Source organism: Pecten maximus, chromosome 1, assembly GCF_902652985.1.
Source record: "Pecten maximus chromosome 1, xPecMax1.1, whole genome shotgun sequence".
Classification (NCBI taxonomy): domain Eukaryota; kingdom Metazoa; phylum Mollusca; class Bivalvia; order Pectinida; family Pectinidae; genus Pecten; species Pecten maximus.
In genome coordinates, this window is record NC_047015.1 from 32,408,546 (window position 1) to 32,539,188 (window position 130,643).

General features: G+C 35.2%; 5 protein-coding genes across 12 annotated transcripts in view; 1 reads left to right on the top strand and 4 right to left on the bottom strand.

Annotated features, from left to right (window-relative positions):
- Positions 1 to 3,699: 3,699 nt before the first annotated feature.
- On the bottom strand, positions 3,700 to 67,304 carry LOC117330640 (chondroitin sulfate N-acetylgalactosaminyltransferase 1-like). 7 transcript variants are annotated; one of them, XM_033889082.1, is made up of 4 exons: positions 67,204 to 67,304; positions 50,625 to 50,709; positions 49,837 to 50,219; positions 3,700 to 8,023 (listed from the first exon to the last, which is right to left on the bottom strand). In XM_033889082.1, the coding sequence occupies exon 4, from the start codon at positions 7,948 to 7,950 to the stop codon at positions 6,340 to 6,342; it is 1,611 nt and encodes a 536-aa protein (XP_033744973.1). In that variant the 5' UTR covers positions 7,951 to 8,023; positions 49,837 to 50,219; positions 50,625 to 50,709; positions 67,204 to 67,304; the 3' UTR covers positions 3,700 to 6,339. The 7 variants fall into 7 exon arrangements, with proteins under 7 accessions (XP_033744973.1, XP_033744966.1, XP_033745011.1 ...); XM_033889075.1 differs by lacking the exon at positions 67,204 to 67,304 and adding an exon at positions 59,339 to 59,436; XM_033889120.1 differs by lacking the exons at positions 49,837 to 50,219; positions 50,625 to 50,709; positions 67,204 to 67,304 and adding an exon at positions 43,122 to 43,215.
- Positions 67,305 to 75,842: 8,538 nt separating this feature from the next.
- LOC117339378 (nuclear factor NF-kappa-B p105 subunit-like) lies at positions 75,843 to 100,073 on the top strand. Its single transcript, XM_033900974.1, has 21 exons — positions 75,843 to 75,974; positions 77,779 to 77,933; positions 78,709 to 78,848; positions 78,985 to 79,133; positions 79,409 to 79,542; positions 80,309 to 80,467; positions 84,855 to 84,959; positions 85,465 to 85,559; positions 85,948 to 86,086; positions 87,754 to 87,882; positions 89,209 to 89,262; positions 89,889 to 90,781; positions 91,805 to 91,860; positions 92,980 to 93,097; positions 93,700 to 93,922; positions 94,336 to 94,505; positions 95,040 to 95,291; positions 96,244 to 96,409; positions 97,816 to 97,991; positions 98,599 to 98,698; positions 99,065 to 100,073. The coding sequence occupies exons 2-21, from the start codon at positions 77,798 to 77,800 to the stop codon at positions 99,145 to 99,147; spliced, it is 3,477 nt and encodes a 1,158-aa protein (XP_033756865.1). The 5' UTR covers positions 75,843 to 75,974; positions 77,779 to 77,797; the 3' UTR covers positions 99,148 to 100,073.
- Positions 100,074 to 100,608: 535 nt separating this feature from the next.
- On the bottom strand, positions 100,609 to 112,729 carry LOC117330686 (4,5-DOPA dioxygenase extradiol-like). The gene is made up of 3 exons (XM_033889132.1): positions 112,422 to 112,729; positions 105,318 to 105,777; positions 100,609 to 104,972 (listed from the first exon to the last, which is right to left on the bottom strand). Exons 2-3 carry the CDS (start codon positions 105,757 to 105,759, stop codon positions 104,731 to 104,733), a joined length of 684 nt encoding a protein of 227 aa, XP_033745023.1. The 5' UTR covers positions 105,760 to 105,777; positions 112,422 to 112,729; the 3' UTR covers positions 100,609 to 104,730.
- A 9,395-nt stretch (positions 112,730 to 122,124) lies between these two features.
- On the bottom strand, positions 122,125 to 128,559 carry LOC117330695 (4,5-DOPA dioxygenase extradiol-like). Of its 2 annotated transcripts, XM_033889152.1 has the most exons (4): positions 127,077 to 128,559; positions 126,790 to 126,846; positions 124,207 to 124,646; positions 122,125 to 123,036 (listed from the first exon to the last, which is right to left on the bottom strand). In XM_033889152.1, exons 2-4 carry the CDS (start codon positions 126,816 to 126,818, stop codon positions 122,636 to 122,638), a joined length of 870 nt encoding a protein of 289 aa, XP_033745043.1. In that variant the 5' UTR covers positions 126,819 to 126,846; positions 127,077 to 128,559; the 3' UTR covers positions 122,125 to 122,635. The 2 variants fall into 2 exon arrangements, with proteins under 2 accessions (XP_033745043.1, XP_033745035.1); XM_033889144.1 differs by lacking the exon at positions 127,077 to 128,559 and having other exon boundaries at positions 126,790 to 127,044.
- A 229-nt stretch (positions 128,560 to 128,788) lies between these two features.
- LOC117330707 (neuronal acetylcholine receptor subunit alpha-6-like) overlaps positions 128,789 to 130,643 on the bottom strand; it is a 2,381-nt gene continuing 526 nt past the window's right edge. The window contains exon 1 of the mRNA XM_033889163.1: positions 128,789 to 130,643. This exon is cut by the window's right edge and continues 526 nt beyond it. Within this exon, the coding sequence (XP_033745054.1) occupies positions 129,763 to 130,643 (881 nt within the window). The 3' untranslated portion in view covers positions 128,789 to 129,762.

The window sequence follows — 130,643 nt, forward strand, 5'->3', positions numbered from 1 at the left end:
CTTGAGTACGATTCACCCGGATTGTCCCACCATCCAGTGATTGTGACGTCATATTTTGATGGGAATATCGTACTCAAACCGCGTAATTTTACGTCATTTCCACTATCTCGAAACTCCCGTATTAACAACTAAGTCAGAATATCGAGAGTATGCTTAAACAATATCAAAATTATTCGTTGAAACAAAATATGCGGACGAACGGACAATACATTACTATAGGACGATGAATTGGTAGCTCAAGTAATTCCAATACCTACTCAGAAAAGAGCGCTTACATGGAGAAAGGCGATCAAAGAGCCCGTGCATTTTATGTCAAGTTCAACAGTCAATTTTCATGAGTCAATTTTCACAGACCATCCGTTGAGAGTTGACTTTAGATGCTGTCATATTTCAACGACACGACCCATTTTCAATGGCATTCCGGGCCCAAATTCAACATTGAAAATAGACCTAGGAGGGTCAATTTTCAATCGGGGTCCAGTTTCAACGTTACACCGGACAAAATTTGTAAAAAAAAAAGTGTTGACTATAGTTTTACATTTCCTCTTTCTGATGTATATATAATACTAGAGGCACATCACTAGGATATCACTACAACATTCATTATCTCAATTACATAAGGGTTTCAATATGGTTTACGTAACCCTATCAGCTCTCTTCATCACTGATGCGTGCTACTTACAGACCAAGTGAGTCTAAACCTCGACTAGATTGAAGTTGGGACCTGGCCTCGGAAGTGTCTACTTAATCTCATCCCATATCTGTATCTACAGTGCTACAGTGTTTACAGTATTACCGAGATAAAATCTTCTCGGCCTATTGGAAAGAGGCATTGATAGAAAAATCATTGTACGTAAACGTAGTAAATACACAAGACACATTACATCAAGTACATCTAGAGATAATTAATTTTCTTTTATGATAAAGTCCCATTCCTTAGTCCATAGACTAGATATCATCTCTCGTTGTATGTGCCATCTCCCAACTTCTACCTTGAATCAGCGTAGAAGGTTCAGAGAGACGTCAAAAGGAAAAATCACCATGGTTTTTCTTAGGACAAGTTGGATTCTTCGCCAAATGATTATATTTGGTGGGAAGTGATGACTGATATGATGTAGAAACCGATGCTTGTGCAGCTTTGTGGTATTACTAGCTATCTACCAGAGGATTTACTTAATATCTTTCTGAGTGCTTCACTCAAGTTCAGGGCCAAGTTTGAGGGGAGAAGTTCACATTGGTACACCAATGTTATAAACTGTTCTGGTAACCTGATTTAACCTACATCAAGGTAAAACCTTTTGTGTACGTAGGTGTATGTAACCAACAACTGTTCATGCCATTCCAGCTGATGATCATGCCTTTGTCAATTATCTGTCATGTTGATTTTAACTACGGTCGAGGCTTCCCTTTTTGGGATATGTTGAGCTGTAGACATTCTGTGGTGCTGCCTCGCTAATTCGTTCACTAAGTATTTACCAATGCAGCTAGGATCCATGCATTATTTCGTCCATGAAAGCTTTGCACATCAGCGCCCTCCAGTTTTGTGTGTCATCCCTGTCTGTCACAAACAGCATAGAAGGAATGGAAATCTTCCTATCATATCCATGTTAAGTCTAGGCATCTGCCGTTCTTGGTATCACCTAGCTTAGTTAATCTATTTATTTTGTGCTCATTGCGAAATTGTAATCTTAAAATATGAAACCATTTCATAGTCCTGACAACGACCCATGTAGTTTCTGTGATTTCATGGTCCTCACGATTCTGATAGTTTCTGTGATTTTATGGTCCTCACGATCCTGATAGTTTCTGTGATTTCATGGTCCTCACGATCCTGATAGTTTCTGTGATTTCATGGTCCTCACGATCCTGATAGTTTCCGTGAACCTGTTGTCCTCACGATCATGATAGTTCCTGTGATTTCATGGTCCTCACGATCCTGATAGTTTCTGTGATTTTATGGTCCTCACGATTCTGATAGTTTCTGTGATTTCATGGTCCTCACGATCCTGATAGTTTCTGTGATTTTATGGTCCTCTCGATCCTGATAGTTTCTGTGATTCTGTGGTCCTCGCGGTCCTGATAGTTTCCGTGAACCTGTTGTCCTCACGATCCTGATAGTTTTTGTGATTCTGTGGTCCTCACGATCCCGATAGTTTCTGTGATTCTGTGGTCCTCACGATCCTGATAGTTTCTGTGATTCTGTGGTCCCCACGATCCCGATAGTTTCTGTGATTTTATGGTCCTCACGATCCTGATAGTTTCTGTGATTCTGTGGTACTCACGATTCTGATAGTTTCTGTGATTTCATGGTCCTCACGATCCTGATAGTTTCTGTGATTTCATGGTCCTCACGATCCTGATAGTTTCTGTGATTTTATGGTCCTCACGATCCTGATAGTTTCTGTGATTCTGTGGTACTCACGATCCTGATAGTTTCTGTGATTCTGTGGTCCTCACGATCCTGATAGTTTCTGTGATTCTGTGGTACTCACGATCCTGACAGTTTCTGTGATTTTATGGTCCTCACGATCCTGATAGTTTCTGTGATTTGGTGGTCCTCACGATCCTGATAGTTTCTGTGATTGTATGTAGCCTAACAAAGACATATTATCGGTACGGTATGCATTGAAAAATTAAAATGTTTGTCTTGTTCTTGATAAAGTAAGATGTTGGAAATGTAACATTGAAATAGTTCGTTACAAGAAAACATGTTACTAATATAGATTTCCCATATCAAACGGTAGACGACTCCTTATTAACCAACTATGACCTTCAAACATCTGTCGCAATAGTGGACAAGGTGTCCAACCTAACATTCAACTGAAGTGATGAAACTCAAACTGAATTCGATTTATTTTGTATTTATTTGGATTTCTATCGTCTTTATATGTGAACTAACGCACTTCATTCAAATATTTCAATTTAATCTGTTTGTCATTCCTATGAAATTGAGGGCGTAACATATTATTTAGCCCCCTCCTTGTTATAGACCCTTTACATCCTAAGGATTACATAACCCCTGGTAGCACTATCACTCCCATATCAGAACTCCCCTCTTTACTCCTTCACTTCATTCCCCCTCCCTTCTATTACGGAGGAACTCCACTCCTCCCCTACCCATTCATTTACTATTGAAGTTGACATATTCCCCTTCTAGATAAGGTCTCCTTATTGCAACCAGAAGTTTTTGGGTGAAAAATACTTAATTAGCGCTTATTCAAAGTCTAAGGAGATTTATTTTCCAGATAAAAGCTGACCTTTCTAACCAAGTACATCCCAGGACTGAGCAGCATGTTTACACCAGCTAACCTTGTCAAAAGTATAATCCAGCTAACAGACAAATCAGTTCTAATTATGGTATAAATTAAATCTGTTCTTGCACTCACTGCCCTTGGCCTTAATGAGATCCGTCTAGAAGTTTACTTTTTATCATAACAGGTCATTACATAAGGCTTCAGAAATGTATACATGTAAATAATTGAATTTGCATCTATTATTTTTATATTGTCTTCTTACATCATTACTAATAATAAATCATTAATATGGATGATCCACAAACCTTTCCCATTGTTTACGTTTATAGCACTATAATAACATACCTTTATGAAAAGCTTCCTTCGTATCCATCACATTTTGGTTTCATTTGTTGATTTTGAGGTAATCAGTATTAGTTATTCCACAGATAAGATGAAACAAGGATTCGTTCTACTTTTATTTTTTTCTAAAATAACAAATCAAAATTGCTCTCGTCAAAAATCATCAAAAATGCTTACATTGTAAAAAAAAACATTGTTTTATCCACTTACATTAATTACAATCACGCAGTTTCAATTACAATTCTCCAAAACAGGTGTCATCCATTTACTCATCTCTCTCTCTATTTCTCTCTATCTCTCTAAGGCATGTGTACAATCTCATACTAATGCTTTCCTTGGCATGCATTTATGTCGACAACTATCAACTAGCATATACATGAAGGTGTGGACTAGTACTCATGAACTTCTAAAGGCCATGTGAACCGAAGACTGGATGAAAGTATTTGGTTAAGAGCTAGAACACCTGAGCTAAAACACATGGACACGCATCTGAACTAGTATATATGAACCATATACATGCATTTATACATAGAAACCAATGAAGGAGAATCAGTACTAACAAACTGATTCTGTAACCTTGTACACAAATGGCTTGAACTAATACATTGCATGATCTAGAACAAGGTACATGTCTCTGTAGTACCAATTATGACATGTCTATAGCAGCCTTCATCAGCAGGGCTGGAAGGGGAAAGATGGTGACCTATCTACATACAGCCAAGAGGAAGCAAACTCTTAAAATGTATTTATATCACAGGTTTCACTTCAAATTTTATTTAATTCCATGCATTGTTGGATTTGGTTCCAAGATCATGAGACAAACTTCAGTTTAAAATTGTCTAAGTTCAGTTTAAAATTGTCTAAGTTTTGACTTAGCCAATAACAGATAATGTAACACGAGGCCCTGCATGATCGGCTAAGCAAAACCTTAATTTTCAATTTTTTTCATGATCCTGCAGGCCAAGTCAAGAATTTAGGTAGGCTGAGATCTAACAATAAAAGGGAATTCAGATTAGCCAGGTTTCATCATATAGAGGTGGTCGTTATAGGCCGGATCTAAAAGTTAAGTATCACAGGTCAATAGTAATGGATTCAGAATACAAAGTGTTCACATGCCATCATACACAAGACCTAGCTGTGTCTACCTTGTACCAGGCTTTTTGTCAGATAAACATGTTAAGTTGTCATGATAAAATTATAAAAAAAAGTATGGTCATAATTGACAGGTTCCAACATGCCATAACAATTTCATACACAGGTAGTCACTATATTGAGGTCAAATGCAACAGTTCCAATATCAAATAATCAAATGTCACTGAAACAGTAAACATAGAATGATTAATATGAAAAACTAATGAACAGACCAAGCACTGTTGTAAAGTCTGTGTTGATTGGTCAAGTATATGTGAAGTCAATGCTGATTTGTCAATTGTTTAGAGGGTCATTGCTAATTGATAATAGAACTGTATTGTTGAGTTGACAGTACAGAAATGACATGGAATGTTTAAATTTCCATAAATATCATTTGATCTGGGACTTATAAACATGGCAATTAAGGACAAATAGACATTAAATATGAAAGTTTTAAACATAATTCTAATTGGTCAAAATACAACCAATCAATCACTGTTATATACATAGCACTTAAGATTTATCACATAAATACAGGTCAAATAGAGGAAGATTTTGATTCTAATGCTACTTTGTTTTCGTAAATTACTAATGCACTGAGAGCTATTGTAAAAAAGGTAATGGTCAAATTGTTTATTGTACAGAAGAACCTTGTAAATCAAGCTTAAATCAACTAGACCTTGTTCCTGTGTGTAAAATTTGTTTTGTTACTCTTTGAGACCATTATGTGGTGTACTGAAATGACTCTTTTTGGACATGTAATATGAGCTTTGGTGTCCTAATCAGAAATATAATAAAACAATCCGTTTTCAATTGCTGAATTTTTTTCTAAATCCATTTTCTTATATACAACATTATTATTAAATTAAACATTGAAATTTATTTCATAAAAATAACTGGATCTAAAATGGGAAATAATTTTGATATTCTCAATTCATTTCTTAAGAAAACTTTTTTCATAATGGAACTACTAACAGACTAACAAGGTTCCTCAGTAAAACAAAAATGATGATGTATTAAACAACTCGACCAACTAAACTTTGTCCTCAAGTAGTGTAGATCAACTTAAAGGACCACTAACTATTATGATAATGAAAATTGTGAGGCTCGAAGGAATTCTGACCCCATTTACAGTAAATAATATCAATTAGGCAATCCACAATGCAAATTGCATTGTACCATTTAAAATCCAGCTGCCTCTTAATATATGCAAATGAACAGAATTTAAATACAAACAATGATTTCCCATGTAAAAACTTAAAAAGAAGTTGCAAAATTTGAATACACAGAATTTTTATGAATAAAACATATTTTGATGACAAAATTCTTGCAAATTATTTTCCAAATGCAAAATTATTATGAAAAATAGATGTCATTAATTAAGCTATTAAAATGGTAACAGATTTGATACAATGTCACATTACCCACCATATCAACCATTCTCATTTAAATCTTTAATCTAACTAACCAAATGAAGAAGTTTTGTAGCTGAATTCAAAGCATCAGTCATTATCCATTATTCCAGAGCGAGACAAACCTCAACAGATAAAAACACTGTTGGTTATAAGATGAGCATGAAAATTATAGAATTTCATATTTTAGAGAAAAAAAATCACTTTTGTTTAGACAGATATGAGGAGACCCGTTCCCCCATTCTTCGTTTATAACCACGGTGAATATCCACCTCATCCTTAAAGGCCAAAAGACCAAGCTGAGCATGAGATGCCTCATTCAGGGCCTTGGACCTGATACAGCCCTGATACTGGTCAGAACTAAGGTTTGGATCACACACTTTCTCATGCCATAAGTGAAATATCCCAGGATCTGTAGCTCGTACCACAATGTACTCACTACGTACATATTTCTTGTATAAGGCCACATCCTCTCCTCCCCATCCAGTAATATGTTCATCAAAACCTTTGATCTTCATGAAATCTGAACGGAATTGACAAGTCATTCCATAACCGAAGTCCCGCCAAAAGCCAGTTTGTTTTGATATCATGAGTTGGTCCTTTTCAGGGGGGATAATTTGATCGTGAAGTGAATACACAACATGTGGGTTATATAAACTGAACACAATAGGGTAATAGACCCGTTTTCTCCGCTCTGTGTTGAGCCGACATCGTTCGAGGAAGTCAACTGTGAATACTATATCAACGTCACACATAAACAACACAACATCTCCACCTTTCCAATCTAAAGCACCAATTTGCAGTCCACGTCCACGAGAAAATTTCTCATCCAAATTCACAATTTTTATGTTTTTAAAATCAAATTGGGCCATGGTAGATGCTACAATTTTTTGGACTTGTTCTAAGCCTTCCCGGCCAAAGTAGACAATGGTCAGGAAGACTTTCTCATCCTTCATGATGCATGTCTCTGTAAAATGTCGCATAAAGAGTTCAAAGGAGTCAACCCTTCCCTTTAGAGGCAAAATCATGTTGATCCAGCTCTGTCGTGTGCTGATAGAGTCAGATTTGACCGGAATCAAAGGTCCAAAAGGTCGCATCACTATGACCTTGGAGTACTGACCACTTCCAGATGTGTCAATATTTCTGTAAAACAACTCGTAGTGGGTACCAGTGGTTGGTTCTGTCCGAAACACACCCTCAATGAAATCACTAGCTGTATATTTCCTCAGAGCAGTTGGACTCTTTTCCTTATTTAATGCAGACACACCAAATGATATAACCTCCAAGAGATCCTTCTTCTTAAACCCAATAGGTTTCTCCACCACACGCTTCCCCAGCCCCGGATCCACCATAAATATACGATTTATAGTAAACCTATTAAAAGAGAACACTTCATATTCTGATTTCATTTCCACCCCATGAAGTATCTCTGCAGTTTGTAAATTCTGCTTCATAAAATTGGCAAAACTTGTACCATTTGCAGTTGAAAACGATATATTTCTAACTGTTTCATTTTCTCCCTCCAGAATATGCACCCGTTTTGTTAAATTTTGATTCTGCCATCTCTCTTCTACAAGGGAAGCTTTTAAAGATTGTATTCTAGCCTCAAGTTCTTCAACTTTGGCCTGGTGGCGTTTCTCGTTTTCCTCGATAACAGCACTGAAGAGTTCGCGTGTTTTGAGGGTCTGTTGCTGGGACCTGTCTCTGGGATCCACCTGAGAGTCTATGTACAGCCCACACTTGGCGATAAACACCATCGTCATGGCTGACAACGTAAACAGCAACAGGAGAACACGCGGCATCATCTTCATCTTGGCTAATCGGCATCAGCTCTGCGTTTAATATATGGTCATCCTGCTCTTCCATCATACTACCTGGCCAAACCTGCAAGTACACAAAGGACAATGATAAGTCAGTTACAAAGGGAGATAAGTAAAGTACATAAAGGAAGATAAGATTAACCATAAAGCAAATTGATAGATATCAGTCAAGTCTACAATATGTGTAGAAATGGCATAAATAATTTTTTTAAATCAAATAATCTCTTAATACATTACATTCTATATTATTTCTTTAAAACCAGTATTGACATTTACAATACACTTGACATTGTTTAAATTAAATCAAATTTTATATACACAATGTTTTCATAAACCTACAGAAACATTATCCTTTAAAATAAACAAAGTCATCACTCTGATTTAAGCAGCAAATGAAGACATTGATCTGTGATAAAATCTGTAGAGTATGTCTAATAAAACATATCTATAAGCCTCTGGGGCATACCGCATTGAGAAGACTTTGCCTTAAAACGAAGAAAAATAAACAAGTTATAGGATTCCAAGGCAGATATTTTACTACTGTATCACTTCATAATTTTCAGATATTTTCCTGTTATTAAAACACTAATTATGAATTTGTTAATATATCCAACCTGATTGTTTTCACACACAAACATAATCTGTCAACATAATCTGTCAACATCATCCCAAATCTTTAACAGGAATAATTCGAATTTTTCTCTGTAAAACTTATCAAGTCCCTTTTATACTAATTTTGTGATCACCAATCCTACAGAGTAGTTGGTATTTAAATATCCGGCTCGAGGTCAGTGTAGGTGTGATGGGATCATGTCGCCCTAGAAGAGTTGTTTACATCAAATGAAGATGGATCAGGTTTGTTGCACACACCTGAGATAGGGCTATCTATCTGTACACTAATCACACATTGTACCTCCGGTACTTTTTGTATAAAATTCTGTTTGAAATGTCATAGGATTGCCACATCTAAGAGTACATGCAAACAATTACACAATGTACGTAATGCATAGTTCAAATTCTACTTTGCTATTTTAAGTCCTCAGTGCCACATATTCTGTATATTAGTTGACTTACATTTCATTTCTCTATTACATTGATTTCATTTCTCTATCTCTTGAATTCTGTAATAGAGCCCTAGAAGATCCTTGTAGAGAAATCAAAATTTCTAAAATAACGACAAAAATCTGATTTCTGTAAGGATGACAAGATTTCAATATACCATAATTATCAAGCAATTAACACAATTGTCTTGTTATAAATTAAACCTGTTCATATCTTAAAGTCCTATCAAAATCTATGATTATTCAAGGACTGCAGCCTCCTCTGTGTGGATGTCCTGGGAGGCTGTGGTATGTTCTTGTTTGTGTCCTTGTGAAAGCATGGCAATGCCAAATTATTGGCACACTAGGATTATCACCATACCGTAATCCTCATATAAGCCCCCTCCTCCAGTGTAAATGTTCAGTATTGATGTTTGACGAGGGCTAGCTTAGTTCACTCTTTAGATTATTATTCATTAAATGATGAAGGGGGCTTTTTGCAAGCAGGGGCTTATTTGAGGATAAATATGATAACTGGAATTCTGGCTGTGTCCCACAGAGTAAAAATGTTCCTATTTAGAGCTAGTATTTTGGGGTTTTTTATTCATGAAATCAGCACCATTATGCCTACATTTGCTTTTTGCAACAAATTAAATCAATTTAGTACTTTCTGATACATTTTTAGTTAGACCACAAGTTCCTCATCTCAACCTACCTCATGTAAAACAAATACTGTACCAATAATAACAATTTGTGTCATTTCAAAATGATAATAAAAACACTAATTTACCTGATTATTTCAATCCTAATCCCATATCCTTACTAGGACCAATGTAATATACAACCACAAGATAAGTACTTACTTCATAGTGACCCGACACTGGTGTAATATTCCTAATTGTTGACACATATGAATAAGGAAGATAAACAAATGGCTTACATCCTATATAACACGGGGAAAACGAAGTGGTCGGATGTTCAGTATGATTACAGAACTGAAGAGAGATTAAGTTTGTAAAGCTTAAGTATCTGGGAACTTAAATGTATGCCTCACTGTCAATTGTTACAGTACTTCTGCACTAGGGTACTATATAACAGAAACTGGTGTGTTGAGCCGCTTAATAGTTATATCTATACTCCAAAAATAAACCTGTTTTTAATGGAATGTCTTGATGTCAGATAAATAAAGTAATTTAATTTACATTGATACATATCAATGAATACTAATTTCTTAAGGTTATCTCTATTGGGTTGATGACTGGTGACAATTTATAGGGTGGATATCCACGCTCTCTGTCCATTACGTATGATGATCTGTCATGAAAAAAATAGGGACTTGGCATGAATTCCTAACTGCAGGTTGAAAATTTGTGTCAGGTCCCTGTGGTGACAAACTGGTACAGGTGACCAATTCATGTTGCTATAATGCATGTATTTGGTGAGGGGATTCAATCTGGGGTTGTAAATCTCTTTGGATGTAAAAACTTAATTATGAAACTCAAGGAAGTGTGGACATCGTCAATTTCCATATACATGTATTGCTATGATCAAATTGCTTAAACTTGGTAAAGCATCTGTCAGAGTTTGCAAGTTTCCACTTTGAATCTTGGCTATTTTTTAACACAATTGGTAGAGACATCACTAAGCAAAGATCCCAGAGGGATCTGCATCTAATAAATCTCTGGCTTAGGTCAGTTCCCTCCGATCTTATGCATGGCAGACCAGTACTATTATATTACATTACTAGAGGGATCTTGGCACCATCATTGAATGATCTTTATTGGTTCTATGTCAGACTGATCCTCTTTACTTTTGCCTTCTTTCTTATTTTCCTCTTAATAATCTGATAACAAGAACAAATGGAACCTGATGATGGTGGGCTTATAAGAAATCCAAGAGTGATCTTGGTACAACTAGAGATCAAGTGGAATCTATACCTATGAAATATGAAAAATTTAATATAAAAAATTCTGAGAAATAGTGATAACAGGAATTGTTTATTGACAGTCGAAGGCAGGAATGGACACCAACGTACCAAGACCAGAGGTTATTTGAATAGGACTAAAAACTAAGGAATTTTCCCATATTATATCTGACTTGTAACATAATAGTACTGGTCTCCCATACACAAGATCAGAGGGAACTGACCTAAGACAGAGAGGTATTAGATGCACATGGTGTATTGGATAATGTGACCCACATCTACATCTGATGCACATTGATGTACAATGCACATTAAGGTTTCTTGTGTGGTCCCCCTGTAACCTAAAACTCACTAGTAATTCTCTCATTGACTTTATTGCTTTTAAATTGCAGTGCCTTTTGGACAGTGCACCATCCAGTGTAAACGAATCTGTCAGAAATTTTGTAAAAAAAAAAAAAAAAATGTGTGTAATATTGTGTTAAAGGGTCTCCTGCTGTGAGATCACACTTCATACACACTTCATCCTTTTACATATTATGCTCCAACATTTTGCTTCAAGAGGAACTTCATTCATAAATATTATAATCTGTGGTAATATTAATATGTATCCCACAGCATAATAGTGACTCTTGTTGTCCTGTACAGAGATAACAAGACTCCTATGTCTGATTGATAACTGAAACATTGACTGGTGTATCTCGTCTGTGGGGGTTCTTCCTTCCTTCACAGTACTGTCTGCCAAAACCATTACATCACATTTCATCCTTAGATAACTACCTGGACCCCTCACATTCCACATTTATGTGAGAACAACCATTTGGTTATCTTTTACAAAACCAAAGTTAAAAACTGTTTGTATTAATCTGCATTTTGATGTAAATGGTGCAAAGTTCAACTTGTTTGACATTTTCAACAGCAGAACTAACCATTGAAAAATGTTCTGAGTTATTTCGTTACATCATTACTCATGTAAGCAAATCATGGATTTATAAATGGACCTCATGAATGATGACCTTTGGCCTCCTGACCCGATGTCCTCACCTTTTTTTTTATAAATGGACACCTGAATGGTGACACAATGGGCCTCCTGACCCGATGTCCTCACTTTAAGTTGTAATACACACAGGGATATTATACTTCCGGTTATTCATAACAAAACTATGTTTTATGTTACAGTTAATATATAAACAAAGAATTTTCCCACAATATTTGTTTAAAGAAGTATTTATGTGCAGCAAACAAAACTGCATCCATAATCAATACACTAGATGTTATTGTTAAAATTATGGAACAATGATTGACTTACTTTAAAGCATTTTAAGATACTTTACTTCAGATTACCAAACTATGGAAAGACACATGTAATGCCACCAGCCGCAAAGCTGCCTGCTGAATTATAATACTAGATTATTTCCACATAGTTTGAAATTCTAGAATCAGTCGCATTTTGATATTTTAGAGACAGGGCCAGTCTAACTGGAAGTAAACTGTATATTGTAATGGATTCTGTTTCAGCTCTACAAAAAACATGCTGAAGTTTGACAATGTACAGTATACATGGCTATTAAAGCTTTAATGTAAACACCACATTAATTGATCGAGATAAATTACCGAGAAATCTGATTAATTAACCAGCACACCAGATAAATGGTGGCTGTATTGGTGCTATCAGCCTTGAAAACAATCAATATGTCACTGTTGCCCCCATACAGGCCAGCTGTATCTAGGAGGTCACTCTGGGTCAACACAGTCCTTAATGTTCCAACTTTTCTATCAGGAATTCATTTTTGATAGCTTCATCAGCTTACAGAAAATACAACTTTGTAAATGTAACTTTAAGTTTGCATTTTTTTTTATTTTGCTATAACAAATATATGTATATTGTTATAACATCAGATTTACAGATATATTTGTATTTAGTTTTAGTTTGCAAAAAAACACTCTCTGACATTTCCATATTTTATATTAGTACAGTATGATTTTTAAGATTTTGTTCCTCTGTTTGCTCGAGAAAAAAAAAGAAATTAATCAGCCTGCTCTAGCCACTGCTTGATTATAAGGCATCTCAATTTATGTAACAGGTCCACCCCTACTCTACCAATGGATGATGATTTTGGTTGTACTGTAAAAATTTGATTTTTTGGTGTTTTTTTTTTGAGGATAGAATAAAATTATAATATTGCTTCAAATCACTCTTGCAGTATATTTTCATTTGAAAACAATGTTCTTCCGGATATATCTACATCTTATTTCCCAACTAGACCATAGTTTTTTGATAACTTATTTTTGTCTTTTAATTTCATTATCAATCTCTGAAAAATGAATCAGGTTTGCATTTTGTCTCATTTCTTTAAATCATCATACATGTACACATTTTGATTCTGATATCAACCTGTTTGCATACACCTAAAATGACTAACTTATAATTAAGTCGATCCAGCCTTAAAAATTTGAGGGCCCTAGAGCAGACAATTTACCAGGGCACTACCATAAATACATGATAAATTCCACATGGCTCCATAAACTACAGATAACATATTTAGTATAGTTCTGAGCCGACATGATGGCTGACAATAACCATTCTACACTGAACATTTCATAACAACTAATTGCTCAAATAATCGCTCACATCTGTAGATTCTATTGTTTTGTACATCTGAAAAAACTCTGCTATATACATATATATATATACAATTACATGTTAGAAATTTTTTTTAGCTGTTTTCTGTGGAAGGAAAATAAACAGTGACTAAATTCTCATGTGTTCAAACCAAGTGTCACCTGAAATGCTAGTATGATCTACAATATCGGTCTCAAATTAAGTGCTATACAAAACTTGCTGTGAAAAAATTTCAACCAATTAAAATATGCCCAGCATGTCAACACATGTGTGACTCAAATAAAGTGAAAGGCAGGATTGCAAGACAATAATATAACATTTGTTTGAATTTTTAAAGATCTGCTATAGACATTTGACTAATTTCTAGGCATTAAGGCTTATATTTCTCGTTAAATATGGTAAGTTACATCAGGTGATGTTTGGGCTACACCATGTAAGGTACATAGGGCCTTCAAGGTCCTATGATGACAACCATAATGACTTGAACCCCTTGTAAAATTGTTCTTATCACGTTTTACACTAAAAAAAAAATCAAACACATGCCAAATAAATTAATGATTTTGGCAAATCAGGTATGTAAGCTTTTTTTCATTTATACTTTAAAGTGGATGATGAAAATAAAGACCTTAAATATGTAAGTATCACACTTCAGTCTACAGACTGAGCATGCTGATCAACCGAGAAGTGCTTAGATTCTATATCTCATATTTTAGTGTATAGCACCATGTTTAAATGCAGTACAATCTTGTTATCCATTGACCATTTTTTTTTTTACATTATATGAGGATTTGGTGATAACTGAAGTCAGTTTACTATGCTGACAGTATACAATAAGGCAATGAAGTTTATAGTTAGGATCATTCTGGTCCTAAACTACTACAGGTAACTAATGTATAGGTTATATACAAGTAGTTAGGGTCATTGTGGTCCAAACTACTACAGGTAACTATAACATATAGGTTATATACAGGTAGTTAGGGTCATTGTGGTCTAAACTACTACAGGTAACTATAACATATAGGTTATATACAAGTAGTTAGGGTCATTGTGGTCTAAACTACTACAGGTAACTAACATATAGGTTATATACAGGTAGTTAGGGTCATTGTGGTCTAAACTACTACAGGTAACTATAACATATAGGTTATATACAGGTAGTTAGGGTCATTGTGGTCCAAACTACTACAGGTAACTATAACATATAGGTTATATACAAGTAGTTAGGGTCATTGTGGTCTAAACTACTACAGGTAACTAACATATAGGTTATATACAAGTAGTTAGGGTTATTGTGGTCTTAACTACTACAGGTAACTATAACATATAGGTTATATACAGGTAGTTAGGGTCATTGTGGTCCAAACTACTACAGGTAACTATAACATATAGGTTATATACAGGTAGTTAGGGTCATTGTGGTCCAAACTACTACAGGTAACTATAACATATAGGTTATATACAGGTAGTTAGGGTCATTGTGGTCTTAACTACTACAGGTAACTATAACATATAGGTTATATACAGGTAGTTAGGGTCATTGTGGTCTTAACTACTACAGGTGACTATAACATATAGGTTATATACAAGTAGTTAGGGTCATTGTGGTCTAAACTACTACAGGTAACTAACATATAGGTTATATACAGGTAGTTAGGGTCATTGTGGTCTTAACTACTACAGGTAACTATAACATATAGGTTATATACAAGTAGTTAGGGTCATTGTGGTCTTAACTACTACAGGTAACTAATGTATAGGTTATATACAAGTAGTTAGGGTCATTGTGGTCTAAACTACTACAGGTAACTATAACATATAGGTTATATACAGGTAGTTAGGGTCATTGTGGTCTAAACTACTACAGGTAACTATAACATATAGGTTATATACAGGTAGTTAGGGTCATTGTGGTCCAAACTACTACAGGTAACTATAACATATAGGTTATATACAAGTAGTTAGGGTCATTGTGGTCCAAACTACTACAGGTAACTATAACATATAGGTTATATACAGGTAGTTAGGGTCATTGTGGTCTTAACTACTACAGGTAACTAACATATAGGTTATATACAGGTAGTTAGGGTCATTGTGGTCTTAACTACTACAGGTAACTATAACATATAGGTTATATACAAGTAGTTAGGGTCATTGTGGTCAAAACTACTACAGGTAACTAACATATAGGTTATATACAGGTAGTTAGGGTCATTGTGGTCTTAACTACTACAGGTAACTATAACATATAGGTTATATACAAGTAGTTAGGGTCATTGTGGTCTTAACTACTACAGGTAACTATAACATATAGGTTATATACAAGTAGTTAGGGTCATTGTGGTCTAAACTACTACAGGTAACTATAACATATAGGTTATATACAAGTAGTTAGGGTCATTGTGGTCAAAACTACTACAGGTAACTAACATATAGGTTATATACAGGTAGTTAGGGTCATTGTGGTCTTAACTACTACAGGTAACTATAACATATAGGTTATATACAAGTAGTTAGGGTCATTGTGGTCTTAACTACTACAGGTAACTATAACATATAGGTTATATACAAGTAGTTAGGGTCATTGTGGTCTAAACTACTACAGGTAACTATAACATATAGGTTATATACAGGTAGTTAGGGTCATTGTGGTCTAAACTACTACAGGTAACTAATGTATAGGTTATATACAGGTAGTTAGGGTCATTGTGGTCTTAACTACTACAGGTAACTATAACATATAGGTTATATACAAGTAGTTAGGGTCATTGTGGTCTTAACTACTACAGGTAACTAATGTATAGGTTATATACAAGTAGTTAGGGTCATTGTGGTCTAAACTACTACAGGTAACTATAACATATAGGTTATATACAGGTAGTTAGGGTCATTGTGGTCTAAACTACTACAGGTAACTATAACATATAGGTTATATACAGGTAGTTAGGGTCATTGTGGTCCAAACTACTACAGGTAACTATAACATATAGGTTATATACAAGTAGTTAGGGTCATTGTGGTCCAAACTACTACAGGTAACTATAACATATAGGTTATATACAGGTAGTTAGGGTCATTGTGGTCTTAACTACTACAGGTAACTAACATATAGGTTATATACAGGTAGTTAGGGTCATTGTGGTCTTAACTACTACAGGTAACTATAACATATAGGTTATATACAAGTAGTTAGGGTCATTGTGGTCAAAACTACAACAGGTAACTAACATATAGGTTATATACAGGTAGTTAGGGTCATTGTGGTCTTAACTACTACAGGTAACTATAACATATAGGTTATATACAAGTAGTTAGGGTCATTGTGGTCTTAACTACTACAGGTAACTATAACATATAGGTTATATACAAGTAGTTAGGGTCATTGTGGTCTAAACTACTACAGGTAACTATAACATATAGGTTATATACAAGTAGTTAGGGTCATTGTGGTCAAAACTACTACAGGTAACTAACATATAGGTTATATACAGGTAGTTAGGGTCATTGTGGTCTTAACTACTACAGGTAACTATAACATATAGGTTATATACAAGTAGTTAGGGTCATTGTGGTCTTAACTACTACAGGTAACTATAACATATAGGTTATATACAAGTAGTTAGGGTCATTGTGGTCTAAACTACTACAGGTAACTATAACATATAGGTTATATACAGGTAGTTAGGGTCATTGTGGTCTAAACTACTACAGGTAACTAATGTATAGGTTATATACAGGTAGTTAGGGTCATTGTGGTCTTAACTACTACAGGTAACTATAACATATAGGTTATATACAAGTAGTTAGGGTCATTGTGGTCTTAACTACTACAGGTAACTAATGTATAGGTTATATACAAGTAGTTAGGGTCATTGTGGTCTAAACTACTACAGGTAACTAATGTATAGGTTATATACAAGTAGTTAGGGTCATTGTGGTCCAAACTACTACAGGTAACTATAACATATAGGTTATATACAAGTAGTTAGGGTCATTGTGGTCCAAACTACTACAGGTAACTATAACATATAGGTTATATACAGGTAGTTAGGGTCATTGTGGTCTAAACTACCACAGGTAACTAACATATAGGTTATATACAGGTAGTTAGGGTCATTGTGGTCTTAACTACTACAGGTAACTATAACATATAGGTTATATACAAGTAGTTAGGGTCATTGTGGTCAAAACTACTACAGGTAACTAACATATAGGTTATATACAGGTAGTTAGGGTCATTGTGGTCTTAACTACTACAGGTAACTATAACATATAGGTTATATACAAGTAGTTAGGGTCATTGTGGTCCAAACTACTACAGGTAACTATAACATATAGGTTATATACAGGTAGTTAGGGTCATTGTGGTCTAAACTACTACAGGTAACTATAACATATAGGTTATATACAAGTAGTTAGGGTCATTGTGGTCCAAACTACTACAGGTAACTATAACATATAGGTTATATACAAGTAGTTAGGGTCATTGTGGTCCAAACTACTACAGGTAACTATAACATATAGGTTATATACAAGTAGTTAGGGTCATTGTGGTCTAAACTACTACAGGTAACTATAACATATAGGTTATATACAAGTAGTTAGGGTCATTGTGGTCTTAACTACTACAGGTAACTAACATATAGGTTATATACAGGTAGTTAGGGTCATTGTGGTCTTAACTACTACAGGTAACTATAACATATAGGTTATATACAAGTAGTTAGGGTCATTGTGGTCTTAACTACTACAGGTAACTATAACATATAGGTTATATACAGGTAGTTAGGGTCATTGTGGTCCAAACTACTACAAGTAACTAATGTATAGGTTATATACAAGTAGTTAGGGTCATTGTGGTCTTAACTACTACAGGTAACTATAACATATAGGTTATATACAAGTAGTTAGGGTCATTGTGGTCCAAACTACTACAGGTAACTATAACATATAGTTATATACAAGTAGTTAGGGTCATTGTGGTCTAAACTACTACAGGTGACTAACATATAGGTTATATACAAGTAGTTAGGGTCATTGTGGTCTTAACTACTACAGGTAACTATAACATATAGGTTATATACAAGTAGTTAGGGTCATTGTGGTCTAAACTACTACAGGTGAGTAACATATAGGTTATATACAAGTAGTTAGGGTCATTGTGGTCCAAACTACTACAGGTAACTAACATATAGGTTATATACAAGTAGTTAGGGTCAGTCTGGTCCAAACTACTACAGGTAACTAACATATAGGTTATATACAAGTAGTTAGGGTCATTGTGGTCCAAACTACTACAGGTAACTAACATATAGGTTATATACAAGTAGTTAGGGTCAGTCTGGTCCAAACTACTACAGGTAACTATAACATATAGGTTATATACAAGTAGTTAGGGTCAGTCTGGTCCAAACTACTACAGGTAACTATAACATATAGGTTATATACAAGTAGTTAGGGTCAGTCTGGTCCAAACTACTACAGGTAACTAACATATAGGTTATATACAAGTAGTTAGGGTCAGTCTGGTCCAAACTACTACAGGTAACTAACATATAGGTTATATACAAGTAGTTAGGGTCATTGTGGTCCAAACTACTACAGGTAACTAACATATAGGTTATATACAAGTAGTTAGGGTCAGTCTGGTCCAAACTACTACAGGTAACTATAACATATAGGTTATATACAAGTAGTTAGGGTCATTGTGGTCCAAACTACTACAGGTAACTATAACATATAGGTTATATACAAGTAGTTAGGGTTATTGTGGTCCAAACTACTACAGGTAACTAACATATAGGTTATATACAGGTAGTTAGGGTCATTGTGGTCCAAACTACTACAGGTAACTATAACATATAGGTTATATACAGGTAGTTAGGGTCATTGTGGTCTAAACTACTACAGGTAACTATAAAATATAGGTTATATACAAGTAGTTAAGGGTCATTGTGGTCTAAACTACTACAGGTAACTATAACATATAGGTTATATACAGGTAGTTAGGGTCATTATGGTCCAAACTACTACAGGTAACTATAACATATAGGTTATATACAAGTAGTTAGGGTCATTATGGTCCAAACTATACCACACCTTATAATAAGTACAACATATGTGACCCTCACCATGGGATGTACTGATGGGCTAATCAACCATAGACACTGCCAGGATATTTATTTTATAAACAGTGAACCAGTGAGCAAGCATACAGAGAACGTACAACAAGATCTGTATTGTCGTTATATACTAGAGGAGGATAATGTGAAAATTATATTTGGCAACGAAAAACATGTGTTGTATGTACACATCTACTTAACCAAGTTCCTAATGATGTCGAGGATATATGCTTCATGATATGGTCGAATATATGGACTAATTCTGCGTAGGATACAACTGTATCAATGCAGTGCTAAAAAAATAATGCTCCGGAGTAAAAGAGAACTTCAGAATATTCTATTACTATATAAACCCATATCTTCTCCAACTTTCTTGCACTCCAGCCCAATCAAATTTCCCTAGTGCAATTTAAAATGTTCTCATCTAAAAACATGTTACCCCCTAGGACCTTTCCTTAATCAAACTACACTAAAATCCTTAAAGCAATTTTTACCTAACTATGCCAACAAAAATTTACTCAAGAATATTAATGTATATACATACTACATTTAAATACGCCCCATCCTTACATGTTTTCCTGAAACAAATTGTTACCTGTAATTTTGATAGTAAAACAATAGGATGAAATTGGAGAGCACACACAGGGCAGCACTCTGTAAATTCAGGTGTAATATGGCTAAATTTCACCAGAATAATGGTAATAAGTGGTCTCAGCTTGACTTTAAATGTGATTAGAAAGGTGTGACAAGTGGAATCACATACTGCTGTGTCCAGGTTACCAGATATGTCATTTCAGTGTGATGACACTATAAAGTGCTGTCCCCAAGTGGCTGTGAATTATGACCTGGTGAAATGGAATATGATGAGTTATGACCTAAATGAAATAAAATGTGATATAAGTTATGACAAGAGTGAAATGGAACATGACACAATTTGTAAGACCTGGTAAAATGATACATGACAAACAGTATGATCCTATTCAATGGAACGGGACAAGTTTAAAGATCAGAGTGAAACTAAACATGACAAGTCAAGACCAGAGTGAAATGGAACATGACAAGTCATGACCAGAGTGAAATAGAACATGACAAGTCATGACCAGAGTGAAATGGAACATGACATGGTGCTGGACTCGGGCAAGACTGAACTTGACACAAGGGCAGTGGGGGGCTGGTGACCATATGGAACAATAGGTTATGCATGAAAACATTACTACAGTAAAATGGAACATGACACAGGGTATGAAAAGAGGGCCAGTGAAACTACACATAGAAAAGTCTTGTACAGTATAGCTTACCTGTGGGATGAGAGGGGTGTTTGATACAATAACAAGCCCTACAAGTGCTAATCCAGATTGCACTACAACTGCTGGCCTCACTTCACATTATTCTCTGGCACTGACTCCGCAGTCCTCCCATCCCTGGCTGTAGCAGCCAGCATTCTATCACTATGTCAGACAGCTGTGGATCAACACCCAAACAATACCCTCTCCACTTCCCGCCATTCCCACAGAATCTCAGTCAGCCACAGGAATATCTGGAATCCCTATACACTAAATCTCACCAATACTTCCTTTTCACTACAGACTAATTTTCCAGATGAAGACAGTAGGAATGTCCAGTGTTTCATAGTGTAATAAAGCTTCTACTACTACATCACTGTAGTACATGACTGTTGTAAACTATTTAATGGCACAACCAACTCTACTGCAATTCTCCTGCCACAGCATAACCATTTAGCATGCTTGCTGATTCCATCTGGTTACACACAGGATATAGATGTGCCCTAGGATGTAGTAGAGCCACTCTAGATCTTAGACTGTTGGTCTTAGACTGCAAGCCTAATGACATTTAGTACAGCCCTGTAATTAACATACCCCACTGCTGGTCATTATTATCAAGTTTTATAGCAATTAAGCCAGACCTTTGTTGTCCACCTTAGATCAGATATGGTCTCTCCAGTATAGGTTATATACAAGTTGGGTCTCAAAAAATTACTGACATACCAAATTTATAATTAGCAAGATCTCAGTATCTCATATATGAAATCCCCATATTAGGGATTTAATAAGCAGTGTTAGTGCCAACTCACCTGATATCAACTTGAAATTAGCCATGATCAACTTGATAAAACATTAAATCATTCTGCAATCAACATGATATTGGCATTATAAATTATTAGAAATAAAAACAAGAGATCCCAGGTTGATCTTGGTGTCCACAATTGAATAATCTTCATTTGTCCTATGAAAGACTGTTCTTTTCTCTACGTTCTACTTTTTTCCTTCCTTTTAAGCATTTGATAGCATGGGAAACCTACATATGAAGTCTGAAAACTGTCAAAATCCTAGATAGTCACCAAAGAGAACCTGTATATGAAGATTGAAAAACATTCCTCCAGTTAATACATGTATTTCTCACCAAATAGGATAAAAATCTTTAAATGTCAAAATCCAAGATGGCTACATATATATGTCAGCCAATTTTTTTTAAATTTTTTTCTCGATTAGACTTAAAATTGAATTGGTACAACTAGGGACCTAAGTGAACCTTAACAATAAGTTTGCGAAATATTCTTCAAGTACATCTCAAGAAATAAGCAATATTTGAATTAACTTCAGTTATGGAAATTCTAGATAGCCACCTGTTGGCTATTTTATTTTCTGGATCCTGACTAAGAATTGAATGGGCACAACTACGGACTGCTGGGAATCTACACACCAAGTTTCAGAAATAGTTTTCTGGAACTTGTCCAGAAATAGCAATAACAAACTTTGACATTTTGTTTTCCTGATCAGTCTCAAGACTGAACAGGCACAACTGTGGATGGAGGAAAACCTACACATAAAGTTTCAGAAATATACTTCCACTACTTCATCAAGAAACAGTGATACCAAACTTTCATTGCCAAAATCCATGATGGCTGTCTGTCAGCCATTTTGTTTTCTTTATCAATTATCAATCCCATAATCAAAAGGGCAAAACTAGGAACCAAGGGTAACTTACATATGTTGCGAAAGATCCATCATATATCTCTCAAGAAATAGCGATAAAAATCTTTCACTGCCAAAATCCAAGATGGCTGCATGTCAGCCATTTTGTTTTTTCTTTCAGTCTCAAAATCAAAAGGGTAAAATTTAGGAAATAGTGTTTAATATTTGAAAAAAAATCCATTGCCAAAATAGTGTTTAAATACAAGTATGAAAACTATACAAAAACAAGAGGCCCATTGGCCTTACAGCCCCCTGAGTTTTGATATATTTTAGCAGATTTGATTCCTGTTACCTTGAATCTGAGGAGGTCAATGTGGTTCAATGCAGCATACTAAAGGCCCAATATGAGATCTCTGGGCATCTTTCTTAATGAGAAGAAATCATTGAAAGATTTTAGTATATTTAACCCTGTGGCATTGAATGAAGGTCAAGGTCATTCATTTGAACAGTCTTGATAGCCCTTCACCTCAGCGTGCTATATGCCCAATATCAGTTCTCTGGGCCTCTTGCTTAATGAGAATTTTATTTTCAAAAGGTTTTATAATATCTGACCACTGTGACCTTGAATGAAGGTCAAGGTCATTTATTTGAACAATCTTGATAGCCCTTCACTTTAGCATGCCATATTGCCAATATCAGGTCTCTAGGCCTCTTGGTTATGTAGGAGAAGTTGAAAATGTAAATTGTAAATGGACGATGGATGATGGGCAAAAGGCAATTAGAATTAGAAAAATCATATCAGTATTGCCTTTTTAATTTAAGTGACAGCCATGATTTTGAAGGCTTATCAGACAAGATATTTGATCCCTGCAGGTTATTAATAGGGGACATGAGCTGATGCTTCTAATCAGTTGATCATAGAAAATATTTCTTACTTACTCAAAAGCCTAGACCCAAACACCTCTCCATGCAGTTTCTCCGTGTATATACCAGGTACCTAGCTTGGTTGCTGTGCATTAAATACCCCCTCTGTGTTCAGCCTGCTGGCCACAGTGTTGGGTGACCTGATATTTAGTGACACTATCTAGGCAAGTGCCAAAGTACTCTGTTTATTCCCTGTCATAATTGGCCACCATGACATAAATTGTATACTGACCACTCAGAGCTGTAGTCTGGACTCTTAATGACCTTTAAATCCACAGCCTGACCACTGAGTCGATTTCTGGTCCTTTACATCCTACATTTACAGAACAATTTTTACAACCCAAACCATATATATATTAAGTTTGAATAGTTCAAATACATTCACCTCGTAACTCCTGCTAAGAAATTCTAGCTGAAAACTCAATAAGAACATTTTCATGATATGTCCTGACAAGTAAAAACAGACAGAGTTTTCTGATGACATCAATAAAATAGTACAACATCACTTGTTTCTGTGCATTGAGAGAACACCATGATCTGGTACTTATGTACCCACAGCATGCATGACTCCAGTGATTCCAGGCTTATAGCACACTTCATGTAATATATTTTGATCAACATTCATTAATGCATTTTTATGATTTGGGGGTTCCCCATTATCAATTAATCATTAATTGATGAAACTGCAAACTAGTGACAAATAAAGATCTCCAAAGAATACAAATGTGAGACAGAACAATTTAAAAATTCTTTCAAAATCAAGTAAAAAAACGAAATGTATGCGAGATAGACTGATGCTGTACCAGTTGCATGCTTCCAGACACTTTGTGCCATGTGTAATATCTTCAATGCTGTACCCATACCTTGCCTTTGATTCTGTGATCATACTTCTTGCTTTGCTCTGTCTACACTAAACACTGCACCAATTCCACTTGTTTTGCCCTTAATTACCCTCATCATCCAATACTTTGCTCCATGAACTACCCTTGTTGCTGTACCTGTCCCCAAAAGTGAACCATGTTTGTAGATGTTGATCATCAATGTATATTTTCATGTGTCTGGAGAAAGTACACAACTTTCAGTAAAGCCAATCACAGCTCACTTTCTCCACCATCCCTGCCAACTGTCCAGGATGCCAATAACCCATGTCAACAGGGTGATAAGCTAACATCCATGTGTGTGCCCACTCATTGTTTTCACATCACCAAGGATCTGCCATGGAATCTGCTAGAACTCCTGATTTACACTGATGTTGATGCATGCATTATCACAGAATCTTGTCAGGAAAATGTATGTTTGTGTGATTTGTAATTGGAGATGGAATGGGTTTAACTTGTAAATGAGATAGCAGATAGACAAATAGGACTGTTAGAGATGCAGAGTGTCTGGTAGACTGGCCCCCTGTCTTTAGAATATCAACATTATAAATGAAATTGAGCTTCATGATTTTAGTTTCAAGGACATGTCTGATTCTAAGGGGAGATAATCTAACATTAGAATTTAGTGTTGCAATTTTTACCGGTAACAAAAAGATAAGGGCTGGTGGCCAGTCTAAGAGTCTGGACAAGAACTACAGCAATAACCACTACCAACATAAGATACATTAAGAAGGAGATTCCGGTAAGACTAATTGATAAAGATAAATACACCTTAATAGGAGGAATTCAGTCGAAGTGAAGTATTTTAATACATTATTTTACAAAGGCTTAATGCAATTTTGGCACATTTAGTAAAAAAAGAAAGAAAATTTATTGGCTGATAAATTATGTGCTATAGATCCATTTGTCTCTATCTCTGCCCAACATTCATATGGAAACCCTGAGATAACTTAACCTGAAGACATTCTGATAAAGACTTATCAATGATTGCTCTAAAATTCTACAATTTGAATCTGTAATATCAACAAGAGATCCCAGAGGGATCTTGGCGCCCACCATTGAATGATCTTCATAGGTTCCATGTCAGATTGATCTTTTCTCTACTTTTCCCTTCATTTTACTAATCTGTGCAAATTGAGACATCCCTCCAGTACTTTTTAAACAAGGGAATCCTAGCTATATAAGAAATTTGAGATTTAACGATAATGGCTGTTTGTTTGCCAGGTTGTTTTCAGGACAGACTGGTCCAAAAATGCAATACCAGGGACCAAGGGGAACCTACTTATGAAATTTGAGAAAGATCCATTCAGTACTTTGAGAAATAGAGATAACAAACTTCAATTGTCAAAATCCAAGATGGCGGTCTGTTGGCCATATTGTTTTCCAATTGATCTCAAAATGCAATAAGCATAACAAGGCACCAAGGGGAACCTCCATATGAAATTTGAGAAAGATCCCTTCAGTACTTTCTCAGAAATAGCGATAACAACCTTCAATTGTCAAAATCCAAGATGGCTGCCTGTCGGCCATGTTGTTTTCCGATTGGTCTCAAAATGCAATATGCCTAACTAGGCACCAAGGGGAGCCTACATATGAAATTTGAGAAAGATCCCTTCAGTACTTTCTCAGAAATAGCGATAACAAACTTCAATTGTCAAAATCCAAGATGGCTGCCTGTCGGCGATGTTGTTTTCCGATTGGTCTCAAAATGCAATATGCATAACTAGGCATCAAGGGGAACCCACATATGAAATTTGAGAAAGATCCCTTCAGTACTTTCTGAGGATTAGCGATAACAAGAATTGTTTACGGATGGACGGACGGACGGAGGGACGGACCACGGACCACGGACGCAGGGCGATTTGAATAGCCCACCATCTGATGATGGTGGGCTAATAAAATATCACTGATCGCATTAAACTATTTCATTAGGCCGAGAAGACACATTAAGGTGAATATCCTAAACTTACAAATCCTCCAAAAATATTGCACAACACATGTAAAAAGATTCAAACGAATCAGATAATAGCTTAAGCCCTCCAGCATGGAGTTAAATCTTTTCCTGAATTTTATGAAGAACCAACATCATTGAGTGATCTGGACACTGGGTAAAAACATGGAAGATACTCTGGTAGATGTGTAACATGACAATTCCAGCCCTTTACTATCATGAATTATAAGTTATGTAATATATCTGTTTATACCAGCAGCATGCGATAACATTACACTGACATTTAGTAAATGGATTGGTATTACATGATGTCAAGGGATTCAGCACTCTTTAATGGGAAGACAGGGTTTATGTTGTGCTGACACATATTATTATCAACATAAACAAAGCTGTATGATAAGTGTTAACTGATATACTTTGGATACAGTAACATGATTATCGAGCCAAAAAAAATTAATTGTAACTCCCCTAAACTTTTTCTGAACATTTCAAGAAGCACTGTTAAAGCCATAACTACCCTTCTTTATAACCTTTATAGAAAACATCTTTAAAAATCCTAATAATTACAAACATGTAATACTAGGGCACACTAGGAAATACATTGACAACTATATATATCAGATATCTCTAAGGTATGGTTACATTCAAATGTGGAGTCAAATTATCAATTATCACGTCTTCAGACTTCCTACTGTAAAGGCGGGTCATAAGAACAAAGATCTGATATATATTGTTCATTAAGTGATATTTTCTATCTGATGGTGTGATCTTTCCTTTTACCCAAACACACCTACCATCTATGTTGTTATCTAGTAACCAAGATCTCCCTATCCGTATCTATGTCCATCAAGATAGTAAGGGTGTTGTGTACTGTAAAATTCCAACAATTCTACCCCAATCCCATACAGATATTTCTCAGTCATCTCTCAGTCAATGATTGAGAATTGAGGTATAACGTTCACACTAATGTCAACATGTATACATTTAAACCTGTAATGATCACTACATGTGGTGTACAGTGACCCAGCTATGACCTGTTACATCTCCATGTGAACATTATGAGTCCTGCACAAGAACACAGTGATCACCCTATGACTTGCATGTGAACATTGTAATATTTGACCTCTACTTGCATGTGAACATTGTAATATTTGACCTATAATTGCATGTGAACATTATAATATTTGACCTCTACTTGCATGCATACAGTGACCCTGTCAGTAAATCAGTGACCTACTAATCTACATGTGTAAACTGTGACACAGTGACCTCTGAATGTGTTTATTGTAACCCCTGATGCACTGTGACCTTGTGTGCATTGTGACGTTTGTGACCTTTCTGACCCCCTTCTACATAAAGTTCTGGGCTATACTTGATAATATTGTGATAATGTCACCTTAATAGATTTTCTCTCTACATTATAACAATAACATTCACCATTTAGTCTCTTCAATCTTATAATTGTGTTACAAAAATATAAGAAGACTTATGTCCAACCCATCTAATAATTATTGGCAGTTGTGAGGGAGTCCTCAAATCATCCAGATCTCATTTTTTATATCATTATTTTTACAATTTTCTTATTTGAAAACGCCCATCTTTAGATTATTTTCAGAGACAACTAGTCAACCTGAATATACACATTTGTTTGAGAACTTATCTTCAATATGAAAAAGACTGTTTGACTTTTATTACAAAATATCTGACACTGATGGTTCAACAAAGCCTACAGTCAGGATTTTCTACAGGTGCTTGATATCCAGCTTGTCTATATAAGCCTGTAAATACAGTGTTAGGAGCGTACAGTTTCTACACAATTGAAAGTTTATGTGAAATCCTGAAAACCAGACAACATTATAGGTGGCAGGCTTTTGTGTAATACCTCCCATAAGAAAAATGTTCTAACTCGTAAATGTCAACAAAAGTTAAAGAGACACACACAAATCTGGTTCGTAAGGCTCCGAAAGAGGAAGCATTTGATTGGCTGATCACACATGGTAACCTTGACCTTTGCCCTTTGAAAACCTCAGAGCTACATTTCCCACAACTCTTCTGAAAAACATGCAGAAATTGCAGGTTTTTCATGCATTTCCTTTTGTTTATGTATCTCAAACGGATGTGTATATGCCAAGGTATATCTTGCAAGCGATCTGAACTGCTCAGGGGTATGGAAACCCTTCAACGAAGCCAATGTTTTGCCATGCTGCTGGTGCATTTCAAATTAGAAATATAATCATTGGAAAATTTCAAGTACATATCTAATCAAAGCAGGATCAGACAGAAATGTCTAGCTTTAAATACTCTGCCCTTGCATCAATCATGTAGAACCCCCTCTCTGTCTGAAATACAGGATGTAAATTAAAACTGTACAGACAATCAACCCATGTTTCCCAGTACACTATCTAATGAAAAGTATTCTTTCCTGTTGATGGTGATGAAAAAACTTAAAACTGAATATATCAAAATACAAAAATCAAAATGAATTTAAAATGATAGTTATCTTTTGTGTTAAAACTTTACAGCATTCATATATAATATGAGTTGTGTCTCTCTCATGTATATGGTATATTAAATTTGCAAGAACAGTTGGTATGTAAAAACATAACTGGAAAGTCAAGAACAACTCTTTCTCACACACATTTCTACATTGTGATGTCCCTAATGCCAGTAAAGAAACATTTGTCTACATCAATTGTGTACCTTTACACAATACAAGAGGTTCATGGGCCTTAACTTTCACCTGAGTTTAAAAATATTTTTGGCCCCAACCTTCAGCCCATGGGGTCAGTCAGGGCCAACATGTACATATCATGAAACTCACCCAAACCTTGTAACCAAGTTAGGATGAATTCCAATCGAACATAGACAACTGTATAGTAAATTTTACCCCTTCTCCCGAGGCAAATGCGAGACCCTAGGGTCATGAAATTCACAATTTTGGTAAAGCCAGACTCTTCTATCTATGAAAAGTATTATATTCTACCTTTTTTGGGTTGTGAGAAGAAGAAGATTTTTGAGGGTTCAGACAATTTGACCCATTTTGCCCCCACCCCTCAGTCCCTTGAGTGTTCGTAACCATATAGTTCACAACTTTGGTTGACCTTTCTGCAATATATTTCTGCAAAATTTCACTGAAATTGGTTCCGGTGTCATATAAGATAAGTATCCCCCATAGGATTTGTATCCGGATACTAAAACTGGCCATAGGATTTGTATCCCCCCCATAGGAAAAGTATCCCCCCTATTCATATGAAACCTTATCTGTATATGTGTGTTCAATACAATGAATTTATATACTAGAAAGTATTAATGAACTCTTTTTTTGATAATTAGAGGATTAAAGGAGTTTTTAAGGTATTGGGAGAATGGACTGCAGGGGTGTATGTTTATACACAGACTTATCTATTTAATCATGACATGTCAATTCAAGTGACAGCAAATATGATATATACAGTTTGCAGTGGTTCCCTGTTCACTTTTATATATGTATTCCTCTCTGCATACCTGGTGACTCTTACACTTAGGTGTATAAATGATTGTCATCAAAGACAATTAGGGAGGGGGTGGTGAGCAGTCATGCATGGGGTCAGGGTGTGATGTACACACAATCAGCAGGATGGCCATGGACTTGACAGGTGTGAATTTAATGTGGATGATGTGTGTTGTGACAAGCATTAATTAAAAAAGTCTTAAACTTATAAATATTAGGATTTGGTTTGGTTTAAAGAAAATACCTCATAAAGTTTTAGGCTTATTTTTTTTATTTAAACATTTATTACTATTATAATATTGTCCATATTTCTGTAGTATTAATTATTATTATATATAATCTATAAATATAAGTTATTACCTAGTATTGTGTGATATAAATGAATATTTAATAATAGCTTTGATTTATTAAAGGTTATATATATACATACCATTTTTTCCAATTTCCAGAAAGACATGGATTTTTACATCAATAATTAAAAAAAAAAAAAATTAAGTTTTTGCTGGTTCGTTTAAATATGGTTTTCTCCATTTACAACTTGACAAGATCAATTGGATACATACAATATTAACAAAACAAAAATAATCTATCTTTTAACATAACTTTCTTTAACATAAATATGCTGATTTCTATAGCCATAGGATTTGTATCCCCCCCTATACTTTTTCATTCCAGTTGATTTCTATAGCCGTAGGATTTGTATCCCCCCTACTTTATGTCATTTAATCTGATTTCTATAGCTGTAGGAATTGTATCCCCCCTACTTTATGTCATTTAAGCTGATTTCTATAGCCGTAGGAATTGTATCCCCCCTACTTTATGTCATTTAATCTGATTTCTATAGCCGTAGGAATTGTATCCCCCATACTTTGTGTCAGTTAAGCTTATTTCTATAGCCGTAGGATTTGTATCCCCCCTACTTTATGTCATTTAATCTGATTTCTATAGCCATAGGATTTGTGTCATCCCCTACTTTATGTTAGACAAGAGGCCCAATGGGCCTAAACGGTCACCTGATGACAATGATATTACCATCGAGCTGTCATCCCATGCTAAAAAATTTGAACAAAGTTAGAATGAATTCCAATAGAAAAGAATGAATTCCAATAGAAATCAAACAAATGAAAGTCAAAATTGTGATTTCCTGATACAAGAGGCCCAATGGGCCTGTATCACTGACCTGGCTCTACAGCAAGTTTGCAGTTGATTGAGGTCATTTCTACATGCAGATACTATGCTGATAACCAATTTATTAAAATATCAGAGTAAAGTAGGTTTATTCATTTCAATAAATTTCTAGTCATTCATTCTAGCATACTATTGGCCTAATATCGGGTCTTGGTGACTCTTGGCTATAGCAAGATTTACAAATATTTCACCCCTGTGACCTTGAATGTAGGTCAATGTCATGCGTTTGAACAAACTTTGGTAGCCCTTCACCCCAGCATGCTACAGACAGGCCCAACCTCAAGTACCTGAGCCTCTTGGTGTTTGAGAAGAAGTTTTTGAAGATAATAGCCTATTTGACCCATCTGAAAGTCAATGTAATTAAGTTGAATAAACTTGGTAGCTCTTCACCCCAGCATGCCACAGGCCCAATATCAAGTCCCTGGGCCTCTTGGTTATTGAGAAGAAGTTGTTTGAAGATTATAGCCTATTTGACCCATGTGACCTTGAATGGAACTGTTTATTAGAGGCTAACTAAGATAACCCAGTAATATAGTGACCAGTTGCCATAGCAGCCATAATTTTGAGGAAATGAAAGTGGCATGCACATCTACACATGGTCTTCTATATTTGTGTGAAGTTTCATTGGAATCGGCCCATCGGTTTAGGAGGAGTTGTCCGGACAACATGTGTCGACAGACAGACGGACGGACGGACAACCTGATTCCAGTATACCCCCCTAACTTCGTTGCGGGGGTGTAATGAAACATGGTCTAACAGTAACAGGTGGGGTGGGCATACTCATCTTTTATCAAAGTAACAAGATAGGTACAAACATGGTCTAACAGTAACGGTTGGGCATACTTATTTTCTATCAAAGTAACAAGATAGGTACAAACAAGGTCTAACACTAACGGGTGGGTAAACTCATGTTCTATCAAAGTAACAAGATAGCTAGTTTACCTGTTTTGATAGTATTAGTATAACAAAAGGCAATATAGATAACATTATAGATAAAGATAACAAAATGTTATTTTTTGCACAACAAAAGATGTGACCCTTAGGTGGTTTCAGTATAGAATTATACATAGAATATTAGCAATATGAGTACTGTAAATCACTTACATTTCGCGTGGGATTTATTTTCGCGTTAATTCGTGAGGAGAGTCAAACGCGAATTCAAATCCCTCGCGAATATTTATATAAGAATGACAAGAATAAGTGGCCTCCATTTTTAATCTACCAGTCTTTAGTTGGTGAACAGACATCGCCATTAAAGTATATATCTAGAGTGTATTTTTATATAAACACCAAAATTTCACACACAAAAAACCTGCTGAACACTAATATTGTAGTTGAACTCCGACTACAATACCTTCTAGACGACGATTTAGTTCATTTAAGCGCAGAAGGTCCCGTCCCGAAGATCCCGGATGGTCACCCGGAAGACGTCGTACTTTATTACCCGCGCTGTTGTTTATGTAAGCTTACATACATGTATGTCGTACTTCACATCACTTGATTCTACATGTTTGTTCACTGTTTCTGTAATTGGGACTGGCAAATTATCTTTGGTTACTATTTTTAGCTTATGGCATGGCGCGGCGTCCGTCGTCCGTCCGTCAACTTTTCCTTTAAATCGCTACTAGTCCTAAACTACTCGGTGGATTTTGACCAAATTTGGTCAGAAGCATCCTTGGGTGAAGGGGAACCAATTTTGTATAAACGTTGGGTCTGGCCCCCCAGGGGCCTTAGGGGTGGGGCCCAATAGGGGAAATATAGCAAATTCTTTAAAATCCTTCTTCTTCTGCAGGAATAAAGGGATTTGATCCATGTTTGGTCTGAAGCATCCTTGGGTGAAGGGGAACCAATTTTGTATAAACGGTTGGTCTGGCCCGCCAGGGGTCTGAGGTGCGGGGCCCAATAGGGGAAATAGAGATTAGTCTTTAAATTGCTACTATTCATAAAATTTTTAATGGATTTTAACCAGATTCTGTCAGGAACATCCTTGGGGGAAGGGGAACAGAGTTTGTATAAATTTTTACTATGAACCCCCAGGGAAAATAGGGGTTTATCCTTTAAATCGCTATTTATCATAAAGTTATGAATGGATTTGAACCAAATTTGGTCCGGAATATCCTTGGGGGAAGGGGGGAAGAGAGTTTATATAAATATTGACTCTGACCCCTAAGGGGCTTGAAGGGTGGGGCCAAATAGGGGAAATAGAGATCTGTCTTTATATCGCTACTAGTCATTAAGTTTTTAATGGATTTGAACCCAATTTGGTCAGAAACATCCTTGGTGAAAGGAGAACAGATTTGGCATAAATGGTTACTGTAACCCATCATCCCATAACTATGTATAGCATCGCTGGACATTAAGGGATATACACAATTCTTATGTAAAAATAGGCCCAAGGGTCTTTCCCCACCCTAAGGGAATTAGTCTCTTTAAACACAATTATGTTGTAAAAATAATCTGTAGGGTCTTTCAGTCCCTTAGAGAGTATGTGTATTAACAAATTGAACATGAACATTATTTTGACGTTTGGTCAAATCCAACCAGGTGAGGGATACAAGCCCCATGGGCCTCTTGTTTAAATTGGAGATCTGTGGCGTGGTCATGTCGGTTAAATAATGCAGAAAAACTATATATGAACGGGCATGACACTTGTATATAGCCTTAGAGGCGTATACAGGTACGGTACATACAATTCAGTATAGACAGACATCGATATCACATGACTTTTCTTGTACCGTCACATGACTCTCATAAACAAAATGGCTACCAACATGGAAATATCGCCAACCTGTTACGTCATTCGTAAATTTAAAGTCATTTTGAGGTCAGAATTCGCAAAATTATATATCCGCGAAATTATATATCCACAAAGTATATAAGTCGGATGATGTGAGTTCGTGAAATTTAGTACTCGCGAAATATACCTAAGTGATTTACAGTATACCGCCGCAATACTGTTAGACCATGCTCGTGCCTATCTTGTTACTTACATAATGTTGGGGGGATACAAATCCTATGGCTATAGAAATAAGCTTAACTGACATAAAGTAGGGGGGATACAAATCCTACGGCTATAGAAATCAACTTAAATGACATAAAGTAGGGGGGATACAAATCCTATGGCTATAGAAATCAACTTAAATGACATAAAGTAGGGGGGATACAATTCCTATGGCTATAGAAATCAGCTTAAATGACATAAAGTAGGGGGGATACAATTCCTACAGCTATAGAAATCAACTTAAATGACATAAAGTAGGGGGGATACAATTCCTATGGCTATAGAAATCAGCTTATAACTGACATAAAGGAGGGGGGATACAAATCCTATGGCTATAAAAATCAGCCTAAATGACATAAAGTAGGGGGGATACAATTCCTATGGCTATAAAAATCAGCCAAAATGACAAAGTAGGGGGGATACAAATCCTACAGCTATAGAAATCAGCCTAAATGACATAAAGTAGGGGGGGATACAATTCCTATGGCTATAGAAATCAACTTAAATGACAAAGTAGGGGGGACACAATTCCTATGGCTATAAAAATCAGCCAAAATGACAAAGTAGGGGGGATACAAATCCTACAGCTATAGAAATCAGTTTAACTGACATAAAGTAGGGGGGATACAATTCCTATGGCTATAGAAATCAGCTTAACAGACATAAAGTAGGGGGGATACAAATCCTATGGCTATAGAAATCAGCCTAAATGACATATAGTAGGGGGGGATACAATTCCTATGGCTATAGAAATAAGCTTAACTGACATAAAGTATGGGGGATACAATTCCTACAGCTATAGAAATAAGCTTAACTGACATAAAGTAGGGGGGATACAATTCCTACAGCTATAGAAATAAGCTTAACTGACATAAAGTAGGGGGGATACAAATCCTATGGCTATAGAAATCAACTTAAATGACATAAAGTAGGGGGGATACAATTCCTACAGCTATAGAAATCAGCTTAAATGACATAAAGTAGGGGGGATACAATTCCTATGGCTATAGAAATCAGCTTAAATGACAAAGTAGGGGGGATACAATTCCTACAGCTATAGAAATCAGCTTAAATGACATAAAGTTGGGGGAATACAATTCCTATGGCTATAGAAATCAGTTTAACTGACATAAAGTTGGGGTGATACAAATCCTTATAAAATATTGATTAGGTTGAATATTAACTGTATGTATTCAGACACACTTATTCATTCACATACATGTTTATAAAATCTTTGTTCTAACTGATGATTGTCTGATTGAAAACAATAAATTATTCCAGTTGAAGAAGACAGAAATCAGTTGTTAATGCAGTTTTTGATGATTTCTGTTCCTATCACCGACTTTTCAAGTATTTTTTTCTAGATAAATTCAACAGTCAGCACAATTTAACAAATAAAGTGTGCAATGTATGTTTAACTTTGATTCATTATTACATATGATGAAATTGTTGAGTATGATCCTAACGAACGAAGTAATACTTAAAGAAAAAGAAAAACTTGATAACACGTCTTTATCACTATTTCATTGCATCTATATGCAATTCTTCAGACCATGAACATTTTTAACAGTTTTGGAGAGAACATATATTTGTGTCATTTGAAAATGTCCTAAATACATAATAACAAGTCAATTCTTTAATTCACTAGAAATGAAACTCAAAATTTAAAGTAATGATCACTTTAGTGATTTAAAATCACACATCTTTATACAGCACATAGATCATGATTCATTTCCTCTTTTCAGTGGGACCCAGAAGAAAATCTGTGATTTGGTTGATGAATTCAAAGTTCATGTTGGTTGTTTCAGGTTCTTTTTAAGAATGACTTAATGATATATTCTTTTACCCCACTGCAACATCTTCATAGGTGAACAGGTGATAGGTAATAATGATTAAAACAACACTGTGTCAACTATGACAGATATTCCCTGGGGCCATCTAACAGGTTTACCTTTCCCCAGGTGACACAGGGCAGACTTTATATTAAGTTTTAATTATTACTGCTTCAGTGACTATATCAGGGTTGATCAACAATTCAAATGATTTTTAACAGTTTGAAATAATTTATCAATTTTATTGAATAGTTAAAGAGAAAAAAAAAATGAAATTATATGATAATACTTTATTTTCCAACCTTTTAAAGCAGTTAAACGGTCAAAAAAACATTTTCAAAATTCTTACATTATTACTTTATGATAAATTTTAGGGGGGGATACAATTCCTATGGGGGGGATACTTATCCTATGGCCATTTATTGTATCCGGATACTTATCCTATGGCCAAATATTGTACCCGGATACTAATCCTATGGCCTGTTTTAGTATCCGGGTACTTATCCTATGGGGGATACAAATCCCACATGACACCGGGGTTACAGACATTATGCATGACATGCAACGATGGATAAAAGGCAATTAGAATGGGTCATTTGAGACTTAGTCTCAGGTGACCTAAAAAATTATGTAAATAATTTCCAAATTTATCTATTATGACTAAACACAGTTTAAGAGACACATTTTAAGCTAAGAAAACTTTTCACAACAACCTAGTAAATCTAAGAGCATCTCATTTAACAATATCAGTCTTTAGGAATGCATTAGTCCTCAGATATTTAGCAAACCATATAAATGTTGTGTGTGAAATCCCTATCAGTTTCCATTATAGACATAGCATGTGGCTTACATTAGGACAAAAGTCTGCTGTTCCAGGGTAAAAAACATTAGCCATCTGACATGATACAGATTGAACTTGTGACCTCTACACATAACCAGGGTAACAGGAAGCTCGAACAGTGGTCAAGTGAGCCCCTTGATAGCTCTCCTTCCAGACATATATTAAATTTGACCAGTAATTGCCACTAAGAGAGACAAGTTTAACCCATTGACTGAATACCAGCAGTATATTTTTTGTTCACAATTCCCCAGCTGCATCACAATACTCATTTATCTCCCTTTATACTGTAACTCTAGAAAACAGACATATACAAAGAATAAAAAATTACTACATTCAAGGTTTTCAGACAGTGCCAGTCTTGAGTGGGCTAGCCTTTTTCTAGATATGTGTACCTCATTAAACATGACTGGTCAAATCGATCTATCAATGTTATAAATATGTTGTTTATGTTATCTATTGATGCTATAAATATGTGCTAGTTATCTCCGGATGAACAACTAGTGTCATTCCTGGAAGTAGCTGGTGCCTACCTCACTGAAAGAGTATGTTGACTTTGTTCAATCATCCTATAATAGGTGACAATCCAACCACACACCTTGGAACTTCACCTTATCAGGCTGCATTTATGTCTCATACTCAAACGAGGTATCACACATCTTGGGTATAACTTCCTCATGGTGGACAAGTAGTAATGCCATAAAGAGGACCAATGATGGAGAGAATACCTGGTGATATAAATGTCAATTAAAGAGATCTAACCATTGTAATCTTTCACTGTATACAGAGATACACTACAAGACAGTAACTCATCAATCACCTAAATCACTGATTTACTTAACTGTCATAATTGGGAACAGCCAAGTTTTACCCCATTAAACTCCAATTTGTCTCAATCTAATACACTTTCCACATCCAACAGGTCTCCATGCCATTGCCAACACACTAAACACCAACAATTACAGGCAGCTAAAACTACAAAGGAAACATGAGATAAGGGATCTTCACTTAGAGAGTGTCAATTAGAAGGAGCAGTAGACTTCTGATCAAAGTGCTCCACCTCACCACTGCAGCCAAGCCTCAGTGATGGAGAAACATGTGAAATTCTGCCAAATGTTTGCATGTTGGATGTAGTAATTTAAGAGTGCACATCTAACATGAATTTATCCTTTGGTTCACCAATGATTCCAGGCTACATTGGTACCTGTGTACCAACAAGTCTACTATCATTGATTAGTTGTCCATGAATTTCACAGGTAATATAAATGTAAGTATATATATATATATCCTTCATACAAAATGCCTTATATAACAGTTACCGGGTATACAATTAAATGTTTATTGGAATGTTTCGGGAGAAAAAGAGGTGATTGTTGGCACAGTGGTTATAATTAGTGTGCTCATCTTCAATTTCCTCTCACACTGAGCCCCTTTGACCTCTTAAGATATATCATCGAAGGTAGGAAGATAGATCGACTCACAGAAGATAACTCCCATACAAGGTAGATAACTCCCGTACAAGGTAGATAACACCCATACAAGGTAGATAACTCAAATACAAGGTAGATAACTCCCATACAAGGTAGGTAACTCAAATACAAGGTAGACAACACACATACAAGGTAGGTAACTCCTATACAGGTAGGTAACTCTCATACATGGTAGATAACTCCAGTACAAGGTAGATAACACCCATACAAGGAAGATAACTCAAAGCAAGATAGATAACACACATACAAGATAGATAACTCCAATACAAGGTAGGCAACTCCCATACAAGGTAGGTAACTCCTATACAAGGTAGGTAACTCTCATACATGGTAGGTAACTCCCATACAAGGTAGGTAACTCCCATACAAGGTAGGTAACTCCTATACAAGGTAGGAAACTCTCATACATGATAGGTAACTCCCATACAAGGTAGGTAACTCCTATACAAGGTAGATAACTCCCATACAAGGTAGATAACTCCCATACAAGGTCGGTAACTCCCATACAAGGTAGGTAACTCCTATACAAGGTAGGAAACTCTCATACATGATAGGTAACTCCCATACAAGGTCGGTAACTCCCATACAAGGTAGATAACACCCATACAAGGTAGGTAACTCCTATACAAGGTAGGTAACTCTCATACATGGTAGGTAACTCCCATACAAGGTAGTTTACTCCCATACAAGGTAGGTAACTCCCATACAAGGTAAATAACTCCCATACAAGGTAGATAACTCCCATACAAGGTAGATAACTCCCATACAAGGTAGCTAGATAACTCCCATACAAGGTAGACAACACACATATAAGGTAGATAACTCTCATACAAGGTAGATAACTCCCATACAAGGTAGATAACTCCCATACAAGGTAGATAACACCCATACAAGGTAGGTAACTCAAATACAAGGTAGGTAACTGCCATATAAGGTAGGTAACTCAAATACAAGGTAGACAACACACATATAAGGTAGATAACTCACATACAAGGTAGATAACTCCCATACAAGGTAGGTAACTCCCATACAAGGTAGATAACTCCCATACAAGGTAGACAACACATATATAAGGTAGATAACACATATATAAGGTAGATAACTAACATACAAGGTCGTTAACTCCCATACAAGGTAGGTAACTCCTATACAAGGTAGGTAACTCTCATACATGGTAGGTAACTCCCATACAAGGTAGATAACTCAAAACAAGTAAGGTTTACAGGACAAATACCTGGTGTTGATAGGTTAATAATGTGTGCAAATTAATGTCAAGGATAATGCAAGTTTACAGATACAAACATGTATTTCCTTCTAAACTTATATAACATATTCTTCTTTTGTTAATTGTGTATGATATCCATTAATTTGCAACCAATAACCTCTAAATCCTGGAACAATTTTTAATTTTTGTTTGATTGTTGTATAAGCGTTAAAACATTGCTATGGTTGACTTCCTGCCAATTGGCCCTTAAATGAGGTGTCATACCACTAATGGCTCCTAATATTGGAAACAGTTATGTTGGAATCAATCAATCTCATTATTACAATTTTATTCAATGTCGGGTAAGTTCACATCACATTTGTCACAGAAATATGCAGATTACATGTATCAAACATATATTTATCAGTAAGATGTTGACTGGATTAAATAAACTTGGACCCTCCAGGAGGAGGCCATTGTGATTCCACGGATTTATCACAGTAATTATCTAGGGGATTACAGCTAAGCTTTTCTGTTGCCCAGATATCGCAGCAAAACAGAAGTGGTCCAATCACCTATGTTATTCTCCCACTCCATAATGGCTTAAAATTCAACACAAGATATTTTGCCACAATCAAAACAAGAAATATAATCTCATGGATTGACCACATAACCCCATAATCTTGCTAGATGCATGTTTGTAATGCATAATTGGAAATGTCAATCTTATGGTAGATACAAAGTGTGTCCTACATTCAGGAATGTACCAGCCGTGTGAGTTCAAAAAACCCAGGTAGGGAGCGTTTCCACTGTCAGAAGGAGCTACACATGAACTCTGGTAGTTATTTGTTAATAAACATTGGTGTATGTATCTCCTGTCCAAGTTTCTGTTACTCTAAAACCTCAGATTTGTAGTTATTTTCTGATAACATGAATCTCTGTCACCCTGACATATCAGGCTTGTGGTAATTTCTGATGCCCTGAATTTCTGGCACTCTGACATCTCTGGCTATTTTCTGATGTCCTGAATCTCTTTTCACCCTCACATCTAAGATTTAAGGTACATGGTTATTTTCTGATGCCCTGAATCTCTGTCAACCCAACATCTTGACAAATTCTTCTTTGTGCCTATAAATAATTTGGAGTTATCTGCAAACATGCTTATTTTGACTTCACCATTTTCATTGTTTGAATATTTATACTCATTATGTTTTTTTCTTCTAATTTTATGTATGGAACAAGTAAAGGAATAACTTTTAACTTTTAACCACAAGTATAAATATACGGTAGGTGGGAAATCCAATGTCGAGTAAACAGTTTGGTATGGTTCTGTGTTACCTAGTAAATAGATACGATTGGGTCACAATGGTAAACAACATTTCCATTAAGGTCAAAAAAACATTTGACATTATATACCAATCTTTTAACCTTCAGAATAAATGAAGATTTCTCATACTTAATGGTAGAAAATGTTAATATATGGACAAAAATTTGTTTTTGTTATTATTTGACCGATTGCATTTCCATACTAAAGGGTAAAAGATTTGCCCTTTAGATCAAATCTTTTACCCTTCAGTATTACACGTGTTATTGTACACCTTGGCATGCCATTAGTACAGGCTAAAAGGAATGGTGTCATTGTAAAAAGCCCAATTTGCCACAAATCGTCCCAAATGGAATGAAGTTGTAGTGTACATATTCTTGCTGTTGAGCATTAATCATGGTACACTCTAAATCTACAGTGCAAACAAATACTCTCCAAATCCCTCCTCCAAACTCACACTCCCATTTAGATTAATCTTGAATCTGACACTATCCAAATCTCTCATACAAACAAAAACTTCACTTATATCCTGTCTCAAAAACATCTGACCGAGAAATAAGGTAAACAGTGTCGCAAATACTTCTGGGTATAAATGCTACTTTTTTATGCCATATGAATCTCCTTTCAAAAGAGTTCCAAATTCCAACACCAGAATACTTGAACTGCATTTGTAATGAACTTAAAACAATTTCAAACATATGATGTCCATTGATAATAATGTAATACATTGTAATTCCTAAATATAACAAAGGAGGGGAGATAACCCAAACAATGATCAAGTCTATAATGTGTATGGTAGTGTACAGACTTATGTTTTCACCGATTTAATGTGTTTGACTGAAATGCTTTATATTTGTACTTGGGATTGGGTTTTTATTTTGTATAACTTCCTACTAACAGCCAGGGTCATTTAAGGACATGCAAGGTTTTGGAGGTGGAGGAAATCTGGAGTACTGGGAGAAAAACCACCGGCCTACGGTCAGTACCAGACAACTGCCCCACATGGGTTTCAAACTCGCAACCCAGAGGTGGAGGGCTAGTGATAAAGTGTCAGGACACCTTAACCACTCGGCCACTGCGTACCTTAAACTTGATGAAAAGTTTTGAAACTTTTGAAACTGATATTCTCCATAAATGAAGTATTGCAGAAGATAACATTTGAATTTATTCTTAAGATCCAAATTAAATAAATTTGAAATCTGATTTCACTGTTAAGTTAACAAATCTTGTATTTGTTCAGCTGGATCCTTGTGAGTTAATGTTTCAGATAAAAATTGGCAGCCAAATAATATCTTGATGTCGTCATTATATATATAGTCTTATGATAACCATGTTTATTATTTCTGTTGAACGTGGAAGCAGAATGATGTTATTTAACCTAAATAAATACACCTATTAATTTTGTCTACCTAAATAAAAAAAAATTCTAATGGAAGGACCTAATTTCCTGAAACATAAACTCCTTCAAATAGCATCACTGTTCACTACTGACACAGCTGAGAGGTGCATCACCTTAATCTATTGACTTGTAAACCATGAAAATAAACAAACTGTTTAAAAAAGTCAAATGAAACCAAAACTGAAACTCTTAACAACTGCAGTCCAAGAAAAACAAACCAGGGTTCTTTTGAAACAGGAGGCAAAACAAATTATAGATGAAAGGAAAAGTAATCTTGTTATAAAGAGCAAGGACAATAGTATGGAAAATGGGTTAGACATATAAGAAAAAGACAAAAAAGAAAGGTATGCTATACATTAGGTGCAGGTGTGTTTTCGCCCGGAGACATGGAGCCTACCAAGACTAACCAGTATAATAACAGCTACCAGGGACCGGTGAGGCAGACAATCTTCACCAGAACAAGTTTATGCTGACAAGATGGACATAAACCAGTTATGTGATCTAATTTGAGAACAAAGAAATCCTTCTGTTCAGAAAACTACACAAATCATTCAAGGAGCGGCAGCATAAACATTGGTAATACGGTAACCTATCATCATCAAAGAATCTTCAGACACAAGTACAATGTGTTACTTTTCTTATTTCTCTTCTGCCTATCATAAGACAGCCTGGCTCTAGTCTTCAAAAATAAGATTTTAAACAATGCAATTAATTGTCAAATCTAGTACTTGGTTCCTTTACGAATGAAGATATTAACTTCTTATACAAGTTAAAAGACAAATATAATTACAGCATTGAGTCCTCTTTGATAAGTTTTCATTCCTGTAGTGGTTTTCAATTTCCATTAATCATTTTTTTATTACCGTAATTATTCATCAATGATTGTTTTGTTCATTTCTGATTTTTCACTAATCAGATTTTCATTAAAATTATATTTAGATTAATTAGATTGCATAAATTGATAAAGCTTGTACAGGACTGATGTATATTGGTATAAATTTACATACCCAGTGAACATATCAGCCACCGCATTCAAAGTACATCCTATCCGAAAGTACATCCTATCCCATAGTCAGCATCCGACACTACTGCTCTGAAAACTAACAATATCTCCACCCACTGACAGTTGATTGACAGCTATCAGTCATACAAACATATTTCACACCAGTAATACTTCTAATCTCTTCCTTGTGTGAACAAGTTTATCCTGTTCTAATAAACCTAGAATTAATTAATGTTCTATGTTTTACATCTAATGGGCTGAGTTCCAGACGATCCTGCCAACTTTTTCGGATAGCGTTCCAATTCAGATTACCAATGGAGTTAATTTGGATATCCTCCTGGTTATTTAAACTATACAGCAATACCAAATGTAGACTTCTCATTGACTGGTGTCACCAGGCTGCCAAGGATAGCACTGTGATAAGGACGCTTCATTACCCTGATAGGGTAGACCATTTAACAAGTGTCCTATGTCTGTCCAACACCTGTATGTACAGGTAAATCATAGCTGTCAATCAAGATGTATACACAGATAATGGTGCAGTTTCTAAAACACACCTGTCAGTCAAAAGACAGTATGTTAAGTTTCTACTGCAGTTAGATATCATATATGCACAAATAAAAGCAAAGTGAGCTCGACTCACATTGACATACCCCCAACCTCATGGTGAATAAACAGTGCACATTAATACAATTTTATGGATAAATTATTACTTTTTTCATTTTTCAAAAGAGGCAGAGTGTGTGACCTTTGACACTTGAGCTTGATTGTTGGCCATCAAAAAAAAAAAATTTAAAGACATGGATAGTAACTAAAACTGTTGAGTTCATGACATAAAGTAAGGCTACATCTCCAGGGCAATTATGAGGTGCCTTCCATCTAGCAAGACACTGGTAGACAAATTTATAGTGCAAACACATTGAAATGCCATATCTGGTCACAGCAACATGACATCTCACCCATTCACATTCTACTGATATGTATATAGAGAGGGAGAGAGAGAGATGTGAACTGTTGGTGCAGCAGACTTATTTTTGTCATGTCCCGGAGAAGAGGGCAGTAATAAAGCAAATTCTGCAGGAGATTTCACATTAGTCACCTCTTACACTGTGATAACAGCAGACACACCACCTTTTGATTCCCTGACCTGTACAGATGCCTTAAAGTCTCTGGTGTTATGTCAGGACAAAAGCTTGTTCTCAAGTCTGAGGTTCAAACAACTAATAATCCGTTATTAAAGGAACAATAAAATTGACACTTACATATATGCACTTCAAATATATTTTAAGAATATTTATTTCTCTGTTGTCTAATTGGCTTTGAATAACATTGAGATTATGTATTTATGAATATAAATAGTACTCTGCATACTTGCCAACTGTTTGTAATTTCAATTGGGGGATTGCACATTCAAAATTGTCAAGACTAAGAAAAGTATATAAAATCTTAGTTTCTAGTTGGACCAAATGTTTTTTTAAAAACATGATAAATAAAGATGTTACTGATAGTTAATGTTTAGATTTATGGTTCAAGATCGAGAGTCTTCCCTCTCAAATTGTGGCTGTGAAATATATTGCACAAATATGGCATATAGGGAGGCATTTCAGTTATTAAAAATCCCCATATAAGATACTATTAGACATCTGTAAGATAAACAGTAAGAGGAATGTTTTTGAGACATATAGTTAAAATGTTGAGTTTGGGGCTATTTCCAGAAATCTGCATATTTTACCTCAAACTCTGCGGTTGAACTATTTTTCCTAACGACAGGTTACGTGCTATGATCAGAGTTCTTCATTGTGTCTTATAAGAGCATTTTTGACGATTGGAATGCCTTTCTATATGCCATCATTGTTTTATTTAATTCACAGCTGCCATTTGCATTTCAAGGTAAAAAAAAGAATCAATTTTTATGTTTTTATAAAGTCAAATCTTGTCAACCAAATGCTCACACTACCTGCTATAAACACCTGTGACCATAACGATATGGTTATTTTGCACAATATGTCTGATCCACATAAGCTTTTCTTGTTCTCCTTAAACTTTCATTTTACACATGTTTTGCCAAAATTAACAGGTAGATTAAATTAAATGTTAAAATCAAGACCCATGGATAGCCATGAGCGCTGCCATGATACATATTAACAATTGGTCAAGTTAGTATCTGTTTAATTGCAACAGAATAGTGATTTCATTATTCTGGTAAAATCTCACTTGATTTACTATTTACATGAACCTTCAAATATTGAAATCCCTGGTATCTTTGATAAACAAGCTAGCATGTGCTTTGAAAAACTGCATGTACATGTAACAATATTGTGTTTGCTACAATGAAATATGGAGATGTAGTGTCCGCATGTGTTACAGTTCCACCTAGCATATCACAACAACTTTTAACTGACAGCTTTCGTAACTCTCAAGTATTTAATTATGATGTATGAGACATATTTAAAAAGTTTCTATTAAGCATAAAAACGCTTCTGTCATTCACTCTAGACCTCTCAGTATATATAAAGTTATATGCTATCAGAACCCTCCCCCCTGGTGGGATTGATCAACTTTATCTACTTAAGTCATTACGGATCACTTCTGCTGGGAAGACGCCATTTAAAGTTAAAAATGCAGGAGTTCTATACATTTTCACATACATGAATTAAACCTCAGGTTATTACATTATGACATGTGAACCTTGCCCAGTCAGCTAGAGTGTTACACTTCTGGTTGACAATTATGCCTCTTATATTGGACACTGCTGAGTTCAGTAATCACAGCCTGAACAATTCTGTGCTCAACAGTCAAATTTTTCACAACTCTGTCTGCCAGAACTATGTCAAATTTATCAAAAATAAAAACTGATGATATAAAAAATCAAGATCACTGAAATATAAGACAATTTCAATAACTCTATATGTGTCAGCAGAACAATAAAAAACATTAACACTTAATACTGCCCAAAAACTAAACATTTCTGTCAGACTAATTGTTTCAAGTGGAATAAAACATAGGAAGTTTTGTTGCAGATCTGATCCTGAACATTCTATTTCTGTGTCAGTAGGATCAGGTAACAAATGTTTCTTGTCAATTACCAAATTTATCCTGTAATAAGCCCAGGTGGCTCAAAGTCATGGGGTTGGCTAACCTCAGGAAAATAAAATAACATTTGATAACATGTAATCTATAGTATTGTATTCAGAGGCATGTTGTAGACCATTCTCAAATGACAATGTAAGACAAATGCCTTCATATCTATTAATACAATTAACAAGTGATCACTGGTCATTTCATTGTCAGATAAACAAAGGAATCCCCCACAAGTGTATTCCAATTCTGATATTGAATCAGTTGAATCACAGGTGCCTGACTCGTTTTATAAAATAATAAGATATAGAGTACATATATGCATTTATATGTACTCTATATGTTATTATTCTATATGTACTCTATATGTTATTATTTTATAGGGGCCGCGGTGGCCGAGTCGTTAAGGTGTACCGACACTTTATCACTAGCCCTCCACCACTGGGTTGCGAGTTCGAAACCTACGTGGGGCAGTTGCCAGGTACCGACCGTTGGCCGGTGGTTTTTCTCCGGGTACTCCGGCTTTCCTCCACCTCCAAAACCTGGCACGTCCTTAAATGACCCTGGCTGTTAATAGGACGTTAAACAAAAACAAACCAAATATTATTTTATAAAATGAGTCAGGCACCTGTGGTTGAATATCACACAAACCTCACAAAGCGACTGGAGAAACATCGTAACCACATTTAGATTTCTTTTTCTGAAACTGTCAGTTTTTGTATAACGTCAGTTAATTGACAAAATAATTATAATTGTGACAACTAGAAATTTATTTCAATTAAATCCCCCGTCTGAACCAGAACAGGAAATGCAATGAGAGCTTTAAATACTCTGCAGAGGGAGAACACATCCCCGTGCCAATGTGACTTTAAAATCGATCCAGTAATTAATACCGGAGTTATATATATATATTAACTACATCTCTTCCAGTCTGCCATCTTTAAGTGCTTTTATCAACATTTTATTCTCAATCAATGATAAAATTTACTTTCAAATTAAATTTGGTATTCAGTTTCCAACACAGTTAAACAGTTATGAAATATAGATGACCTGGTTTTAGGTCTCAGCACATATACCTTGATCTGATAAAGCACGTTTATAATAGTTCCATACATCAGAAAATGATGTATATAACGTTATACAACTTTGATGAAGAAACTTGTGAAGCACAGGTTTCGTGGCACCACATAGTGCCTTTCTGAAGGACATCAACATCAACATGATATATATAGCTGATAATTAGCTGTTGCCTGTAGTCAGTAGGAAGATTATGCATGTACTTGATCATGCATGTACTTCTACTGAATTTCAAAGACAAAGACATTTTCAATTCAAAGTTGAAATGGCAGGGGGAAAAAAATCCCAAACAAGCACTCCTAATAAGGAATATGAGCTTGATCAGCATACTTGAACTTGAGTTATCATCAAAAAACCAATTTACTGTTTATAGCCACCTTGAACTTTGCGCTTAGAGGCAGAAAAGAAATCCCATGCAAGCACTCATGAGGAACTAACTTGATATGTTTACTTAATTGAGTAAGAGTTTGGAAACTCTATTTATAGTAAGTGATCTATCCTTTGACCTTCTGAGCACTTTTGATAAGGAATATTTGTTTGTAAATTTTTATCTTAATAGGTCCATTTTTGAAACATGAGTTACTGTCCAGAAACCAATATTAATTATTCTACAGTGACATTGGCCTTGACCTTGACCTAAATTGACATTTTGACCCAAAAATAAATCCCAAAGTAGTATTTTCATGAGGATGCAGTGATGGAAGTTTAAGTTTGATTGCATGGTCTTCTTGAACATGTGTTATTGTCCAGAAATTGTGATGTGGTCAGACAGAATGATGGAATGATATGGAAAGACAGATTGACAGACGAATGACAGCACACTGTTTCTGAAGCAAAATTGAGGTATCTTTCATGATTATTATCAAATGAACTATAATTCTAGTTTTTAGATATTTTTTTCCTTATTTCATTCTATCCTTGAAATTTTCTCCCCTTCCCTATCTGTGACATCATTAAACCACAGGTTACCCCAGACAAATGTGGTTATTGCTCCAGTTTTTATCAGACTGCCACCAAATTGGCTGTTAATGTTCCATATTGTTCCCATTACTAGACTCCAAGTGTCCTAATTACAGCGCTGAGGGAACTACTTTTAATAAATGGTACCTTTGACACCAAATCCGAACATAAAAACATGTTTTCATCTTCAAACTTCTTTCATGGTTGCAGTGACAATATATAAATGGTCTACACAATGTATTTTAAGAAAATTAAACCCAAGAAGAAATGTTTTTTATCATACTGAAAAAGTCATGACTTTATGCATTATTACCAGATAACTGTGGCAAAACAGTAATAAAACCGTATATATCTCAATCTACTGGGACTTCAAACAAACTATGTATGGTCTATCGTGTAACATGGGCTTTCTTCAAAGGACAGACATTGAAAAGGGATAGCTTATACATTACAGATGGTAGGCTTCACCAGGCAGTTTTACTACTTAAACTGTAATCTTCAGGGGGAAAAAAAGTGTTGACCTAAACTTGGTTAGGACCCAATTATAAACCTGTTTTCTATCAATCCACAGCATGATCATAATTGTTATCCAATCTTAACACGATTGTTGATAACCCTTTGTACTCGTATAACAATATATGATCTTCCAAAGGCCTTGCTAAAATTTAGATTTACATTGTATGAATTTCATTAACAAACTGACCATATCAAACCTGTTTTATTTGACCCCTGCTTATTCTGAAACTATTATCCAAAATGCTCTATTTATTCCTTTTCTAAAGGAACATCTAGCAATACCTGTGCATTCCGACATCCTGTTTAATTTGACCAATATTTATGTGTTCCACATTCATCCTCATCTCCATTCCCCACTCAGTATTCTTTCTGATCAATATAATCATGCTTGCAATTTTTGGGGGTGATAGGATGGTACAGAGTGGAAAACACATTTGTCATTAAAGTTAAATAACTTGATTAGATGTGAAAATGTTCACTATACAGAGTCATATCCTTCTCCACCATGTATCAAGGTATCCTATACACTGCTTATAACTTAAGACCCCTCTATGTTCTGAAGGAAAATTATTACAAAATCTTTCTACACAAAACATTTAGTTAATTTTTTAAATATGACGGGCTTAACAATGGTTATATTTTATTTTATACATTTGATATTTCCCTTAGAAATACCATTACATAACCAATTTTCCAGATCAGTAAGACAATATTTTGTATATGCTGTATTTACAAGGTTCAACAGCTTCCTATCACTCAAACACTTTATCATTTCATCTGTGTATGGGTTTACACTAAACAGAAATCTTGGTCTAAGTGTGTAGAGTAAGAGATTAATAAGACCTTCAGTGAACATATGTGTAAAATCCTGTTCCAGTGGTAGTATACATGGTATAATAGTTAGTACACATGGACTTACCATGAATATGAACAATAATAAAAATGATATCAGTGAATGGTGCTGGACACACCTGCCTACAGTGTACAGGTTGTGTGGCAGTCAGGGGCCACAACATTAACCCTATCTGATAACCCTGTACACACACAACTGTACTATACTACAGATCATAGTAATCCAGCCTACTTACCAACGAGACAGGGGGAATCTTGTACAGAGCCTGTCAACATCCATGTAAATGACCAGTGTCCATGTTATGTACATTTGACCAACCCTCCATGGTGTTGTATTCCACAGTCTGACCAGTAACCTGTGACCTGTACAGGGATCGGCTGTAGCACAGGTCTTCTCTCTGCTTGCTACCCCTTTAATAATTAAGAACAGGTCAGTGTGTCACAGCCGACCTCTAGGGTGTATTAACACTAGGGTCACTAGTGGACAATGGTCACTCCAGGTCGGGTGTTGGACATGCTTACACCAGATAGGGATCACTGGACAAACACTCCTTCCTCTTATACCTTCACCCTCCAAAGGGCCTGTTGTAGTCAGTGCTCCCTCCTATACACGTGGGACCTACAGAATCAACAGTAAATCACAGACAGGGAGGAAACAACCACTAAACCACACTATAACCACTGGGCCTAAACCTCAACCCATGGTTGACTGACTTTTGATAACAAAAATTTGGCTAAGACTTCCATTATTGATATTTACACCAGGTGTTGGTGGTTCAGCAGTGTTCAGAATAGCAGGTTATAGAGCCACTTGTTCTTATAATTACTAGCTGCAGCTACTACACTTTTACACATACAGCCTCTTAGACTTTATTCTGCTAAACGCCTGTATCCTCTAAAGGTCTATATGGATATCAACAATATTTCCAATAACATGAAAAAAATAATTGTAAACAAAGAAATACCACGATAAAAATATCAAGATTTTCCGATACCCTCCATTAGTAACTACTTGATAGATTACCTGTCAGGTGAGAAAGAGTTTTGCCAATATGACAAAGCAGCCAGAAATCTATCCCATGTATTCTGTTTCCGTTCATTGTGACTGCCTGAAAAAAAGGAGAACAATTCAAATCTCGATAAATGTTTCAATTCTTCTTACAGACTGATTTATCTAAATAATATGTACAAATACATCATAACTTAATCAGAATAAAAAAAAAACTATCCTAAACTGATAAGTCTAATCACTACATGCGTATTACTGGTACACAAGCTGTCCCATTACTACATGTTCCTGGTACATAAGCTGTCCCATTACTACATGTACCCGGTACACCAGCTGTCCCATTATTACATGTACCTGGTACACAAGCTGTCCCATTACTACATGTACCTGGTACACAAGCTGTCCCATTGATACATGTACCTGGTACACAAGCTGTCCCATTACTACATGTACCTGGTACACAAGCTGTCCCATTACTACATGCACCTGGTACAGAAGCTGTCCCATTACTACATGTACCCGGTACACCAGCTGTCCCATTATTACATGTACCTGGTACACAAGCTGTCCCATTACTACATGTACCTGGTACACAAGTTGTCCCATTACTACATGTACTATACCTGGTACACAAGCTGTCCCATTACTACATGTACCTGGTACACAAGCTGTCCCATTACTACATGTACCTGGTACACAAGCTGTCCCATTACTACATGTACCTGGTACACAAGTTGTCCCATTACTACATGTACTATACCTGGTACACAAGCTGTCCCATTACTACATGTACCTGGTACACAAGCTGTCCCATTACTACATGTACCTGGTACACAAGCTGTCCCATTACTACATGTACTATACCTGGTACACAAGCTGTCCTATCAGTACATGTACTATACCTGGTACATAAGCTGTCCCATCAGTACATGTACTATACCTGGTACACAAGCTGTACCATTACTACATGTACCAGGTACACAAGCTGTCCCATTACTACATGTACCTGGTACACAAGCTGTCCCATTACTACATGTACTATACCTGGTACCCAAGCTGTCCCATTACTACATGTACTATACCTGGTACACAAGCTGTCCCATTACTACATGTACTATACCTGGTACACAAGCTGTCCCATTACTACATGTACTATACCTGGTACACAAGTTGTCCCATCACTACATGTACTCTACCTGGTACACAAGCAGTCCTGTCACTACATGTACCTGGTACACACTATCCATTGCCCGGTTTCAGAGAAGAAGCCCTTGGGGGGTCAGCCCTATCATTTGTACAATTTTGAATCCCCACCCCATAGTGATGCTACCAGGCAAATATGAGCAATATCCATTGCTCGGTTTCAGAGAAGAAGTTGTTTATATCAATATACCTATATTGACCCCTTTTGGCCCCGCCCCTCAGTCCCCCAGGGGGTCAGCCCCACCATTTGTACAATTTTGAATCCCCACTCCATAGTGATGCTACCAGGCAAATAGGAGCAATATCCGTAACTTGATTTCATAGAAGAAGTCATTTATATTAATAGAGCCAAATTGACCCCTTTTGGCCTGCCCCTCAGACTCCTGGGGGGTCAGCCCCACCATTTGTACAATTTTGAGTCCCCACCCCATATGGATGCTTTGGTCAAATTCTGATCTGTGGTTTTGAAGAAGAAGTCAATTGTTGACAGACAGACGGACAAACGGACGACGGACGGATGACGGATGCTACGGTATGGCATAAGCTCACCTTGGTCCTTCGGACAAGGTGAGCTAAAAAGCATCTCAAAGAATCAAATATTGGTAATATTGCAGTCATTGTCTCTGCAAAACATTACATAATTAGTTCATCCAGGCATTGCTTCTCCCTTGTTTCTCAGAAATTTAGTTTGTCAGTCATAGTTGAAACTGATACTAATATTTTAGTGGCATGACTTTTCCAAATATCATTAGCATTGACTGTTATAACATTTACCATATAAAGGCGGTCCCTATTTCATTGATGGTACACTATACAATCATGTCAATCCCAATCTACACTCAATTGGGATTGGAAATCACTCAGACACACTTTCATTTTACAGATGTTTACAATTTGCTGAACCACCGACACCTGGTGTAAATATAAATAATTGCAAACTTAGCCAAATTTTTTTTCTGAAACATTCATAAATAACACTAAAAATCTTAAAACATTCATTGCTTGATACATATAGTCAATCACATACAATTTAAATGTCAAAGCTACTTCACATTTTAAATGACTTGAAGAAGAAATATCTAAATAACGTCACTAAAAAAACCATTTCACTCTGTCACAAAGTCATTCATATAAATGCTGATATTTTTTCAAACAAACTAATAACATCATCACTTCTGAAATATGACATGTGTAAATTGTTTTTTGAACATCAAAGGTTTCAAATATCTAAACAATTTCAATCTATAACTGTCACCTAGCCCAGTGATAGTGTAATTTTAAATACTCCATATTTTAGTCCAAGTCTGGGGAAGCTTTCTGAATGGTGCAAGAGTTATTGATTTGATTTTGAAAGCATTCACAGTTTTCTACTTAACAAATACATGTATTTAGTAATGGACCAATGGTTACATGACTAAGGGAAGTCTATCAAAATCATCACCTGCTTGAAAAAGACCCAATGGGCCTGTTACATCCCATCTGTTTTTCTGGCCTGTCTCACAAAACAGTATTTTCCTATATATTTTTATACCACATAGCCATAAAAGGTCAATTTCTCCACATTTTTGGTATTTCAGGAAAACTTCTGATGTCAATCTCAATATCAATGCCAATATTTTAATGTTCAGTTATGAAAAGTTTTAACCTGAAAATTAGATGTTAAACTTCGTAGTAGATCATATGATGTCATAATAATGATCATGTGATGTCACAATTATGATCTTGTGATGTCATAAGTTGATCATATGAGTCATAATAATCATGTTATGTCAAAATATTTTTTATGATCATGTCAACATTAGGAATCAATATACCGAAATAAGACCTGTTGTAATTTCTGCACCTCTACAATACATTGTATCATTTAACAATTAAGTCTAATTCTAATTTAACTGTATCGGAAATGTCATTGAAACATATACCGTATTTATTCTAATGATAGTACATTAAATTTTTTGTAATTTGAAGATTTTTAAGACAAAGACATGTGAATATGAAACAGGTCCTATTAATTTATGCTGACAACTAGTTCATCAATTTTTAAACTTTTAAACATGTTAAATTACCGGTGAACTTCGTTTTTTGGCATATCAATCCTGTCAGATGGACCTGATCAGATGTTTACAGTGATAGCCCATGGAATACATCAGTAAGATCACAAGGTCCTTCCTTGTTTCACAAATTAAGGGACATCTCTGGTCCAACCAGTCAATCCTTGGACTGTGACAAATGAAAATGGTTCACATGAGGACCAAACTGGGTAAATCTGGACTCCCACAGATTATATAGCACTGCTGTATAACTTGAAACTTCCTCTTCAAGGTAGACTACTTATCATTATAAAGAACCAGCAGTGTCTGCCAGCAGAAACTCGTCATCACCATGATCAGCATACCATTCATTTGTAATCCTAAATTGAAAGATAAAAAGCCCAATTTGTTAACAAGGGTCAGTAAGGGGAGACAACTATAGTACTATCTGTCTACAGTCCTTGTTAAAAATCCATCCTTCTCTAGCTAGACTGTCTACAATGAGCACATCATTTAATCACTGGTTAATCTTGTAGTTATAGCTTTAGATTGGAACGTTGCATCATAGCTATAATTTACTGGTAGATACATCCTGCACTACATTTGACCTCTGTTAGGAGACAGACAGAATATACTGGACCATTAACTGCTATTCTGCATTTAATCATGCACTGGGTACCACATTATTTTCATCCAATTAATTTTATGCATCTTGTAAATATTGCGGACTTACAATAATAATAAATTTAAGAGATCAAGTTTACTTATATTAGCAAATTCACTGCTATAAAATACTGATTGTATATGTTATTAAGAAAAGGTAAAACAAAAAACACTTGAATATCAAAGTAGATCCATTCTATAACACCATGCACACAAAGAATTTTCAGTGGAAATACTGTCCTTCTTACAGGTTATGTCTTGAGTTGAAGTTTCATACAACTGAAGTTTAAGGGCAGCAACAGGACAATGCTATCTATATACACATTATCTATCAATTTATCTATCTATTTGAATTTTTTCTACATAATGTTTGTGGAACATATGGTTTCTTTCATAAGTTTCTCAATACTAAAACAATTATGGACCAAATATTGTCAAATTCTGTTTTTATTTTTTATATAAATAAATACCAATGGAGATAAGGACCTCTTAGACAAAAGGACTAGGATTTTGTTCAATCCTGAGAGGCTGAGTTTTACTGCTATACAATACTGATATCATTCACTAAAGGCTATAAAGCTAGTTCAAAAATAACTGTGCACCATTACAGAAAGAATCCCCCACTTGAACCACGACCATTAACATCATTGGAGATAACTTTCTAAAAAGGTATGATAAAGAACTAGAAAATGGTGAAGATATCTTGATTTTATCCAGGCATAGTAATGCTGCACAATCGTCAAGGTGACTGGCTTCTCTATAAGAGAACCTTAGATCACATGAGATGTAAAATCAGTAAAATAATGCTCCAAGCCTTTGTATAATTTGACAATATATATGAAAATTTCTGTAAAATTACACAGACATGAACTTTCACACAGGTCTGGCGAACACTGACAAAACAATTGATTATGAAAGGCATCCTTAACAGCAATAATGCTAAAGAGACGTTCAAAACATATAATATAACCTTAACACGTCTTCAGACCTAGTCAGCACATCTCCAACACAAACAGCAGGGAATTGGATACATATGTGAGTTATCTATTAAAGAATGCTAAAGTAACGTTGAGAGAAATTGAAAATTGGAGAGATAACAAGTGTTTTGAATAACAGTGTCAAACAGATGGTTTTAATTTATTTTGGTACAGAAAAATCTTCAATAGTTTTGATGTGAAGGATGGAGTACATCCTATCAAATAGGCCGCCACTGAGGTGGTTATGTCGTAATGGTAGGATGGGGGACAGACATTAAATTGACTGATACCTATCTACAGCAAATAATTGTCAACCTTCTCTCAATTCCGAGCTAAAAGTTTATCTTTTGTATAATCACTGTTGTTGTTTTTTATCTTTCCTGGATGTGTTAAATCTTCTTTACCTAGGACATACAATCATTAAAACTCTATCCTAAATCTATTTTGTAGAGAGATTGGTCACAAAAAATATAAAGTATTTTCATAAACAAAAATTTTAACATTGACAATTCCAGTTGATTTTTCAATATGCTAACAGAAGTTAATCTAGACCGATTTTATTACTGAATTTAGGTAGTATTCCCCCAATGATAGTGTTTTCCCCTTTGAATAAAAACAAATTCCTCATCAAGAAAAATCCAATAAAATAGGGGAAATCCCCCAAATTTTGATGAAATGTACATCATATGTATATAAGAATTATAGCAAAGAATAGCTCTAACATGTTAAAAGTTTAAAGAATAATTCGAGACACTATTGCCCTTCATTTCCCCTAAATTTCATAATGGGTTACAGTATTCCCCAAATCCTACAACCCCTGGCCAATAATACTTCAATTCAGCATCTTTACAATAAAATATATTTTACCAGTAAGATTTTCAACCAGAGAAATTTGACACGTTATTAGGTCAATTGGTTTTCTTCAGTATGTACTTACACTTTAAATCATCATGTTAATTACTAGCTGTCCACTCCTATCTCACATTGTGAAACCTTATCAGTGTGTGATTATTGAGTCTGTGTTTGGAGTGTATGGGGCCGATAATGACAGTAAGAATTTATATGATTGTCTGTGATTGGTGGATCCACAGATGTTTTCAGTACTTCAGGAAATAATTCACAATCCTATCATTACCTTAAAAAGCATGGGTTTTTTTTTGTAAAATTTTCTCACTTGATTTGTTAAAATTTTCTATTCTATCTAAATAATAAAGAAGGGACGTAACTCTTAACCCAAATTGCATGCATCATGTGAATTAGGGTAGCAAATATATATACATGTATACCTTAACCCTGTATCACAAATTATTTATTCAATATGCAATAACCCCACTGTAGGGACAACACATAACCTCCGACTCAAAACCTTGGGGGGGGGGGGGGGGGGGGGGGGAATTGTCACTAAGCATGGGCACAATGTTAGATAACTTTATTTATTCTAATAAATTTATACACTGGAGACTTGATATTATCCCAAGGAGAGGAGTTAGGGGACACATAGTTCAGATAAACTACATATCAAAATTCAGAGGACCATTTCCGAAAGGCGAGACATGTTTGATTATGCCTACAATTTTATAATTGTGGGGTGTGTCTTATACATTTTTTTATGTGAAGTGATAAATTCCATTTTTATGTTTGTGGCATTGTGATTCATTGGTTAATATGTTGTTTCTATTGTTGTTTAATAACTAGATACCATTCCATGCACAAGAGATCTCGTATAACTTACGTTACAAAATCCATCTTTGCTCTACATCCTGCTGTGCTCTGTGATGTAATGCTATAAAAACATCTGCCCCCATCACCCATCCTCCCTCCCTATGAAAGGACGAAACACTTATCACAATTATGATATCAGTTTTTTCTGGAATGAAGATAATTTATGAGATGAAATGTCACAGGACAAATATGTATCTATATCATAACTAGTTTTGTAGATGAAAGATAAATTAGGCATATTATGACCAATTTGTGCCTGTGTCAGTCGGGAAACTCAGAAACAGGGCGATAAGTAAGCCTCCATCACTCTGGGCTATTAAAAAAGTCTGGAGGATCATACACTGCTATTTAAAAAAATAACTGCAACAGAGACATTCAGGATTTATTATACATGTATGTATTCATTACGGAGAGAGCATTTGCAAACTGATTCAAACTTGTATTTACAAGAATTTTTTTTAAAAAGTAAATATTTTGAAACATTAACACGTATTCATTAAGACATGCTAAACTTCACACAAAGGATTTCAAATATGATTTGGAAAGCATTCATTAAGTGATCACCTATCAGGAAATCAAAATCCAGTAAGTTATTAATTAATAAAAGTGGTCATTAATCCATTCTGATCAGAACACATGAACAACCAGCCAACTGACCCCTAATTTTGATAATTAACTACGAAACCATGAGTCATGACTACCTTCCCTTTCATACATCTTTCTAGGTAGTTTACACTTTCACGTTAATTTAAGTTTTAAACAGAGTCAAAAGCCCTGGTCTGTTCATTGAACTTTAGATGTCAATGACAAAATTATATACAATTAAGATTGTCCATCTGTCTGTGACACATCACAGTACCGTTATATCTAAGGAATAAAGCAGTTCCTAACAAATTATCTAGGTTGAGACTCTTGTATCTAGGGAACTACTGTGGGCAGTGAGCTAAAAAATTATCTGTCACTTTTTATGAAAAAGGATAATTTTGTAAAGTCATCACCACATATCCTGCTTACTGTGTGTGTTAATCTTTGATCATAGAAAAACTGTACTCTAATAAAAGACCAAACACACACATTTATGTCATTTTTGTAGAGTTCAGAGATATCAAAGAACTCAATAGTGTCTTAAATGGCTAAATTTTCAACACCGGTTGCCATTAATAAATGAAACTATCTTTTCAATGGAAAGGGATAGATTGCCCTATAGATTTAATACATACGAGATATTTCTCAGATATACACTAAGTGACATCACAGTCAATCTTATTTTAAACATTCTATTCAATTTCGGTTTCTTTACATTCAGAAAATGAAGCCATCATGCATATATATCAAACATCTGAATTTATCTCTAATATTCACTTTCCATCAAGTTATCAAAAGATCAATTACCATATTATGCCAGTGAAAATTGACTTTTACAGATATGCAGTTACAGTATATGCAGGGTACCACCCATAAGAGAAAAGTGGGCCTTTAGGACTTTAAAATAAGAAAGAGAGAAGGAGGTAAAGGGACCCAGGTTAATTTGTCTGTCCGGCATCCATTTTTATTTCTGTATGTCTGTCTGTTGTAATCCCCTTTGACATTTCAGACGGAGTTACCAAATTGCATGACATTTTGGTATGAAGGAATGCCAATATATCAAAATAAGTCCACTGTGTCTACTGTGATCTCAAAACAAATTGTCTGCAGCATGAGTTACCAGAGTTGATGTGTTGGTACATCTTGTGATGGTGGAATTTAAACTTAAACCTCTAACCTCGCTTGTTCTAAAAGTTGTTATAGAAAACAGCACTTGTCCTATTTCACTTGGAGTCACCACATTTTATGCAGGTGATACATTTGTGATGAGGATTGCTGAAGAAAAGTAGGTCACTGTTACCTTAGTAAATTAATGATCCCTGAGTCACTTAAAGTACTGACAGGGATGCACAATGAGACATAATTAGCCTGTTTTATTAGTATAATAGACCCAGAGAGGTGTAACCCCAGATATGCTTGCAGCATGGCATTTCAGTGAAATGGCACTATAAAATGACTGTTATACTACACCATTGTCCTTAACTGACCTTACTGTATTGATAGTAACAGTCAAGCAATACAGCTGGCCTTTTATAATTCTTGTACATACCTTTGTTGACTTACGGGACATGTCCTTAATACAACATCAACCCCATTTCATTGCTCATAGATCCACCATACACCAGCGATGCTATCTTTGTCTCGACATCAAAACACCACTCAAGATATTTTATATTAATAGTTAAAGTAATCTGACCGATTTTTAAAAGGCATGTTTATTACAGTGTTTAATCTCATTACAATGTTAAGATTCATGGAGATCAAAGTATTAAAGGATCAATATATTTTGTACGACTTCTTGAACTGATTAACCCCAGTGAACCGGACGACTTTAAAGGTGGAACGTTTTAAAATGTCAATATTGACGTTACATTGATTGTGGTGTGAATTAACTACATTGTACAAACATTTCTTTATAAAGTAGCTTTCACTGAAGGACTACGCTTACTCAAAAGTTCCTACCAACTCAACCAGAGAATGTCAACAATGTCTCACAAGTTTCAAAAGATGGAAGCACAGTAGATTTAATTCTACGTTTCCTTATATTTTATATTTTGTGCATAGACAATTATCTCCCTCTGTGCTAGTTTTTACATTAGGTGCCAGTGTGATTATCTCCCTCTGTGCTAGTTGGTATTTGTCCATATTGCAGCCAACCTACATGAAAATAAATAGCTACCCACACCTGTTGAGGTTACCTGACACCGGGGTAGTATTACAAGGGTTAACATGTTTGAGTGGTTTTACATTGGTTTGTTTTTTTAGAGGTTTTATGTTGGTTTGTTGTTTGAGTGGTTTTACGTTGGTTTGTTGTTTGAGTGGTTTTACGTTGGTTTGTTGTTTAAGTGGTTTTACATTGGTTTGTTGTTTGAGTGGTTTTACGTTGGTTTGTTGTTTGAGTGGTTTTACATTGGTTTGTTGTTTGAGTGGTTTTACGTTGGTTTGTTGTTTGAGTGGTTTACATTGGCTTGTTGTTTGAGAGGTTTTATGTTGGTTTGTTGTTTGAGTGGTTTTACGTTGGTTTGTTGTTTGAGTGGTTTTACGTTGGTTTGTTGTTTAAGTGGTTTTACATTGGTTTGTTGTTTGAGTGGTTTTACGTTGGTTTGTTGTTTGAGTGGTTTACATTGGCTTGTTGTTTGAGAGGTTTTATGTTGGTTTGTTGTTTGAGTGGTTTACATTGGTTTGTTGTTTGAGTGGTTTACATTGTTTTGTTGTTTGAGAGGTTTTACGTTGGTTTGTTGTTTGAGTGGTTTTACATTGGTTTGTTGTTTGAGTGGTTTTACATTGGTTTGTTGTTTGTGTGGTTTACATTGGTTTGTTGTTTGAGAGGTTTACATTGGTTTGTTGTTTGAGTGGTTTTACGTTGGTTTGTTGTTTGAGAGGTTTTACGTTGGTTTGTTGTTTGAGAGGTTTTACATTGGTTTGTTGTTTTAGAGGTTTTACATTGGTTTGTTGCTTGAGTGGTTTTACATTGGTTTGGTGTCTGAGTGGTTTACATTGGTTTGGTGTTTGTGTGGTTTACATTGGTTTGGTGTTTGAGAGGTTTTACGTTGGTTTGTTGTTTGTGTGGTTTACATTGGTTTGGTGTTTGAGAGGTTTTACGTTGGTTTGTTGTTTGAGTGGTTTACATTGGTTTGGTGTTTGAGTGGTTTTACGTTGGTTTGGTGTTTGAGTGGTTTTACGTTGGTTTGTTGTTTGAGTGGTTTACATTGGTTTGGTGTTTGAGTGGTTTTACGTTGGTTTGTTGTTTGAGTGGTTTACATTGGTTTGTTGTTTGAGAGGTTTTACATTGGTTTGTTGTTTGAGAGGTTTTACGTTGGTTTGGTGTTTGAGTGGTTTACATTGGTTTGTTGTTTGAGTGGTTTTACGTTGGTTTGTTGTTTGAGTGGTTTACATTGGTTTGGTGTTTGAGTGGTTTACATTGGTTTGTTGTTTGAGTGGTTTTACATTGGTTTGTTGTTTTAGAAGTTTTACATTGGTTTGGTGTTTGAGTGGTTTTACATTGGTTTGTTGTTTGTGTGGTTTACATTGGTTTGTTGTTTGAGAGGTTTACATTGGTTTGGTGTTTGAGTGGTTTTACGTTGGTTTGGTGTTTGAGTGGTTTACATTGGTTTGTTGTTTGAGTGGTTTACATTGGTTTGGTGTTTGAGTGATTTTACGTTGGTTTGTTGTTTGAGTGGTTTACATTGGTTTGGTGTTTGAGTGGTTTTATGTTGGTTTGGTGTTTGAGTGGTTTACATTGGTTTGGCGTTTGAGTGGTTTACATTGGTTTGTTGTTTGAGTGGTTTACATTGGTTTGGTGTTTGAGTGGTTTTACATTGGTTTGTTGTTTGAGTGGTTTTACATTGGTTTGTTGTTTGTGTGGTTTACATTGGTTTGTTGTTTGAGAGGTTTACATTGGTTTGTTGTTTGAGTGGTTTTACGTTGGTTTGTTGTTTGAGAGGTTTTACGTTGGTTTGTTGTTTGAGAGGTTTTACATTGGTTTGTTGTTTTAGAGGTTTTACATTGGTTTGTTGCTTGAGTGGTTTTACATTGGTTTGGTGTCTGAGTGGTTTACATTGGTTTGGTGTTTGTGTGGTTTACATTGGTTTGGTGTTTGAGAGGTTTTACGTTGGTTTGTTGTTTGTGTGGTTTACATTGGTTTGGTGTTTGAGAGGTTTTACATTGGTTTGTTGTTTGAGTGGTTTACATTGGTTTGGTGTTTGAGTGGTTTTACGTTGGTTTGGTGTTTGAGTGGTTTTACGTTGGTTTGTTGTTTGAGTGGTTTACATTGGTTTGGTGTTTGAGTGGTTTTACGTTGGTTTGTTGTTTGAGTGGTTTACATTGGTTTGTTGTTTGAGAGGTTTTACATTGGTTTGTTGTTTGAGAGGTTTTACGTTGGTTTGGTGTTTGAGTGGTTTACATTGGTTTGTTGTTTGAGTGGTTTTACGTTGGTTTGTTGTTTGAGTGGTTTACATTGGTTTGGTGTTTGAGTGGTTTACATTGGTTTGTTGTTTGAGTGGTTTTACATTGGTTTGTTGTTTTAGAAGTTTTACATTGGTTTGGTGTTTGAGTGGTTTTACGTTGGTTTGTTGTTTGTGTGGTTTACATTGGTTTGTTGTTTGAGAGGTTTACATTGGTTTGGTGTTTGAGTGGTTTTACGTTGGTTTGGTGTTTGAGTGGTTTACATTGGTTTGTTGTTTGAGTGGTTTACATTGGTTTGGTGTTTGAGTGATTTTACGTTGGTTTGTTGTTTGAGTGGTTTACATTGGTTTGGTGTTTGAGTGGTTTTATGTTGGTTTGGTGTTTGAGTGGTTTACATTGGTTTGGCGTTTGAGTGGTTTACATTGGTTTGTTGTTTGAGTGGTTTACATTGGTTTGGTGTTTGAGTGGTTATACGATGGTTTGTTGTTTGAGTGGTTTACATTGGTTTGTTGTTTGAGTGGTTATTCGATGGTTTGTTGTTTGAGTGGTTTACATTGGTTTGGTGTTTGAGTGGTTATACGATGGTTTGGTGTTTGAGTGGTTATACGATGGTTTGGTTTCTGAGTGGTTTACGTTGGTTTGGTGTTTGAGTGGTTTACATTGGTTTGTTGTTTGTGTGGTTTTACATTGGTTTGGTGTCTGAGTGGTTTACGTTGGTTTGGTGTTTGAGTGGTTTACATTGGTTTGTTGTTTGAGTGGTTTACATTGGTTTGTTGTTTGTATGGTTTTACGTTGGTTTGGTGTTTGAGTGGTTTTATGTTGGTTTGTTGTTTGTGTGGTTTTACATTGGTTTGGTGTCTGAGTGGTTTACGTTGGTTTGGTGTTTGAGTGGTTATTCGATGGTTTGGTGTTTGAGTGGTTATACGATGGTTTGGTGTTTGAGTGGTTATACGATGGTTTGGTTTTTGAGTGGTTCTTTAATGTTGGTTTTTTTTTTTTAGTGGTTTATGTTGGTTTCACCATATACCACCAAATGTATTATCCAGCATGATGAAGATATGATGGAAAATAGAAGGAAGATATAGCATATCATGAAAGATCTGAACGGAAATTGTTCTGCTGAAGAAACAATGTTAGATTTCCCACAGTATAATATTAGCCAAAAACATCTGCTCCATTAATATGGGGCGTCATTGACTGAAAAGAACAAGTTCAAATTATCATATTACATGTACCAGGTATTGACTATATGTTTAGTGTACAGCCAAAAAAAGATCCCATTTCAGCCTTATTTTATGATGTTCTTTCCTTAAAACATTTTGCTTCAAAAAATTTAACAACTTTATTGAAATGAATTGTGACACTTCTGTCTATGGTTGCGTATTATCAATTCATCTTGAACAATTTTTTAAATAACTCAACCTAAGTCACAGATGGATTCTTTGTAATTACTGCTGCTTTAAACATTTTTGCCAGTCAAATTGCAAACCATAAATAAGTATTTTGTCATTATCTGGAAGGATTTAAGAGTTTATCTACCTAAAATCTGACGATATGAGACCAACGTGTCCAGGACAAGAAGTGATTATACCCAATGTAATCAAACCAGGTACAAACCCCCCTAAATTGACCCCATCATGGGACAAACAATTCAAAACTTCTAATACATGTACATGTATTGAGTTGCTGAAATGGGCACCATTGTAATTCTGGTGCACCATGAGATATGTTTTTGTTTGAATGCAGTGTGGAATGTATGTTTGTATGTTTACAACATTTTCATACGGAGTTAATGAGGCAGAACTGCAGCTTTAATGGAATATTTACCTGTCTAAATCTCGTTACAGGTGTATGGACAGGTGACAGGGGGTCTACTGTCAATCAAACACAGTGAATTACAACGTACTTTTGAAATCAATGCTATGTTTAACAACCTATTTGATTACATTATGATGATTACATAACTTTTATAGTTACTGGTGAACAAATCTATAGTCATTTGGTGTAAAAACACAATTAAAAAAAAAAATATTCTCAGTTTCTGATTCCCGTTAGAAGGTACCCCAGTGTATGTAATAATATGCCTCTCCATGGCCTTTATCAGTATCTGGCCTAAACTATTCTGACTTTCTTTCCTCCATTTACTCTGGTCTTTGTCACAGTCTTCCCCATCAACTGTTTGTATCCAACAATGAGTCTTCCCAACCATCACTCCATCATATAATCCTTCAGTAAGTACTGGAGGGCCATTGCCAACTGTATACAGTATATGTCTCATGAATCCAACCACCTTCCTATCTAATCAAAAGACACATTCCTATGAAAGTGTATATATGAGTTGCTTGTCATACTTAACTTGGTATAATACAGCCACCTGATACTGTAATATTGTCATTACGTAGTGATATACTAGAAATCCAATTAGCGATAAATCTCTCTGATAATGAAAGCTTAAGTATCGTTTCAAGGGGATGACTGATAATTTAAAATCAATAGAAATTAATACATAGTAATTTCATATAATTCACCAATTATGGAATTTCATAATCAATTAAATGAAATCGGTTTTGGTTATAATTGATAATCGGTATAACATTTTGTAATGCCCATTTGTTAAATGAAGTGGAACAATCTGTTTTAACTAAGAAATGATTGTGGGTATATGCTATTGTTAGGTAAACCATGGAAGAATGCCTGTGTACCGTACAATATTTTGACCTGAACATGTTAAAAACAAATTAGTTTTTGATATAAGTTCTAAAATTACATAAAAAGTTTAACCAGTACCATAGAGAGAAAATGTCTCATTCTATACATGTACTAAGGTCAAATTTATATTTGTGACTGGTTTTAATCAATCACTGTCTGCCATTCAGAGTTACAACACTCCCTTGTATCTACCCAGAACATGTGGGAGGAGAGGGAGCAACTAGACATACAGTCCCTATTCTTCAACCTTTAAATCTGCAATTTGATTTGACGATTCAATAGTACGATAGTATGGTCCCACACAGGCGACAGTGTCGTATGATGTTTTGTTTATAAATCAGCTCATGGTTTACCTATGTAATCCATGTCTGTGGTTTAAGGTATAAACCTTTATATACTATAAAATAACAGCCTACCATGCTAGGTCTCTTGGTAACACAGACACCATATATCGTTTGTATGTGATCCGACAGCTAAAGTGCCCCATACTTCATTACAAAGTGCCACACAAGTACATAACAATCAATACATGTTACGTAACATGTCCCATTCAGATCTTTTTAAGTTTTTAAACACAAAACTCCTGTTTTTCAATGCAGAAAGATAATTCTCTTGCACATCATTTTCCAAAATAGGTGTAGCTAAGTGGAGGAATTCTTTAAACCTTTTGCATCGTCCAATTTACTCACAAGTACGTTTCAATCTTTGCACATATGCATAAACATTGACTTATATCCAGATAATTTTGTGGTATTTGATAGTTGAATAGAACAAATATGACCAAATTGCATATATTTGAAGTTCAAATATAAAATTTTTTGGATGACCCCAGACCTGTTGCCGCAGTAAACCTGGTTGAATACTGTTTACTTGATTACTTACAAATAGGCTGAAAAGCATTGATCATATATGCTATGGGAATTAAGCTTATATTAAGTTCTGAGTTTGTAGGGTTATCATAAACAAAAGTTATACATGTGCCAAGAATAAATGAATATTTACATATGGCAATGGGAAAAAAAACAACACATTTTTCTAAACAACATATCAACCCAAATTTACAATACACAGCAAGCATTTCTTATTACACAAATTATACAGAATTTTTATAGATAAGTTAATACTTGTACAAGAAATATTTCTGTTTAGGAAAAGTCACATTAGAGTGAAAATTACTATTCCATTTGATTTTATCTTAATTAAGTCACACTTTAGTTATAAAAACTATTCTATTTGATTTTATCTTACTACAATCACAATATAGTGATACATGTAATTACAATTCTATTTGATTTAAACTTAATAAAATCACAATTTAGTGATACACTGCAATTACCTTTCTATTTGCTTTTATCTTAATAAAGTCACACTAGTGATAATTACTATTCCATCTGATTTTATCTTAATAAAGTTAAAGCCACATACTCCCAAACAACCTAAAATTCTAGTTGCTCACGTGTATTAATGGCAATCCAAGATGCTCATTCACGCTCTCCTATCATTAAAAGACCACTGGCCTGGACGCTTGACCGGGGGGAGTCCTTGAGACATCAGTGTATAAAAATAACTTGCCACATTTACATTTATTGCAAGACTTGTCACAGAGCCGAGAACGAGGCTATAACAACATGCACTGCACATAAACTACACACATGGCTGTTGTTTACATATCGAGCATACGTGAACTTTGCCTAATAATGCTTTGTTTTAAACATATTAACAGAATATTCGTGTAATAACTGAACAAAATAAACATAGTTTACATTTAAATATTTAGTTTCAAAATGTAGCAATATGCATACAGCAAAACATCGATAAAATTTCAGATCGGTGAAGTTGAAAATGTTCAAAAGCTAACCAGCAATCCAATAGACATCCGGCAAAATCGGAATTTGAGTCTATTCCCTTTTCTTCTCCCGCTAAGTTCCAACGAATCATTTCCTTTCCTAAGGAAATACTCGGGTTTTGCCGATTTCACTCACTTTTGCCTCTTTTTTTTGCAGGTCCACGCGTTTGGCGTTCCGCCATATTGTATGGACTGAAAAAAACCTGCCATTGCATTGTGGGACTAATTTTCAGAGAAACTTGGTCCGGCAGCCACAGTTATTATTTTTCGGAATTACCCATATGCTTTCATAAATACACATTTTCTTTCAATTTCTGATTCACGATAATCTGTTAGGTATGTATCAAGTCTGAAAACTGTAAAAAGCTCAAAATATAAACATTGATATCTGTTTCTTTCGTGAGTATGTTGCTTTAATAGTGATAATTACTATTCTGTTTGAAATGTTGTATTACCTTCTTATGGCATCCTTAACCAGGGGAAGCATTGTGTGTAATGAATTGCTTCCCTTTGCGACAGCACATCTTCAAACCTTCAGGTCCATAAATCTGTGACTTTAAATGCATCTGTAATAATGTAAAGATACAAAGATAAATTATAATATTTGTTTTAATTATTGATTCAAAATATACCTAAATTTCATTAAATGTATGTAGCATTACACTACATTACAAAATAAGGCATCAGCTAGATCACAAGAAATTTTATACCCTCGTGTGCAAAGCATACCTGCTGAAATATCCTGTAATTATCAGCCCTGAGGCCAACTCATTTGAGGAAATTCGCATCAAATTGACCCATATATGAAGTTGGTCAAATTAAAATCTGCTTTAAAAAGATATCACTTAAGGGAGAATAAAAGATTTTCTTTAAATAGTAACAGTGGCCGTGTCCTTGAACTTGGCCCCCTGACACGCAAAACTTGTTTGCGGTATAATTCTCCAGCTTAACCAATAACGAAGTTTGACTGAAATGTATTAAAAATTAATGACCAAAGATTTCTATAAATAGTAACAATGACCTCATCCTTGACCTTAGCACCCTGAAACACAAACTTGTTCTAGTTATTCTTATACTTACAGACTATTAAACTGAAGTTTGATCAGAATCTGTTAAAAAATAAAGTCGCAAAAGCACTTACAAAGGTTTTCTATCAATAGTAATCAGTGAACTTGTCCTTACCTTAGCACTCTGCAACACACACTTTTTCGAGGTATTCTCATGCTTGTGCCAGGGCATGACGTTTTATCAAAATATGTTTAAAAATGAAGTTATAAGAGCACATGAATGAATGCCACATCCCCACCCTCACTTCAATGTGACGAGAGTTATGACGAGATGAACATAATTATTAACACTTCCTGATTGGCTGGAATGTATCACATTTTTCCCAATAAAATGATACTGTATATCAACTGGTAATGCAAGGTTGATTTGGTTTTTCTGAAATAAATTTTGAATGATCTCCCCTGGTCTTCAGTTAATATTTTTCTTGGGTCGATAAACACATGTATAGACCTTATTAGACGGTTAATAACTGTATATTTTTAAGCGATGTACACTATAGTGTATCTGTAAGATCTAAATGACATACATGATATTTTGATTGTCTTATTTCAATAACAGGAAATATAAATCGTATAACATCTGAGAAGCCAGGGTTTGTGAGCTGGGACTACCCGGTCATTCTCCAGTCATGGATTTTTAAGGTAATACACCGTCACATGTATAAAACAAAATGATATTGGATGTAACATAGGTGAGCGACCACTTCAGCCCTGATATCGAATTAATAACAGAAGTTGATCTTGTGCTGAACTACAAAGAACTGATTTCAACCAACCATCCTGGTCACAACTCAAGGATATGATTTGAAATACTAGGTCAGAAATTAAAAAAAAAACAAGCACTAATATTCATTTTAGAAAAATAGCTTCTATGCAAGACACTATCTGTAACATACAAAGCTCTTTCTCTACTGCTTTTCTCTACTTTTTCCTTCTTTCCTTAAATCTAAAAGAACTTTCTAAAATATATCAATAGCAACTGTCGAAATCCAAGTTGGCTGCCTTTCAGCCATTTTGTTTTACTGATCAGACTAAAAATTGAATTGGCACAACTAGGGATCAAGAGAATCCTTTTGAGAAATATCCCTCCCTACTTCTTAAAAAATAGCAATAACAAGGATTGTTTGCATATGGGTCAGGGATAGGACAACAGAGGAAGGGTGATTTGAATCGCCCACAATGTATCTGATGGGCTGTATCTCCATTTGCCCACTTTTGAAAATCCTATAATGAGGGGAGTACGTGTTTTGACAAGAATTATAGTGTATTTCAGAGTAGTTAACCTAAATTTACCTGTGTTTTTTAACTGTGATTTTCACCTGTTACCTGATTATATAATGATGGTAACTTAAACATATAAAGAAAAACTTATTAATAAAAAAAATAAATGCAATTAATTACAAAAACATATATATATTAATTGCATTTATATATTTATAATGAACTAATTATCTTAAATAAAAGATTTTATCATTATTTATATTAACAATAAAATTTAACCAATTTACAATGATCATATGTGACAATGTCCAGCAATATTAATGACTGAATAGTTGTGTTGCCAAACAATTACCAATTTACAGTAAACCAATGTGATGTTAAGTACTCTGCCACTTCACGCAATATATATGGAGAAAACCTTCTTCACTTGGAGTAAAGATAAAAATCACTGAAGAAACTCGTGTATGAACTGTAATGACATTAATAATATTGCCATTTACTGTATCTTAGATGTTGTATAAATGTAGATATGTCTTTTATAAAAAAAAATAATAATTCTAAATGAATTGTTTCCATATCATGAATTGTTTAATTAAAATGTATTGATATGTTTCGCATAATGTATTTAAAGTAACATATTGTAATGTTATGTAAAATATGTCTTATACATGTATGAATGAAGGGATTTGAAGTGTAATATTTTCCATAAAATGAAATTAATGTAATATTAGTCTTACAGGTAACAGATATATATATCTCTGTTTCCCCACTTTCTACACAGGTAAATGACTACAGGTAAAACACAGGTAAAATTAAAATGGAACAGACTATAATTGGTTTTCCTTTGTTCTCCTATAACGACACTTTTCTTTGAACTTTAAAAAGTGAGCAAATGGAGAACGCCCCATCTGATGATATTGGGCTAAAAATGTACATTTTACAAAGAATTAGCATTATCTGGCCTTAATATTTGATGGAGGTATATGTGTATTTGTGTGTCAGCCTGCATAGAATCGTTGCAACTGGTGTAATAACCACATCATCATGGGAAAAAGTCTATCAGTTAGCAAGTTTAGTGTTTTGACAATGTTTTGAATACACAAATCATCAACCAAATGGACAGTTACACTCAGCAAAGGAAGTTGTAAATAAACAATCTGTCTCATTTTTCTTTTTCCAATGATTTATAAGAGTTAGTTTATGTAATTTAATTTTCTGTTGCAGACCTGAAAGGGCAAACATCCCATGCTCTCAGCTTCAGCAGCTGTTTTAATGCATGGGATTCCTGTCAGTTTAAATGTTTATTTATTTATGTTTATTTCCTGTCAAAATAGCATTCAGTTGAAGCTGATGGCCATATACATATCATGTCTGAAACTTTAAAGCTAAATTGCAGACACAAGTTTTGAGGGGAGTGAAGTTCTCACAGAGGTGTTAGTGAGGGGGGCAACCTCTGAGGAAGGAGATTTCATTTAGAGGAGGGATTCCTGAGTTATAAGAACTAGGATGTTAGGGAGAAGGAATCCTCACCGAAGTGTTTTATTAAACAGCACTGGTGTGCTTAGGGGTATAAAGTGGTATTTTAGGGAGATCCAATTCAGAGGTTGGTTGATAAGAGGAAATCTCATAAGAAGAGAGACTAGAGTTTTCCTGACAGACAACAGCGAAATGTGGAACCAGAAATTGGACAACAAAAATGGAAACTAAAGAACTCATGACATAATTCATTATATATGCTGTACAATATTCACAAGTACCAATAAAAGTCATATGAATGTCCTTTAAACACAAAATACTGGTGACTCTATGTCCTATTGTTCATGGTATCATTTGGGATTAGTGATGAACGGACTCTTTATTAATCTACTGTTGTACTAACTAAGTTAAAGTGAACTTTCCCTGGCTGAGTCTGTAATAAAGTGAACTTTCCCTGGCTGAGTCTGTATTAAAGTGAACTTTCCCTGGCTGAGTCTGTATTTAAGTGAACTTTCCCTGGTTGAGTCTGTGTTAAAGTGAACTTTCCCTGGCTGAGTCCGTGTTAAAGTGAACTTTCCCTGGCTGAGTCTGTGTTAAAGTGACCTTTCCCTGGCTGAGTCTGTATTAAAGTGAACTTTCCCTGACCGAGTCAGTGTTAAAGTGAACTTTCCCTGACCGAGTCAGTGTTAAAGTGACCTTTCCCTGGCTGAGTCTGTGTTAAAGTGACCTTTCCCTGGCTGAGTCTGTGTTAAAGTGACCTTTCCCTTGCTGAGTCTGTGTTAAAGTGACCTTTCCCTTGCTGAGTCTGTATTAATGTGAACTTTCCCTGGCTGAGTCTGTATTAAAGTGAACTTTCCCTGGTTGAGTCTGTATTAAAGTGAACTTTCCCTGGCTGAGTCTGTGTTAAAGTGAACTTTCCCTGGCTGAGTCTGTATTTAAGTGATCTTTCCCTGGCTGAGTCTGTGTTAATTATAAAGTGAACTTTCCCTGGCTGAGTCTGTGTTAAAGTGAACTTTCCCTGGCTGAGTCTGTATTAAAGTGAACTTTCTCTGGCTGAGTCTGTGTTAAAGTGACCTTTCCCTTGCTGAGTCTGTGTTAAAGTGAACTTTCCCTGGCTGAGTCTGTGTTAAAGTGAACTTTCCCTGGCCGAGTCTGTATTAAAGTGAACTTTCCCTGGTTGAGTCTGTATTAAAGTGAACTTTCCCTGGCTGAGTCTGTTTTAAAGTGAACTTTCCCTGGCTGAGTCTGTATTAAAGTGAACTTTCTCTGGCTGAGTCTGTGTTAAAGTGAACTTTCCCTGGCTGAGTCTGTGTTAAAGTGAACTTTCCCTGGCTGAGTCTGTATTTAAGTGATCTTTCCCTGGCTGAGTCTGTGTTAAAGTGAACTTTCCCTGGCTGAGTCTGTATTTAAGTGATCTTTCCCTGGCTGAGTCTGTATTTAAGTGATCTTTCCCTGGCTGAGTCTGTGTTAATTATAAAGTGAACTTTCCCTGGCTGAGTCTGTGTTAAAGTGAACTTTCCCTGGCTGAGTCTGTATTAAAGTGAACTTTCTCTTGCTGAGTCTGTGTTAAAGTGAACTTTCCCTGGCTGAGTCTGTGTTAAAGTGAACTTTCCCTGGCTGAGTCTGTATTTAAGTGATCTTTCCCTGGCTGAGTCTGTGTTAAAGTGAACTTTCCCTGGCTGAGTCTGTATTTAAGTGATCTTTCCCTGGCTGAGTCTGTATTTAAGTGATCTTTCCCTGGCTGAGTCTGTGTTAATTATAAAGTGAACTTTCCCTGGCTGAGTCTGTGTTAAAGTGAACTTTCCCTGGCTGAGTCTGTATTAAAGTGAACTTTCTCTGGCTGAGTCTGTGTTAAAGTGAACTTTCCCTGAATGAGTCTGTGTTAAAGTGAACTTTCCCTGGCTGAGTCTGTGTTAAAGTGAACTTTCCCTGGCTGAGTCTGTGTTAAAGTGACCTTTCCCTTGCTGAGTCCGTGTTAAAGTGACCTTTCCCTTGCTGAGTCTGTGTTAAAGTGAACTTTCCCTGGCTGAGTCTGTGTTAAAGTGAACTTTCCCTGGCCGAGTCTGTATTAAAGTGAACTTTCCCTGGTTGAGTCTGTATTAAAGTGAACTTTCCCTGGCTGAGTCTGTGTTAAAGTGAACTTTCCCTGGCTGAGTCTGTGTTAAAGTGAACTTTCTCTGGCTGAGTCTGTGTTAAAGTGAACTTTCCCTGAATGAGTCTGTGTTAAAGTGACCTTTCCCTGGCCGAGTCTGTGTTAAAGTGAACTTTCCCTGGTTGAGTCTGTGTTAAAGTGAACTTTCCCTTGCTGAGTCTGTGTTAAAGTGAACTTTCCCTGGCTGAGTCTGTGTTAAAGTGACCTTTCCCTTGCTGAGTCCGTGTTAAAGTGAACTTTCCCTTGATGAGTCTGTATTAAAGTGAACTTTCCCTTGCTGAGTCCGTGTTAAAGTGAACTTTCCCTTGCTGAGTCTGTGTTAAAGTGAACTTTCCCTGGCCGAGTCTGTATTAAAGTGAACTTTCCCTGGCTGAGTCTGTAGGAAGCAGCTGTAGTATTTTAACAGGTGACATATCTAATTATTTAACTAAATTCAACCCAACAGTCTCCCGATAATATCAGAGAAACAAAATCATTGAAAAAAATATGACTATTCCTGTTAACCTTATTCATTTAACTATGATAAAATCAGGAAAAAAGCTATCAAAGCTGTCATATATCAAAGGTCATTTGACCATGGGCTCTACAAAAAGTAATTTCTGTCCAAAGGATGGCCCTGAACTTCGGGTTGGCAGGAATCTTCACTATAGTATCCAGTGAAGGGCTATAATCCACAACACTTGATAGTGTTGTTGTCTAATGTCAATAAAAGTCTATAGATCATGAGGTCGGGGAGATAGAACTGGCAGTTTTGGGGAGGGATCAGAGATCAGTTGAACTGATAAACTGGTGTTACTACCATTACTCCTGTATCAACAATGGACAATAGAGGTAGACTACACCATAATCTCCTGTTACCTGTAATCTTACAAGGGAGGTCACTCAGGTAAACATACTTAATATATAGGTGTCTATTCTCGACACAAAACCATTAATAATGTAGACATTTATTTTTCCTGGTGCTATTTAAAAGAAATGATAAAAAAAAAAAATGCAGGGTATTCATTGTGTTTTCAATAATAACACCATGTCACATCATCTTTGACCTCACATCAAATTTATCACATAAATTGCAGGACAGCTAGACTTGTCTCATCCTTATCTATGGGCGTATGAAGTATATGTAGAAGTGGACAACAGCCAGATGATATGCAGAAAACACAGACATTGGTCTAACTTCATAAATCATCTAACTCCTGAAAATATGGTAAAATAAGATTAAATGTGTTGTGTAACCTCTATATCTATCAGTAGTTACATGCATGTATGGTATTTTTCCTTTTATCTAAAGCCACATACACCCGAACAACCTAAAATTCTAGTTGCACACGTGTATTAATGGCAATCCAAGATGCTCATTCACGTTCTCCCAACATTAAAATGACCACTGGCCTGGACGCTTGACCAGGGGAGTCCTTGAGACATCAGTGTATAAAAATAACTCGTCGCATTTATATTTATAGCGAGACTTGTCACGGAGCCGAGAATGAGGCTATAACAACGTGCACTGCACATAAACTACACACATGGCCGTTGTTTACATATCGAGCATACGTGAACTTTGCCTAATAATGCTTTAATTTAAACATATTCTTTATTTATCGAGGGAACAAAAAAGGAAGAATATTTTTATCCGGCAATGAGTTACTTCCCTTGTCAACATATTCATACTTTTATTTCATTTTGACAGATTCAGTTTGCATTAATATAAACAAGATCACTGATGTCACTTATGTAGGAAAACAAAATCTGTTATGATGAAAAGCAAGGTTAAATTGATAATAACCCTTTATTATATTGAATATTATTTAGCAAAACAACAGAATGTCACACTCACACATTTCATTAAATTTTCTAAATCTGATTTTTAATTTTTCTCCTGTCCCGTCCCGTCCCAGCGATGCAATGCAACTAGCTTAAATTTCAGGAACTTCTGATTTGATCCTCACCAAACTGTATTTCAGGGTGTCAAGTGGCAGTGTTTATGTCTTACAGACATTTCCTAGTTTTCTTCATTTTTAAGAGGAGCTCCCGCAACAGACATATGGTTCGAGTCTCTGGATTTTAGCTGCAATAACCTAATTGATAGAAATATTAGGAATGTGGATTCTATCTACATGTAGTTCCTTATAAAGTTCTGCTATCACTGTCAAATGTGCGGAACAGAAAAAAGATAAAACAGTCTTTTACTTCATGATAGCACAAACAATACTCTCAAAACAAACAGCTAGGGAACAAACCAGCAGGAACTCTTAATCCAAGTAACTACAGGATCCATTTGGACTCCTCTTGGTGCACTAATAACACGGATTATGGGTAAAGGGAAATAACCACAATACCACAACCCACTGTTTTAGTCCAGACAACTGTATAAAGCTCAAAGTTCTGATAAGTGGTTAATCATTCCAGAGACATGTATCAATATGTCCCTGGTCATTTCCATTTTGTAACGGTTAATATTACAACAGGTCATGCACATATTTAAATAAAACTATTACTGTATAGTATGCTAGATCCAATTGTTTGAAATTAGTACAATTTAGAAACTTTGAAAGTATGCCATTTCTTTTCCTTCAATTTCATAGCTATAAATTATTGGCCACTAGCTAAAAAAGACTCCATTTCATTAATTTGGTTTAAGTGTTACGAAGCATTTTGTTTTAGACCTGGCTATTATTATTTTTCATTTCATTTTTTTTTTTTTTAATTTAATAGATCTAGATCTAGATCTAACATCTTTGTTACGTAAGGAGTAAAGTCCAATCCAACCTTATTATTTGATAAATTTGTTAGCGGAAGAATCGTTTTAAAGTATCCTCAATGTACGAAAATCATCACTGTTGTAGACTTGCGTTGATTACAAGGCCTAGTGGTCTACTGCATAGGCCTAATATTAGAGTTAGTAACTAGGACCTGCTGCTGTTTTCAGAATTACCTCCCCTGCTTGCCTTTCTTTCTTCGGTCCGTGTAACAAGTGGCAACATATAGATATTTAATGAAGTCTCATCAATTAAACTTTCTCAATCAACCTACAATAACAAATGTCCTTCTTTGGCTAAAAATGGATCATGTATAATCTAGTATGTTGTAGTTTCACCCTCGTCCAACGACGCGAAAAGTAAAAAAAAAAAAACACTTTGCTTGTCACGTGATTTCATTAACCAATGAAACTGGTTCTGGGGAATCCCCACGTTGGATTTTCCATCTTGCTTGTTGACGACTGACTGATGAGAAATCTGACTGGTTTATATATTTTTCTGAATGCTTAGACAGATTTCCGGGAATGTGCCAGTATCTAGAGTATCAACAGGTATGAGAATGCGATGTAGAAAAACTACAAGTTCAATAATAATATCATATCATATCACAGGAAATATATCCAGGATTTTCCATAAAATCTTAAATGGACGACGGGTGTCCAAAAATAGATCCTGGTCATGAAAGGTGGTATGAACTGGTTTATAACAACTTGTTCGCGTGTTTTCGCGATAAATAATCAGACATTACACCAAAAACAGACGATGTCTTGTTCTTAGTTGCTCTATGACAAGATATGATACTAAATATTATGATTATCAGTAAAGACAGAAGTTCCTCCCCCTTGCCAGTCAAAGTGAATAGAACATTTTGTGCTGGCCGTAACATTGCATGGGGTTGATTGTTTTGTTAAACGAATAGGACTAGTATCGATTTATGGATTTAACTTATCGGTTACTCATATGATAGTATAAGCAAGACTAGCATATCGGACGATCGGGGTACAAGATTTAAGCATTCACACTTTAAAAACACAATTATGTAAGGGGGGGGGGGGGGGGGGGTTCTATCAGAAGTTGTTTTTGTTTAAATAATTAGCTAATCATGAGCTGACGTCAAAGGTAATTGTAAACAAAACTTTCAACTGTCATTATAAAATCTGTGTAGCTTACTCCAATATTGTTATAATCTATTTTAACTAGTCGTCGGTAATAGAGTGGTCTGACTTCAACAACTGGTTTTCAATTTTAAGTAGCTATAGGACGATGAGACATTCTGAATTATTGCTGTTTGTATGTTGTCAGTCAGCACAATTGGTAGAGTGTTGTATACCGAAGCTGAAGGATACTATTTTGGTAACAAACAGGTCATCTGTTTGAATTTCTAGCTGTTTGTCATAAACAATATTTAAGGTGAGCACACATGCATTCAAATATATGGGAGTAGTTTAAATTTGACAGCTTAGTACAATGTATAGACCTATTATAGTTGTAGGATTACAGAAACATTTTAGGGTTCAACTATAGAAAATGTTCCCTTTAGTGGACCTAAGACTGGATGTTGGTTTAGTCTCTTTTTTAAGTATACTACACTAGATAATCTCTTTCCTGTTAATCACAGTACCCCATAATTAGTCATAAATAAAGTCAGACACACATATATACCATACATCCTCATTGAGGACTAATAATTCTTTATCAGCCTACAGCTTGGTACACCAGATCAGCTGAAATTGTATTGTGCTCCAGTATTCTAAATAATTTAATTAACCTAAATAATACATACACATGCCATGGCCAACCCTCCTCATTATTAATACTCACAATTTTTACCATAAATACACAGAGATTATCAGTGCAATTTTAAACTTTAAACATTCAATTACTTGTCCAACAGTTTTAAGATCAGCTTGCTAAAAGGGGAAGTGATAATTATAAGTGACTGTTCTTTTTTGAGGTGTGAAAATTTGAAATCTCACAATCTCCATGATCCCTTGCAGGAATTTTGAAAGTTAGCAATTGCAAGTATACATGTATATAGACACCAAAAAAAAAAAAAAAAAAAAAATAACAATGAAAATAATTTTAAAAGTGAAATAATCCATGCTTTCACCTAAAAAAAAGACTCTATACGAGATCCAGAATAACATTATTAATGCCACTATTTATCCAAGCTTTATTTTGTCCACATACAGAGTCCTGCTTCTCTTGTGGTCTACCAATTATGCTACAGGCTGCATCGTTTAGTTGACTTATTTATCTATTAGCTAGCTCAATTATCCCCTCCCCTTCTCTACACTTTGTCAAGTTTTTTGCTGTGGTTGCCATGATCATTTATGATATTAATTGTATTTGTAGTGAGTGAAGAAGGACCAGTATGAGTGACCCCGACGGTGATACCTCTGACTCAGTCGAGTATGAATTTTCCATTGAAAGCGATCCAAACATTGTATTCCAAGTGAAAAAGAACAAGATTACCAATGGTGAAATTACCCAGATGGTGCTCGATGACGGTCAGTCTAAACATACATGTATATCCAAAAATAGACTTCACCATAACACAGGTTCATGAATTGACCCCTTTTACATTTAGAAAAATAAAGCTATTTCAAGAAAAGTGTCTGTTACAAGTACTAGAGTACATGATCATCTTAATTTGATTGTTGTACATGAACGGTGTAGTGTTGTAAGAAGCTGTAGTCTTATTGAAGTTTCACCTTTTAAGGAAAAGAGTAACCAATTCAAGCACCTGTTCTTTGTTGACCAATCATATTTATTTATGCATGGTGTTGACTACTGTTGATGTTGGTAATGAGTTTTACATGTTAGTAATGCTGATCTTAATGTTATCTACAATGTAGTTATACTTTGAATATTTTTTTTCTGATACTACTAACAGATTGTTGTGATGAAATGACATTATGAACACTTGAACAACTGCCAGTATAATTTTGGACTATTTTCTGTAACACTGTCAAACCAAAAAAAATTGGGAATTATCTTTTGTCAGATGTGATGATAGAAGAGTTCCAATTTATCAATGTTTTTGGTTTCTTACCAGTGCATTATAATGCAATATGAAATGGTGCTGTCATGTATAATACCCTTTGCATCAAACAGCTTATCACAACAGTATAGATTGTCATCTTGTCAGTGATAGTACAAGTGAATCTGATAAATTAGTACCTGTTATACTACTAATTAATCATTTATATTAATCATTTAATATTTTGTTAATCAGTTGCATGTAAACTTTGGTCTGTTGCAAATAAAATTATTATTTTACAGAATCTGAACCTCATATTGAGATTGTAGAGCAGCCACAACCCCGTGGATTCCGATTTCGTTATGAATGTGAGGGCCCATCTCATGGAGGTCTACAGGGAGAGAAAAGTGAAAAATACCGCAAGACTTACCCTGCTATCAAGGTCAGTATTCTTAGTAGACATTAGGAAAATTTGAGACTGAATGTTATGACCACAAAATATCTTAACCAATTTAAAAATACTTGTACAGTGGCATTGCTATTGGTCATGACAAGTCATTGTGTTCAAATTGTTATAGATCAAGAATTACAATGGACCCGCCCGTGTGGTGGTTACCTTGGTAACAGATGAGGTCATCCCTCGTCCACACGCCCATAAACTGGTGGGGCGAAACTGTAATGAAGGAACTTGCATTGTGGAATTAAAAGGTGGACAAAACTCTCTGACGTGAGTTATATAATTTACTCTTGTAAATTGATATGATTAAATTATAATGCATGCTCCGTTACCAAACTGTATTTTCCAAGCACAAAGGTCATAATGTCTCTCCTGTAATAAATATCCATTTATCTATTGCTGTTCAACATTAACAACAAATGCTGTTTCTTTGACCTGTATTAAATAAGCCCCCCTTTTTACTACAAGTCTGCTTGTATTGAGTCCCATGCTTATTGGAAGAGAAACACAGTAAAAATAATGAAGTATGATTTGATGTGATGAAGGTTTCCCAACCTGTGTGTCCAACATGTGACGAGAAGGAAAGCATCAGATGTGATAGAACAGAGAATCCTGGAGTCCATTAAACTTGACAAACTCGTCAAACTAGGTGACCTGAACGCCCAGGCAGACCTTACAGGTAAGATTCTGTTATTTGTATGTAGAATATCATACATTAATTAATCATACCATATTCACAAAACAAGACAAAAAACATTTCACTTCAAATTTAGCAAATGTAAGATTCTGTTTGTCATATAACCAATAAATTTGCAAACATTTTTGGAAGAAGAGTTTTTACAGGATCATTTAGCTTTTAGAATGGCAATATTTTCATTCCATTTATGATGTCTCTTAATGTGATGCCATGGAAATGTGTTGTTACTGTGGGAACCTATAGCTAATCACTGCTGATCCATTATTTGTTCGTAACACAACTATGCTAATGAGAGTAATTATGATATTAAAATCTTACGTTAAGTGATAACATGATGTAATTACAATGAGGGGGGAAACATGACTTCAGTTGAGTGACTCAAACCAGGTTATGTGGACAGATGGCCTAGTTCACAGTATGTACGCAAGCTTGAAACTTATCACACTTCTGTCTGCCATTTGTGTGGTATATATCCTTTTCTTTAAAAGTCATGTGCTTCCATCCACTGAATTATTCTGATCATAATTTGATTCATCACACATTTGTTTGGAGATTTTGGAAGTAAAATCACCTTTAATGAACATTCCTAACCATGACATACAAAACAGCTACATGTACAGTTTGTATATGAAGTGTAAGTGTACTGCATAGATATGTTATGTCAGCACATCATTTCAAATTTGATTGATGTCTTTTTGGTCATTCAAGTATTTCCAATAAATTAATTTATGATTGTTATTTAATCTAGTGGAAGATGTTAACCAGGCTAAGGTACAATCTGAGAAACTTGCCAAGGAAATGCAGTTAAATGTTGTGAAGCTGTGTTTCCAAGCCTACCTACGAGATGAAAATGGAATGTTTAGTCGTCTGCTTCCCTCTGTTCTATCCAACCCTATATATGATAGCAGTAAGTATTATAATCTTCTGTTTATTTTAGTTCAGTGAAATAAGGTCTTCCCTCAAAATGAAGGACACATTGCATTAGTACCTCTTCTTCAGGTTCTCCTCATAATTTCTTCTCTGGCCATTACTGGCCTAAACTGTTGAAAATGTCTAGACAATACTTGCAGTATATGTACTTGCATTGCTTCAGCTGGTGTGCATTGTACTACTGGTATGTCACTGTGACCTTGACTTCAACATCAAAGGTCAAATAAGTGCAATTTTTTTCAATAATGCTTTTCCAGGCAATTACTTTAAAAATGTTAAAGATGTCTTTATGATAGTTGCTGGATATCTGTTTCACACACTGACAAATTGTAGAACTGTTTGAAGGGGGAAAATATCAAACAAGTGTTAATTTTGTCTGGGTCATAACATCTAAACTGTTGAACTGTTGAAGATATCTTGATGAAACTTCAAAAATATACCAGTATATATATACACACTCACAGATGATGTGCAGTGTACTATACCTGATAATTTGGTCATTGCAATCTTCATTTTTAGGTCAAAGATCATTTGAGTGCAAAAATATTCAATGCCTAGTAAGAGAGGAAAGAGAAACATGTTTTTGTTCACAAAAACAAATCACTAGTTGGATACATGTTTTGTGGAATTTATGGAATGGGCCTTGATTTACACTAATATTTATATTTATTAATGTACAGTTACAGTTTTTAAACGAACATTAATGTTCGGTTATTGCAATCAAGAACTAGACTGAGAAATATGACCATATTTGGTAACCACATTCACCAATACGCCATCTACTGTCTGTTTCAATGAAATATGGCTGCCCCCATTGCCTTACGCTTCAAATAATTTACCTGCAAAAACATCTTCGTTTTATATAGTAGTTTTACCGAAAATGTGGAAATATATTCAGTAGATGTTTTGAAGATGCATACGATTTGAGAAATGCATAACGCTAGCGAAATGTTAGAACTAAATGAACCTGAACTTTGCGAATAACTCCAGGTCAATATATTTATGTAAACAACTATTGCGCAGGCGCAATCGTCTCCGGATGTTTAGAAAGTTTTGCTCTTCCGTGTTCATTCCAAAAAGGCCTGACATTATAGCATAGGTCTGCAAATATGTCCGCGATTTACTTAAATGTGTAATATGTATATTCTAGAATGTTACATCATTATCAACTAGGTGTGTATTTCTATAATTTAGAGAAAGAAATATATCAATAACGGCATACGAGACGATACATTGTATCATACTATAGGTTACTGTACGTGTTAACGGTGTTTGCGAGAAAGAACTGTACATATGTATAGACTTACAATTAGGTGGCATTTGTGGTCAGGGTGACTGGTCATAGCGTTAACGTTGTCATCGATTTCCATATACCAATTTCCTTTGACGAAAATGACCAATAAATCAAATACAAATGATAATATCTTTTTATGTGCACGGGATTGCTTGTTGTAGGCGATACTTGAAACATATTTACTGTTGTAAGGGAGGTAACTGCAAGATTACGGAAATCAAAAGTTAAACCAATTTGATTGGTCGATTCTTCCACGACTTTGGCAGGGGGTTTACAATCGAAGTGACAGATTTCTTACGGCAATATTCAGATGATATCAACAATAACATTTTGGATACGTGTGGTTGGCAGTTGTCATGTTTAAAATGAACAATTATATAGCTTGTTTTTATTTCGGCACAGACGAGAATATTTACTGAAACGGACCACACGTGAAGCGGACTTGGAAATACCAAAACGAAGAAAAATGGGGCTTAATTATAATATAAATTGGCATTATTTTCAGAGGATTGACCAATATATATGTTCTTCAATGCCTAATTGTATCATATATAAAATATTAGAGGTTTATTTGACCGAATTTTAAATTAATTATTCATTTGCGAATCGCGGCCCGATTGTCGTTAGAGTTGTATTACCGAAATGGCCGATAGTGGACCCAAAATCGATATTTTTACGAGAATTTTTTTTTCATTTACCTGGAAGTATTTTGAAATAATTTGCAAAATACCGAATTCACGACCAAATTTTCGATTGTGACGAACTACTGAGACGGTGTTAAGTTCATGTTAAGTCAATCTGATTAAATCAGCTGTTACATGGCTACGTTTACTATGCACTACGTCTACTAGGTAATTTTTTTTAAAGACGGAAATCCGGATTATCTAAAAAACAAATGCAAAAATACTTGTGATATTCTCTTAATTTGATATTCAGCCGTTAATTGTTATCTGTAGTTTTATAACTTCTGATATATTGTGATTGATACTCTATATAATATTGCTGTGGAACTTGTGTTATTTTTCAAACAAAATTCATTTTAATAATTTGTTAATTTAGAATTTTCATCAAGACATGATCAAGACTGAAATTCTCACTACACCGTACTTCAAACACGGAGTAATCAATGAATTGATAAACTGAAAATTGAAGTCAAGCAAATGAGTTAATATTTACCTTAAGTATTTTTTCAATATACAACAAATGTTCAGATGACTATTTGTGCCATGCTGTTACAATATTTCAGTTACAATTCTAAAATTGAATTAGTATGTAAATATATGTTATCCTGTCAATATCCACAAAGCGAGTGTAGTCTACTGTACTCAAAGTCATGCCAGTAGATAGCGGTACATATACTTACTGCTTACATCTAGTGCTTACTTGTATGAACTATAAATCAATAACAAAATGGTTCCTATATTTCTATATATGACTTCACAAATTATGTGGTGTCTGAAGATCTGAATGAAGTTAATAAACGATGTATTAAATTATTTTTATGAAATATTCAAGTCACACATCATTCTCTTTTAAAAATATTGATTTCAGGTCCATTTTGGTAATTTAACTATGACGGCAATCAGGCCTCGAATGGCGAATGATTACAAAAAATTTAAATACGTCTCGGTCAAATAAACCCCTAATATTTTACATATGATTAATTTTGACATTGGAGAACATATAATTGTGTCCATTCTCTAATATAAGCACTGGTAGAAAGTACAGAATAGAGCTTCATAAATATATTATCAAAATTACTAATTACCCCGGTAAATACAACATTTCACATAAACCTCCCATGACTGATGGTGAACTTAAACTTGCAAATCTCCTGTGTCATTCCAATTTTGATATGTGTAAATATATACACGTACGGTATATATATAGATATAGATATGGAATGATTCACAAATTTGCATACAGTTATGGAATCTTATAACACCCCAAAAAATGTTCTCTCCACATAAAGGTGTGATTTGTGCAATTACATTGCTGAACTATGTGGTTCACTATGATTGGATGATCAACATTGGAAAGGGACAATAAATAGGGAATGTGTCATCCCATCGAATGGACTGTAACCTTTATCAGCTTTGAAGTTGAAAATGAAGCTTGAAGTTTTCTTTTCCTGTTTGCTGAATTATTTGATGAAGATAGTCTTTATATGGTTGTTATTCTTTATCACATTGTGTACAATACTGTAATTATACCAGAAGTATATCTATTCATATAAAGATTTATTAACATCAAATGATTCCTGAACAAAAAGAGTCAAGTTTTTTGTTTTGAAGTACCATACCTGCTTGAGTACAGTTTCAATAGGATACATTCCTAATGCGGGCCTTGATTAGCAGCTCTGGTTTTGGTTTTCAGTAGTTCTTTATGTGTGTTTCATCATATTAAGTTGAAATATGCTAAACTAACGATGGAACTAGCCTAAATTTAGTGCATATTAGAAGTTGGCATCAATAAGGTCACAGAGTCCTGGCTGTATTATAACTGATGATGCCTTCCCGAAAGAAAGAAGACATATTTTATTTTCATCCATCCAAGATAGATCAACAAACTTCCAATTTCAATTAGGACCTTACAGAAACATGCATGTGTTCAATCATATTAGAACAGCTGCAAACATTTCAAATTATTTGCAATTAATTCCTAAACCAATATCAGTAAATTTATCAACTTTAAACTTAGAAGATTACTGATTTTGCATTAAACAATAATGTTCGTTTACAGTACTTCCAGTACTTTGATTATTCATTGCCACCAATAGTGAAAATAAATGATATCTTGATGATAACAAACTTTACGCTTAAAATATGTATCCTCCAAATTAATGCGGAACAAGGCCATTCTGCATTACAGATTAAGTTAGTTGACAGTGCTTCAAAGGGACTACCTTTAGTTGTATTTGCCAGCAGTGTGATTCTTCATATAAAAGAACTATTTTAGAATATTTGAAACAAAGGAAATAAAAATACAAGGACAACTGATAAATTTGTAGGAAATATACTCAAAAGTTTTAAAAATTATTTCATTAACTTATTATTGTTCTGTTTCACAGAATCACCTGGAGCCAATGCCCTCAAAATCTGTCGCATGGATAAATACGGGGGCTGTTGTACTGGAAATGAAGAGGTGTTTCTGTTGTGTGAAAAAGTACAGAAAGGTAACTTGGTATTCTGTCATATGTTGGATACAAAGGTTAAAAGTATGTTAGCACACAGAACATGGTGGTACTTATGTGTGATTGTTAGTGGTTTTGTGTCCTTACATAAACTAACATCATATACCATCTAATGTTACAACTGAAGAAAACAATATAGTACAAAGAATATCATAGTAACAATGTTAGTGTCCTCTAATAATACCATGCAGTAGAAAACAACATTGTGCTGCACTGTTCCATTCACTGTTTGTCCTCACTAAGATCAGGTACATTTTTGATAACAGAAAACTGATATTATGCTATATCTGTATATGTCCACTAAATTCCATCCTCTGCTTGATGCTTCATGTCAAGATTCATTGACTGATCTACTGAGAAAGAAAAATGTAGCTTATCCTAGTTATTTAACTACAATCAATGTCTTTTCATTCAATTGATCTAAAACCTAATAGATATATACCTCAGTTAGAAAGTCATTTTATCTATACCTTATCATGAATCTTAGACGACATCTCGGTAAGATTTGTGGAGCAAGATGAGGAGGGTCAAGTGACTTGGGAGGCGTATGGGACCTTTGGGCCTTTTGATGTCCACAGACAGGTTAGTATGAACCTATTCTTATAAATTATCTTATTCTCTTAGATTTGTTCAAAATCTGCTACTCGTTAGACTAAATAAAGTTCTTGATCAGATTCTTGTCTGTGAAAAGTTCAAATATTTTTGATAATTGTGTACAACTGTTTTTATTAATTTATGACAATGATTAAGATGATTTGTGTTGAATAAGTTGTCCACCAAGTGACACTTGTGTGGAAAACATCTCACCTTCAGAGAGTAGCTAGTTTGTCAGGTACAGTAGTCTATACAGAGAAAGCATATACAATTGTTTGAGTGCTGTTGTTGTTGATGATACTTTCACGATTTAACTATTGTTTAAGTTAATGAAAAAATTGAATTAATATTAACTTCTTTTTTTTTTACAAACCAGTATGCCATCGTCTTCAAAACCCCACCCTACAAGGACCCAACGATAGACAGAGCAGTAAATGTTCTCATAATGTTACAACGCAAGTCAGATTCTGAAAGCAGTGATCCAAAGTCTTTTACCTACTACCCTCAGAACATCGGTAAGTTTACTTTCAGTAAACACGTCAGGTAATTGGTTAGTCTTTTAAGTACTTACCTCAATGTCCAGAGTTACATTTACACTTCGCTGGGCTAGCATGGTAACGTGACCCTCTAGTGGCCTGTTTATCTACAGACACTAATGTTCTGTGATCTTAATTGTTGCAAAATGTATGGCCATTAACATTAAACATTTACATAGTCATTTTGTGTCTTTGCCATATGTTAATTTATCAATATTAAATTTGATTAAAGGTATTTGTAGGGCAACAGGAAGGGAACAGTTTGTTTTGGACTTATTATAATAGGTATTGTTTGGATGTATAAAGTGGACCGCACAAAGATCATGGCTTTTAAATGTGTTTAAATTGGTTAAAGAGATACTTTAATGAAACCTCATATGTTACTGTCTCATCACTACAAATGTTTATCACCTGTACCCAAGTGTTCAAGTCAAGGTCAAGCTCAGGCTTATAACCTGCTATCCTCAAGAATCAGAAAATAGCATGAGGGATATTTTTCTGTATTATTACAGGTATACTGTATGCTCCCCCAGGGAGCTAAGGAAGACATTGGCTGGTTGCTAAAAGCCTAATAACCATAGATGATAATTTGTGAACCACTTTGAAGCGGCCATGTTGGTTTGATATAGCAGTACAGTGGAACTTCGTTAACTCGAACTCGGAAAACTCGAATACCCGCTTAACTCAAAGTACAAATGTACTTTGTCAGTCCCGGCCGAATTATCTCTTTATCCTAGTAAAAAAAAACTTGGAAAACTCAAATTCGGAAAACCCGAAAAACTGGGATAATATGAAGTGAAAATTTGGCCCTAATTCATTAAAGAAATTGTCGGTGGAATCTTATAACAATAAATGTCGGTGATAAAAAGGACTGTTTTACTTACATCAGGTAATTTCCTAAGGCGGTCGCCGATAATAGTACACACGATAGTCAACAACTCATCTACCCGCTTGCTCAAGCGGAACTAATCTCTGACACACCGGTAGATCTACCCGGCTGATGTTTTTACAGGTGTAGAAATGAAACAGTCACCGGTGCCTATTAAATATTAAACTGCACATAGAAATGGCGTGGTTGTCGGTAAAACATAAGTAGGACTATCAAACAGTGTTTTATATGTCCAATATAAGGTAATGGTTCTGTTACGTTTTACATATAATCTGTGTTAAATTTAAACGGTTATTTGATATACCATCAATAAATTGTTATTCGGTTGAATTCCATTTTATCGTTTTTCCTTTTGCAAACATGACATATGTTATTTACATCAGATCGTTATTGAATTGACTAAGCGAAAGAAAATTTATCGAGACTGTATATCGGCAAAACTACACCAAACTACGAGTGACAGAACAAAATATTACATATACATTTACATGTATTGACCGGTCTTTACACTTAACTGATGAGCGACAGAGCAGAGGACAGAGTGGAGTTATGATGATTATATAATCTTGACAAATATTGACCAAACTTTGCACCAAAAATGACAACTCCCTTAATTCGAACACTCAGATAACTCGAAGTTTTCTCATGGTCCCGTTGAGTTCGAGTTAAGTTCCACTGGATATGAGACTCCAGATTATTATTATCATTAGATTTCTTGCATTTTCTTTAAAAAGTCTGATTTCTTTTTGATTTATAGACATGGATGACATTCGTAAGAAGAGAAAGAAGACTCTGCCAATATATCCAGGGAGTGGTAACTTTGGCTCTGGAGGCGGCGATAAACAACGAGGAGGCAGTGGCAACTTCTTCGGTGCAGTCAATGGAAGTGAGAGAATATTATGAGTGGCCTGACAGATTGACATAGAAATGTGAACAAAATAGTCAGTTTGTAGGAAAAAAATCAGATCTTGTTTTTTACTTCTTAGGAAACTTTATGAATTCAAATTCAGAGTTTGAAGATTAAGAAAAATTACCAAAAATAGATACCCTGAAAAAAATTATAGAAATAAATTATACATGTAATCTACTTTCACTTTCTGTGAAATTTCTGCTGAACTGAGAATTTGAACCTGGTAAAAAAAATACTGTTAAGATAATATATTGGATTATAGAGACTTTATACCTACTGCATTGAAGTTTGGGGGTATATTGGAATCACCCTGTCTGTCTGCCGTCCTGAGAACTCCTCCTAAACTTGAAAACCAATTTCAATGAAACTTCATACTAATATAAAGGACCATATTTCTATGTGTATGCAATTTTTTTTTCTTCAAAATTTTGGGTGGCTTGGTAATTAACTGGTCAGTATAAACAGGTTTAATGATAAAGGGCCATAGCTCTTCGTTCATTTGACTAATTTTGTATTCAGCATCTGTCAAATGGTGTAACTAAACAAAGCCTATAGTTGCACATATTAGGTGTTTCCGAAGCTATTACCATGGCAACACAGTCCTGGCTTCTGATTGGTCAAAATGTAGATATTGGCAGAACTTGACCAAATTTGCTATACATAGGTATTTGGAGATGCTGGGCATCACTGTATGGGTTTTGTTACCATGACAACCTAGCTGAAAAAAAGTGGCCTTGATATGTTGAAATGTAGTCTATGACTGATTCTGACCTAATTTGATGTACAAGGGTGTTAGGGGATGCCAAATGTCACTGTGTAGGCTTTGTTGCCATGACAACTATGCTGAAGAAAATAGTGGCCTCTTATTGGTTGAAATTTAGAAACTGTCCTATTTCAACAAATTTGATACTTGATAGGTGATTGGGACCAAATAAATATTGGCCTCTAATAAGTTGACATTTAGATATTGTTTGAATTGGATAGATTTCTTTAAAAATGTGCATATGATTGATACATGTGTTTGTGCATGAGTATTTTAATTTTACATGTCGAGGGGCAATGTTATGCTTAAAATACTGAATTCATTGGGACTGGAACTAAGGCTGTTGATGTATAAACGGCAACTGGGGTTGGAGAGGTATTAGTTACCCCAATAATGACGGTTTTTAATTGGACTAGTGGGTGTATAAGGATGGTTCTACAAGATTTCTGGCTATTCTCAATGTAATATAGTATGTAGTCTTTAATCTTCCATCCAGTGTGTTGTCCATTACTAAAGTGAGGATGAATTGTTTGTTGTAGACTCGTTGTCTGATAGCCAAGGAAACATGCCCACAACAGTTAACCAAGATGAAGGTAGGTTTAGATATGGTTATTATACCCCCTACAACAAACTTGGGCGAGGGGGTATTGGAATCAGTGTGTCCATTCGTCTGTTCATAGTACTAATATTGTACTGCCTACTCCTCCCAGTTTTATGCATGCATTTTAACAAAACTTTGCACACATATTATTCATGACATGTTCTTGTGTCTCTATGATATTTATTAAGTTCCATCAATAATTATTGTATTGAATATTTTGCAGACCTAGTTCACAAAAAATCAAATTTCACCCAACATTCTCTATTCAAAATATGCAGTTTTTTTATCAAAAGGCAGTATATAAAATGAATGTACTTTTCTAAAGAATTTAAAGTTGGATGTACACCATCTCCACATAGCAATTCCATAATGTTACCAAGTATGCATCCCTATTATGTGTTGTGTCATGTCACATTACATAAGGGTGAAATATCTATGCTCCTGTTTGTGACACTATTGTTGGTAGTACAGTGTATTTTGTTAAAATACAGTAGCAATTTCTTGATAAATTAATAAATACCCATTATTTGTTGATTTTACATTGATGCCAATTTTAGGAGATTTTATTTCTGTTACCTATATGATTGTGATTATGTATTAAATGCTTTACTTCGGCAGATGCTCCTCTGTCTAGAAGGACTATGGCTAAGGCAAGGCGTAATCCTGTACAACAACGCATCACCCCCCATGATGACTTGGAAACTGATACACCACCAGCTGTCACATTAGCATGTCAGCCTCCGAAACAAGCTGTTAACCCCTATTTCAGCAGTATGCAGATGCCTCAGCAAACTTTACCGCAAACCATGCCTATTAGGATACCCCAGACCACAGCCTATACCACGCCCTCTAACACTAACATGACTCCACCACAAACCATGTATATGCCAAACACCCTAAATACATCAGTTCCACAAACATCTGCCCAAAATACGTACATGGCTACCTCCCACAATAACCAAATAGGGATGTCCCAGGGTCATCAAATATCAATGCCTCATATGCCACAACAGATAACTCAACTACCGACCATGTACACTAACAACCAGTACCAGGGTCAGATCCTGATGGCTCCATCCAACCTGTACATGAACCCTAACCTTATGACTAGAGGCTCAGAGAGAGAGACTTCACCCATTCCAAGCATTCCACTAACTGTCCATGATGACAGGGAGATCATAGAAAAATATTCGGATCTGATTCCACTGACCGTTAGTGCGGATATGGGAACATGTCCACCTCAGATTCCACTGACCGTTAGTGGACATGATGTGGTTGATGGCATGGTCAAAATGGAAAGTCCAGCAATAGTTCATCAACCTGTTAAACGCGTGCACAAATTCCACAGTGATCCTGGTTCCCGTACAACTAAAAGTGTACATGGTAGGTTTTATTTTCTGGCATTATATTCAATTTTTTTCGTACTAAACAGACGCTTAATCATTGTCCTTTATAAAATAATTCCAAAACTTGCCTTTTCTCTTTTTTATCCTTTCCTTGTATCTGGCCTTGTTTTATAATCATACCAGACATTACCTGTTAAGTGGGGAATCTTCCTGTTTAATTATTTAGATACTTTGAAATAATGTATTAGTTATTGTAATAATGTCAGAATTCCAATAGGTCTACAAGATAAGACAGAGAAATTTCAAATTTGTAGTTTGTGGAAAAAGTTTCTGTAGATGTACTGGACCTAAGGCACGCAACATTCAAACTCAAAATCCGACAAAAGCAAAACGGTTTGTTACCTATTGTACCACCATCCTGAAAGTCTATTCCGTGTAGGTTTTGGAACGACTACTAATCATTAGCAGTTTCCCTAATACTGGACGACATCCCTGACACTGGCTAAAAAAGACGGCCAAGGCCATTCAGCTGTATGCAGCTACAGAGACACATGCCTACCATAGCCACCGGTCAGTCAGAGTACAGGGTTTTCAACCTGTATAATGGTAGACTTTTGATTTTGTAACATGTACAGTTATCTCACCGACCTAATGTTGACAAAGATGGGGACAACATGTAAGTATCGTCTCACCTGTAAAAGGTAGGATGAGTGGACATGTAAGTAATCATTACACTCTGTAGTAACAGGTATACGGATTGGGCACCTGTACGTATCTCACCTGTATCAATGTAAGGGTGCATGTAAGTATCTCACCTTATTAGCTGAACAAGGACTGGGATGATAAGTAATCGTCGCCTGTATAACAGGTAAGGATGGGGACATGTAAGTATCTCACCTGTATAACAGGTAAGGATGGGGACATGTAAGTATCTCACCTGTATAAAAGGTAAGGATGGGGACATGTAAGTATCTCACGTGTATTGCTGACAAGGATGGGGGCATGTAAGTATCTCACCTGTATAACAGGTAAGGATGGGGACATGTAAGTATCTCACCTGTATAACAGGTAAGGATGGGGACATGTAAGTATCTCACCTGTATAACAGGTAAGGATGGGGACATGTAAGTATCTCACCTGTATAACAGGTAAGGATGGGGACATGTAAGTATCTCACCTGTATAACAGGTAAGGATGGGGACATGTAAGTATCTCACCTGTATTGCGGACGAGGATGGGGACATGGTCCATATCACCACTGTTCAGTATCTTCCATAGTTTTTGTGGAACCAGAAATGTTTTAGTGGATATAAGTATTTTTTGCTTGTTCAGTCATGCAGGAATGCAAATCTATGATGTGTGTTTGTTATATGTATCATGTAATACATGTGTTTGTTATATGTATCATGTAATACATGTGTTTGTTATATGTATCATGTAATACATGTGTTTGTTACATGTATCATGTAATACGTGTGTTTGTTACATGTATCATGTAATACATGTGTTTGTTACATGTATCATGTAATACATGTGTTTGTTATATGTATCATGTAATACATGTGTTTGTTATATGTATCATGTAATACATGTGTTTGTTATATGTATCATGTAATACATGTGTTTGTTATATGTATCATGTAATACATGTGTTTGTTATATGTATCATGTAATACATGTGTTTGTTATATGTATCATGTAATACATGTATTTGTTATATGTATCATGTAATACATGTGTTTGTTACATGTATCATGTAATACATGTGTTTGTTACATGTATCATGTAATACATGTGTTTGTTATATGTATCATGTAATACATGTGTTTGTTATATGTATCATGTAATACACGTGTTTGTTATATGTATCATGTTATACATGTGTTTGTTATATGTATCATGTAATACATGTGTTTGTTATATGTATCATGTAATACATGTGTTTGTTATATGTATCATGTAATACATGTGTTTGTTACATGTATCATGTAATACGTGTGTTTGTTACATGTATCATGTAATACATGTGTTTGTTACATGTATCATGTAATACATGTGTTTGTTATATGTATCATGTAATACATGTGTTTGTTATATGTATCATGTAATACGTGTGTTTGTTACATGTATCATGTAATACGTGTGTTTGTTACATGTATCATGTAATACGTGTGTTTGTTACATGTATCATGTTATACATGTGTTTGTTATATGTATCATGTAATACATGTGTTTGTTATATGTATCATGTAATACATGTGTTTGTTATATGTATCATGTAATACATGTGTTTGTTATATGTATCATGTAATACATCCCTAAATGGTTGATGATTTTAACTTAAAACATTGTTGTTGCTTCAGACCTCTACACACCTGTATTATCAACCACCAGCTGGAGGTCGTCCACAACCTACTGGATGTCATGGAAACTTTGCCCAATGCTCAGTCCAAGATCAATGTCCACAATAGGAGACTCCAGGTACTGAAGCTGTATAAACAAAAATTAAAGATATGTGTTTGGGACAACTGATTTTGAGAGATTGTTTTTAACTTTTTATAATGATGATAAATACTATTATCAATTACTAGCTAGCCCCCCGAAGTGTTTTGGTTGCTGCTGTGTCAGTCCAACTTTCTGTCTATCCTTTTCATGTCCGCAGCATAACTTTGACCACAAATAAGCCAAGATCATGAAACTTAGTGTGTACTTAAGTTACACCAAGGTGGCATGCAGTGTACTAGATTCATGGCCCACAACCCTTTATTTACAGAGTTTTTGCTTTTAGTTAAGATTTCCTGTCTAGAGCAAAACAATACATTTGTAGTGTTAAAAAACATTATTCTTCCTTTTTCTAAACTCTCAAATTTTAACATATTGTTTACAAGTATTTGTGAGTAATATGACCGAATACAAAATTAACCTCTAATAAAGTTGTTTTTGAGAGTATTCATCAATTCCACGGCTACTCTTGTGTTAAAAAATACTTTAATCAATAATCTGAATTATCAAAATTCTATTCAAAATTTATGATATTAAACTTAAAATCAGTTAATAATAAGAATGATAAAACTAATTTACAGACACCATTGCATCTTGCTGTGATAACTGGCCAGGAAGGAGTGGTTGATGCCCTTCTCAAGGCAGGAGGAGAACCCACTGTTCTTGATCGTCATGGTAACACAGCAGCTCACTTAGCCTCGCTTTACAAAAAGGACAAGTGTCTTGCAGCAATGCTCAAATATATCCGGCCGAGAGTCAGCAGGCAGAGACCTTTCCCAGAACTTGACATCAAGAACATTGATGGTACTTATCAACAAGGCTGGATTCCTAATCAAATTCAAATGCTGTCATAATTTTACTGACTTAATTCATACCTTTCCAAAAAGTAATAATAGATATGAAGACTAAATCAAGAGCATTTCAGAGCAGTTCATATCTACAGGAATAATTCAACATAAGTAATTAGCCTTATAAATCAGCAATGCTAGTTTGACAATTATAGCAGAAAGTTATTACAATAAATGTATTAACATGTGTCAAGTTATATTTCATAATGTGACAAATTTTGTTTGCTTGCTGTCTTTTTATTGTAGAAACTGAGCGGGGGGAATAATGCGAGTAACCATTTCTTGTTTGACAATGTTTCTTGTTTTCTGTGGATTGGACTTGATGTTATGAAATATTACCTTTATATATGTACTGTGATAATTTTCTAGGTTTGACTCCACTCCATATTTCTGCCCAAAAAGAGGACTTAACATCCATAAAACTATTAATAAAGGGCAAAGCTGATGTGAACATGGCTGATGGGAAAAGTGGTCGAACAGCCCTTCACTACGCAGCAGGCAGTGACGACCTCGCTACTGCTGGCTGGCTACTTCTAGAGGTACTTATCAGCATTCAAGTTTTATGATTATTTGTTTGTAGACTTCAACTCGGTTCATTTGACTCTTGCTCAGCGAAGAAAACTGGTGTTTGAAAAGCTAAAATGTAGTTTTTTAATGATTTTGTGCAAAGCAAACTTACTGTAGTAGTAAAATCTGTTGTTTCATATAAACCTAGGACACTCTTAGTTCTGGCCTTTTATGCTGGATCTATGGTTCCTGCTAGTACTTCCCAGTCAGTTAGGCGACACCACTGACAAAATTTATTAAATATTATGTCCCATCACTAACGTTTCAATTATTTTGATCATTACACAACAAGGCTAGCAATATTATATTACAATAATATTTTATAAAGAAAATTTATCATTACACTGTACTATTAGATAAAAGAGGTACGCTAGAATGAAATGGACCCCTAGTGTATAAAACATAGGATTTGAGTTGTTTTCCCTGGCTAAAAGAAGATTTCTGGTTTTAGGCTACAACTTCAGTTATCTCCCCTGACACATGTTGTCCCGTTTTTCTTATTTCAGGCCAAAGCTGCAGTCAATGCTACATGTTTTGATGGCAACACATCTCTTCATGTGGCTTGTGGCCGGCAGAATGTTGGTATGGTAGCCCTCCTGATGGCAGCTGGGGCTGACCCAAAAATTGAGAACATGGACTACGAAGATGAGAGTTCAGAGAATGAAAATGAGGATGAGAAAGACAAAGATGAGATGATAAGAAAGGACAAGTGTCAGCGAGGTCGTACAGCAGAGGACTTTGCAATGGACAATGATAAGGTGGCTATTACATATATAGGTATTTTAACCGAATGTAGTATTAGATATACTTAGGCCAAGTAAAAACATCTTTTAAAAATGATTGGGAAGGTATACATAACTAGGTAAATAAATATTTAGAAGGCTGTAATGGGCATTAAACTTGTAAATAAATAGAAGTATTGATAACTTAAATTCTGCTTCCAAAATAATCGTAGCAAAAAATTCAGTTAACACAAAATATGTTAGGGTTGTTAGGGAAACAAGCAGTTTGTTTGTGCTCTGCCTTTTATAAACAGATAGCAGAATGTTTTATTGTGATCTGTCGGAGGTGCCATACTCTTATTTCATGCATTTGACTCATAATGTTTAAAAGTGTAAACATTTTGTTTAGTTTCAAATGTTTGGTATTATTGTCCCCTATTAACAGTTATGTCTAACTCTAGGTCCTAGATACTGTAAAGAGGTAATAATATTCAAGACTATCTATTATGATACACCCATCAAATTTCAGTAGTTTGATTTTTGTCCGGAGATCTCCTCCCACACATTCTTTGAAACTAGGAAGGCTTTATAATCGTGATATATGATTGTCTTTAATGAGTTGGAGGCTAACTTCTGATTGCTTGTATTCCTTAAACTGTTTGAAAATTAACTTTGACATGGTAATAAATTATGAGTGTTAAAAAAGGCCATCTAACCACTCATAATGTGGTTCTAATCTGATTTTACTGCAATATGGTATGTAACACTATGGCATTCAATGGACATATATTGTGGTGCACTTTAGTATTTCCAAAGATATAATTAAGTAGCCAAAAAAAGGATTCCTAAAAAGAGGTTAACCACTTAGAGACCATTACAGCCTACTTCCCCATTTCTGCCAAAGATGCATACTTTTACACCAAACTTTTGGTAATTGTGAAAAAAGTGAACAATCGTTTGATCATCCTGTATTGATATTCTGTTGTAGATTCTAAAGGTGTTGTATGGACACCCCTATACAAGTATGAGTGAGATTCATGAGGAGGCTGACAACAGGGAATATGAGCAAACAGCTGAGATGTTCACCTCCCTGTCCCTGGTGAAAGGTGAACAGGAGGAAACTGGCCTCAGTAGTATAGGTCCCATCACCGACGGTGAGTCCTAGGGTGTTATTGTGGGTGATGATAGGAGAGAGGGTGGACCCCCGTACTGGTGAGTCCTAGGGTGTTATTGTATGTCATGGTAGGAGAGAGGGTGGACCCCTGTATTAGTGAGTCCTCAGGTGTTATTGTATGTGATCGTAGGAGAGAGGGTTGACCTGTACTGGCGAGTCCTAGGGTGTTATTGTATGTCATGATAGGAGAGAGGGTGGACCCCTGTATTAGTGAGTCCTCGGAAGATATTGTGTGTGATGGTAGGAGAGAGGGTGGACTCGTACTGGTGAGTCCTAGGGTGTTATTGCGGGTGATGATAGGAGAGAGGGTGGACCCGTACTGGTGAGTCCTAGGGTGTTATTGTATGTCATGATAGGAGAGAGGGTGGACCCCTGTATTAGTGAGTCCTCGGAAGTTATTGTATGTCATGGTAGGAGTGAGGGTGGACCCGTACTGGTGAGTCCTCGGGTGTTATTGCGGGTGATGATAGGAGAGAGGGTGGACCCGTACTGGTGAGTCCTGGGGTGTTATTGTATGTGACGGTAGGAGAGAGTGTGGACCCCCATACTGGCGAGTCCTAGGGAGTTATTGTATGTGATGGTAGGAGAGAGTGTGGACCCCCATACTGGCGAGTCCTAGGGTGTTATTGTATGTCATGGTAGGAGAGAGGTTGGACCCGTACTGGGGAGTCCTCGGGTGTTATTGTATGTCATGGTAGGAGAGAGGGTGGACCCCTGGTGAGTTCTAGGGAGTTATTGTATGTGATGGTAGGAGAGAGGGTGGACCCGTACTGGTGAGTCCTAGGGTGTTATTGTATGTGATGGTAGGAGAGAGGGTGGACCCGTACTGGTGAGTCCTAGGGTGTTATTGTATGTGATGGTAGGAGAGAGGGTGGACCCCTGGTGAGTCCTAGGGAGTTATTGTATGTGATGGTAGGAGAGAGGGTGGACCAGTACTGGCGAGTCCTAGGGTGTTATTGTATGTGATGGTAGGAGAGAGGGTGGACCCCTGGTGAGTCCGAGGGAGTTATTGTATGTGATGGTAGGAGAGAGGGTGGACCCCTGGTGAGTCCTAGGGAGTTATTGTATGTGATGGTAGGAGAGAGGGTGGACCCGTACTGGTGAGTCCTAGGGTGTTATTGTATGTGATGGTAGGAGAGAGGCCTTGATTGACCCCTGTACTAGGATTAAGTATTTAATTGAGACAGATCAATTTATTACTTTGCAATAAAATGCATCCTGAAAAAAACATTTATGCTGAAAAGGCAATCGTGTCAGACATAATATAAAACTGTGAATTGTTACATCATCAAGGAACACAGCAACTGGTTCAAACTTATTTGAAGACAATTTGCTAACACATCTGGTTACGTGTACCTGTATTAAACGTGTCTTTATCTGTGACAGGAGGTGACATGGCCAGCATCACATATCCACAGAGGGTGAAGCTCTCCCAGTTGCTGGACCCTGACAGGGAGGGACAAGACTGGCGCTCACTGGCAGACAGACTTGGCTTCAGCAAACTAATCTCAGGCAGCCAGACAGGACACAGTCCTACCCGCATCCTCTTCACTTACTACGAGGTCACATTATTATTTAGTATTTCATAATCTGATGTTGCTATCCTCTCATAATTAATAAATCCAGTTACTTTTCTATCCTGATTCTCAAAAATAGGATGTCATTGTTTTCCCCCTTATTACATGAAGTATGGAGTATTATTTAGTTGTCTCATTTGTTTGTCAGTCTATCCATCATGTTTTCCATACTTATCTAGAATACAAACTACCACAGGCTGTTTTAAATTGGTTTGGTAATTTCACACCAGACAAATAACCCAACTTTAACCACATCAAAAATATCTCAATTTACAGAGTTATGACCTTTCGTTCATTTTTATGCCTCCGCTATGAAATAGAGGGGCATATAGTGTTACCCATGTCCATCCCGTCCGATGCAATGTAACTAGCTAATCTGAGGAACTGCTGATGCAATCCTCATCAAACTGTGTTTTGCGGTGTCAAGTGGCAACGGGAACATTTATGTCTTACAGACATTTTCTAGTTTATATATCAAAGATTAGACAGAGTTGGGGGACCATGAATTGTTTGAAATACTTTGCCTTGTAAGACTTCTTTCAGAAATTACAAAGGATTTATTTTAATTACTAACACTTTTTTAATTGAACAGGAATGTGGTGGAACTGTAAAGCGACTGAAAGATGCACTTATGGCTTTACACAGGACAGATGCTGTCAAACTCTTATCTCACCCAGACTCCGAAACTACAGGTATGTATACACAGGACAGATGCTGTCAAACTCCTATTTCACCCAGACCCCGAAACCACAGGTATGTATACATAGGACAGATGCTGTCAAACTCTTATCTCACCCAGACTCCGAAACTACAGGTATGTATACACAGGACAGATGCTGTCAAACTCTTATTTCACCCAGACCCCGAAACCACAGGTATGTATACATAGGACAGATGCTGTCAAACTCTTATCTCACCCAGACACTCTTATCACAAATATGCATAGACTAAGGCAAACAATTTGTTGATTCTTTCGAAATAGAAAAATAAAAACATCTATAATTGCTTAATATTTTCAAAATGTGGTGTTAAAAAATTCATTTGATCTGATTAAACAGATGTCCGGAAGGAGAAAACCATATCATCTGAGGGCAGCCTAATAGACTCTGGACTGAATTCAAAAAGTCTGACTCTACATTAACATAAGAGAACATTAACATAGGAGATGGCTGAGGAGTGCCACTGTGTTATAAGTCACAGTGTCCACTGGCTGTACAGAATAGTGCTACGACTGTGTACGTTTTACAACAACATGGCCTTGTCAATGGTATATACATGATTATGTTTTACATAGGTTACTGTATATATAGGTCACTGATCATATCAGATATTGTATAGGTCACTGTATATATATAGGTTACTGTATATATAGTGAAGTTTGTATATATTGCTCATTGTCTCCTATATTCAGAACATGATGATATTTAGCAATCCTGACATCCTTGAGTAAAGGTCCGGGGTGTGTGGTTTAATCCCTACCCCAGGTGGTTTAAGTTTCTCCAGAAACTGAGATAACAGACTGCACTGCGTCGTGGTTGTGTCCTTGGGCAAGACACTTTACCCTTATTTCTCTGGATGGCATGTGGCAGACCTCTTGTATGCTGTTAAGTGAGGTAGCTACCACCTACTGCAAGCCACATCAAAATGACTTTGGCTGTCCATCGGGCGATAAACCCAGCAAAACAGTGATTGTGTATTAGAGATTCATTGCTCCTTGTTTAAGTACCAAAACATAGTTGTACATAGTATTTGAACTGTTGTTCATGTCAAAGTATTATCATTTCTAATTTCCATAAGATTTCACTAACAAATTAAAGAGCAGTCATTTTGGGAAATGTATCTAGGTTATAAAGTGTACATACAAAAATATGTTTTCATTGATCATTTTAACTACTTTGATCAAATACTGTATATGACCTAATAAGGGCGCAGGGCACGGGTTATTGACATTCTGATTTTTTATGAAACAGACTATACCTTATAGCAGAATACCCAAGGCTGTGGAAACAGTAAAATATTCAGTCAAAAAAATATTCCAGATGAAGATATCTATTCATTATCATATATTGAGCTTAAAAATCAATTGAATATTCCTGTAAACTTGTAAACCATGCCAGCTGATCTTTAGACCAGAGAGCATGTGTTCCATCATGTATGTTCAAATGGAACTCTTTTGTGTTCTATTTATAGACACAGGTGATTTCCCAGATCATATCAGACATTGTTTTCTTTGACCTAATAATTGATTTACAATGTCTTTTACTAGCTTTCTGTTCTGAACAAAAAGTTAGTTAACAACAAGAATGAAAATCTTTTCCTTTATCTTCAAATAAAGATGGTAAGTTATAATTTGAATGTGTGTTTAGTTTCGGGTGCGCTTTGCACCGACGTCTGTAGGAATAGACAAAATGTGGCGAAAACTTGTGTTCCAGTGACTTAATTTGCTGAAGAAAATTGAACACACAAAGTAGGAAAACATTTCACATGAATTATTACTTTTGAACACCATTTTGACACTCAGTCACAGATTTTTTTCCTTGGAAAAAAGGTAGGGGCACCCTTATTAGGTCATATACGGTACATTTATTTCTTGAGAATTTCATTTTTTTTTTTTTTTTTTTGTCTATTTCATTATTTGTATATTTCTTAATGTTTTTCTTGTTGGCCAAGTTGATGTCAACTTTGCAAAAATATAGTAAATCCAGTTGCATGAAATTTTGTGTGCCCGAAATACCTTTGAAAAAATAGGTACACATTTATCCCAAGCAAATTCAGCCAAGTTGCATGTAACGAAAACTGACTATTTTTCTGTTATTTCCATTTTTGAAAATATCACCTTTTTTTTCAAAATTCAGAAGGTATATAATGCCAAATCAAGTAAAAATTAGATTATTTACCATATTACTTGATTTATATGTTAACAATATGTACGTGCATGTTTGGGTATAGTGTGGCCTGCTGTATTTGTTTGTGAATTCTTACACAATATGGTTGTAAGATTGAATGCCATAAGCTTTAGAATTCCCTTCAAACATAACACATTTACACACTGCTGAGGTACAAAAACTATAAACGTCTTAAAAAATTTTAAAGAAAATTTAATGAATTAATTAAATGAGGCGTTTGAAAATAATATCATTGAAATATAACCATAACTGTACATTGTATTTGCAAATGAGTACATTTCAAGGGTAGATCCAGTAGTTTGCCAAGAGGGATTGCCATGGACTTGGTACATGTTACAGTCTGATGTTGCTACAGTCAGACTTGGTTTCAGATGTTATATGTTACAGAAAAAAAAATGTAGTTGAAAAAAAACACATTTAAATTCTATCACCTTTAGACATGAACTTACAATTCTGGTTTTTGTTTATGTAACAATTTAATCCTTTATTGATTTGGTAATACAAGACATGATAATATCATGATCTTTTACACTGTAGATGTATTAATGTTTTTGTACACTTAAAATTAGGGGCAATATTGAATGTTAATATATTAACACATTGACACAACATATATATGTAATGTAGATCCAATATGTAAAACATCCAATTTTCTCCATAAAACTGTCTTGGTCAACTGAAAAGTCAATAAACAATTAGGTTAAACATATTAAAACTGACACCTAGTTTATTGGCAGGCCAGAGAATATTACAATATAATGTAACACCTAGTTATTTAATATATTACATTGTTAAATGATTCAAACTTCTATATGTTTACAACATCATTTAGAGGATGATAAATTCATTACACTTTCTGTACTTGTCGTCGGAGCATACTCCATTGCATATTGATCATGTAGTTGTTGCTTTTCCTAAGAGATGTGCCCAATGGTACTCTTATTATATATCTGTTATGTATATATACATGTATATATACACTTGTATTTTAAATACAAATCATTGTTATGGTTTTGAAAATGTTTTTTATCATAATACTGAAAAGAAATTGATGTACGTTTGAAAAAAATGAAAGTGAAATGGTAATAAAAGAAAATCTAATAATTTGTTGTTTTTAATTTGTGTACCGAGTTACCTTCACAGTCTCATTACAGACAACACTGTTTAATACTTAATTATTAACGATACAGTCAGGTAGCAAAGTTTGTATTAAGTCGTCTTCGGAAACAATGCCCATGGGCCTAAATGGTCATCTGACTTCAAATACCTACAGCAAGGAGAATGAAAGCCGTTATACTCCCACTTTTTTCAGTAAAATCTCACTTAGAATCTGTTTTCTGGTAAGTAGTTGGTAACTACAGTATTTGTTTTTATAATCATCAAAATCATTTAAAGCCAAAAAAAAGTACTGGCTTTTGTAATAATCAAAATCATTTAAAGTTAAAAAAAAAAATGAGCTAATTTTCCCCATTTTGGGGTTCTCCTCTTTGTCCAATGAGTTCAAACAAGCCTTACGTATTTCAGAAATGATTCCAACTCTTTCAGTGATGTATTTCAGTTCAAATTTGGTTGAAACAACGAATTTCTTTTTAAGACCCCAACCTATGGTTCAAGGCGTCAAACTAGCGTGATTTATATGAATTAGGATTGCCCTCTTCCAATGAGACCAATAAACTAGAAAGCGTACAAAGGCGTGTTACAAGATTAATAACAAAGTGACGTAATCCAGAGAGGACGCATGCATGACAAAAATGCTACAAGATCTAAACCTTCCAACACTCCAAACCAGAAGAAAACACCAACGTCTCGTATACTTGTACAAAGTTATAGAAGGACAAAATATCACCTGAACACTCGATCATACTTCCACACAAAAACGGATAATCAAGGCAAAATCTTGCATGGCCTGTGAAACATTCAACATTGTTCCAACATCTGTGAGAAACGACAGCAAACCTGTAATCATCACATCTGGAAAAACTGAATAATTCAGGGAAAAAACATTCTTTATGCGCACAGCAATTAACTGGAAGACAGCAACATCGCTAGCGCCAAAGTTGAGTACTTCACGGGACACCACGATTTATTGCTCCTTTCCTCGGTCATATTATAGCCAAACTGGAAATCTCTGACGTACTGATATATATTTATAGCGATACAGATGATACGTCAGACGAAATATAGTTGTAATACACTCTGACATTAAGGGGCCCCGTCCCCTTGAGTCGAACCAGCATGATTTGTATTAATTATTATTGTCCTCTCCCAATGATACTTCAGACGAAATTTGGTTGTTATCCACACATGCATTAAAGAGAAGTAGCGTTTAAAGAAAAAAGAAAAAAACCTAGCTAAGTTCCCCTTTGGGGCCGTCCCTCTGTCTCCAAAGGTCGAAACAGCTCATGTATATAATGTGACTTGTAAAGCAGTTTCAACAATTCTTTTAGACCCAGTGAGCACACATGCGCCTATATTTCCAAATGTGTGTTAAATTAAAATCCAGTTATGTCAATGAATGTATCCAAGGAAACAGAACAATTCTATTTCCGAGAAAAAATCATTGTTTTCCAATCGCAAGTCCACATGCAAAACTTCCATGTATTATATGGATTGATGGTATTTTGGTACCGTGCTCTTCAATAAATCCACGGATAAAAGAAATTAGGGATCAATTATTATAATGTTAAATAAGATTTGTAGCAAGACAAACATTTCTACAAACTGGTACTGGTTTTGTTAAATTCAGTAGCAATCTATTTTGTTTGGGCAGATGCAAATATTTTATCTGCAAGTTGAAAGCCCATGTACCTGGGTAAACTAGCGCATTCCGCGATGTTTGTTAGTTGTCCTGTGTTGTAGTCGCCCAGTTTTGATAACTCGGCAAAGATAGGATCATAATTTGGGCAATTTGTATGCTCAGTCATAAACTTCAAGGGGATATATGTAAATGGCGTACCCATAATGCACGTCCGTTACATCTTATACATACATCTGTAAAATTAATCGTGAAACATTCTTTATTGCCGACTGTTGAAAAAACGTCTAAAATTTTCCATACGGAGTTGAACAATCCGCAACCGCTTTGTTGTTTACAACACATTATCTGCACTTTGTTATTTATAAAACAACAACATATTATCTGCACTTTGTTATTTATAAAACAACAACATATTATCTGCACTTTGTTATTTACAAAACAACACATTATCTGCACTTTGTTATGTACAGAACAACAACACATTATCTGCACTTTGTTATTTACTAAACAACACATTATCTGCACTTTGTTATTTACAAAACAACACATTATATGCTCTTTGTTATTTACAAAACAACAACACATTATCTGCACTTTGTTATTTACAAAACAACAACACATTATCTGTACTTTGTTATTTACATCACAGTATCTGCACTTTGGTTGTGACAATTGTTATCCTTAACACGCAATCATTTTAAACGTTCCTTAAACATTTTGTAAATAGTCAGTTGGGATAAACCACATCTGTCGATCACCTTTTCCAAAGCATGTATCCTTATATTATCATCCATATCAGGAAGATGAGACTTGAGCGGTGTTCACTGTAAACGATGTTATCTATTCCACCAATTGATCCACTTCGATAAATGTCCGATTTGATCACTGATGTATTCAAGTGAGTTACTTAGCTTGGAATCTGTAATGGTCGTACAACAGACTGCCTATCGTAAATTCAGAATGAAGAATTGTCCCAGGCTGATATCCACTTGCTGCACAACATAACGCTATAGGAAGGAAGTGTTCTGGGGTTTTATGTGCACTTGAGAATGACTTCTCTTCAGAGCAAGCCAGGAACTTGTCCCTTCCGTTCGTTAGGGCTATAGTTGGGGTTGGACACCAGGTCGTGAAGCCACTCTCTGAATGGTTCGGCCCAAGGTAGATTTGACTCGCACATCCCCGAGTGTGAAGCGAACCCACTACCTATCACCAGAATGTTTTCCTTACTCAAGTCCGACAACGCCTCACCAATCTTCAGGTGTTCCCCCATGTCATAACTCTTCAACAGTGATACTTCAACCACTAAAACACGAGGAAAACGAAATTATTGTGATAAAAATGTGCATTCTTTATTCATTTCTTTCGACTTTTTTGATAATTTTTTTTTGTATTTGTATCTAATATTTACTTAATTGTTACCTAGGAAGTAGTTTTGTTATTGAAAGAGCAAATATAATGTAGTTGTAGTTTTACACACAAACCACAATACATGGCGAATTTACAATAGTTATTTTTTCATCTAACCTACCTCATGTTGAAATATGGATACAAACCAACGCTTCTTGTAATTCGTAATTGTGTGATTTGCATATCAAATAAAATAAATATCATCAAATGTACATGGTCTTAATTTCGAATCCACCTTACCTGGGATATTGGCTTCAGGGAACACCAGCTTTAAAGGGATGAATACTCCGTGATCTAGTCCTCGTTTGTTGTCTTCATTACACGGAATTCCTCTTGCTTCAAGTAGATCTTTGACCCTCTTTGCCACATCGGGTGCCCCGGTTACAGGCCATCGTACCTCGTACGTCTCGGGAGGCCATTGGAAATCACCATAGTCATAAACCAAAGAATAATTTTCAGGTGATGTCACCGAGCATATCTCTTCTTCCCAATGGGCACTAAAAACTACAAGAGCCTTTGGGGTGGTTATGCTGTGGTCCGTTACGAAGCTCTTCAAAACGTTTGCCGCAGTGGAGTCTTTATCCAAACCTTTTACCCTTGGCTCTGTTGTGGCATCCATGTAAAATGAAGGCCCAGCACCATGGGAAAGGAATATAGCGGGTTGGCATTCACTCACAGACATTTTCGCTTCACCCAGGGACTAAAGAAGATATGAAATATGTTTTAGCAAATGAGACCCATACTATCAACACTCATTGACCAAACTAGTATTCAAAATCATTTTCAAAATGACAGAAAATGTATACTTGGAAACCTGCTATGGCGAATAACGACCGGAAAATTTCACGACAAACAGGCACAATTACAAATATGACACCGGCTACTAACGCTTAGATATATTCAAGCTAATACTGACAAAAACAATTTGGGTTTTCGTCAGCTAGATGCCACGTTGTGTATTTCAGTTCATTTTATTTCCCCACTCATTTGAAAAAAAAGTAACAAATCTGACATAGCTTTATGATATATGATTTGACATTTTATGGGCGCAGGCAAAACAGATGTCTCTATATCTATATCGAAATTATGGGAATACAGTTTATCATTTAATGCATTTGTCGTAAAAAGTGCTATTATCTTATTTGATATTTCCTGTCTTTAAACATTATATCTCCCACTAAGAACGTCAATGTGTACGATCAGTTAAATGTAATTGAACACAGAGTCGTTTTTTATCATAAGTTTCAGTTGCATCAGAGAATCCTAGCCTTCCCTATAATACACACACCATGATGAGGACAGGTTTTTGACAAACTACCTGGGGGTACGTGTAGATCTATTACGAAATCAGCTTGACGCAATAAAATGTTTTCATTTGTAATGGACTATACAGCAGTCTGTATAGTAGTTATAAATATGTAGACACGCAATAAGGAGGACGTGTTTACTCTACATGTGTGTTATTAAGAGGGAAGCGGCATACCTCTTAAACATAACATACAATGCACTTCTAATCCACAATTATTTGGATAAACACAAACTATCATAACTGATATACAATACAACGTTTAGAATACTAGATTTATTCCACCTTTTTAATATGATAATAATCTGACGTGAAGTAGTGAGCATTACTAGCTCCTAAAGTCACAGGCTTACTTGTAACAATAGTATCCTTTTGAGAGACGACCCTTTTAGTCGCCTCATTTAAAATACAACTACTTTCTTATCTCCTGAAAAGTGGTTTGTTAATGTTGTAATAACGAATAGCGGACTACGTGACGCCTGTTTTAGGTATTCCCTAACAAAGATCTTACTGACAACAGGAGACAACAACCACCTGTTTATATTGCCTCATTATAAAAAGGTGTTCCATTATCTAATCAAGATATCAGATACGTGCTTTGTAGGGATGATCGTTTTGAAGATTCGAATGGGTTAATGAATATATCGAATTTGCTTTTAAAACAATAGTAAGTAATAGATCATTCACGAAATCAATTCTGAATGAGTCCATGTGGGTTATTTAGCATTGGTACCGTTAATGCTCTATCGGTTACTAAAGCAAAGGGGAGTGTGCTTAGATTTCTGGGCTTAGTTACAGTCACTAGAACTGATGAGAGTGATTTCTGTGTATAGTTACAGTCACTAGAACTGATGAGAGTGATTTCTGTGTATAGTTACAGTCACTAGAACTGATGAGAGTGATTTCTGTGTATAGTTACAGTCACTAGAACTGATAAGAGTGATTTCTGTGTATAGTTACAGTCACTAGAACTGATGAGAGTGATTTCTGTGTATAGTTACAGTCACAAGAACTGATGAGAGTGATTTCTGTGTATAGGTACAGTCACTAGAACTGATGAGAGTGATTTATGTGTATAGTTACAATCACTAGAACTGATGAGAGTGATTTCTGTGTATAGTTACAGTCACTAGAACTGATGAGAGTGATTTCTGTGTATAGTTACAGTCACTAGAACTGATGAGACTGATTTCTGTGTATAGTTACAGTCACTAGAACTGATGAGAGTGAGTTCTGTGTATAGTTACAGTCCCTAGAACTAAGGAGAATGATTTCTGTGTATAGTTACAGTCACTAGAACTGATGGGAGTGAGTTCTGTGTATAGTTACAGTCACTATAACTGATGAGAGTGAGTTCAGTGTATAGTTATAGTCACTATAACTGATGAGAATGATTTGTTTGTATAGTTACAGTCACTAGAACTGATGTGAGTGATTTCTGTGTATAGTTACAGTCACTAGAACTGATGAGAGTGATTTCTGTGTATAGTTACAGTCACTAGAACTGATGAGAGTGATTTCTGTGTATAGTTACAGTCACTATAACTGTTGAGACTGATTTCTGTGTATAGTTACAGTCACTATAACTGACGAGACTGATTTCTGTGCTTAGTTACAGTCACTAGAACTGATGAGTCGGATTTCTGTGTATAGTTACAGTCACTAGAACTGATGAGAGTGATTTCTGTGCTTAGTTACAGTCACTAGAACTGATGAGTCGGATTTCTGTGTATAGGTACAGTCACTAGAACTGATGAGAGTGATTTATGTGTATAGTTACAATCACTAGAACTGATGAGAGTGATTTCTGTGTATAGTTACACTCACTAGAACTGATGAGAGTGATTTCTGTGTATAGTTACAGTCACTAGAACTGATGAGAGTGATTTCTGTGTATAGTTACAGTCACTAGAACTGATGGAAGTGATTTATGTGTATAGTTACAATCACTAGAACTGATGAGAGTGATTTCTGTGTATAGTTACAGTCACAAGAACTGATGAGAGTGATTTCTGGGTATAGTTACAGTCACTATAACTGACGAGACTGATTTCTGTGCTTAGTTACAGTCACTAGAACTGATGGGAGCGATTGCTGTGTATAGTTACAGTCACTAGAAATGATGAGTCGGATTTCTGTGTATAGTTACAGTCACTATAACTGATGAGAGTGATTTCTGTGTATAGTTGCAGTCACTTGAACTGATGAGTCGGATTTCTGTGTATAGTTACTGTCACAAGAACTGATGAGAGTGATTTCTGGGTATAGTTACAGTCACTAGAACTGATGAGAGTGATTTCTGTGTATAGGTACAGTCACTAGAACTGATGAGAGTGATTTTTGTGTATAGTTACAGTCACTAGAACTGATGAGAGTGATTTCTGTGTATAGTTACAGTCACTAGAACTGATGAGACTGATTTCTGTGTATAGGTACAGTCACTATAACTGACGAGACTGATTTCTGTGTATAGTTACAGTCACTAGAACTGTTGAGACTGATTTCTGTGTATAGTTACAGTCACTAGAACTGTTGAGACTGATTTCTGTGTATAGTTACAGTCACTATAACTGACGATACTGATTTCTGTGCTTAGTTACAGTCACTAGAACTGATGGGAGCGATTGCTGTGTATAGTTACAGTCACTAGAACTGATGAGTCGGATTTCTGTGTATAGTTACAGTCACTATAACTGATGAGAATGATTTCTGTGTATAGTTACAGTCACTAGAACTGATGAGTCGGATTTCTGTGTATAGTTACAGTCACAAGAACTGATGAGAGTGATTTCTGGGTATAGTTACAGTCACTAGAACTGATGAGAGTGATTTCTGTGTATAGTTACAGTCACAAGAACTGATGAGAGTGATTTCTGGGTATAGTTACAGTCACTAGAACTGATGAGAGTGATTTCTGGGTATAGTTACAGTCACTAGAACTGATGAGTCGGATTTCTGTGTATAGGTACAGTCACTAGAACTGATGAGAGTGATTTATGTGTATAGTTACAATCACTAGAACTGATGAGAGTGATTTCTGTGTATAGTTACAGTCACTAGAACTGATGAGAGTGATTTCTGTGTATAGTTACAGTCACTAGAACTGATGAGACTGATTTCTGTGTATAGTTACAGTCACTAGAACTGATGAGAGTGATTTCTGTGTATAGTTACAGTCCCTAGAACTAAGGAGAATGATTTCTGTGTATAGTTACAGTCACTAGAACTGATGGGAGTGAGTTCTGTGTATAGTTACAGTCACTAGAACTGATGAGAGTGAGTTCTGTGTATAGTTACAGTCCCTAGAACTAAGGAGAATGATTTCTGTGTATAGTTACAGTCACTAGAACTGATGGGAGTGAGTTCTGTGTATAGTTACAGTCACTAGAACTGATGAGAGTGAGTTCTGTGTATAGTTACAGTCCCTAGAACTAAGGAGAATGATTTCTGTGTATAGTTACAGTCACTAGAACTGATGGGAGTGAGTTCTGTGTATAGTTACAGTCACTAGAACTGATGAGAGTGAGTTCTGTGTATAGTTACAGTCCCTAGAACTAAGGAGAATGATTTCTGTGTATAGTTACAGTCACTAGAACTGATGGGAGTGAGTTCTGTGTATAGTTACAGTCACTAGAACTGATGAGACTGATTTCTGTGTATAGTTACAGTCACTAGAACTGATGAGAGTGAGTTCTGTGTATAGTTACAGTCACTAGAACTGATGAGACTGATTTCTGTGTATAGTTACAGTCACTAGAACTGATGAGAGTGAGTTCTGTGTATAGTTACAGTCCCTAGAACTAAGGAGAATGATTTCTGTGTATAGTTACAGTCACTAGAACTGATGGGAGTGAGTTCTGTGTATAGTTACAGTCACTATAACTGATGAGAGTGAGTTCAGTGTATAGTTATAGTCACTATAACTGATGAGAATGATTTGTTTGTATAGTTACAGTCACTCGAACTGATGTGACTGATTTCTGTGTATAGTTACAGTCACTAGAACTGATGAGAGTGATTTCTGTGTAAATTAACAGTCACTAGAACTAATGAGAGTGATTTCTGTGTATAGTTACAGTCACTAGAACTGATGAGAGTGATTTCTGTGTATAGTTACAGTCACTAGAACTAATGAGACTGATTTTTGTGTATAGTTACAGTCACTAGAACTGATGAGAGTGATTTCTGTGTATAGTTACAGTCACTATAACTGACGAGACTGATTTCTGTGTATAGTTACAGTCACTAGAACTGTTGAGACTGATTTCTGTGTATAGTTACAGTCACTAGAACTGTTGAGACTGATTTCTGTGTATAGTTACAGTCACTATAACTGACGAGACTGATTTCTGTGCTTAGTTACAGTCACTAGAACTGATGAGTCGGATTTCTGTGTATAGTTACAGTCACTAGAACTGATGAGAGTGATTTCTGTGCTTAGTTACAGTCACTAGAACTGATGAGTCGGATTTCTGTGTATAGGTACAGTCACTAGAACTGATGAGAGTGATTTATGTGTATAGTTACAATCACTAGAACTGATGAGAGTGATTTCTGTGTATAGTTACAGTCACTAGAACTGATGAGAGTGATTTCTGTGTATAGTTACAGTCACTATAACTGACGAGACTGATTTCTGTGCTTAGTTACAGTCACTAGAACTGATGAGTCGGATTTCTGTGTATAGTTACAGTCACTAGAACTGATGAGAGTGATTTCTGTGCTTAGTTACAGTCACTAGAACTGATGAGTCGGATTTCTGTGTATAGGTACAGTCACTAGAACTGATGAGAGTGATTTATGTGTATAGTTACAATCACTAGAACTGATGAGAGTGATTTCTGTGTATAGTTACAGTCACTAGAACTGATGAGAGTGATTTCTGTGTATAGTTACACTCACTAGAACTGATGAGAGTGATTTCTGTGTATAGTTACACTCACTAGAACTGATGAGAGTGATTTCTGTGTATAGTTACAGTCACTAGAACTGATGAGAGTGATTTCTGCGTATAGTTACAGTCACTAGAACTGATGAGAGTGATTTCTGTGTATAGTTACAGTCACTAGAACTGATGGGAGTGATTTATGTGTATAGTTACAATCACTAGAACTGATGAGAGTGATTTCTGTGTATAGTTACAGTCACAAGAACTGATGAGAGTGATTTCTGGGTATAGTTACAGTCACTAGAACTGATGAGAGTGATTGCTGTGTATAGTTACAGTCACTAGAACTAATGAGACTAATTGCTGTGTATAGTTACAGTCACTAGAACTGATGAGTCGGATTTCTGTGTATAGTTACAGTCACTAGAACTGATGAGAGTGATTTCTGTGTATAGTTACAGTCACTAGAACTAATGAGACTGATTTTTGTGTTTTGTAGTGGACGACCATATAAAATATAGAACAATTAAATGCTTTTCGCTCCATTACATAGTGTAACGTATGTGTGTTACATATATAAATTGAATGTATCGGTGAGGCTTTGTCTAACCTGCTTAATCTTTAGGTTTAGGATTACGTAACATTTCTTACTAGGGGAAACGGATAAACACTTCATTAGCATTTTATACTCAAGTTTATAACAATTAGTTTCGATTTAAATAGCAATCTTACTGTACCTGTGTTTAAAAGCTACATATAACGTGTTCCTATCGCATTGTCAACATTTAAATACAGAGAAATACATCCACTTGATTTACAATGCTATTTATCCTTTATACGTCACCTAGTCACACTTGTCCTTAACATTAGTTACCTAGGAGGATTCATTTCCCAGGTAAAACAGTACAATCATGTTTTAATACATCAGGGTTTCTATCAATTAGTACTACACCATTATAACAGAGGATAGTCGACATGCGTTTTTTTTCCTACTAAAACAACTTAAGACTACTGACACGCTAACAAACCAGTACTCATAACTCAAATAATCATATACTCTACTGACAGGCTAACAAACCAGTACTCATAACTCAAAATAATCATATAATACTCTACTGACATTTTCGTTACAATATTAAGACCTCGTTACCTGTTTCTGGATAATAAACCTGAGTTGATCCCGTTCACTTCCACAGTTCTGAGGTTAACACTCAGAAAAGCCTCGACTTCTACGAAACAAGTGTTGCTTAAACATTGGCTGCGTCCACATTTCTTTTCCTTGCATACGTAAATTGTATATATATTACAGTGCCTTTTAACGTAGGAGAAGCACTCAACCGTGTTGTCATTTTAGTTGATAAGTATTTGAGTGAAATGGTCTGGCTTCAGTAAACACAAGCTGTCAAGTATGCCTTAGCAGTTTTGTGTATAAACATCTACAAACTCTTCTATAAAACTTCATAATACATTATGTATGTGTGTATACATGCGACTGAGCCTTAGATTAGCGACGTGCTATACACTACTTACACGTGGTGTCACGTGGTATTGTTTAATCATACATGACGAAATACCTGACAAGACATGGCAGTCACTAACCAGGTGTTAATTAGTAATTATCATACGTAACAGTAATAACCTGAATTTCTTCAGTATGGCTTAAGGAGGCTATCATACATTACATGTACCAAATATACACAACACTTTAAATGAATTATAATGAAGGAAAATCTTTCACATGCAAAAGAATATACTTTCTTAATCCTATAAACAAATAGTACCGTGAAATAGCAATTGAAATGGCCCATATACCATCAGGACAATGTGAAAAGTGTGAAGCCTAGACGGACACTAATGGACCATGTCATCAACATAATGTAAAAAGTATGAAGCCTATATACATACTAATGGACCATGTCATCAACATAATGTAAAGGTATGAAGCCTACATACATACTAATGGACCATATCATCATCATAATGTAAAAGTATGAAGCCTACATACATACTAATGGACCATATCATCAACATAATGTAAAAAGTATGAAGCCTACATACATACTAATGGACCATGTCATCAACATAATGTAAAAAGTATGAAGCCTATATACATACTAATGGACCATATCATCAACATAATGTAAAAAGTATGAAGCCTACATACATACTAATGGACCATGTCATCAACATAATGTAAAAAGTATGAAGCCTACATACATACTAATGTACCATGTCATCAACATAATGTAAAAAGTATGAAGTCTAGACACATACTAATGGACCATGTCATCAACATAATGTAAAAGTATGAAGTCTAGACACATACTAATCGACCATGTCATCAACATAATGTAAAAAGTATGAAGTCTACATACATACTAATGGACCATGTCATCAACATAATGTAAAAGTATGAAGCCTACATACATACTAATGGATCATATCATCAACATAATGTAAAAGTATGAAGCCTCGACACATACTAATGGACCATGTCATCAACATAATGTAAAAAGTATGAAGTCTACACACATACTAATGGACCATGTCATCAACATAATGTAACAAGTATGAAGTCTAGACACAAACTAATGGACCATGTCATCAACATAATGTAAAAAGTATGAAGTCTAGACACATACTCATGGACCATGTCATCAACATAATGTAAAAAGTATGAAGTCTAGACACAAACTAATGGACCATGTCATCAACATAATGTAAAAAGTATGAAGCCTACATACATACTAATGGACCATGTCATTAACATAATGTAAAAGTATGAAGCCTACATACATACTAATGGACCATATCATCAACATAATGTAAAAAGTATGAAGCCTACATACATACTAATGGATCATGGCATCAACATAATATAAAAAGTATGAAGCCTACATACATACTAATGGACCATGTCGTCAATATAATGTAAAAGTATGAAGCCTACATACATACTAATGGACCATGTCATCAACATAATGTAAAAAGTATGAAGCCTACATACATACTCATGTACCATGTCATCAACATAATGTAAAAAGTATGAAGCCTACATACATACTAATGGACCATGTCATCAACATAATGTAAAAGTATGAAGCCTACAGTTGTATATACATACTAATGGACCATGTCATCAACATAATGTAAAAAGTATGAAGCCTACATACACACTAATGAACCATGGCATCAACATAATATAAAAAGTATGAAGCCTACATACATACTAATGGACCATGTCATCAACATAATGTAAAAGTATGAAGCCTACATACATACTAATGGACCATATCATCAACATAATGTAAAAGTATGAAGCATACATACATACTAATGGACCATGTCATCAACATGATGTAAAAAGTATGAAGTCTACATAAATACTAATGGACCATGTCATCAACATAATGTAAAAGTATGAAGCCTACAGTTGTATATACATACTAACGGACCATGTCATCAACATAATGTAAAAAGTATGAAGCATACATACATACTAATGGACCATGTCATCAACATGATGTAAAAAGTATGAAGTCTACAGTTGTATATACATACTAATGGACCATGTCATCAACATAATGTAAAAAGTATGAAGCCTACATACATACTAATGGACCATGTCATCAACATAATGTAAAAAGTATGAAGCCTACATACATACTAACGGACCATGTCATCAACATAATGTAAAAGTATGAAGCCTACATACATACTAATGGACCATGTCATCAACATAATGTAAAAAGTATGAAGCCTACATACATACTAATGGACCATGTCATCAACATAATGTAAAAGTATGAAGCCTACATACATACTAATGGACCATATCATCATCATAATGTTAAAGTATGAAGCCTACAGTTGTATATACATACTAATGGACCATGTCATCAACATAATGTTAAAGTATGAAGCCTACATACACACTAATGAACCATGGCATCAACATAATATAAAAAGTATGAAGCCTACATACATACTAACGGACCATGTCATCAACATAATGTAAAAAGTATGAAGTCTACATACATACTAACGGACCATGTCATCAACATAATGTAAAAGTATGAAGCCTACATACATACTAATGGACAATGTCATCAACATAATGTAAAAAGTATGAAGTCTACATACATACTAATCGACCATGTCATCAACATAATGTAAAAAGTATGAACCCTACATACTTACTAATGGGCCATATCATCAAAAAATGTAAAACGTATGAAGGCTAGATACATTATATTGGACAATTTCGTCAATAAAATGCAAAACGTATGAAGCCTAGACTATGTTATATTTAAACTACAACCACTTTATCAATAACCATTAGTTGTATGAAGGGTCTTCCCTATTACGCTGTTAATAATAATTTCTTTATTTTACAAATTATACGATAACACTTTCCCAAAGTATAAGGGATGTCCAGGTGTGTAATTTGTCAATGGGATTAAGTGAGCATGCTATTTGTTAGAATACATACCGGATACTAAAAGAAAAGTACATACATACTGTCTGTGAGAGAGTTTTTTTTATCAAACATGCCTGATTAATATCTAATTTGAAGAGAAACCAGGATGTGGGTGAAGCTCCATGATTTTATGACACCAAATACATCATTTATGAGCAATCTTATAAAATTAACCGCAATTTACACGTATGGCATTACATACATTAACCTTCTTTACTTTATCCCTTAATAATGATTTACTTTTAATATAATACAAAACCTACATCAGCGATGTCCCTATTACGTAGACGTAGTGTTGCTATTATTAGCGGGGTTAACGTCCACAATAACGACGTTTCGGCGGGCGACGTGTTGAGTCAAACGGACGAGTGACGTAATGAGTAACTGAAGATTAATATCACGTGAATAATGAGAATATCAAGTAAGTGTGTTATCGCCGCCATGCTATTTTTATTTTATGTTATTGTATTTTTTAGTGAAATAGTAAACTGAAGTAGAAACTTAAGTTTGATGATCGAAGTAACCAGTGTTTCCTTCCGTAATGAAATACTTTGTGTCGTTCTTATGACATGATCTCTAGCTATGCAAATTAAGTGACGGCATGATTTCACGCCGTGGTGGACCGACTGTCTTAAGGAATTGAGAAGGTTTCCTAGTGTATTCCAGTTGATTTCGGTGTCTTCCAGATTTTATATATCAGTAATTGGATGAACTCCAATTGGCTCAAGCTATATCAGGAAAGGACGGAACTAATAGTCTTTTCCCATAAGTGTCAGCACACTAAAGGTCTCCAGCTAAAGGTTAGTGCCCAAACAATTGAGGCAGTCCAAGTTGTGAGGAACCTCGGGGTACACTTTGATAACTGTCCGAACATGGCGAAACAGGTAAACGCTGTCCTGTTATTACCAAATCAGAAACAGCGGGTGTATTTGACAGTTCATGACCACAGTTGCATGCAAGATATTGGTACATTCGTTTGGTACTTCTTGATTAGGCTATGGCAATGCTTTGCTCTTTGTTGTAACTGATGCACTGATTAGCCGCCGGGAGAAGGTCCAGAACACTGCAGCATGCCTCAGGTTTCCCACACTCAAAAGAGGGAGCACATCACACCAGCGCTTTATTCATTGCATTGGTTACCTGTGTATTTCAGGTCACAGTACAAGATTTTGATGTATATATACAAGGCAATAAATGTAACCATTTCGGAGTATTTACAGGAACTTGCCATTCTCTACCAGCCGTCATGATCACTGTACATACGATCAGAGACAGAATCCTTGTTATGCGTTGCTGACTCTCGTACTGAGGTTATGGTAACCGGTGCTTTGGAAAGGAAGCGGCCACTTTGTGGAACAGCTTATCAGTTGTCACCAAGAAGACCAAAACCCTGACCAAACTCAAGGGGATTAAAACTAACTTTTTGTGTGTGCTTTTTAGAGTCTCTTGCAGACGTCCATAATGTCGATAAAGGTTATATATGTTCTTTGCATTGTGTAACACTTGAAATATTGTGTACTATTATATCATTATATCAATGTGAAGCGCATTTAACAAATTTGTTAGTGCACTTTATAAATAATGTATATTATCACTATTATCATACAGCTGTTTTAACCTTCTAGGACTCGTCAAGGATTTTAAGTACCTAAGATATTGATACATAGGAGTCAACGGAAGAAACTCAACACAGGTCAACAAAATATCAGAATCTGGATTGGGGAAGTGAAACAGTGCAGTAAAATTACATATTTTTTATATTGGATAGAAAAGATAGAAACTTCTCAAAAGAAGAAAGGGAAGGAGTCCCCGTTTGATAATGAAGATGGTACTTTACAGAAGCCAAAGCCAAATTTCTGAGATTTAAAGATAGATAAAAAGATATTTTGAGTTATTCAAAACTCCACACGCTGTTTCCGCTGGTGTACATTTTGTAAGTTTTACTTAGAACGTTACTTAGACAAAGAAGGCACGTTTTTATTTTTTATCAAAAACTACTATTTTAAAATATTGTAATACAAAACATGACCGGCTGGTATTTCGTTTATCGAGGAAAAAACCGAATGTTATAAAAGTCGAATTCATTCCCTTGATATCAAGGAAGACAAACTCGTTATGTACACAAGGAATATAGAAGGGGTTCACAGGCGATGTTAGGTTTAATTGAAACCACGAATAAACACAAGTGTTTGGTTTTCATTTTGTATTCCAAACTATTGATTTTTTTTCAATAGATACGCCTAATATATATTCAACCTACCACTCTGAATGTTTTGTCCATTCAGTATACTCATATTTTGATATTACAAACCCACAAGAGGACACGTAATTTTTTTATTAGATCACTTCTAATTAGTTTTCTCGAAATCCAAATTTCATCTACTTAATTGAATACCAGCAACATTTTTATAGCTAAATGCATTCACGTCTAAGATATGCGCAATCGGAAAAAAAGCTTATTGATGTTTACAAATTGTGACGATAGTCACACGCCGTGTATCTTGACTAACGTCATACATATTTTTCTCGTTGGATTTCATGTCGAATGCACATATAAATATGTATTTATATCGACAATCTACCCTAATCATTATCCAACTTTAGAACGCAATTATACAAGATGACGCACATAAAGTGCCGTACCTATCAAAGCATTAGATAGTCATCTTCACATTTATATAATGTGGTGTGCTATAAATGTACAATCAACATGCTAACATAAATGGACGTGTCTGATTTTATGTTCTATCTCCATAAACACGAAGAGATTATTACGAATAGGTTTTATGTGTATGTATATCGTGCTTCAATCGAGTCGCTATTATATCGAATGTATATATCAAACGGATTTATAAATGGGATCTAATTGAAACAGGTTAAAAACCCTTTTTATCGATCTACAATATCTCCGTCAAATATTTCAATATGTACATATACATTGCATATCAGGCAAAATATATAACATCAGACAAATTGTAATATCTAGCATCAGGCAAAGTATATTAATACTTCCATGAATTTGCTTTGTCAAGAGACAGTTAGACAAAAGATACTGTCTCCCTTCTGAAATACATTGAAATGAGACATGAGCTGCGTAACAGTTTAACCATCACCGCCTCAAATACTGTCACTAGAACGCTTTACTTCTATGACGATATCAACGGAGCGCTCATTTACAACAGATTTGTAAAAAGCAGAAACAAACTGTCAACAGGTCGAGGTTTGCTCTTTCGCTCCTGTTTCAGAGCAGGATATGGAGGATTCGAAAAAAACACGCAAAGAATAGTAAACACACAGCGTGAAGGCTTTCTACCGTTCCTTGGGGAGGAAAACACATTTGAAGTGTTTTCCAAAGATGTTTTTTAAGGAAAATTTAAGAAACTGTTTTGCTTCGGTAACATTATACTTTATTGCTAATTAAATGAATATTCAGACACAAGATTGGTGTGAAGAGTTTTAATTAGGATATTGTTATCATTATGACTTTCGGGATAATAAAACAAATATTACATTCTTTAGTATGTGACAGTGGATATTGTCAACCCTCGGAATCCCATTGTCACTCTCGGGTTGACAATATCCACTGTCACATGCTAAAGAATGTAATATTTATATAATATATAACAATAGACAGCGTATAATATATAACAAACCTCATAGTAGTAGTAGTTCTCTTTCTGTATTTGGCAAAGTAATGAATATACTTTTTTGTACATGTGTATATCGTGTATCTCTTTATGTTAATAACATCCTTGTTTACAACAGACCATGGTTACATTACTATATTTGTACTTATTGGGAGTCTCCATGCAGATCTAAATTTTGACCTTTATTCATGTTTACTTCCGTCGCCATTTATTTGAAACCTGTAGATTTGTCTTTTCAATCTTATTTGGAATGTTCTATTTCCTTGCGTGAAGACTGATATGTTCTTTGCTCAGCAATGCATGCAATGAAATGATTAAATGTAAACCCCTTATGCGATGTCGTTAGATGTTCATGTAACGTAGTGAGGATGGCCATATCTAGATTTTAATTAGACTGAATACCCATGCAAATACTTTAACATGAAATACCCTTCATATATGAGTCTTGAGGTGTTTTAACAAATAGTAAATTTCATGATCCTGGGTCTCTCGTTTCCCCCTTGGAAGGGGATAAACTTTCCTCTGTAGCTTATATAGGAAAATGACATTTTAATCATCTTTTATTTAATTGCCAATTGAAATAATTCTGTTAGAATTTTCTGTATTGGATGGCAGACTGATGGTGTTCATAAATCGACCCTAACTGACGCCCAGGGACTGGTTGGCAGAGTCAAAATGGATTTAATTGACTGAAGTTTAAAACAAAATCTTCTTGTCAAAACCCAGATATGATCAGATACTCTGCATAGATGAAAGAGTTTTAAGATGGTTTACCAAAACTGTGTAACATTCCTATTTTTTTTTTTTTTTTTTTTTTTAAATCAACGATGAATCAGGAAACTGTAGAGGCCCATATGTCTTTCGTTACTTTATTTCATTATTTTAAAGTTATGTTGTGATCTAAGAGGACACGATGAAATGGTGACAATTCCTAAAGTATACGGTTGATCTTGTATGGATGGCTTTACTTCTTCTGTATAGGTAATATGTTACTATCAACTAGATATGTAATTCTTAATTTCAATAAAGTAAGGCCAATGACCGAAGTTCTATTAACCTGGACGGAACAACACTTAATTACATATTTAGATAGTTAGAATGTACATTGATGTATTTCCTTATCCACCCACTAATAATGTGATGTTATACTTAAGCATGCCTTGTGAATAAGGAAACGGATGTTGCTGTAGGGCCTTTTATCACATTTTATATGACGTATACGGATGTTGCTGTAGGGCCTTTTATCACATTTTTTATGACGCGTGGTATTGTTGATTCTTGCGTGAAAAACAAATCACAAATATATCATACACAAACACCGATATTATTCCAGTCAGAACACTTATAATATGATATTGAACCAGTTATATCTGGGCTCTATTAGCTAAAACATATTTTATTCAATAACATTTCATATCTTGATTTTTTATCGGAACTGGCACACTATGATTTTTTCTCGTATATCTGATAACAATCAAAACGGCTCGGTAAAATCACTGGAATGTGATATATATACAGATTGTTTACTTTATGATATATCCATGTGTTATATGCTTGTGTAAATGCCCATTAACGGACAGGGCATTATATACAAACAACATCAGTACACATTTATAATATTAGTGTGTTTTAACTAAACAAAAATATTAGCCTAGCATGTAGAGATCTCTGTTGCCATTTATAAGCAATCACAAACCGTGCTTCACATAAAAATTGGATATTTTTTGAGCTTATAATTATGTTGGTACCGGCCACAGATTACTTTCATTGTCCAACTGACACTCTAATGGAATAAGCACATTTGGCCTTTTTACAAGTCTCTCACATTCTGTACTCCGTGAAGCCTTATATTGGTCTATCGAATGTGCCCTTTGATCCCTAGTGTTCTTAGGAGTAAGTAATAACTTGATAAAAATAAACGACTTTCTCCGGTCGGATTTGGGTTCTCCCATTTAAGGTTTGAATATGCTCTTATACTCTCATATTATAAATCTAAACAGTCCCCTCTGTCCAAAGGTCGTTATCTGGTTTGGTTATATGATACTGTTCCGATCAAATATTTACAGATATGATTAACGTCACCTTTAAAGCGTCGGAGCGTACTGTATATTCCATAAAGACGTATTCCGCTAATCGTCTTATGCTAAAGTAAAGAATTAATATTATATAATGCGCAAAATCAATCATGTTCCGGACATGTATAATCACTCAACAATACAAACAACATAATGTTTTATTAAACAGCAATGTACACACTCCTAATCCTATTACAAAGTCCATACGATTATGTGTATATATCAGCACATTTCGATACGGTTTCATGTATATCATACATTGTAACCAATATCTAAGGATTGAATCTTGATTTGGTCGATTTCATGGGGTCATGAATTGAATTGCTTTTGAGACAAATTTAATGAACTGCAAAGCAAGTTCATTTTGAATTTGTCTCAAGAGCAACTCAATTCATGACCCCATGAAATCGACCAAATCAAGGTTCAATCCTTATATTTCAATTGTTTTTTTTTTTTTCGAATAAAAAGTCGGTCTAGATATTAATGTCTCGAAGCTTATGCAAGTCCAAATGGGGAAAAGCCCGAGGAGTCTAGTCGGTCGAGTAAAATAGTCCGCAATATTAGGATTAAAAACAGCATTATTTTGTCAAAATAGAAGTATTTAGCATCTCTGGTCTTTTATAAAATACAAGAATACATTATAAATTTGATAATTTTAATAATTATTCCATGTTTATAACAACAATGTGGAAATAGTGAAATCGTTCCGCGGAAGGATTTTAACCATGTATTCATACGCACTGATCAGTGTTAATCTGGTCAAATTCATGAGCAAATGAAACAGATTAAGTTTGATAGTTTCATTGAGTCCAACTTGAGTAGAAATTGGAATATATGGCAAATGAAATAAAATGTTTGAGTAATGAATAGCTTTTTAAAGCTTAAAATGAAATTTCAATGGGCTTTGCATCATATGAGAAATGATAGTCTTAATTATTAACCAAAATAGCCAAAATCAGATACAATATTGAATAATGTTTAAACTTTAACACCAGTCATGATTTTATGGTTTGTCTCTGCATCCATTTTGATAAAGTAGGGAGGGGGTTTATGGAGTAAATAATGTTATCAAAGTTAGATTATTTTGAAGAAAGCAATATGACAATGAATTAGGAATGCTATTAAATGGCATGAATAGTGTATGATAACACAAGCTTTAGACCTATTTTGCTGCTGGAAATCTGTATTGATCATTCAACAAACATCCTACAGAAAATTCCGAAAAAAGAATTTCTGCTGCCTGATATCCACTTGCTGCACAACATATGGCGATGGGGATGAAATGTTCACTGGTAGGATGTGCCTTCGAAAATGTCTTCACTTTTTTATATTCCAGAAACTTAGTTTTTCTCTCACTAGCGCTGTATTTTGAGTTAGACAACACATTATGAATCCATTCCTTGAACGGCTCTGCCCACATTAACCCCTCGGGAGACAATCCCCCGTGTGTAGCAAATCCGCTTCCTATCACCAGTACATTTTCCTTACATAGGTCCGACAATGCCTCTCCAATCTTCAGGTGTTCACTCATGTCCAGGCTATTAAGGAGCGACACTTGTATCACTAGTAAAAGAAATCAATAAAAAAAATTGTCATTTGACATTTCAAATCTTCATTAATAATATTTTAAGCATTTTTCGCTTGTATAATTTTTCGGGAAATTGATAACGTTATCTTTCTTTAAAATATATGCTACCCGTTAATTAACACATTCGATTTTGTGTGGATGATTTAGCATTGAGTTAATACAAAATCGCCAGATCATCAGAGTGCTCTCCCATGTCTAAACATTCACTCAACTGAAACAAATTCACTGTTAGAACCAGGAGGTTCATAAGAACAACATACCGACATAATAACAAAACAATTTGGTTCATTTAAGACTTATTAAAGTGACGTTTTAAATAATTAAAAAAAGAAAATTTGTATTCAAATATGAAGTGGTCCTGAAACATTGTATATATGAGGAAATGGAAAATAAGTCGATATATCTCTTATATATGTTCAAAAGATGGATTGATTCCAGTTTTTGCTCGATACTGTTAAGCTGTCTTGGGTACGGTTGATAGTGTTTTAGGCACAGCGTATGGTAGACTTACTTAACATTACATCTATGTAAGAATGGAGTAAATGATAGCAGCAAGTGGTAATTGGACTTGGGAGTTTATGCAGAATAAAAATAAGTAGTTTCCCCTATGTCACATATTATCATTCCAACAGTACATTGGGTTGTGTAGGGTCATTTTTCTCATACCAATGTTTGTTCCTCCAATCGCGTCCTTTCATGTATCTTCATACAAGATTTCTCAATAACTACTTTCATATAACAGTGACTTGAATTATAATTATTATTTTGATTAAAGACTTAGTAGGGGTAAAATCCAGTGATCGGATGATATTAGAGAACATATGAAATAACTTTTGTAACTCCTTGCCGCTTAGCCTCAGTTTGATGGTGAACCTGTGTCTTCACGCTAAACAGGTAGGTCGGCAAAAGTTAAGTTTGCTGCAATACTTTTGAAAAACACTGAGATGGTTAAATTAGTGACTACATAGATCCAGTTAAAATCCAGGGAACAAAATCAAACAGAATTTGTTTTCGTTTTCTCAATTAAATCAAACAATATAAGTAAATGTTGTTCAAAAATGATATTATTGCGTCCCCATTTTCTTCAAAACTGTGTTTTAACATTGATTACTTAGTAAATGGATATATTACCCTCGATAACGTACCTGGAATATCAGCCGCCGGGAACACTAGTTTTAAGGGTACGAACACACCATGATCCAATCCCCGCTTCTTCTCCTCCTTACACTCGATTCCTCCTGCCTCTAGTAATTCCTTGACCCTCCTGGCAACATCCAGATCCCCAGTTACTGGCCACTCAAGTGTGTAGGTCTCTGGTGGGAACCCGCCATAGTCGTATAACAGGGAGTGCTTGTCATTTGTGTTGATACAACAGGTCTCTTCCTGCCAATGTGCACTCAACACAACAAGGGCTCTGGGAGGTTTGATATGATTGTCAGACACAAAGCTTTTCAAAACTCTTGCTGCTTTGGAATTTTTGTCTAAACCTTTGAACATCGGTGCCTGTTCGGCATCCATATAAAACGAAGGACCAGCCCCATGAGACAGGAATATTATGGGCTGGATCGAATTTGCAGTCATTTGCCTGTAGGAAAATAAGAATGTAGCTATCAAACCTTTTTAAAGATTATATTAAATCAAATGTTTCTTTTTTGCACATTTACATATATGTCTCGTTCTAATTTTATTAACATGTATTTTATATATTATTAGACGATAGCTTATTGGCAGATAACTTGTATATGTATTGTTCAAAAATGCCTGATATGCTGAAACCCTTGAGAAATTGTGTGTACTATAAATTATTGGGCTGTGACAGTTTTAGGGAGAAATAAATACTTTATTTGATATATATAATGTTATTATCAGAAGATAAGGATGTTTTCACGATACCTCTTGCATGTGCTTTACTAGAGAATAACACATTTTTATATATTGATTTAATAAATAATCTATAAAATTGAATTAATTAGTATTTATAAGTATTTATAAAGTATTCTGTCGGAAATTATGAAAAGGACTATGATATTAACTTGATTAAATTATTACTGCCAAGTATCAAATCTTATTCAATACATCTTCGAAAACTCCCTTAATGAGATAGGGTTACACAATCTTTTTACCTTTTAATGTACTGAAAGTTATTCTTTCTCTTTATGTTCATTGTTTTACTTGTACTCTTTATTTGTCACGTTTATTCGAATTATTTACTTATGTATTTGTTGAATGTACATGAATGTAACATGATAATTAATACTGTATGTACACTGTATATATAATGCATAAACGATTAATAATACATATTGATTAATATGTTATTACTGAAGCTAAATAATGCATGTATGTGTGAATTAACTAAAAATTGCCTTTGTACGAATGCATACGATACTTGATAACGGATGTAAGGTATGTGTGTAGTTGTGTCTGAATTCAGTAATATAAGCAAATTGCGAATCGGTCTCTTCTTGGATACACAGTATACGTGTATATATTATTATGCTTATCTTAAAAAATCTTTCAAGAAGAAAATAATGATAATAATAAATCTTCGAATATTGACAATTATGAATCCTTCAAAACAACTATTTTTTCATAATAGGATTAGATACACCCACCGGTTTAATGTATATACATCCCAGTGTGATATGCGTACGGGGCAACATTTGTGACTGATGAACACAAGTGACTGATGATCGCATGACCATTTATCATAATATCATATTGGCCTCCGCTGTAAATATACATTGAAGTACTTTGTTTGATTGACATTTTCCATCCGAGTGCTGATCTTCCTCCCATTCATATTACCATTTACATTTAATTTACATATTACTTCCGTGCTGTAGAGCTCAGTTTCATTATAAACGTGTGTATCAAATAAAAACCAGAAAAAAATATGTGTGGTGATTTATTGGCTCACATTCTTTATGTTGATTTTGCTAATTGAAAAATTCCAATTAATAATTACAATTCGTAGAATTATATGTATGAAATATATCAGCAAAGGTGAGCGGAAGAAAAATTAGTCAGCCAAAAATGACTATATATAAATATAGTGAAGCACATTTAAGCGCTTAAAATACTACAGGTATTTTGATTAACACAATCTTAACAAATATATTAACAAACCTGAACTTTTTTGTATCTAAAATAAATAAGCTTGTAAATAATATTTTATTATTATAAAGTAGACGTTGCTATTTACATGTATTGTTAGTGTGCTTTGAGGTGGTATTGCTACCATCGGCATTTATCGTCAAGTGATGGATTGGATAATTGGATAAATAAAAATGATATACCATAAAAAGCTAAAGAGTAAACATGATAAGACAACTTAGAACTGTAAAAGATTAGATGGTGACTGTGAGTGTAAGAAGCGACAACTCTGGGTAGAGCTTGAATAAACAACACCATGCGTGCTGTGAATTATCTCTCTTTGTTTACAAATATATATCCTATTTACTTCCGGTTTTTTTCTAATAACCCAACGAGTGTTTCCCTTTGATATCAATGCATGTATAAATCCTGATGAACCCTTCCTTGCAAATATATCACCAACAATAACTCTCAATTTTCACTACTTATACTACCAATGGTCTTCGATATAGAATCTCTCATATCTGGTCGTGTTTACAAATGTCAATCGGCCTGTTAGAATATCAATTGTCTCATAAATAACTTCATAAATCGATTATATCATATCTTACATTTAACGCTGTTTTGATTACCTTTTAAACATCCACAGTTTCCTGCTCATCAACGTTCTGTGCACACTTTGATAAAGCCTGCAAAGAGGGATCACTTGCGTATGGTTTATGTTCTAAATATTCAACTCTGCTAGCTGGCAAGATGCCAGGTCATAGACATAATGCAATGTTTAACAGGTATACCTACACTCCAATTGATTCGTTACTCGAATAGATACTTCTGATAAACACGGACAACTAGGGTGTTGTTTAGGATTGAATCTTAATATAATTTAATAAAAAAAAAACATAGCTTTCAAAATAAGTACCTGATAGCAAAACTGAATTTCTATTTTTACTATTGTAACGCTGTATGTTCCCGCTCCTTTGGAATAACGTGCCGTTAAAACAAAAAGAAAAAACATGTTCATTTGTAACTATATTTTACTGCACTTTTGGAAGTTTAGGATAAGTTACACGAACAATATTTTAATACCAGTTTGCTATGAATTAGTTGTTCCACAGACAGGTACAGTAAATAGTCTCAAACAATAACAACAAAGAACATCGACATATAAACATATCAACTGTAAATTGTAACCCTAATAACGAGGACAAAATATGAAAACTATCTCCTGGATCTAGCCAATAGATAAATGTAAACCAATAAGTTACCCACTGATGAAAATTTATTATATGGATACTCTAAAAATACCAGACAAGAATTCCACTAACATCTGAAATATAACTCTATAGCACTAAACAGAAACATTATATCTACGACAAAGACCACCGACAATAAGATATAACAAACTCAATATGTTATAATGTTTTCTGTCTTCCATTTTAGCTGGAGTCATAATTGTCAAGTTTCCACACGGTAAGCTTCTCATACATCTATCCGTTTTATACCCTTTTTTAATATTACCTTAAAATAAAAAATCATAATATATAAAACAAATCTATGCATAGCCATTTGCATCGATTTTTTCTTTTTGCTGTACTCATATATCTTGGCAATATTATTCGATATCAGCTAAGTATGTATTAATTAGTCCAGCAATTATTTTAAAATAGGGATACAAACAAAACAAAGTAGAAGCAAGAAACTAATTTCAACATAATGTAACCATCGTACTCCACAATAATTTCATCTATATCATATTAGAAAAGTAATACCAAAATCAATCTTCGAGAAAGTCTTTCATCCTAGGAACAAACAATTACATGTTACCGCAAACTCATATTAGGAGACAGTGTACGGCAGAGTAATTACCAATTTAGTAGCATTAAGAATCAATCATTTCAAAAAGAAATAAATTAAAATACAATGTATTTGACAAAATATCGGTAACCCCAATAAAAATGTATGTTCGATTTATGAAAACATTTGTGATGACCTCCATTTGCCTTTTCCGATATATACTGCAGAATGCATACATGTAAATATTTGTAACATAGGTCTAACATTCCAAACCAAATGATATGAAAAAATCAATCAAGTTTTGTTAACTTGAATCAAGCATGTGAATCTAATGAGGTAATGACATCGGAACCACCATACATATGCAATATATGTATATTTCCATCGATACCAGGTGTTCAGGAAGGGTGAGGTATGGCTTCATAATAATTAAAAATGACGACATATTTGTGTTCATTGCATTGACATGTAATCGACAGGTTTCCACTTCATTTGAACTCTAATATATTAGTATCTTTTATCCTGCAACTGCCACCGCATTGTCGGAATACACCCACCGTATATATTTTTGCTGTATACGGCAGTGACGGAAAACAGCTGTATTTTGGAATCTTAGCACGTGCGTCAGTTCGACTGACCTACTTCAAAGTGAAACTACGTTTAAAAGGCGAACATATTTCTGTCTTTTTTGACACCGTTTCACTTAAAAATGATTATTTTTGATGATTATTTTAATGACTGTTGCAGGATAAATAGAATACATGGTCAGTGTCTTAAAATGTAAGCTGTATTTTTGGCTCGGGGCAGAAAGACAAAAGTGGCTCGCCAAGGCTCGCCACTTCTTGTCTTTCTTTACCCTCGCCAAAATACAGCTTATATTTTAAGACACTGACCATGTATTCTCTATTTCTATGTCAAATACTATCAGATGAATTGGTTCGATTGTTCCTGTTTGTCGACCTTCGGGGAATACTTTTGAGATAGATATGGCCAGATGATATAACGTTATCAACACTCCACACAACCACTGTTGTGGTTAATAAACCACAGTTCTTCTAATACGGAAATACGGTTGTCGGTTCTTCCAGCCTTACCTACCACAAAGCAATGCTGTAACAACCGAATCGCGAGGACGCAGCAAACTTTCTCATCTGCTCTACGTCTCAACAGGACAATGAAGTTAGCTAACGAAAATGTCACGAAGAGTCGACATTAGCGAGACACTCCTTTCTTATGTGAATTTGCTAATGAATTAAGTATAAATAATGATCATTCCATCTGATATGGAATGCATATCAGAAAAAGTTCCAAATTTCGGCTTTAACACCGCCTTCAAACAGTCCAGGATTGAACAATGCATAATACCGTTAGGCGAAAATATAGAAACCCAACTGATTAACTGGTACGATAATATTGCAGCAATATCTCTATCGACACCATATTTTACCAGAAAAATTAACCACGACTCACAAAAACTATGGCGTCATGACATTCGTTGATTTTTTATGATAAAGAATCAGATCTGATATTAGAAAAGGTGTGCATTATATAATCTTAAACAACAACAGGAAGAAAAATAACAAACATTCTGCAAAGTGTACCGAAATAATGACTGCTGTGTTAATTGATTCATCAATAGAATATCAAGCTATAATATATCCAATGGAATGGTAACACTTTGATATTGACTCAAATGATAAAATTTCTCGAGTTGATGTCCCAATGGTAATTGTGATCCGCATACGCCGATTGCTTTAATTATCTAACACTTTCCAATGTAATGTGAACACTTTATAGTGTAACGCTTCACTTCAATTTACATTGGCGCAGATGAAATATGAAACGGTGGTAGCGATGGTGAAAGAAAAGAAAAGAAAGAACAACAACGTATCAACGATCTTCGCCGCCATGTGCCAGGTAACTACTTCCGGTTGATGATCAGGAATCATGGGTACGTTGTCAGTGGTAGGTTTCTCTTGACCTTGTGACATAGGTAGTATACTAGTGTAAAATAGGTCATGATTCCGTTTTGAAGAATCCACATCAAGTATATGGTTGTTATCTAATCCATTGTTTGTTTTACTGTCGCTTCCATCAGGTCTGTGTAGTCGTTCGCTAGTGTTTACTTTTTTGCGCCTGAATATGTTTTGAGTGTACAAGTACAATGTCCGTACCCATTCAGGAACTGGTTCATCCTCATCGTGTTTACTGTATGTTCTTATTTGAAATATATTCACCGTTACTATGACGACGCTGATGCCAACCAATGAAAGTAGATAATAGGAAATATAAGACATTGGTTGTGATGAAGCAGGCATCCTGTCACTCACCACAGTCATATACACAGTAAAGGCTAGTAACACTGTGATACTATACGAAGCCCTTTCTCCGGAGTTAAATGGCAGGAGAAAAACGAACAGGTTCACAAAAGCCAGCATAATGACAGGTATCACAACACTCACCAGAAAATTCATATGACGTCTTTCGATGGTTATAAAGAACTCCGCAATATCAAATGATCCCGACCAAAGATATGTTAGTGACGCTTTCACATCCCATTCACTATTCATATGAAAATAATTGAACAGAATAGTAGAAGAAGGTATCTTGAGCTTCACCTGTTGACTCGAGTATCCCCACGGGCTTAGTTGTAGTTGACATGTTTGTTGATCGAATGGATATCTGTATACAT

What these genes read in the sequence shown, in the direction of transcription:
- LOC117330686 (XM_033889132.1), bottom strand. Translation starts at nt 105,759, where the DNA reads ATGTCTGTGAGTGAATGCCAACCCGCTATATTCCTTTCCCATGGTGCT. An exon ending in CCCTGAAGCCAATATCCCAG is followed by an intron (nt 104,973 to 105,317) that starts GTAAGGTGGATT and finishes CTCGTGTTTTAG; the next exon opens with TGGTTGAAGTATCACTGTTG.
- LOC117339378 (XM_033900974.1), top strand. Translation starts at nt 77,798, where the DNA reads ATGAGTGACCCCGACGGTGATACCTCTGACTCAGTCGAGTATGAATTT. An exon ending in GGTGGACAAAACTCTCTGAC is followed by an intron (nt 79,134 to 79,408) that starts GTGAGTTATATA and finishes GATGTGATGAAG; the next exon opens with GTTTCCCAACCTGTGTGTCC. An exon ending in CTACTACCCTCAGAACATCG is followed by an intron (nt 86,087 to 87,753) that starts GTAAGTTTACTT and finishes TTTGATTTATAG; the next exon opens with ACATGGATGACATTCGTAAG.
- LOC117330640 (XM_033889082.1), bottom strand. Translation starts at nt 7,950, where the DNA reads ATGAAGATGATGCCGCGTGTTCTCCTGTTGCTGTTTACGTTGTCAGCC.
- LOC117330695 (XM_033889152.1), bottom strand. Translation starts at nt 126,818, where the DNA reads ATGAGCAGGAAACTGTGGATGTTTAAAAG. An exon ending in AAACTGTGGATGTTTAAAAG is followed by an intron (nt 124,647 to 126,789) that starts GTAATCAAAACA and finishes ATTTTCCTACAG; the next exon opens with GCAAATGACTGCAAATTCGA. An exon ending in CCCGGCGGCTGATATTCCAG is followed by an intron (nt 123,037 to 124,206) that starts GTACGTTATCGA and finishes TTCTTTTACTAG; the next exon opens with TGATACAAGTGTCGCTCCTT.